At 35.1% G+C, this 138,477-nt stretch overlaps 10 protein-coding genes across 12 annotated transcripts; 5 read left to right on the top strand and 5 right to left on the bottom strand.

Moving 5' to 3' along the window:
• Positions 1–1,577: 1,577 nt before the first annotated feature.
• Positions 1,578–8,496, top strand: LOC136822551 (HMG box-containing protein 4-like; the record flags this gene model as incomplete). The annotated part of the gene is given in 10 exon segments (XM_067078814.1): positions 1,578–1,710; positions 2,241–2,365; positions 3,158–3,257; positions 3,726–3,869; positions 4,140–4,229; positions 5,017–5,153; positions 5,760–5,826; positions 6,228–6,292; positions 7,148–7,296; positions 8,322–8,496. Coding segments are annotated over 10 exon segments (1,185 nt in total), but the record flags the coding sequence as incomplete, so codon positions are not given.
• A 13,395-nt stretch (positions 8,497–21,891) lies between these two features.
• On the top strand, positions 21,892–51,221 carry LOC136822557 (armadillo repeat-containing protein 8-like). 3 transcript variants are annotated; one of them, XM_067078822.1, is made up of 18 exons: positions 21,892–21,983; positions 22,556–22,635; positions 23,217–23,288; positions 25,518–25,600; positions 25,818–25,877; positions 29,256–29,446; positions 29,631–29,787; positions 31,209–31,299; positions 31,889–32,025; positions 32,989–33,119; positions 34,313–34,369; positions 34,902–35,162; positions 35,785–35,877; positions 42,454–42,527; positions 47,016–47,091; positions 48,124–48,222; positions 49,900–50,168; positions 51,009–51,221. In XM_067078822.1, the coding sequence occupies exons 1-18, from the start codon at positions 21,966–21,968 to the stop codon at positions 51,037–51,039; spliced, it is 1,980 nt and encodes a 659-aa protein (XP_066934923.1). In that variant the 5' UTR covers positions 21,892–21,965; the 3' UTR covers positions 51,040–51,221. The 3 variants fall into 3 exon arrangements, with proteins under 3 accessions (XP_066934923.1, XP_066934922.1, XP_066934924.1); XM_067078821.1 differs by having other exon boundaries at positions 48,121–48,222; XM_067078823.1 differs by lacking the exon at positions 48,124–48,222.
• Positions 51,222–52,244: 1,023 nt separating this feature from the next.
• Positions 52,245–54,782, top strand: LOC136822563 (myosin regulatory light chain 2, smooth muscle minor isoform-like). Its single transcript, XM_067078828.1, has 2 exons — positions 52,245–52,759; positions 53,743–54,782. Exons 1-2 carry the CDS (start codon positions 52,359–52,361, stop codon positions 53,855–53,857), a joined length of 516 nt encoding a protein of 171 aa, XP_066934929.1. The 5' UTR covers positions 52,245–52,358; the 3' UTR covers positions 53,858–54,782.
• A 3,336-nt stretch (positions 54,783–58,118) lies between these two features.
• Positions 58,119–93,857, bottom strand: LOC136822559 (ubiquitin conjugation factor E4 A-like). Its single transcript, XM_067078825.1, has 27 exons — positions 93,468–93,857; positions 92,941–93,068; positions 92,024–92,206; positions 88,696–88,766; positions 88,349–88,428; positions 85,254–85,318; positions 84,002–84,130; positions 83,039–83,167; positions 82,284–82,478; positions 81,188–81,425; positions 80,783–80,863; positions 80,012–80,064; positions 76,030–76,137; positions 74,928–75,077; positions 74,449–74,519; positions 73,349–73,423; positions 72,838–72,940; positions 71,599–71,722; positions 70,906–70,991; positions 70,128–70,229; positions 69,740–69,820; positions 69,444–69,547; positions 68,844–68,937; positions 68,141–68,304; positions 64,935–65,034; positions 58,829–58,941; positions 58,119–58,343 (listed from the first exon to the last, which is right to left on the bottom strand). Exons 1-27 carry the CDS (start codon positions 93,790–93,792, stop codon positions 58,199–58,201), a joined length of 3,297 nt encoding a protein of 1,098 aa, XP_066934926.1. The 5' UTR covers positions 93,793–93,857; the 3' UTR covers positions 58,119–58,198.
• On the bottom strand, positions 76,931–79,522 carry LOC136822552 (restin homolog). Its single transcript, XM_067078815.1, has 3 exons — positions 79,029–79,522; positions 77,824–78,531; positions 76,931–77,509 (listed from the first exon to the last, which is right to left on the bottom strand). Exons 1-3 carry the CDS (start codon positions 79,416–79,418, stop codon positions 77,321–77,323), a joined length of 1,287 nt encoding a protein of 428 aa, XP_066934916.1. The 5' UTR covers positions 79,419–79,522; the 3' UTR covers positions 76,931–77,320.
• Positions 93,858–94,312: 455 nt separating the features above from the next.
• LOC136822561 (eukaryotic translation initiation factor 3 subunit K-like) lies at positions 94,313–106,571 on the bottom strand. Its single transcript, XM_067078826.1, has 9 exons — positions 106,428–106,571; positions 97,540–97,588; positions 96,710–96,759; positions 96,421–96,541; positions 96,102–96,176; positions 95,669–95,735; positions 95,472–95,549; positions 95,033–95,155; positions 94,313–94,421 (listed from the first exon to the last, which is right to left on the bottom strand). Exons 1-9 carry the CDS (start codon positions 106,481–106,483, stop codon positions 94,387–94,389), a joined length of 654 nt encoding a protein of 217 aa, XP_066934927.1. The 5' UTR covers positions 106,484–106,571; the 3' UTR covers positions 94,313–94,386.
• A 158-nt stretch (positions 106,572–106,729) lies between these two features.
• LOC136822562 (acylphosphatase-1-like) lies at positions 106,730–109,586 on the top strand. Its single transcript, XM_067078827.1, has 4 exons — positions 106,730–106,812; positions 108,288–108,304; positions 108,919–109,028; positions 109,306–109,586. Exons 1-4 carry the CDS (start codon positions 106,764–106,766, stop codon positions 109,418–109,420), a joined length of 291 nt encoding a protein of 96 aa, XP_066934928.1. The 5' UTR covers positions 106,730–106,763; the 3' UTR covers positions 109,421–109,586.
• A 347-nt stretch (positions 109,587–109,933) lies between these two features.
• LOC136822549 (uncharacterized) lies at positions 109,934–120,540 on the bottom strand. Its single transcript, XM_067078813.1, has 5 exons — positions 120,457–120,540; positions 119,315–119,534; positions 118,506–118,649; positions 118,053–118,188; positions 109,934–110,093 (listed from the first exon to the last, which is right to left on the bottom strand). The coding sequence occupies exons 1-5, from the start codon at positions 120,517–120,519 to the stop codon at positions 109,934–109,936; spliced, it is 723 nt and encodes a 240-aa protein (XP_066934914.1). The 5' UTR covers positions 120,520–120,540.
• A 5,288-nt stretch (positions 120,541–125,828) lies between these two features.
• Positions 125,829–135,143, bottom strand: LOC136822548 (uncharacterized). Its single transcript, XM_067078812.1, has 7 exons — positions 135,042–135,143; positions 129,124–129,198; positions 127,794–128,798; positions 127,283–127,360; positions 126,969–127,023; positions 126,401–126,437; positions 125,829–125,886 (listed from the first exon to the last, which is right to left on the bottom strand). Exons 1-7 carry the CDS (start codon positions 135,075–135,077, stop codon positions 125,829–125,831), a joined length of 1,344 nt encoding a protein of 447 aa, XP_066934913.1. The 5' UTR covers positions 135,078–135,143.
• Positions 131,280–133,480, top strand: LOC136822553 (uncharacterized). The gene is made up of 2 exons (XM_067078816.1): positions 131,280–131,690; positions 131,958–133,480. The coding sequence occupies exons 1-2, from the start codon at positions 131,618–131,620 to the stop codon at positions 133,445–133,447; spliced, it is 1,563 nt and encodes a 520-aa protein (XP_066934917.1). The 5' UTR covers positions 131,280–131,617; the 3' UTR covers positions 133,448–133,480.
• Positions 135,144–138,477: the final 3,334 nt, after the last annotated feature.

Below are 138,477 nucleotides of genomic sequence, written 5' to 3'. Positions count from 1 at the left end.
TTTGAAACTGAAGGGTCAAAGGGTTAAAAAGCTTCATCAAAATCAATTTAATTTACTTTACCGAATTTTCCTCAGATTTTTGTTCTAGACTGGATAAAGCCTATGTAAGGCTGGATCTACCTCGAAAATATATTGTGTTATGAATTTTCCCAGATTTTTTTGCCTTTTTCGAAGAATTTTCTTCCTTTTATGAAATTCAAACCTGCCTTTAACAAGAAAGGTCATTTAGACAGCTAATTATCATTTTTAAGACTGAAACGAAAATACTGATGTATCATGTAATTATGCTTCTGTTTAATTTGATAGGTCGATTTTTAACGTTTTTGAGCACTTTAGAAAGTAAATTTTTATTCAATGAGCATAACTTTGATCTAATGAATCGAATTTAATAAGACCCATCAAATTTTAAGTTATCTTTCTTCTTCCAATGAAAAGGATGGTTCTTTTAAAATTTAGATTTCAGAAAATTAGTTTTAAAAAGAGAAACTTTTTGGGGGCGAACCGGGAGATCAAAAAACTCTGCACGGTCGCGGCAGCAGGGTAAAAAGGAGAAGACGAGGTGCGGCTCCCTAGAAGAAAAGAAGAAAATTTTGGCATTTGGGATTAAACGAGACGGCGAGAAAGCAGGAAGGCCCGGCTTCTTGGAGTTTCAATTTGGGAGGGGTTCAGGGGTCCAGGCTATAGACAAGCCTTAGGAAAGGGGGAGCTTTTAGACCGGAGATCAAGGCCTAAGTCTATGTTAAACTCGACTTCCGAACCGTACGCGGCAAAAGCACTTAAAGCACTGCGTTTGAGGTAAGTCCCCTTTGCCTAGGTCGGGCCGATCAATACAGTGATAAGCTTAAATCGAAGACTCCTTACGGAACAGTTTAGCTCCTGCGTAACAATTCCTCATAACCGGTATTTCTAACGGGAAATTCCCTTAACTCGAACAATTGATGTCCTGTACGAGGAGAGTTCGATTAGAAGCTCCATTTATATACAAAAGGCTAAGTTTAAGAAGAAAGGGAAATTCCCACAAATCTTACAACCACAAACGATTGAAGCGCTCGAATGGGAAAAACTCGTCTCATAACCAATTTGTAAAGCGAATTCCCTAACCAAAAAATTTGTTTCCTGACGAGTGAGAGTTCGGAATTATGGAAACTCTATTGTATAAAATCAAAGTCATAATTTTAGAAGAAAGGGAATTCCCACAAACTTAAACCACAAACGATTGAATCTCTAAATTAGGTTAAAATCGAGTTTTAACGCTAATCTGAGGATCCAAAAGTCCAAAAACGGTCCAATAGGGCTCAGAATATAGCCTGGAAGTTTATAAACCCCTACCAAATTGAAATATTCGATTAAATGTAACAAATAGCCCAAAAGCCACTTTCTCGCCCGAACTTTAAATTGCTAAAGACGAGGAATTAACCAAAATTCTCAATATATTTTGACCGAGATTGTAGCTCGTCCTCATTTATGATGTCAGTGGCTTTCAATGATTGAAGACTTTCTTAAATTCTTGATATTCTGCATTTTATTTTACAGAACCATCTTCATCGAAAAAGAAAAAATCACCCAGCAATAAAAAGAAGAAGAAGAAAGAAAAGAAAAAGAAGCTGGATAATGATAGTCAGAAGTTGATTGAAGTTAAAATGTTCGAAGAAGTGGAAGATCAAAGTATTGTCAAAGTCAAGAAAAAGAAAGTCTACAAGAAAAGGAAAGGTCAAAATGGATTTTAAGTTTTTTCTTTCTTGGCATATCACACACTTTTTGGACCTACTCCGGTAGGGTAGAGGTCCCATAAATTAATAGTTGTTTCTGATTTTTTGCACAAATATGCGTATTAGCAATGTCCAAAACATGGTCGATTCCGATTTTATACCGGAAATCGCCGTTTTTGCAGTTTTTTATTGGACTTTTTCCTTATATTTCTTATTTATAACAATGCCCACCATCAAGCATGATTCAATCGTCAATAAAGCTGATTTTTGCAACCGGAACTTTCTATTTCTCACTCACTCACTCACTCACTCACTCACTCACTCACTCACTCACTCACTCACTCACTCACTCACTCATTCATTCATTCATTCATTCATTCATTCATTCATTCATTCATTCATTCATTCATTCATTCATTCATTCATTCATTCATTCATTCATTCATTCATTCATTCATTCATTCTTTCATTCATTCATTCATTCTTTCATTCCTTAATTCATATTTTTGTCCTTTTCTTTTCGAATTCTAGGCAGCAAAGTTCTTGTACGTATCATAAAAAACCATTGCAACAGGGGAGGGGAGATTGTGAAAACTGAAGTAGTGGCTGTGGATAGTGTCCCTGTTTCGGATGGTGAAAAGGCTAATGATTCTTTGGTAAGGCTTTTTTATGTGTTTCTTTGCAGGGCTTGAAATAACGGTCGGACTTTGCTGAAAAGTGACGATATTTTTATCTTTTTATTCTAGGGGGGGGGGGCATCATGCCATCCATTCATGCCATCCAGAATGAAAATATTAAATGGGATCTTAAGCCTTGATGAACAGTGAATAAATCAAACGCCTTACTGATGTAGTAAAATAATGGGACTCCTACGAGATCTAGGGCCTTCCGTAAGTTGGTGTAATGTCGACATCGCTCTTCTAATTTCGTCACCCTTCTTTAGAGATAAGAATAATAGGAAGGTTGGAATTGCATAGCGTCAGCCTGTGTGTAGGTCCCAAGCAAAAAAAGGGCTTTCGTATGTAAATTGCGTCCAGGGCTGAGTTTAAGATAAAGTATTTTGGACACTTGCTATAAAAATATTGCGCGGCAGGCGAAAATTTTTCAGATTCATGAGCTTCAATTTGAGTAATTGAAGCCAACTATTAAGCTGAATTATTTTAGCCCCCACGCTAAGTGATGAAATTTTAGCTCCCCCCCAAGTACATAGGTCCCCCCAAAAAAGTGGTGTACTTTCAGCCCCCTCCTTTTTTGGGAAAAATTTAGGGTGTAACCTTCCCCCAATCAGCAGGGGGGGGGGGCTGACGCTATGAATTGCTGATTGAAACTAATTCTTCTTTGCTTAGCAATCAGTTGTTGAGGAGTCCGTTAGTGATTCCTATTATCCCTATCTCTAAAAAGGATGTCGAAATTAGACCAACTTAAGGTACGTGTGCATACTTTTCCAGACACTAGGCGTTGGTGAAGATTCCATGATGGTTGATGATGATGACGAAATAGCTGATGATGAAGATGAAGACGATGAAGAAATGACATTGATCAATCAAGGTTCGTTCGCTCCGTTCGTTCGTTCGTTCGTTCGTTCGTTCGTTCGTTCGTTCGTTCGTTCGTTCGTTCGTTCGTTCGTTCGTTCGTTCGTTCGTTCGTTCGTTCGTTCGTTCGTTCGTCGTCGTCGTCGTTCGTTCGTTCGTTCGTTCGTTCGTTCGTTCGTTCGTTCGTTCGTTCCTTCGTTCCTTCGTTCCTTCGTTCCTTCGTTCCTTCGTTCCTTCGTTCCTTCGTTCCTTCGTTCCTTCGTTCATTCATCATTTTTCACCCTTTTTACCATATTATGTGAAAAAATTTTGTTTTGTTTTAACGGCTTATGAACCGTAAAGTATAGCGCAATTTTAAATCCCCTACCGTCTTGGTTCAAAATCTATGATAAGAACTTCAGCCATTTAGACTGCAACATTCACGACGAGAACGTACGCGTTGATAAGTTCATTATAAATCTCTTCATATCAATAACTTAACTAGGCATAAACCCAAAAGATGAAGAATGGATACCTGAAGACGAAAAACCTTCGACATCTTCACGTACCAAACGCATCAAGAAGCCTCCACCTTCTAAAGATATTCCCGCAGAAAAGAAAAAGACCAAAACTTCAGCTGCCATGACAGGTTTAACTCATTTTTAGCTTTTGGGAAAATCTTTTACTATAACTGCATATATCATATTCTTTGACACACTATATAGGCTCACAGATTTCCTGTGATTTACTGATTTCCAGTGTGCGTCGTGTTATTTTTCAATTTACCTTAGATTTTCGAACGTTCGAATTTCAAAACATTCGAATACATACAGTACTGACTACGACGTTTACCTTAAAGGAAGAATTTTTACACGGAGTTTCAATTCTTTCATCTTTAAAGATACTTGCTTTTCCACAGATAAAAAGAAGACTTCCACGAAAGGCTCGTCAAGAAAAGGTGGAAAGAATGTTACCATTGGTGGAAAAGTTGTTGGCAAAACTACAAAAGGTTTGCGTATTTTTCAAAATGTGTGAGCGGATTTGTAATTTTATGCCCTTCTGAAATCACTAAAATTTTGGTAAAAACAGCCATTTTATGGTGAAACATTACAATAGTGCCCTTGTTGGCCACCAACGGACGCTGTCCTGCCCTTCTAAAATATGGCCTGATTTTCATGGAAATTTTCAGCTTCACAAAAGATAATCAAATAGTTCGGGAGTTTTGGACCAGATATCAATTTTAGTTTACTATAATAGCTAAATAGCTAAATTTTGAGTTTTCAGTTTCTTTATAAATCTATACTTTTTTGGTATTTCCTTGGATTCAACTTCATAGCTGACAGGTTAATTGGTTAAACGGAGTCGGATTGGGCTTTTCCAGAAAAAAGTTTTTACCCCCACTGTTAAGGACATTGATTTTTTGAAGTATCGAACCCCCTGGATATCCTACTTTATTAATATAATAAAGACCCTCTGGATATCCACTCTTAAAAATATGCTCAACCCCCTGCATCTTATAAAGATGCTTACCCTGGATATCGTATTTTTTACTTGAAAAGACACTTTACCCCCTGGATATCCGCTCCCTTGTAGATATCCACGATATCCACTTTTGGACAAAAATCGTTAACTCCCTAGATATCCGAGGGTATAAGGATATTGAAGATCAACAGGGGGGGCACGGGCTATTTCTGAAAAAGATCATTTTTATGATTGTAAAAATCAAATATGAATGCCAATCACAAACCTACACTACGAAGATTAGCTTAAAGAAAACTCGATTCTCTTCACCGTAGGAATGAAGACAACTGGCGAATCAAAGGATTTGACTATTAAAAAATCAAAGAAGCCCTGCCCTTGTTGTACTGGCAAGCTCCTTAAGATATCGGAAAGTTCGAACAACGTTGTTTACAATACTGCTAGCTCGGAACCCGTAAGTTTTTCTCTTCTTCGATGCTCTGATAAAGATACTGATAAAAGACCGCTTTACTCTTTGTAAACTCTTCATTATTCATTGAAATTTTGAGAACCGGAAAATATTTCTAAAGAAATTCACCCTTTTCGAGATGTTAGAATCGTTAAGGACCCAAACTATTGTTCTCAAGATTTCTTCAAATCATTAAGCATATAATTGTTGTTCGTTTGCATTTTTGTATCAAAATACACTTCAAAAATTTAAATATCAGTTGAAATAATTATTCTAATACGAGGCCTACGATGATTTGTAACTCAACAAAATCCTCTGGTAGGGATTTACGGGATTTAGGGGTTTAAATATTAGGTTGCAACTAAAGATAGGGTTGATATTTTACACTGATAGCCCAGCAATCTAGGACTTTTAGATAGTCCTTCGATTGTTTTCACGGTGTCCACTGCCAGCCGGCTTGGTTATCTACGAGCTGAATGGGACATTGGAAGGAGCAGGGGTTCGAACTGCGAACGTTTGAGACGCTGACGCCTTGACCACTCAGCCATTGATCTTACCCACCCAACACAATTGCAAGCTATCAAAAAAGATTTGTTCTTTTATTTTTTTTAGAAAAACGCCTACAATTTGTTTTGTCGGAAATATCGACCAATTATTGTTCAGAACCATCCGCGGGCAGGTACGTACATTTCATTGGTTGAAACATTGATGTACTACAGTAGTATGGATTTTTTACTTCTTTAACCTCAGAAATTTGCTCTGAGGAAGAGGAAGGAAAGTGAGATTTAGGCTTGATAGAGGCCTTTTAAGAACATGGTGATAAATCACAGCAGAGCATGGTACTGCTCGGTGAAAACTGATTTAAACAGATTGTCTGCCAAAAAGGTTGCTCACACATTGATATATTATCCAAGCTGAGAGCTACCTTATTTGATATTTTTGTGCGCACCGTGGGTGTCCATAGGGTGTTAAATCGAAATGTCAATGCTGTAATAATTGAGGAACTTTCAATATGACCTACAACCCCCCGTGTACAGCCTTCTATCTATTTTGGAACCATTCTTGCTTCTTTTCATTCAGATTTTGCGGAAATCAGTCGACGTCTTGCGCACATTTGGAACAAAGCATCTGCTGAGGACCGAGCTGTAAATACCCGTTTATTTACCTTTAAAGGAACTTATTTAGGCGGGAACTAATTTTGATTTGAATTTTGACTAATTTTTTACCAAAAAAATTAATTTTGGCGAGAACTTGTTTTGGCGAATGAGCAAAATCTTTAATTTTGGTGGGAACTAATTTTGGCGAATTTTGTCTAAATTCGCCAAAAAAACTTTCCGCTAAAATAAGTTTCCTTAAGGTATTTATTTTTTTTACGTTCGATTGCTTTTCGGTCGTTCGGTATACCACTTCCTGAAATATACTACGTACAATATCTGATCTCTATTTAAACCCTGGATTGAGCTATAACTGCAATCTTTGATCAGAGTTATTAAGAAAACGACCGAAAACCCCTGCAGTGATGCAGCGCTGTTAGAGGTCGGGCAAAGTAAGAACCGCAACAGCTTCTTTATGGTTACTATGGTTATTATGTTACTATGGTTACTTACTTAATGGTTACCTGTTTTCTAAAAACTCCGATCAAACAGATTTATTGGACGTGTGAGCAATGGGCTCTTCCAGAAAACCGGACAGGGTGACTTTTGGCCCCCCGGATAATAGGTTTTACCCCCGGACAAGCATCTGCTGACCCCCCCGGACACACCAAATTACCCCCGGACACAGTAACCCCCCCCCCCATGTAAAATTTTTTTCTGGAAGAGCCCCATGATTATTCGTTCCGCTCATTGCCAAGCGAACTATTTTGCAAGAAAAAAGAAAAGTCCTCTACTTAACTCAATGTCTTAGTTGTGCCTCCTTATTCACTCTTTTAAATTGGCCCTTCACTTTACCTCTCTATGCGTGGTCCCTTTCTTATGATGCATGTTTTTCTTCTTCCGTAGGGATATTTCGAAGTCTTCAGTAAAATGGAATGTGCTTTCCGCAAGAAATTGGAATATCTTGGACGTCGTTCGCCTTCTTCATGGACGGTTCAAGAATTTGAATACGTCAAGAAAGCTATCAGCTACGACTTACCTTTCCAACAGCAAACGTATGAATTTAACTTTTTCAGTAACTTTCAATTTCCGTTCTAAAGATGTAAAAATTTTGAACATCTAAGCCGATTAATTTGGAATTTGAATATGTCAACCAACAACCAACATAATATGAAATTTAGGCAATGTATATTAATCCGACCTCGACCTCGACCCTGACCCTTGAAAAAGGCCGACCCTCGACCCTTGGAAAAAAGCCGACCCTGGGTAAAAAAAAAACAGTTTTTTGGCAAGGTTTTAAAATTATGATATTAAAAATTCCTAATATTCCTAAAATTCCTGATACTAAGAATTGAGCAGACTCAAACAGGGGATACACACGCTTTTTTTGTAAGAATAATATGCCAACCTATAGAACCTACGTCGTGAGTGGAAGATTAAGTCTGGGATATACGGATACGAGGCTGATTATACATGTTGGTCAATAATATGATGCCCCGCCCGAGGGGAGGGGCTTGTGAAGAATAATTTCATCCTTCTCCTTTTCATCCCCCCCCATCGATGACTATTCTTAAAGTATTCTTTAAGTGATCTAATGATCAGTTTATGGAATATTTATCCAAAAAATTCTTATAGTTATAAAAGTCGCTAAAGCATTTTTTTACCCAGGGTCGTCTTTTTATTGTATTTTGGTCGAGGCTCGGCTTTTTTCCAAGGGTCGAGGGTCGGCCTTTTTCCAAGGTCAGGGTCAAGGTCGAGGTCGGGTTAATATAGATTGCCTGAAATTTATTCAATTGCCCTATCTTATCTAAAGACGTAAACTCTGTGTCTTATTATTGTTATATTATGCTGATATAAAGCAAAAAATGTTTTTCTTTTCCTCTTTCTGGCCAATCTTGCTCCACATCCGGGTCAATCCAATGTCAAAAATCTTGTGAATTTAAATTGATGAGTAAGCAAACTATGTCACTCTTATTTAGAAAAAAAACCTTTAACGAGGGGAAAATTTTGGCTATAAACATAAGGATGTTGCAACTTACAACAAACATTGCCATTCATTACCCTTCCATTCAATTATTAGATATTCGGAGACGAAGCTACAACCAGTGGACATGGCTGCTCATTTGCAAGTATTGGGTGAATCATTGAATACCATGGGTCAAACGCTACAACAACAGGTACGTGAAATATATCGGAGTCTCTTTAACTCGAATTTCTCCTTAACTCGAACCTCGATAACTCGAAATTTTTCTTAACTTGAATAAGTTTTGTAGTCCCTTTTTTAATAAATTTCCTTTTAAACCTTACTCCATAACTCGAAAATTCTTTAATAACTCGAACAAATTTGTTTCCCGTGCGTGTTCGAGTTCGACATAAATTCGTATAAATAGAATAGTTATGAAGATGGATGATCAGGGGGGGGGGGGGTCGGTACTAAAATGTAAGACATACATGAGTACTAAAAGGATTTTCGCTAATTTTTGACATACCCCCACCTATTTTTCGAAAATGTTATTTTAGTACACATGTACTAAAATTATATTGAGCAATTTAACATAGATACCACCCATTTTTTGCCCTTTTACGGCTTTAAATTTACCAAAATGGGGTCATTGTTACAAAATTATTCGAATTTAGTGCATCAATCTGCAAAATAATATAATTTTATTGCCGACCCAAAAAAATATCAGCGTTTTGATTGGTCGAGAGCATCGAGATATTTGCGATATTTCATATTTCTTTAGTCTGGAAATATGACCGCGTTGACTTTTGGGGGACTGGGTAAGCGGCGGGAGAAAAATCAAAACAAAACAGCCGAAAAGAACTGACTTTCGGAGAAACTGGCTTGGGAATCAAAGGGAAAAAAAACGCAACAAAAAATAGTTTCAGATTAACTTTTACTTTGGGTTCTCCATAAAACACTAAATCAAATCTGTAAACTAAGAAAATTGTAAAACTACTTGACACGACCCAAATATTTTCAGCTTTTGGTATAAAATTCGTCCGTGTGTAACAAAACAGTTTTTTATCAATGCATACAAAAAACTTGAGATTCTTGAATGTTTGCCAATAAGATTTCTCATAACATAGCATAGGAAGTGGTGATTTTTAAAAAAGGTGACTCCTAATTCTCCTTCTTGACGAGGTACGTCCTTGAATTGTAAACTCAACAATCATTTATACATCTTCCTTCTAAAATTTGAAACAATTAAAGCTTGACGATAATCAAGAAAGTATCCAAATTGTTTTGCTCTTGAAAAAAATGTTGTTCTTTAACCATTATTACAAGCATACATTTCCATCTGGAACCTTTCCTCTGCTATTCTTTTCCAGCATCGAAAAAAAAGAAAAAGATGAATGTTATCAATCTGATTAATCCAACGATGAAGGGTTCCTTCTCTATCGAAACAATACTGTACACCATCTTCATTTTGAATTATCAATCTAGAAACTTTCAAATATATCTCTGAAAAATCTGCAACTCTTCAAAACAAAACTTCTCGATCGTAAAATGATCGAAAATGCTCCTCTGTTTTGTTTTTGTGTGAATATTGTCGGCGGGAACATATCGAATGTTTTATTGTTCGAATCTAACGTTCGAATTAGATTTTCGAATAAAAACATTCGAAACTACACAGAAGAAAGAATCAAGGCGGAAGTAAGTTTTTAAAAAAAAACAAAAAGAAATTTATATCAGGACAATTTTTTTGAGTCGACAATAAATTAGTTATCACATGACTTCTCGTGCAATACTCGATATTTTACTCGTTCCGAGATTTTACCGATATTTTTCCTCGCCTAAAGGCTCGGAAAAATATTACGGAAAAATCTCGGAACTCGTAAAATATTTCTCGTATTGCACTCGAAGTCATGCGATAACTAGTACTTATTACTAAACTGTGCTGAACTGTACATAAAAATATTTTTAAAAAATATTTAAAAAATTCTGAAAGATTTCTGAAGATTTTTTCAAAAATTTCTGAAGAAGAAAAATCAAATTTTTTCCAAAATTGTTAAAAAAATGTTCCATTTTGGCTGATTTTAGAACAAAATACTAAGATTTTTCAAAAATTTCTTTAAGGGTGGTCCCTTTTTGGTATTTTAGTACACATGGTACTAAAATTATTTTTGAGCTTTTTTGCAGTACCACCACGTCACTAAATGTCATGATGTCTGAGATTTTAGTACCGACCCCCCCCCCTGGGATGACGTGTTTTTAGTGCATAAAAATTTCCTGCTCGAGTAAAGTTGGCAATTGAGAGCAAGCTGGCCAATCAAGCTAAATTCATTTTAACCTCAACATTTCGCAATGCAAAATATTATCGTATTATTCTCAACTGCGAGTTTAGCAAGGCTCGGAAAAAATGGAGGTCGAAAATGCGAGTGGTCACGGCTGCTCTCTGGTTGAAAAAAGTCAGAATAAAGTCTCAAAGTTAACTGCCCAGGAACTACTTTTTCCAGAGAATTTGTCTGTAGAAACTTTAATGATACATTTAATTAATAGGTCAATTATTAAGAAGGATGAAAATAAAAGTAAAATTGAATTGATTGCCCTTTTTCGACAACATATATCACCGCGACCAAAGTGAAATCGTAAAAGTTAAACAACAGTTACTAGCGAGTTTATGTATTTGAACTTTTGAGGACGGTAGAGTGACGGAAGCAATTTGGAATAACCCGCAGTTCTGACCCACAAAATCGAGGACGATAAAAGTGCTTGTTTACCGTCGTCCTCAGTTGATCAGGATCTACTCAAATTAGAACAGAAAAACTCAGATACATAAACTCGGTAGTATTTAACCTTCCGAGGCGAAAAATAGCTTTAAAGAAGCTTTTAGTAGGGAGCCAATCCTTTATGATCCATCTAGCATCTTTCGTGGGACTCAACTGCGTAAAATTTGCTCGAAAGTAGATAGGATCTTAAAACTTTTTTGAGAGGGGGCCCGCGGATTAGGCCTGGCAAAAGTTTTTATGAAAAAAGAAACTGACGTTGTAGGCAAAACTCCTCACCTCCAAAATGGGTAAAAAAATGACGATTTTTCAAAGTTGAATTCAACAAAAATGATTGTAATCATTGGATGGAGCATGAAATTCTGAGCAGAAAAGTATACTTCCATACTTATATTCATGTAATGAAAGTTACCTTAAAGGAAGAAATTTTGGCGGGAATTTAATTTGGCGGATGGCCAGGGATGGCCGAAAAGTTTTTTCAGAGGAAATTTAATTTGGCGGATCGCTGGATAAACTAAATTTGACGGGAATTTAATTTGGCGGTTGCAGGATATTTTTGGCCAAAAGCGTTATCAAATAAGCAAAAAAACCTGTTTTAAGGCTTGAAATATCTCAAATTTGGGGAATATACAGGTACGAGCCGGGAAGTATCTTATCCATTTGGTGGACTAAATTTCTTGGGGTTTTTCTTGTTCCTTATGGTAATAAGAATATTTTAAGCTTCTGGGCCACCTGGATTTCTCACCTGGGTATCCATAATGGCGGATTTTTGGTCATGTGACCCCCGTAGGCAAAACTGAAAATTCTTCCAACCCAAATATAGGCATATTATATATCAATCGATCGGAAATTTGATACTGATTAATTTTGAGATAGAAAGTTGGGTCTGAAAACTTTCCTATCTCGAGATATGAACCACTTTCGTTTTCTCAATTTTGGCTGCAGTTGTAGGCGGGCTTTCATGGAGTGAGGCAATTCCTTTAGTCATATCTCAAGAAATATGCTTTTAAACATATCAAAACTTTATGTGGCCCTAGGAAAGGCATTAAAAATTGTTTGTGCAAATTTTCAAAAATTTTGCAGTAAAAATGTGTATTTTACAGACCAGAGTACAATTTCCTTACTTTACCTTTTTCTCTCAAAATTGACCTTTTTGTCTGAAATGAATTAGTGAAATGATGCTTATAAGGTTTAGAACCACTCGATTCTTCATATTATACTCAGAGAGGTACCTGGGAATATATAAGGGCTAAATGTGTCTGGTCAGCACTTTATAAGCATGTTTTGTTGGTAAGATTTGATCTAAAAAACGGTGAAACTTCCAAGCTATTACTCAAAGAGTTGACAAAGTCTCTCATTTTATCTCGACATTAAACAAAGTTAAACCTTATTCTTTAGTTTGACACATGCAAAGAATCAAGAATACATTTAAATCGCTGTGTGTATTTTACAGACCAGAATTAAGTGCTTCTAAAATGTTTAGACTTACCACGGAAAAACCTGAGCTGGAGAATTTTACTGAGTAAAATCCGTCAAGATCCTCTAATTCCTATATCTTTATTATTCATGCATGTAACGAGAAATCTGTGTAGCCTGTCTTTGAGACTTCGAGAAGTGCTTAGAACTTCCAGAATTGCGTAGCTACATGAGCATAAAATTTTGATGAAATTAGTCTTGCTTTGAGATCACTAAGCTTGGATAGCTTTGTATGCGCCAGACGTCAGACTTTGAATTATTTTCCTAAAAAAGAACAAAGCCCAAAAGTTTTTATTTCTTGCAAGCTTGCTAGACACTAGCACAGATTTGTCGCACAGTCGCTGAACGGCCTGTAGAGTTTCTGTCCACCCTACGACCATCACATGGTATGGGTTACTTACTTACTTACTTACTTACTGCACGATTTAACGTCCGTGGTTCCCAGCATCTGGGGTTGGACGCCTTCCTCTAATGATTGAACGCCAGGCTGCACGATCATTAGTCATGTCGACAGTTGCATTAGCAGATTTGAGGTCGTCTTTTATATTGTCCATCCATCGTTTTTTGGTCTGCCCAAATATTTACCTTACACGACATGGAAAAGGATTTTCTTTTGCCAACAATCTTCATCCATACGTTGGACATGGCCAAACCAGCGTAGCATACCTTGGCGTAGCAAAATGTCAATTGAATCAACGCCAAGCCTACCCCTAAGAGCAGTCATAGAGATTCTTTCTGACAAACGTGTTGAACAGATCCACCTGACCATAGCATTATCATTGCGAATAAGCCTGTTACAATCATCCACAGTTACAGCCCAAGTTGAGCTCGCATGCAACATGACACCTCTCACAGCCGATGAGAATACACGACCACGACACTTGATGGGAATACTTTTATTTGTTAAAATGGGAAGTAACTCCCTGAATTTCTTCCATGCTGATTTGATACGCGAAGTAATGGCATCAAAACAGCCACCATTGTTACCAAACATAAAAAGTCTGAACAACTTCAAGATTAGAACCATCTATAGCAAAAATACTAGGTGGAGGTACAACAACAGGATTTAAACAGGCTGGACAAACATAATTCAAGTCTTCCTTCAGGCGACCTTTTATCCCGGAGCAGCGGTTTGTTTATTGTAGCATGATACCTGCGACATAGAATAGAGTTTTCCACACCCTTATAACAAACACCACCAAGGTTGGTCCTAGCAAAGTAGCATTTACTTTTCATTAAGTGAAACACAGCACCGAGTTGGAGTTAGTCCTGATCTCCTAGACGACCGTCAATACTTGGTACACTACTGTAAAAAATCCGTTGATATTCCGTCACGATGCTATTTCTTTGAATTACTTAGGTAAAATGATTAATAGATAGCTTGAAAGTTTGAAATCTACTATTAATATGCTAAAACGGGTGTTTACAACGTTTAAAAAGTTTTCGAATCTAACAAAGCTCTACAAGCCTCCTCTTCATGGCGTTAAATTTTTTTCCTTTCTTTTAAAATCAAATCTTACAATCATAGCTATCTTTTTTCGTTGGTTTTTTTTAGATGTATGTGATTTGCTGGATGGACCCGCAGCGTGCGACGTGCGCATACGGCTAGTTATTTAAGTCACAAATAATTATTTTCAAATTTTTTTACGCGAAATGGAGAATTTCAACTGTGTGTATACTTTTGAATCATTTTGTCATTCCAATAGTTTTTTTATTGACTGAAAAAAAAGTATGTAAAGTTGTGAGCCTGTCATAAATCATAATTTGAATCCTATACTTTAATCTATATACTCGATATTATTTCATCGGAGTTTTGAAAAATGACGAGATTCGCATCTGTTATCTTTGATATGATATAGATAAAAGACTGGAGAAGAGTAGAACAACAGAGACTTTGTGTAAGTTTTGACGTTGTTAGCAAGGTATTCCCAAGGTAGATAATCAAAACCTATTGTTTCATTTTATGTTTTAACGAGGCGGCAACGAAGCTAGCAGTGCTTACGAAGGAGAAGGATGTCCAGTNACAATATGCATTGGACCCTATAATACGCCCTTAAATTGTACAGTAACCAAATACCCCAAGCAGTTCAAATATGGCTCCCATCACTAGGCTTCCTACAATGGCCTAGGATTATCGCCTCTCGAAGCCATATTATGCAGACGTTTTTGGCCCTACAGATAACACAGACTCAAAGCCCTCTAAATCTCGTTTCATACATGAACAATAAAGATAAAGGAATTGGCGAATTTTGACGGATTAACTCAGTAAATTCTCAAGTTCGGGTATTTCTGTAGTAATCCAAAGCGTTTTGGAACAAGACAAGCTCCTGTAGCACTTAAACTGTCCTGTAAATACACCTGTAACGATTTCATTATTCATAATTCTTTGCATTAGTCAATCTAAAGAACAGAAGGTCTCGTCTAATGTTGAGATGCAATGAGAGAATTTTTCATTAATTATTTGGAAATTTCACCGTTTCGGGATCATGGCTTACCGAAAATCATACTTATAAAGTGCTGACCGGATACATTTAGCCCTTATTGTTGCTAATACCCCCTCTGAGTGAGATACGAAGAAGCGATTGGTTCTAAACCCTATTGGGAAACATTTCGCTCATTCATTTCAGACAAAAAGGCCAATTTGAGGAGAAAAAGATCTTTTTTCGACGGTAAGGAAATTGTACTCTGGTCTGTAAAATACACATTTTTACTGCAAACTTATTGAAAATTTGCACAAACAATTTTTAATGCCTTTTCTAGAGCCACATAAAGTTTTGATATGTTTAAAGGCATATTTCTTGAGATATGACTAAAAGAATTGCCTCACTCCATGAAAGCCCGCCTACAACTGCAGCCAAAATTGAGAAAACGAAAGTGGTTCATATCTCGAGATAGGAAAGTTTTCAGACCCAACTTTCTATCTCAAAATTAATCAGTATCAAATTTCCGATCGATTGATATATAATATGCCTATATTTGGGTTGGAAGAATTTTCAGTTTTGCCTACGGGGGTTCACATGACCAAAAATCCGCCATTATGGATACCCAGGTGAGAAATCCAGGTGGCCCAGAAGCTTAAAATATTCTTATTACCATAAGGAACAAGAAAAACCCCAAGAAAGTTAGTCCACCAAATGGATAAGATACTTCCCGGCTCGTACCTGTATAAACATGAAAGTCGGTGTTACTTAAATTTAGGTTTTGCCAATTTTGCGAAAAACCGCAAAAACCAAAAAATGCTGACGTCAGCAAGACTTGTTTTTTAAATAACTCCAGTTTGGCTAATGGTATAAACATGAAATTTGGACCAAAGTTGCATATCATTAATAAAAACATTTTTGCATAATCCTTTTTTTCAAATTTTGCTGACGTCAGCAGAAATCAGCAAAATATGAAAATTTGCAATAAAGTGCAGACATCAGTAAATTTACCCGAGAAAGTGATCGATATTCTTCGAAGGAAGAACTTTCCAAAAAAATCCCTCGACAAAAAGATGTCTTTCAATCTTTCAAGATTGGGAAAGGATCTTGCGGAGATGAAAAAATTTTCATACCTCATACCTGGCAATCAGATTAAAATCGGGTTGAAAATCGGTGGTGGTTAGAAAAGCGGGAAAAAATCGGGAAATTGAACCAGTCGGGACTTTTTTTAATAGTCGGCTTCGACCACTTCCATACCAGGACATTATGGTGTTCTTACTTATAAAAAACTTTGAAGTTTTAGCAATGTGTTTTTAAAGACGTGAAGTGAATGGTTCATTTTGTTTGTGTTAATTTTTTCTTCCCCTTTTATATTGCATTATTGCTATTGGCTGGGCCATTCCAGAATTTGTTTGTAACAGGGGGGCGGACGACACAGGATTTCCCATGGCAAAAGAGGACCCTGCCGACGCACCGGACTTAACGAACACCGGACACGCAAAAGTCCGGTGTAAAATGAGAATTTCTTTTACCACCGAACAATCTCTACACCGGACTTGAGGAAGTCGGATGTCCGGTGTCGAAGAAGGATATTTTTTTCCACCGGACAATCAAAACACTGGACATGACCAGTCCGGTGCGTCTTGTGTTTCTTAATTTTTTGTTTAATAAATGTCCGGCGTCCAAAATTCCCTGTATGCAACACCGGACTGACACCGGACTTATTGCGTCCGGTGTAGCGAAAGAATACTTTTTGCCACCGGACAGTCCGGTGCATCGGCAGGGTCAAAAGTTTTCCTAAGTTTTCAGCCTATGTTGATTTTTCGGGAACATAATGCATGTTATATATCAAATTGTCAGAAATTTTATGTAGATTTCAAAAATGGTTAAAAGTAGGGGTTAAAAATGAAGTCAATGAGAAGAAAATGCAAAACTTGATGATTTTTTCTCCTATTTTGCAGTTAGTCACACTAGCGTCCCGCCAAAATGCGTAATCAAAGATTAATGCTGCAAAAGCGCTATATCGTATACTTGACTTTCAAGTAAAAAAATGCGCCGCAAAACTTCTCAAGGGATTCACAACAAATAACCCGGCGCTTTTTAAATGAAATCAACATTTTCAAAAGCTTTGAGAAATTGCCTAAAATTTGAGCCATAGATGAAAAAATTTGAGCCAAGCCAACCTTGAAAACTAATTTGAAGATCAACTTCCCAAGAAAAAGATCTACGGGGGAGGCGGAACCCACCTAGATCCGCGCACCACCGGATAGGCTGTTTCCCGGAAATTTTGCCGGACCTTAAACAATGACCCATTTACATATGCGGAAATATTTTTACTTTAGCGTATGAACAAGGCCTTAAAAATCGAAGCGCTGTCTCGGGAATTGAATGACAAATTTTGGTTATTTGATTTTGGCTGCTGCACGTTTTATTTTGTTTCAAACTTTCAAGTTTTAATTAATTGTCTTGCGAACTTGATTCAGGTAACTCTCATCCTTGTTGTTGAAATACATCCTGTAGATGACTGATGTTGTTTTTTCTGAAAGCTAGATTTCCTAGTGTGACTAACTGTTTTGGCCTGCGATTTTACAAAAACCTAAAAAATGCGATAAAAAATTTCTAAAGCGAGGTTAAGCTCTATTTTTTTTTGCTTTTTGCTACAAAATACCATAGCTTCCCATAAAAATAGGGCGACCCGCCTGGTTTTTACACAAATGACAGATTGAAACTAAAATTTACCGCTTAATTTTGAAAAATATATCGCTCGAAAACAAAGGAGTTGCTAGATTCAATCCGTCATAAAAAATAAGGCACATATTTTCAGTGTAGCTGGAACCTCGATATTCCAGGATTAGAAAAAGCTATACCTGTTATCTTTTTTCTTTAAAGAATCAACAAGCCATCAACATCGATAAATTACACACATTCCCTCAGAAACTTTTAAAATTATCTGCCATTATGACTTTCTTGAAGCCGTTCCGAAATTAACCAATCGGGTTAGGTATCGGAATTCCTATGGGAGTTCTTTTCCGAGATTTGTAAAATAGCTAAGTCAGCAAAAAAACTTTTCCCGGGGGTCTGAGGAATAAACAGAACTGTTATCATTCGTTTTTCATTTAACTGTATATTTAAATTTGCGCTCAAAAATACTTTAATAAATAAGTTAATAATATTCAAATATACTATTTGTATCTCTCAGAAAATAAACACTAACAGAACGACATAGTTTATCATTTAGACTACCCCCCGTGTTTGAACCATTCTATCGTGGGCGCAAAATAGGGCGGAAACTAAGTAGCACCCTCAGTGCAAGATTGCCGCCTCATCTTTATTCGCCCGCACGAAAACGAGCTAGTCATTTTTTTCTCGCGCACTCAAGGGGAAAAGGAAAGTGATCGATATTCTTTGAAGAAAAAACGTCAGAAACAAACCCAAAGACCAAAAGATGTATTTTGTTGTTGAGAATCGATCCTGTGAAGATGAAAAAATTTCTGCTATGCGTTTTTTTCGGAACGCTGAAAAACTCTAATTTCGATCTTCCTTAAGGTAAAGAAGTTGCGAGATTTGGGCCAGCGAGGCAAAAATCGCTAAAAAACTGGTAAAATCGTAATCCTCAAAAATCGAAGTTCCAGCCTCACTGATTTTAAGGCTTCAATTTTTCTTGCCTGAGAAAGGTTAGAGATTGACCTCTAGCCCTTCGGGCTTGAAACTCAATGGTATTGGCCCTACCGCATTGCCGAATTTCGACTTGAAAATTTCAATAAGGGTCATGAAAAAACTCAAACGGGACTCAATGTGATGTGGGTTAAGTAAACAAAAACTTGTAGCGAATGATGATTCAAAGAAGTGCTTATCTATCAAAAACTTTTTCCGACATTTTTCTGACTTGTCCGACTCGGGATTTATGTTTTGAAGGTGAGTCGGTCGGGCGAGGCGAAAGGAACATATTTTAGGTTGCCGCCTGATTATAACATTTCTTTATAAGATTGTCTTTTTAATCTTGTAAACTTGCATATGTTTTGCATAATTTCCTTAACTAAATTCAACCACGGCTTTATCATTCCTGTATTTTTGCAAACAATTCAAAATGGTGAATTGAAAGGCTAAACCAGGCGGTGTCAACTGAACCTGATTTTCGTTATCGAACCATCAAACTTTATCGAACTAAATCAAACGATAGCTGTTCGATTACCGAACCCGATCAAACAGCTGTCGAACTTTACAAAAATTTCTTGATAAGTTCGATTTAGTTCGATGAGTGTTCTTTGTTCGATGAAGTTCGATTGATGTTCAATGAGTTCAATTTAAGTTCGATGTGGTTTGATGATTGTATCAGATTGATTCTACTTTTCTTTACCTTTCAAAAAATTACGAGGTTGTTTAATCAAAACACAGGCACTGTATGCTTCACTCATTATTGCTCATTTAAAATAATAGAGATGACACTTTCTTTAAAGAAAGTAATAAAAATTAAAATCTTTTTCTTTTACAAATTAAGGACCAAAGAGCTTGTAAAAGCTCCAGCTTGTCCCATCTAATGGGATAGATATAGGAACTTCGAATTGTGACATGGATTCATGTATAAAACACCAAATTAGGTCAACTAGATTTTTAGGTTTTGCCTAGAAAGGCTTATGATGACGTCATCACAAAACTTTCAATCTTCATAACTTTTGATAGGATGATTTTCAAGGGCATGTTTTATACCTCGATTTTCATCAGAATTTCATGCTCTTTCCGCTGGAACCATCAGGTTTTGAATATTTTCAAAAAATGAATTTTTGCCCAGCCACCTGATGCGTTATCTGGCAGGTGGCCAGGTGGCAAAATTTGGTGTTACAGTTTAGAATTAAGTTTTAGACCCTCCAAGGATCATCTGTGACTGTGCCAAATTTCGGGTTGGTGTAATTTAAGATGCACGATCTAACGATTTACGATGCACGATTCGCGATCCGTGCATAAAATATGTTAATTCATGCGTAATTATGCTAATCATGATGAAATATTTAGGCAATTTACAAACTTTCATTCGCTGAAACTCAATTATTTTTAAAAACATCATTTATGTAAAATTATACAAATTATATTTAAAGAAGCTTTCAGTGCGTTTTCCTGATTATACCATGATCCCTTTCTCTTTTCAATTTCAATTCAGTCATAGAGTAAAAGGAAGTGAAAGCCACGTGTATTCACCTTCTCAGGGCCGGCGAAACTGGGGGGGCCGGGGGGGGGGGCATGGCCCCCCACTTTTTTGCTAAGAAAAAAAAATCAACCAACCATGGTGGTGCCTCCTTAGACACTTACTATTTGGCCCCTCCACTTTCAAAATTGATTCGCCGGCCCTGCTTCTGTACTTTCCTCTCACTCTTTTTCAAAGCTTGAATCAATATAGAGGAATTGTTTACCGGAAGAAAATTTTTTCTCATAATAGAGCACCCGTTTTTTGATTTGTACATTACGGTCCGCAAAACATATTGTGCGCCACATATTCTTTTATTTGAAGGCCGTGATACACTGGTCAATATTAAATCAATAAAGAAAGAAGTTCCTATATTCGATTATGATTATTAAAACTGAGAGCAAAAATATTTCTTGTGCATTGTTTACTTTCCACTCTCTTTCTATTGTAAGATTATGTTCAGAAGGTAGTTTTCATTATCAACATTATGCAAGCTTTTTCATAATTTTACGGTCGCGTAATTATTCGTACATTCATTGCTTACTTAATTCGTTTTTGTTGCATAAATTTACTTGAATTTACCGGGGTAAACAAACGCGAGAAAAGATTATGCCATTGTTTTAGAATTATGCAATACAATTTAAGTTTTATGATAATTATTAGGAATAATCAGCATACTTTATGCATGGATCGCGCATCGTGAATCGTAAATCGTTAGATCGTGCATCTTAAATTACACCAACCCCCAAATTTCATGCTTTTTTCACCATCTGAAGTATTTTTTTGCTAACAGACCTCACTATATCTCTTTCTTTTCATTTTTGGAACTTTTGCAAAAAAAGTTGTATATTTTATACTCTACACACATACTAAATCTGAAAGATCTTTTATATGGCTTTTTTGCAAATTTCAAAAATACTGATATTTGTCCCGATTTTGTGGGACTTTAACTTAATGGGTCGCATGCAGCATTTGGTACAAAGTCCAAATTATGTGTTTCCTGTAAATTTTATATGAAGATTTAGGGCTATTATACTCTTAAATGTGCGTTCCAGATTTTGATAATTTGAAAGACTTTAATGTCAAAATAGAGAAGTGAAATTAAAACACTAAACTATTCATCAGGAATGACATTCAGACTACGGCTATTAATATATAGATTTATAATGAAATGTTTCAGTCTTTTCTTACTTCTTTTTTTCTCACTTTTTCCACATATCCTCTAGCATCGTGTTCCAAACAGAACTCTTAATAGATGTTTATTCTTTTATGCAATTTTAAACATCCTAAGCATAACATAAGCATATACACCAGCCAGAAATATTTTTTATGAAGTCAATATTTTTCTAAACACTTTTTGAATCGAATGTTATCAAAATTCTTGAGATTTCATAGAAAAATTGGGTTGGATGAATCAAAAGCATAGTAATTCATAAGCATTATAATAAGCATATGCTATGCCTGGATGCTTTTGAAGGCTTAAGCATACTCAAGCCTGGCCAAGCGGCAGACACTTGCTTATTAAAAAACATGTAGATATATTGTATTTTATTTAGAAAAATAGTAAAAATATACTGTAAGTTGGTCTACTGCCAACATCCCTCATCTACTTTCGACACAATTCCAGATAGGAATAATAAGAAGGTTGACGAAAGGTTTTTTCCTAAAGCAAAAAATATAGTTTCAATCAGCGATTCCAACCTTCCTATTATTCCTATCTCTTAAGAAGGGTGTCAGAATTAGGTGAGTTATATCAACATTAGACCAACTTATGGTAGACTTTTGAAAAATTTGAGTAAGCCAACAATCAGCTTTTTTACATTGAATGCAGTGTTTTCTTTTCTAATTACTGTAATTCTTTAATTTAAGGAAAAAGAATTATCAAAATATCAGATTTTGGAAACTTAGTGAGGTCAAAATGAAGAGCCATTTTGAGGTAATTTTTTAAATCAATTTTAGTTTTAAACTAGAATGTTCCAGCCCTTGCAAACACTGGTTTGGCTCACACATTGAAAGCCATTCAGGTTGATAAAGATGATATAGTTGCTGCTCTCTAATTCTATCTTCAAAGGGAATTTAGGAAATGAGTTTTCATGGACGACAGGGGAGTACATCGATTAGTGGAAAGATTTCTCGTAAATACCTTTTTATGCTTCAAATAGAATGAGAGAAAATGAGGCTTGTGATTCAAGATTGCATAAAATCCTTCTTTCATAGTCAAATCAACTTCCTGACAAACCATTCGATATCGCAGTTGGCCTACCATTTTAGCGTGACAGACACAAAATATGAAATTCTTTTATTATATTTTTTAATTATGTCTAAAGGCTCTGCAGACCAAATACCAAAAACAATATTACTCTGATTATTTGGGAATTTTTATTATTTGCACTAATGATTTCCCACTGTTGATCCCTGAAGCACAGGAAGGAACTGTTGTAGTGAAATTTTAAATGCCTCGAAATGTCTCCGAGATCAATCTACATTTTAAAATTTCAACAATTTCAGGTTGAAGCAAATTCTGTTGAAAAGATGTACATTCAAGCTCTTGCGTCAGACAATCCTGATGAAAGATATCAAACCGTCAGGTAAATCAATGTTTTTTTCTTACTTTTTTCCATCAAATTCTAAGTTTCTCTGTTCTTACAATGTTCTAAAAACCATTTTCCTATTTTCAATGATAGTTCATTTTGGACTTCTCGTGGAACATTACAATTGACATTACACAGTGTCAAACAAAAGTTGATAATAGACAAATGAAAAAAATATTTTTTTATAAAAATATCTTGTTTAAGAATATCAGGGTGAAAATTTGCTAAATCGTAAGAATACCCTAAGAATACCCTCTAGGGTGAATTTTACAGAATTTGATAAGAATACAGTGATTTGATAAGAATACAGTGATTTTTTATTTAGTTAACAAAAAAACTGCTTCCTTTATTAGAGATAAATGGAAGCTTTGAGGAAGAAATGTAATTTTAACCCAAATGTTCACTCAGAAGTCCAAAACTCTCAAATTGATCATTTCTCATGTTTGTAAAAAAGTCAAGTCTAAAAAAGTAAGAATACGTTAGGAATATTTCACCCTCAATTTTGACACTTCCTTAAAAATACTTGACCCTCATCCAAAGTACACTATTCTTCTATTCTATGATTTTTTCTTTTTTAGAAAGATCAAGAATATGGCTATAGGCATGAAATGCAAGAAAACCACTTTTGTTGAAGAAGGTCTGATTGAGAGGTAAACCAAAAGAATAATAATTTGTTTTACAAACCTTTAATATATCATGAAGATTTTCTTTAAAAAACGTTTGATGCTTTTGTTTTGATATAGAATGATTTCTGCAAATAAAACAGCTTTGCTTGATAAAGAGCAGCCCAAAATTAGGTAGTTTAGATGGAAAATGTATCATTGTTAATTTTTTTTTTTTAACTTCAGACAAAAGGTAGTCTGGGAATCGGTGCAATAATTTTTTCTTTTTAAACCAAGCCAAAAAGGTTTTTTGCGCCAATACCAGGTGACCAACAAAAAAGTTCTGACATTTCTTGATGAGGCAGGGCTTGAAATAACGGTCGGACATCGGACATTGTCCGACCCAAAATTGATAATTTTCAAGCGAAAGCAACCCTGATCGACATTTTGTCCAACCCACTTGAAATCGTTATTTCGAGCCTTGTGAAGCGGAACAAATGTCTCAAAGTGCTTGAGGTTTTATAATAATTAAAAAATAGATGTATGTAAAATCAAAGCTATTAATTTGACTCGTCAGTTCCAGCTTCTAAAGTCAAAATTCATTTTTTGGAAAGTGTAAAAAAATTCAAAAAGGGGTATTTAAAATATCAAATTAATTAAAAAATAACTTTAAATTGAATTGATTAACAATTAACATTGTTTTCTTGACATTAATAATAAAATAAATATCTCAAAAACTTCATAGTGAAAACTTCTAAACATGACTAATTCAATACCCTTGTATTTTACACTTTTGTGAGAATGAATTTTAACTTTAAAAGCTCAAGTATGGGTTTTATCGGACCTACCTTGAGGTCCTATAAATTAACCTTTGTCCGTCCGTCCGTCTGTTACCAGCTTTTCTCGAGATTGGCTCATTAGTTTTTTCTGATTTTTGGCACAAAGATGCAAAATGGCAATGCCCATAATGTGACGGAGCCTGATTTTTGAAATAAAAATTTTTCCGGCCGAAAATGGCGGAAATAAATGCCGGAAAAACTGTTTTTTGTCATTTTCTCGAGATTTCATCATTAGTTTTTTCTGATTTTTTGCACAAAGATGCGTAATAGCAATGCCCAAAACATGGCCGAGTTCGATTTTTGAGAAAAATTCTTTTCTGGCCGAAAATGCCAGAAATATACCGGAAATCGCTGTTTTTGCAGATTTTCATTGGACTTTTTCCTATTATTTCTTTGTTTTTTCACGCAAAATCATTATTGATAATGTAACAGGTAGGTTAATACTTGTTACTGATAAATTAATTTCCAAGCTTTCCAAACAATAAATTGACAACGAATATTTAAGGGGTTCGCTTTTAACTTTAATCTTTTCCCTTAGATTCTTTTCTTTATCTTTTAAATTCACACTCTTAGTTACAATATAATTTTTATTCTCCAATTTCATTAACTTCCAATTTCTTCTTGTGACTTTCCTTGTGTCCTTCCTTTCTCTTCTTCAATTTTTGATCTGCTTTTCTTTTTGATTTAATTTCCATCCAATTCCCATGTTGCTCCTCTATTTCAGATCTGCCTTCTTTTTGATTTCTTCGGCTATTTATACCTTTTTGATGTTGTCCTTTTTGCTTAGGTTTCAAAACGTTTTTCCCACGTTGGTTCAAAGTCCAATTTAGAAAAGCTTCTAGAAAGAGCTTTCTGCTGCTTCTTCAAAACGTTCCTCCCGCGTTGGTTCAAAGTTCAATTTAGAAAGCTTCTAGAAAGAGTTTTCTGCTGATTCTTCAAAACGTGTAGAAGTCGTATTTTTAGTTATAGAAATGTTTTTTCTTGATGGAGGTTTACTTTTTTGTCTTTGTTTGAAGTCTAAAACTTTCTTTTTACAACATACGGGTTAATGTTTTTTTACATGTTTATTTCTACTGATTTTTGTATCTATTACAATAACAATGCCAACCATCAAGTATGGTTCAATTGTCAATAAAACTGATTTTTGATGCCAGAAATTTCTATTTCTTTTTTCCCTAAACCCCTCTCCCCCCATCAAAAATCGATGATGAAATTTAATGCATTTTCGCTAATTGCTATATTTTCTTAATGATTGTTTTTCTCCTTATTGCTATTATTTCATCATCAGGTAGGTCCATTCAGCATATTGCTTGTTTTTATTCAAAGAGTAAAATAGCTTTTCATTTTGTAAAAAAATATGGAACTGATTTGAAGACTTAAAATAGGTTCAAAAATATCTGATAAACTTTGATTAACTTTGATAAACTTTTATGCTCAGACTTTTAGAACTAATGGTCCAAGCAGATACAACGATTGAGTTTGCAGTTGAAGCTACTGTTATACTTGGAAGTCTAACAAGAGGTAACTATATTATTTTCATGATAATTTCATAAGCACATTACTTTGCAAATCTTTCTTTGAATAAGAATAGAAAAATGCTCATCACAATAAGACCATACAAGGTTGAAAGTTAGCTGTGTAACACAAAGTTTAATAAAATCAACATTTTATTCTGCTTGTAGTGATATAGTGAACTCTTCTTTATGTAAACCATTGTTTTTCTCCAAATGGTTTTCAGGAGAACCAGAAGTTGTAGACAAATTGATGAACTCTCAAGCTGTTCCAATTCTTTGTAAAGGTAACATTCTAAGGAAGAAAATTGCTTTTTAATTGAACTTCTTAATCTCAGCCGGATTCAAAATTTGAAGAATCTAAGAAAACTAAAGCTAAAGACAACGATAATCTTTAAATTTTCGTTTTTTTCAAACCTAGTTGAAAGCTGGTTCAAATACAACACAATCAAACAGCTACTTCCATAGTTCGGACCCCCCTTTTCTTAAGGGGGGAATGACACCTTCCAAAAAAGTGAAGAAGGGGGGGGGTCAGAAATTTTCATTACAAAGGGGGATAGCAAGGAAGGGGGATCGTTTAAGAATGGGGGCTTACATATTATACACTACACTATATTATAGTGTCGATTTTTTTCCAGCACTGTTATGAAATTTAGTCTGCATAAAAGGAAGTTTTTCTGTTTGATTGGTCTGAGTCAACCAGAAGCAAGAAAGAAAAAGAAGAAGAAGAAGAAGAAGAAGAAGGGGGTTATCGGATCGCACTATACACTATATTTTTTCTAAAATTTAGCCCAAAACCCTTGGGGGATAGGCATTTTTAAAGGTTGGGGGGGGGGATCATTTAACAAGGGGGATATCAGACCCCTTTCCTCACTATGACTCCAGTATTTATGCTAATACCTCTTAACCCCATTAATTTTTGGACCTACCTGGAGGTCCTATAAATTAGTTCGTCCGTCCGTCCATCCGTCCGTCTGTTACCAACTTTTCTCAGGATTGAATCATAAAAATTTTTTGATTTTTGGTACAAAGGTGAAAAATGGTGGTGCGCAACATGTGGAATAGCCCAATTTTCGAAAAAAAAAATTTTGGGTAAATTTGGGCCAAAAAACAGGTTTTTTGGACTTTGTGAAAAATTGGATCATTAATTTTTTCCAATTTTTTTGCATGAAACTAGGGTACCATCGTAGGTAAAAGATGGCTCAAGCAGATTTTTTTGCTCATGCGGGCTTACTTTGAAGAATATGTGTGTTTAGACATGAAATTTTGGTTGCTTGGCGTGTTTTCATAAAAAAACTGGCCAAATTCTATGTTTTTTATAAGCACATTATCAATTACTTAGGTATTAGCTTTTCTCGAGATTAGCTCTTTCATTCTTTATGATTTTTTGCACAAAGATGCATAACTATAAACCCTCGAATGTGACAGAGCTCAATTTTTGGAAAAAAAATGTTGGGGTAAATTTCAGCTAAAAAACGACCAAAAAACGCTTTTTGGACTGTGTGAAGTATTGGATCAATGTTTTTTTCTGATTTTTTGCATGGAAGTAGGTAAAAGATGGCTCAAGCAGATTTTTGTAAAAAAAGAATTTTTCAGCTCAAAAAACACATCTTTATCTATAAGAATCACTATTAATAAAAGCATACATCAATGTTCTTAGCCAAATTACTCAATTTTTTGATGAGATAGATGTTTTTTTTGCTCACGAAGTCTTGAATATGAAGAATATTTCAAGAGCATGAAATTTTGGTTTCGAAACGTTTTTTTATAAGAAACAAAGGACTAATTTTGATAGATCGTCACTATTTGTGTTCTGAATGATTGTTTAATGGTCATGCTAACGTAGATATCAATTATATATGTGTTAAATGCATAACCAGGTAGGTCCATAAAAGTATCACTTGTTGGACCTACCGGGAGGTCCTTTAATTTGACCGTTGTCCGTTCGTCTGTTACAAGCTTTTCTCGGGATTGGCTCATTAGTTTTTTTTGATTTTTTGCACAATGATACAAAATGGCAATGCCTGAAAAGTGACGGAGCCCGATTTTTGAAAAAAAATTTTGGGGGGCAAATTTGGGCCAAAAACTACCTAAAAATAAGGTTTTTTGGACTTTGTGCAAAATTGCTTCATTAGTTTTTCCTGATTTTTGGCAGAAAGATAGAGTGCAAGGTACCCTAAAATGTGGCTGAAGTAATTTTTCTCGGAAAATTTTTTTTCGTCGTCAAATACGGATTTTCGCTTTTTTGGGGAAATTCCCTTTTACCATTTTCCTGTTAGCAGCTTTTCTCGGGATTGGCTCATTAGTTTTTTTTGATTTTTTGCACAATGATACAAAATAGCAATGCCTAAAAAGTGATGGAGCCCGACTTTTAAAAAAAAATTCGGGGGGCAAATTTGGGCCAAAAACTACCTAAAAAAAAGTTTTTTTGGACTTTGTGCAAAATTGCTTCATTATTTTTTCCTGATTTTTGGCAGAAAGATAGAGTGCAAGGCACCCTAAAATGTGGCTGAAGTAATTTTTCTCGGAAAATTTTTTTTCGTCGTAAAATACGAATTTTCTTTTTTGGGGGAAATTCTGTTTACCATTTTCCTGTTAGCAGCTTTTCTCGGGATCGGCTCATTATTTTTTTTTTCATTTTTTGCACAATGATACAAAATAGCAATGCCTAAAAAGTGACGGAGCCCGAATTTGAAAAAAAAATTTGGGGTAAATTTGGGTCAAAAACTACCTAAAAATAAGGTTTTTTGGACTTGGTGCAAAATTGCTTCATTAGTTTTTCCTGATTTTTGTCAGAAAGATAGAGTGCAAGGTACCTTAAAATGTGGCTGCAGTAATTTTTCTGTTGAAAATTTTCCCGACCTTCAGAGCTTTAGCGTGTCGGAAGAAAATTTCTACATCGGGTGCCAGATAATCACGCATCACGCTCGCGAAAGAGCGCGCGCACATTATTAACGCCTACATGTCATCTCCAGTACATTTTAGATTATTCATTGAAAACAGATTACAATATAGTCATTTTTCATGTCTCGATTATTCAATTCCGAATCAAAGACATTCAGGGAAAAAAAGAGAAACACCTGGGTAATCTAGTTAAAAAACCGAAAGTAAATGGCAGACAAAGTAACGAGCCAAGGCAAAACGAGATTAGCGTACCACTATGAAAGAAACCGCCTCCGGCGGTCGATAAATCAGACGTTTTTGCATTGTTCTAAAACTTATTGTGTTTGCTCAATACCAATAGTAAAATGTAGAACACCTACTTTTATCTGATTTTGATCAACAGGTAGGTCCATTCAGCATGTTGCTTGTTGCTTTTTAATTTGCGTCTTTTATTACTCTGACTTCCTAAATTAGGGTATTTGCCCCACCCCCTTTTTTAATTTTCGTGCATCTTGTAATTTTTGAAATGTTTTTTTAAGGGCTTTTGATGAAAAATATAGGTAAAGGGTAATAAAGTCATGGAAACAGAAGCTTTATTCACTTTTAGATTGATACTAGCTAGATCTTACATCCCAGAGGTATGATATTTTAACGTAATCAGAGAACAAGCAAAAAAGGCCTTTTTCAGGATTCTTTTATTTTCGGCCAGGTCTTCTACGCGAAAAAAAAGCTGCGCAAAAAGTAATGGGATTTTAATATATTAACCCATTTATGTTTTTCAGGGCTTTGCCACGAAGATGAACGTCTTGTTATCGCATGTCTGCGCTCACTCAGCAGATGTTTTATGAGCAAAAATATTTCAGGAGATCTGATCTATGAAAATGCTAACATAATTACCAAACTGGTATATTTGTTAACAATTTCATCACAAACTGCTGAGTATGTCACAAATATATTGAAAATTACATGTAAGGTATGTAAAATTTTTATTTGAGATGATACATGTTGATGCATGCTATTATCAACAAAAGAAACAAAAGCTTTCCAGGTGGGCCTAACTAATTGACCATGCAAATGAATGATCTTATTATTTTGATCTAAACCAAACTTTAACCTTCAACCCATAGTACATTATTGCTCCCCTTTGGTTATTTCAGACAACATCCGATCAGACAACACTCTTTGATGCTAATATCATCTCAGCTCTGGTTCCATGGTTAAACAAAAAACAAGTTGGAATCTTGGTTCCTGTTTTGGAATGTTTGTCAGCTATTCTCCATGGCAATGAGATGATTGCCAACGAAGTTTTAGATGGTATGTATTATGAATACAACACAACAAAAAATAAATGAAAAAATCTGAAAGAGTATCATATTGTAAATTGTAAAAACCATTACTTGACAGGTCATGTTGCATTCAGGGTTCCAATAGGAGCAGTACTCTGCCCCTTTCTGACAAATGGAAGTGACCCACATTCTCTTGATTATGATTAAAAAGGGTAAACTCGTTTGCAGTGAGTATTCAAAATACAATATTACTTTCAAAAAACAAGTGACTGATTATTGTTCTACTAATTGAAGATTTTATCATGTTCTCACAGATGTTTACTGATACTGAGAAATCTGTAACGTTGGTTTGTCTGTAAACCTCAACCAAAAAGGGTTTGAAAAAATAAATACCCAAACTGTTTTTTATCAAAAAACATTTTCCAGAAGAAACCTGTCAGTTAATTTTTTATTCAACTTTTTTTTACAAATCGGCAATAAAAAAAAACTTTGTTAAGCTTTAATTTTTGACCTATACCTAAACAGTCCATTTCTGTTAAAAAGTCAAAATTCATAAAAATGTGGGTTAATTCTCTTTGTCAGAAAGAGGCAATACTGTAAATGGATATTGATTTTGACTGACTTCCAGTAGTTCACTTGGCGTTAAGTAAATGTACCTTTGCCCAGGCTAATGTATACCATGTGAAGGAGGGGAAAAGGGTAGGTAGAAACTCAAGAAGACTGTTGAAGACAGTCACAATAGCAAGTTTATGTATTCGAGATAAATCGAAAGAAACGGTATAAAGCAAAGTTAAAATGTCGTAAAAATCGCCATCTGCTAAAAACAGTACAACAGTAAAAACAACAAAATACGACCGTCTGTTTTAAGTGAGCAAATGCAATATAGAACCGTATCAACTATCAACTTTGTTTACGTTGACATCACTTACCTTCACCCTCAATATCTTCTGATACATAAACTCGCTAATGGACACTCTCCCCTCATCAACAGTATTAAATACTGTTGATGAGGGGAGAGTGTGCTGGCCTCGTTTCCTAGCGGTTCATCCCAGAATTATGCACTTAATTCAAACACTTGCAAGCTCGCAGGCAGTATAAACCATAGCAAAGACAGGCGTCATTCATATAGTACATATGCAATAATTTTCCAAATAATTAGATACCCCCTTTTACGCAGGGAACAATAGAAAATTCGTCTTTTAAACAATAGACGTACGCTTTTGCTAAGTCCCCCTCTCCCCCTTCACTGCGTACGTACTATGTGGATGGCCCCACAGTTCTTTAACAAGAAGACTCCTAGACTACTTTTTACAGGACCGGGTATCCCCTGTAAAAGAGAAGCCAGTCATCAATGTCAATCTAGTGTATTGATTCAGATTTCTTCATTGGTTAGACCCTTTCTAATTGACTTCAAGCTGTTTGATTTTCTAAAATGATTTTATTTTGTAGGTGATTATCATGGTGTATCTATTGAAAAACAACTTATCAATTTGATTTCTTCTGATCGACCTGATGAAGTACAATTAGCAGCCGCTGACTGGTAATCAGCTTTTATAAATATTCCAATATTTACTCATAAAGGGGTTTATACTTGACTCTTGATTTTTCACAAATTGAAGTGGAAATATTTTTCAAGTGAAAAAAATGCTTTGATGTTAATTGAAAAATTAGACATGGTGAATTAGAAGAATATTTTCTTTTGTTCTTTGCCATACTTTCATTTGTAATTGCTTGGTCTTTATGAAAATAGGACACCAAATAACAAACAAACGAACAAACGTTTGTGTTCGCTTTTTGGTTGAGCCTCCCTCTTCCAAAGAAATAAACATACTTTTCGAATATCAATTTGATCATCTCTAGCGTCCATAGCATCAATATATCGTTAGAACTCCGTTACAGACCCGGTGCGACCCCTGCCACACTGGAAAATTTGTTTAAAACTTTGCCCCGTTGCCGTTGGAAAGATACCCTAAAATTTCAGCCCTAGTAGGACAGAACTTAATAGAATTTTTTATCTCGACTGTGGAAAAAATTCCACCGGGGCTGCGCGACAGGGTTCTGTTGGATTATTGTTTAGAAAAACGCTGTATCAGCTGGAATGATATGATTCCATTTTTTTATTGTTTTAGTCTCACAAAGGCTTTATGTATATCAACCACGGAGAAATGCACTGTCAAACTTGAACGAAAGATTTTGAATGTGTTTGTACGCTTGTGTCAAAAGGACAAACCTTTGAGGATAAGGATAAGTGCTGCCAATGGATTGGGTGAGTCTGACCATCTTCAAATTTTTATAATTTATCTATTAACAGAATTCCCATGAAAACATGCTTTTCTTATTAGGGGACCAGCGCTTTGGATTTGTAGCATCTTTTGTGGGAAGCAACTGCACGTGGTTCGAAAGAAGAAGTAATTCTGAGACTTATTTGAGAAGGAGCCCACAAATTAGGCCTGGCAAAAGTTTTTATTGCCAAAAAACTGACGTTTTAAGGCAAAGCCCCAAACCCCTAAAACCCCTGAATGTTCTCATTGCATGGAGCGTAAAAATCCGAGCAAAGCAAACAGTATATACAGCAAGTCCTATACCCAAATTAAACAAAAGATATGCCCATTAAAAGTTCGAAATTCCGTTTCGACAAATGTGACATGAATTTTACTCTACCTGACAGAGTTTTAAACTTCCAAAGCGTTAACTAAAAAATTCTTATTTTAGTACAGTGGAATCTCCATATTAGTTTTATATGACATTGTTAACTGAAGAGACCAGAAAACTTGTTCGAGTTTAGAAGGCATTTGAGGTATAGAGGTTCGAGTTATGAAGACCTGAGATCAGATTGTGATTGTTTTCAGCCCACCACGCTGAAGCTCTAAAGGGATGGGTGAAAACATACAATCTGACGAATATGCAATCTCGAAATCGTAAGGACCGCGTTCGTCTAAAAGGACTGGGGATGACAACAAAGTTGCGTGATTGTGTTTATGAATTTGGGCGCCGTATCAGTTTTTGACTTTCTTGAGCACAACAAGATTCTTGTTGTAAAATTTTCCGCGGGAGGACTATTTTCCTCAGATGTATAATTTTCAAGCGCCTTTAGAGGTTTACCGTGCGTGTAAGAAAATTATGAACAGCTGTTATCAGGTTAAGTTATGAAGGCTCAACTGTACTAAATTGTTGGCAATTGGGGATTTATCAAAAATGAAATTGGCTATTTCATTTTAATTTTTTGTAGCCTACCTGATTGAAGAAGACAACGAACTTCAAGCCATTGCAGCCATCTCCAACCATTTGATAAAGAACATCTCTTCATTGCTTTCTCTTTCGTCCAATAAGAAGGAAGAAGTCCGACTAAGAGCCAAGGAGGTAATTATTACTTTTTCATTGACAATCCAAAAGTTCGCTCAACAATCCAATACTCCAAAATAACAAGTGCTGCGGTATAGTACAGCCACTTTGATAAAAGACAACACAAAGCTGACGCTTTATCCGCAAGAGACTTTCCACAGAGAGTCTTTTTCAAGCCGACCTTCTTGTTTTGTCCCTTGAATTATTATATTTCTTCACCCGGGTGTCTGCATATAATGGTCGAGACGGTATTCTTTTTAATTACCTTTACTTTCTCAGTCTTGGAACCCATATCTGAACGATCTTGTGCACAATGAAAGTTGAACACTATCCATGATTTTAAGTGAAGTAAATTGTGAAATCCCAAAGTAGCATGGCTCCATTTTTGCATTTTAAGGATCAGATCACACTTTGCATGAAAACATAAAGGTTTAGAGAAATTAAAAACCAACAGTAAAGAAAATTTAGGAAGTGTTATTTAGAGTTACATAAACTAATGCAGGTCCCCCAAGATAGAGCTCCCCCCCCGCCTGTCGGGAAAAACAAGCAGCTCCCACCTCTTATATGGCAAATTTTATGTGTAGCTCCCCCTAGCCCAGGCGGGGGGGGGGGGGGGGGGTGCGAGCCATGAGTAGAGATGACTGAATTTAGGGGTGTAACTGTTAACCATTAAATATTAAAGCAAAGTTCTCTTGGCGTGACTGCTAATTTTTTAAATTTTAGGTCCTCTCAAACTTTTCCAGGGTGTTCAGGAAATATGGTGAACCTACACTCATACCTTAAGTTTTGGTGGATTTGGTCAAAATCCACCAAATTAAGTTCCCGCCAAATTTAAATTTTTCCGTCATCCTCCAAATTAAATTCCCGCCAAATTTAAATTGCTCTACAAATGTGTGCTATTTTAGGCTTTAAAACAGGTAAATCCTTTTTTAATGGCGTTTTTTGGACAAAAATGTCCTTCATCTGCCAAATTAAATTCCTGCCAAATTTAATTTTTCAAGTTGACCGGCAAATTTAATTCCCTCTTTTTCGGCCATCCGCCAAATTAAATTCCAGCCAAAATTTCTTCCTTTAAGGCATATCACTCACTCTCAATTCTACTGATAATAGAAGTATCGATTGACGTCAAATGGGCTCAGTAAAGTTCAAATTGCAGACGTAGAGCAATAAACTCGGTATAGGATGTATACAGGCTCAAACTCTTTTTTCAGGCAGCATTAAAAGTATTTGCTTCGTTGTCAGCTAACGATGAAAAAGTTCGAAAAAAGGTATCTGCCTCTTCTTTCCAAATTATGTTGCAAAGGGAAAAAAAATTTTTGCCTTTGGTATTAACATAGTTCTTTAATGAAAGACCTTTCGTTTCTTTTCATTATTGTCCATGTTAGACAGTATTGTTATTGGTCAGCGTTTTGGGATACTTTAATTTTGAGATTTCGTGGGGACTTAATTTCGCGGATGGTGGCACTAATGCGAGACAATATTTTCATGATTTTGTGCCTTTTACTGCCAAATTTTGCATGTTGGTTGTTGAAAAACACATTATTAGCGCTTCTTTGATGCCAGTAAACAATTTGAAAAGTAATTTATTCGACATTCTTCGACTTTTATTTAATATTTCGAGGATTAAGCCCTTCAAAATTTCCATTGCGACTTATTTTCGCGAAATTTAATCCCCGCGAAATTTTATCCCATTTAAAGTATATGAAAGTTCTTTTTTTCGTAGTCTGAAAGGTAAACGGTTCATAAATCTCTTAGGTGTGGCAATCAGAAATGTATTTGGTCTTTTTTCTCTCGTGTCAGATAGTAGACAATTGCTCGAAACTAATGGATAACATCCATCAAGCCATCAACCAGAACGAAAACGTTCCATTACAAGCTGCTGCATTACAATGTCTTCTCAGTTTGTCACGATCGGTACAACAATTAAGAACGACATTTCAAGATGTGAAAATCTGGCAACCGGTCATCACCGCATTGAAAACAAGTACTTCGGACGATATTATCAGCGTCTCATCGTCTGTACTTTGTAACTTGCTACTAGAATTCTCACCGTGTAAAGACGTACGTATCACAACTACTGGGCTTTATATAGACCCTGGATATAGACCCTGGTTTCTTAATCTCGACCAAACAAAATTTTTTGATAGTAGTTGAAGTCTTACCCTAATGCTAGGACTAGTCAATATCGGTGTAACACATCGAGAGAGTTGGATTTAGTAGTCTGTGACACCAGTCGGAGGCTCCTCTTTCGGTAGCTGTCTACCCGAAGGTAGGGAAGGGCGCTACTCTGGATTGCTCCACTTACCCTTGATCTTTCCCTTAATTGCTGAACATCAAGCAGAGAGGCATCAAGTACCATTTTTAAGGAGTCTGGTATGACTTAGTAGCTAGATTAAATTTCCTTGAAAACTTGTGATGTAGCGTTGTTTGAAGTTAGGCAAAGTTTCTTTCAGGGTACAAAACCTTCGATCGAAAATAACTTGGTCCAGGGTACAAAACCTTCGATCGAAAATAACTTGGTCCAGGGTTTATAAAGGTCACTGATCACAACAGTAATATATAAGTTATTTTTTTTATTTTGAGTTATTCCAGAAAAAGGATAACCATATGTTCAGGATATCTTGCATTTTACGTCCATCATTTGCGTATTACCTTCTGTTCTTTTTCGTATGTTCAATTTCAGGGTTTAATTGATTTTGGCGCATTAGACGTTTTGGTGGCACTGATTAAACGAAACGAAATTCCACTTCAAATAAATGGCATCTGGGGAATTATGGTTCGTTAACATTTTTCTGTTTTATTCCACAATTCATGATATGCACTAATGCAACAACTTCACAAAATTATGCCACTTTTCTGTTGTTTTTTTTCCCACCCAATACGTCACTTTTTTCTATTGTTTAAGTGGCGTATTGGATGGAAAATTTTAAAAGTTCTCAGAAGACTTTCCAGTGGTGCATATCATGAATGGGGGTTTTCCATGTTGAGTAAGAAACGTAATTTTCGCCATCTTGGAAGCAAATGTTCGATTTGCGTAAGGGATCGCCTCGACAAATTCGAACGTTTACTTCCAGATTGGCGGTTTTTCAAGTTATGTAACTTAAGCAAAACCTGAAAAACCTCTATTTATGATATGAATCACTGCAATGTCTTCAACATCAAACCATAGACCCAATCAGATGTTTGTAAGTGACGTGAATTCAGTGAATACGTCACTTGCAACCAATCAGCTGTTGGGTTCGTGATCATGGCTTATAAGCAGGTCCTAGGTCCCCCCTAAGAATTTAGGTGGCCCCTAGGATTTAGGTGGCCCCTATTGGAAAAATATTCTAGGTGGCCCCTAAAAGTTCAAAAATCGAAAAAAGCTAAAAATTGAAATCGTAGATATACTTTTAGAAAAACTTTCTTTTTTGTCAAGTGTAATTAAATACAACAGTTTTAAAAATAGCTACTTGAAGGCAAACAAAAGAAAATAAAGTTTATCACTAAAGTTTTTTATGGAAAAAGGTTTGCGAGAGGTTTCAAGATTTTAGGTCCCCCCTAGCTCAGTAGGTGGCCCCTGGCCAAAGACTATTTGTAGGTACCAGTTGCCCTGAGACCTTTTAACCCCCCCCCCTGCGAGCAGGGGGGGGTGAAGCCATGGTGATGTAAAGTTAGAAGGCATTGCAATGGTGCATATCATGAATAAGAACAACTTACTGAAGAGCATTTATTATCTAAATTTTCTTTTGCTATTCTAATAAGATTCCCTGCATGCCCGGCGGAACAACTGTAAAAGTGGGGAGGATGAAGACTCAAAATGAGATATAATTCCCTAGGAATTTTAGAAAAAAAAATCTAATTTGTTCAAAAGTGGAGAGGCTGAAGTCTCTCCAGTCTCCCCCCCCCTTCTGCCGGGCCTGCCCTGTGTGGTGTTCGGCTTTTTCAACCTTAGTTAATTATTCATGGAGAATGTATTTACCTTCGGAACTTTTCCGTTAGAAGTTTGACCAAAAGGGGAGAAGAGTTGAATAGCATCTTCTATAAATCTCTCATTATATTGTAATACCCTCTTCATGGTTTCATACTAAATTATTTGTTTAATCGTGTCGTGTACTATGACGGCTTTTGACTTTAAATTTCTTTGCCGGAAGCCCTTGTCAGTTATTTTTATGCCTGTTATTTGGCTAAAAAACTTGCCATTTAGACAGGCCAATAGGTAAAGAATTGAATTGAACAGTCTTTCTCTTTGGTCATAATCTCTAAGTCATAACTATATATCCTCTTATGGTTTAAAGCTTTAAACTATTTGTTGACTTGTGTATGTTTTCGAGGAAGTACTTTAGGGATGAGTTTTGGTGTCAAAAACCTGTGTTATGTTTACCTTGTAATTTTGTAATTTGTCACGACTTTTTTTGAGATGAGAAAGCTTCGGAGAAAGACCATGCACAAAAGTGATGGGCTAAAACTGATTATATTTTTATCTAAGAATTAATGAGACTTACATAGCCGATCTATTGGGAAATCATGATTATTTTCAATCATAAGATATCTTGTTCGTTATGCAAATGAATGTTTTTATGATATAAAAGAATTGCGTGTCAACAGAATCCATCTTTAAGAATATTAAGCTTCTCATTACATTTTTTGCGAGCCCAGCTCGATTGTCCTATTTGGCAAAAACTCTCCTCCAGATCCAGATCCACTTAAACTATCGGGTGTGCCACAAAAAAGTTTCTCTCTTTAAAACTAATTTTCTAGAAATCTAAAACCTTTAAAAGAACCGTTTCTATTTCATTGGAAAGAAGAAAGATAAACTTAAATTTTGATGGGTCATTTAATTAGATTCGATTCATTAGATCAAAAGTTATGCTCAATAGACGATATCGGTTTTCCGAATTCTCCCCGAATGATTACCCATGATGCATTTTGCAAAAAAATTCACGGAAAGTCGATATCATCCGTGGGTAATCATGGGTAATCATTCGGGAAGAATTCGGAAAGCCGATATCGTCTATTAAATAAAAAAGTTAGTTTCTGAAAGTGCTCAAAAACGTTAAAAATCGAATAGGAATTGTTCTTTTAAAATTTTTAGATTTCTCGAAAGTTATTTTTAAAGAGACAAACTTTTTTGTGGCACACCCGGTATTTTTCTTTGGAAATGACATTTTTATCTTTATAATGAACACACCATACGTCTAAAGGTCACGTTATCCTCAAGCAAAATATTTTCTTCTCAAACAACAATATGAACCGAACCCTCCAGTACATAATATTATACACCGAAAACAAACATTTTTAGACAATCCTGCCTGAAATAATGACTAAAGCAAAATAACTTTGATTGTGAACTGTTTTGAATTTTAAACTGTTTTTTTTGGATACATGTTTTTATAAAAACAAACTACATAAGGCTTCGATCGCCAAAATATTAAGAACAAGTTAAGAATACTTTAAGGCTTCACGGACTCTAAAACATCAAATTTTATAGAAAATTGCAGAAAAATACTCACAAAATGGTGACAATAAGAACATTTGGGGAACATTTTTAAGCTTAAAACCTAAAAATGTTAAGAACATCCAACACCTTTTATTATAGCACGGCGGGTCTTAATTTTGGTAAAGGATGATTTTCCATGAAACTTAATTAATATAGACAGTAAAGTATGTAGGGCACAGTAAAGCTGGTCAATGAACTTTGCTTGATTAAAGAGATCGCTCTAAAATGTCAAGAATTCCCTTTATAAAAAATTCCTTTTCGTGCAATTGCTCTAATTCTGTTAATTATGTTCAAAAAACTGATTTTGTATATCTCATTATCGAGTGGAATGGAAATTGAGTTTATGCTTATTTAATTAGGACCAAATTAGTATACAGAGGTGACTTTTCTTTCCCTCCATATTATGAATCACATCACATAAGTGACAAAGCAAAATTTTATTCAGTTTACTCAGGAAATATTTCTTGTAGGTCTGGAGGGTTTTCTTTCAGTATTTTAAAAACCAACAATCTAGGCCCCCTTTATCGTTTGTTTACATTTTTAATGGGCCTACAACTGTTTTTCTTTAATCCAGTCTTGTGCAACATCGGTCGACAAATAATTTCACAATTAAAGCCTGTGTAGCTATTTTAGCTATTTTAGAGTAACACTCTACCTTAGCAACCTCAGTGACACATACAATGTTTTTTTTAGGTGCTATTTAAACATAATTACATCATTTTTTCGGAGACACACTATTAAAACTCTTCGAAATTTTGAAGGGTTCAATCTTCTAAACAGTACCTTTTCAGACCTTCCAAGTTTCATTGTTCAATAGCATCGACTATGGCTTTCATTAAATATTCTATGAATTTATCTGTCTGTGTATCCTCGTATTGGAATATCAAATTTGTCCCTATATCTTGTTCGATTCTCTTTAACCATTCCAGATCGGATTGAGAATGGAGTATTCTTATCAGTGGCCTGTAGTATGACGAATCTATTTCATTGTATCGGGGTCTAGCAATATAAACAACATTTGGAGTTGTATATTCTCTCCAATCTCCAATTTTCAGTCCAAGCTGATTGAACAGTGATTGTATTCCTGGTATTGTACGGCCAGCAAATATAACACTTACTTCATTAATCTGTGGATGGTACTTTAAGAGTGTCACGAGTTGAATCAGGGCGTCTGTGTCTCCCAGAATTTCCGAGTAAAATCGAAAATGATGGCTCATTCGTGTATCATGTATATATGTATTGGTTATGAATATCAAACTCACTTTTTTTATTGTTTTCGTGAGTTTTTGATCAGTGGCTCGAATGACATTGTTGTAGTTGAAACGGTTGAAATCGGGGTTTTTTAACAGGTCATAGATACTTTTGAAGCAGATGGGTAGTTCGGTTTGTCTGACTCGGTTTGGGTCGTCCTTCACTATTGCTGATGAGATGAATACAAATCTGTGAGGTGGCAGCCATTCCAATTCTGGTAACATGTTTTCCCACATGAATTCATATTCTGTATGTATCCAACAAGCTATTATAACATAAGTATTTTTCAATTTCGAAAGTTTCTCAAGTTTGGTCCAAGCTTGCTGACCTGGTTGCCCGTTTAGTTCTCTGCTCGCTAGTTGGTCTCTGAAATAGAATATGATTTCTTTCTTATCGATGGTAGATTTCTCCGGAGGGCGAAAATTGTCGACGAATTTCTCCATGTGGCCATATTTTATTCCATTCGTGTTCTGAAAAACTATATCAAAAGACGAATCGAGATTACTGTTATACTTGCCGTGTTGTATGAATTTATTCTCCAATGGATTGTACACTGTCGCTTCATAACACGGGTTACGTACAATATTCTTCACGACCATTTTCAGAAAACCAAACACCTGTTTTTGTAGAGGTTTATATAGGTCGGCGTTGGCCCATTCGACATCTTTGAAATCGACCAAATCGAGAAAAATACTGATTCGCGTCTCTTGCAAACAATAATTTTGGTTGGCTAATGCAGCTCCCACGATCAACAGAGTGGAAATAATTACCATAACATTAAGTTTGACCGACATGTTTTGACCTTCTTGAAAATTTTATGTTTTTTCACGAACGATCCAGAATGATTATTTAAATTGTTACCAATGTTTTGACCTTCTTGAAAGTTGAATATTCTCTCAATCGAGTCACTCTTCACACTTTTCACACGATGTTTTTAATTTCAATCAATCGATATAGAAAATATTATGAATGGATGCTATAAATAAAGGAGCTCAGCCAGTCAAAAACCAGATGCACTAATTAAAATTTAAAGTTTTTTAAATCTATCTTTTTATTTGATTAACAGTTTCCTTCATAGTTTCGTCTATTTTTGGACCTACCTATATAGTTTTGGTCAGAGTATGTTAAGGGTCTGCCTCTCTGTATAGTTAACCTCCCCAGCTAGAATAACTCTTATTGGGTCAAGTAATGAAGGAATTCCAGTCAGAACTAGTTTAAAATCACACTCCCTTTTCGGATAATATTAAATCCTACTAAATATGTAATATTTGTAATATAGATTTGTTTGTGATTGATGCTGCAGAGTGCTCAATGTAAGCATGAAACTCGGAGTAGTGTACTATTTACTTTGTTTATGATGAAAGATAACTTTTAAAATTTATTTGTAATATATGTAATATTACATCTGTAATATGTACTGCATCTTTTTGCAAACTTACACCAGGATATATGCCGGATTAATTTGATTTGTACTTTCCTCTCTTTCAATTCACTCTAGCATGCTAGACAACTAATTCAGACATAGTAAAATCTAAGAAATAAACAAAGAATAATGGAAGGGTTTGTAACCTGATATTATCCCGTAATGATTAACGCATTGTCATATAACACCCACATTACTGTATTATAAACTCTCTTCCATTTTTGACTCTCTACATCAGGTAGGTCTAATCAGAATCTAGTCTGATCTAAAAATTGTTCGTATTTGTTTTTCCGCTACTATCCTACTCCTAGCGCCAAGGATTGTCAAGTTTGTCTAGGTTTTCAGTTGGTTCATTCTTTACGTCCGCAACTCAGCAACTCCTGAAAGAAATGCGTTAACAAACACTTTGATGAGTAAACTAAAACAACACTTCAAATACACGTTTGTTTTTTATAAGAACAAATAAACCTAAGAACAAATTAAGGACAATGCTAAGCCTCAGATTTCAGAAATTACTCAGAAAGTACCGATTTTAACAGATTTTAAACTCATTTAAGTTTTTAAGTAAAGAAGCTAAACGTATTAAAAGAACATTGTAAGAACATCTAAACCTGCAAAAAAATTAAGATCAGACTGATCCAAAATTTACTGGTTCTTATTGAAAAAACTGGATGGATTGAGTAAGAAAATGTGTCCACCCGGAAACCTGTGTGGTTGAGACGTTTGATGTCACAAATGAAACATGAGAACAAGAAAGAATGTCTAAACCTTCTATACAGATTTTTGAATTTTAAAGGACGATGTGTAGAAATCCTAGCTGAGAAATCTGAATCTGTAATCTGATATTTAGACTGAGGCAAACTTCAAAATCCATAAATATTAAAATATCTTTAAAACGCTGAAAACGCTAAATTGCCGTAAGCCATGTGTTCTTATAAAAAACAAACGTGTATTTTAAGTGTTGTTTTAGATTGCTCAAGCAAAGTGTTTGTTAACGCATTTCTTTCAGGGAGTTGCTGAGATGCGAATGCCTTAGCCTTGTAAAAACGGGCTGAGTGAACTAGGCTATAGAAATCCTGAACGTGATCCAAAGCTTTACCGTTAACTGTGGCAAACACCCGGGTAACAAGGGCTCATACAAAAAGAACATATTATTTTGAGTCCCGAGCTTACTGTTTTTACTTTCACTTTCGATTTAGAATTTAGCTTACGATGCGAACGAGGATTTGAAGAATAAAATTGTTGAAGTTGCTGGAATTAACAATATCTTAAGGTATGATTATCTTCTTCAAACCCTTAGGTGTCTAGTAATTTGTTGTCTTTAAACAGACCCGATATTTATGGAAATTTTGCCTCAGCACTATGCTACGTTAAACGTGAAAGTAGATAGGCTAACTAGGGTCCCGGGTCGGGAAATGATTTTCATATTGAAATTCAAATTGTATTGACTATGCTATATTCTTTTGGTTTGATGTCTAAAAGTCTTTTTTTTCCAACCTATAGATTGTCTAGTTTGCACCTAATTTTCGCGGATCCTTATTTTCCAAAAATGATTTTCTGCTTCCTTTTGAAATAAACTAGGGGACACTTTGACCAGGGTTTGTCTTTTTGAAGCGTGCTGAAATATTAATAGGTGAACTTGCAGTTAGAGGAACACATTATGTAGCTGACAATTATAAGTTTCAAAGAATATCTAAGTAAACGCTATATACTGCAAGAAAAGAGTCTCTTTTTTTGAATGTGACCACTTTTTCAACCGCTAATCCGCTTTTTGAGGCGCAGACAGTTCTTTATTGTGGTCAGAAGTTTACAAATAAGACATTTTAAAGTTCTTAAATCCTGCAATGATAGAAAATGTAACGGTATTCTGAATCAAATAGATCAGAGTTTTTGCGATCCGAACTTCATAATACCTTATCGGGGAAAACTTCGTCGGGGAAAATTTTCGTCGGGGAAAAATATTCGTCACTTGGCCAAAATTTCGTCACTTTTCCCCGACGAAGTTTTCCCCGATAAGGTATGTTAGTTGTTGTGTTATGCTAACTCCACAGTAAAAATGTATTCTTTTTATTAAAAGGGTATGGTAGCTGGGCTGTTAAGTCATTTTACTTTGGGCCCATACTTCTAAATTAAAGAAGTTTTATTGTGACAATCGAATGGTTTCAAAGGTCCGGGACGGTGCTATAAAAATTAGCAATATGAGAGGGTCGTTTTTACAGGCTTTTAAAGATATCAAGTATTTAAAGTAAATGATTCTGTGTTTCTTGAAAATGTACACGAATTTTTCCTCATTTCTCCGTCTATAGAAAAAAATAACAGGTTAAAGGAGGGGTTGTTAACACGTTTATGATGAGCTTTTCTACAAATAATGAGTTTCGGATGTATTTGGTTATCATTTCCTAGTTCCTTCGATTAAGTTTCCTCCCTCGTTTCAAAGTATATGATGAGTTGCTCACATTCATTACATCATTCACCATAATTTACATTGGTTTTCAATTTATTCTGTATGTTTGTATTTTGTAAGAACCAGTAAATTTTGACTGGGGCTTGGCTGTTGTTGTTTTTACGTGATTTCAGGCTGAAATATTTTTAAGAGTTCGTAGTATCTGTACTCCATTATCTTATTAAGGGACTTGAATCAGCGTTTACTTTGAGATGAGATTTGTTTTTAATCCGTCTTAATTTGTTCTTAGGTTTTGATCAAAATTCAGCACTTATAAAATTGCTTGTATCTAATGTGTGTGTTTGCACTTTGTATGAACTTTTCGATTCAGCAATTCACTTTGCCTGGTAATTAACAGCTCGTAGAAATTTGATCAAATGTTTTCAGGATAAAATTGATAAACCTGTGAATGTTCAATTTACCTTTTTAAGTCTGTTTCGTTACCAATCTGAAACATAACACAAACGTATGGTGGTATCAATATTCTCTCTACATTATACATTCATGAAAATATGATCTTATGAAAAAATGAATCGATTCGAGAAAACAAGCAATTTGGAAAGTCATTATTTTTAAATAACGTCAGAGCAGTAAGCAATTACTAAATTAAGATTTTTGTTAGTGATATCATCGTATCATATCAGGGTTTGTCGTCTGTTCGTATTTATCAATTTGTTTTGTCCTTATTTGGTATATTTGTTTATCGATGCCAAATGATTTGTTTGCGTCTTATGAATGCAATAAGACGCCCCCTACGTCTCTATAACAGGCAATAAAGTTCTTATGTGTTTTATAAGGATATTATGGCCAAATTGGCATCATGTATAAGAGCTGCATATCTTTTCAAAATTCGGCTTAATTTATGAGAGTGCTGATTACACCAAAAATTTATCCTTGAGAGTATTTCAAAATATACATGTCTTTAAAGTAATGATATTGAAAATTAAACGGCTCACGACTAGTAAGTCAAGAATATAACAGATGCATAAAGATAAAAGATAATGTCTTACCCTCTCGCTTAACTCTTTTTTTATAAGAACAATTTTATAAGAACAGTACGGCTCAAAATTGTCCAAAAAATAAGAGCAATTTAATAATAATGCTGAGGATTGAATTTTTGAATTTCAGACAATTTAAGAGTTAATAGTAAAAATGTGGTAAAGAGCTTAAAAAGTAAAGAAAATCTGTCCACGATAAGAATGATTTAAACCTCCAAATGCCAGAAATACCCGGGTTTCAACAAAAATTTGCTTGTTCTTATCAAAAAAGAGTGTGTTAAGCCAAATTTCCGTACACTGATAGTAAACCCAAAACAAAATTCAACTTAATGCAATTCCAAGAAAACAGTGTATCCCAAGCTTAGATAATATCTTCTTTTGTTTAAAGGGAAAGTTGGGAAATTATTTTTCGCCCTACATTGTACACGATGACAATTTCAATTTCTGTCATCCATTATTATGTGTCAGCCTTCCTGATAGACTTTATTATTATAGACTGAAATTGACACCCATTTTTATTCCACACATTCCAAACAAATTCTTTCTGTTTTACAAAATGATACTTGAGAAATGTCAACTCATTGTCAAACGATTGTAAACACTTTATAAAGTAGCATTTTCTCTTTCTTTTCAAAGTAAGCATCGACCTAAAAGTTTCATGTCTGTCCTTGATAAATAATTCTCTAGCAAACCCCATTTTTGTCATCACTGACAGACTAAACCATGCTCGACGTATTAGATTTGCTCAAGGACGAGTATTTGACTTCTGGTATTAAATACACTGAAGTGAAATAAGAATAAAACGTGTGTGTCAAAGTATCCTCCTTTTGTCTAGAAACCCTAACATAAAAACTGTGGTCTTTTCAATTCCTTTGTTTTTCTTTGTATTCACTTCATCAAAGAATTCAGCTACATGCACGAGTGTTTTGGCTAGGTCGCGATATATGTGTGTCTGAAAATGTCGTTGCTTTTCACGTCTAACGGAATAAACTGACGTACGGCAAGTGGGAATTGTCATGTATGAAATTGGCAATCTCTCTCTCAAAACGAAAATTTCATACTATCATACTACAGTCAGTAAAACATAACGGGATAATGCTCTTCCACAAGCTAGTAATACGCCAGTTGATAAAAGGCCATATACCTCCCTCTCTCCCAAACTTATTTCCCATCAATAACAAGGTATATCATATTCTCTAGTCACTGTTTCAAGTTGATGTTTTGAGTCCTCAAAAATTGTGTGGAAATTACTCCTAAACATAACGAATGATCGTAGCCGCATATTAAAATTATTTATTTGCTCATAAAAAAGCGAGTTTCGTCTTAGTAGGTCAGCACTTTTTGTCAGTAATACAAAAAATCTGACACTCATTCGCGAGCGATTGAACAAGTCAACTGGTTTTTAAAAAGCAGATTAGTATGTTTGTTAATGATATGTAGGTCCCCTTCTTAAAACATATCATTGGTGTTTATCCCGATCCTATTTCAATCATTTTGTTATGTTATGATATCTCATCATCATTTGGTTGATATAAGTCAAAGAAATATCATTGTTTTTGAAAAATGTTTGAGGGAGAAAAGGGGATTAAAGTATCAATTGCTCTATAAAACACACTAAAAGTAATCAAACCCTTATTAAAAATTGTATAAATTTACATAAGAAATGACCATGTACATTTTTAAGCCTTTAAAATCTAAGCACGTATGACTGGGTGTACAAAGTTTTAGCGAATGCCTTCTAAGTGGATATTGCTTTTGAGCAAAGAATCAATTTATAAAAAAAATACAAGTATTTGTGTGATTTTAGATAGTTCCACTCACGAACACTTACGTTACCTTTCCAACGAGAAAAAGTTGAGAATAAAATTGATGATTTGGTGTTAAAGTTACGGTCAAATTGAAAAACCTTTTTTCATATTTTCGGTATTTCATGATTCATAAAAAGACTTTAAATGTTAAAAATCGGGTTAGCTTTCTCAAGAGACATTTCTCGTCAAAAACATTTAAATAATTTGCAAATATGCGAATCTTGACATCCTTCTAAAATTTCTTGACCAGCCCACTTTCATTTTTCAGGAAAGGGGTTCCTTGTAAATTTTCTAAAACATTCTTTTTAAGGCATTCAACACTGTGTATCATATAAGCTTTTACAGAGAAAACATCTATCCAATATACCCAGCAAAATGTAAATAGAGGCTTATAATTGCTTTGATTTCGTTATAGCTGGAGAAACCGTTTTCCGGGAAATATATTTCTCTCCATACCCTTTCACCATCATTAAAAGCCTTATAATAATGATATTTCAATCTCCTTTATACAGTTTGTTGGACTCAAGTGATGTGGATGTCGCAGTCAAAGCACTTGGTGTTCTACGAAACCTACTCACCGAAAAAGAAGTATGTACTTTGAAATATCCACCTACAGTTGACTCTCGCTATTTCGAATTCGAACGGGAACAATCTTATATGTTCGAATTACAGAGAGGTTTCGAATTATAGAAAGTATATTCTCCTTGAAGTTCGAATACGCGAGAGTTCGCTGTATTATAAAACTTTTCCCTTCGCCTCAGAAACAGGGAGAGAGACTTCCCTGCTTGAAAAGGTATCAACCTGTTAAAAATCACCGAATTTCTACCTTGGGTATTGCAATGTGTTCTACTAAATTTTTTTGTAGTAAAGATTTGGAGTTATTACGTATCAGACTTTCTTAAAAGCTCATCTCTTTCGAATTTTTTTTATAAAGAGCTTTTTGAGAAATTTTTGGCCTTGCTAAGAGGTACTATCCATAATTCCTGTTATTTATAAATTAGCAGAATTCACTTAATTCCATCTTGTTGGATTAGTTAAGCCTATTTTCCCTGGTTCGGAAGGAACTGTTTGAAGGAGAGACAACAAAAACATCCTGGAAAAACTTTAAAATTATATGACTGTTATTAGGTTTTTTTCATTTCTGCAGTGGTGATCGGGATTTTGAAGAAGTCCATGAATTTAAATATTGATAGCTTGCCACAACGTTTTGTGTGAATCTTTGAGTACATTTTTTCATCTATTTTGATGTATCTCTATCAGCAAACTTGCAGGCTTTACATAACAAACTGCAGGGGTATTTTTCAATGAATAGAATCACTGCTAAAGACTGATAGGCTTTTGAATTATTGATACTATATGCAAAGAAAAGGCTGTCACATGATTCGTTAAGGAAAATCCTTTAAATGTATACTTTTTGGAAAACAAAATTAAAAAATATACCCGCCTTCTCTTTTTAAAGGGCCAAGGGTCCTAAAAGCTAGCCGTCCACTCCTAAAGATCTTTCCAACGATCATTTCAAAGGCTTAACTTTGATATTTTTTAAAGAAGAACTGTCTTCTTCTCATAAAATCATTACAGATTCTTGGGTCTAAATTTCAAATATTTCTCCTTTTACAGCAGGACATTGACAATTTGATGAACTCACATGGGAAAGAAATTCTGCAAGCAGTCAAACCACTAGCCTTGAATGACCATCTAAATGAGCGCATTAAAGAACAGGTACTTCAAACAATTTAAAGCAATAACTCAATTATCTTTTGGGAGCTGCGAGTCTTATATAGAGCCTACTTTTTGTGGAAGGCTTCAGAATTTCAATTAGTCTTTTTGAAACTTTCCATCGCTCTAATTTTCAACGTTGCTCGCACTTTTTTTATAAGAACAATTTTATAAGAACGCGAGGCTAAAAATTGACCAAAACCGAGGAACAACTTAAGAACAATTCGAGTCTAAGATTTCAGAAAATACTACGAATGTACTGATTTTAACAGATTTTAAATTTTTTTTAAGTTTTAGTAAGTTAATAGCTTACTTTTTTCGAATAACGGGGGGGGGTTGGAAAAATTTTACTAAAAGGGATTTAAATAGAGTTTGGTACTGGGAATAGGGGGTAATACGTGTGGAAAAAAATCGAAAAATTAACAAGCGGGGGGGGCCGTTTATTTGGCACCTAAGAGTAAGTATCATGCTTTTTGTCCCCCTGACCATACTCTTTCAATGACAGTAGTCTTATTACAGGGCAGTCGACGATAATCTAACCTGATCTAACAGTATTTAGCTGATCATTATTATGCTTGAAAACCATCATTTTGTTGTCATTAAAAAATGAGAATATCAATATCTTTTGGCAGGCGAAACGAGAAGCCTACCGTGCATTTCGCAATGGTCCTGTAGCTAAAATCTCACTTCTCTCATCTCTCAATAGTTTTTATTCTCCTTGAGAAATAAGAAAGAGAACTTTACTTGCATGCTATAGTGGACCCTGACTGTAAGGAGCTTAACATTTTCTCTTAACGTAAAGATTTATTTTCTTTTTTTCTTGCTTTAAGCTAAGAATCTTTGTGCAGAGATACTCTTGTCTCTAATTTTATGTTTGATTTATTAAGCAGTTACCGATGATGTTTTTCTTTCTATCTCTTTTGCAAAAGCTTTTCATGTTGAATGCTATAGCATGGATTATCACGTATGAACCCTACACTAAATGACAATTAGCCTTTTTTTCTGACAAAAAAGAATTTTCTCTATTCTTTTTAAGAAATAGAAAAAAATTTGAGAGTTAATCAGTCTCCTACTCAACGCTAATGTTCTCTATCTCAGTAATTTTCTGTTTTTTTTTGAGAATATGCCATTTACAGACACGTCTCCTTTTAAATTCCTTTTGTGCCTGGCACCCCAACTGTCGATCAATTCAAGAAAGTTGACGTTTAGACGTTCATTGATATGGCTTAAGCATTCTCCCATAAAAATATCGACAGCAAAATATCAACATGAACCGTTAGACCAGTCGCCAGATGTTTTGTAAGGACAAAAGCAATCTTTGTCAGAGAAAATTAGATATATAATCATTTTAATTTACCTTGCATTTTAAGATATTTAGTGGAATGAATTTTATGAAATGGATATTCAGATATTTTTAATACTGTTCCCAAAGAACTGATACCTTCTATGGTGCTGAGTAAAACATCCTATTTATTACACGATATCCAAAACCATTTATACACTGATTTTAATGCGAAAATTAAAACTTGCAAATTCAAATATACAAACTTTTCGAAGATGATGTTGATGAAAATTTCAGGGGAAGCGAAGGTATTTCTGAGCCAAATATCAAGAGAAAATTACATTATCCTTTAAAAGTTTTTTTTTATCACCCTTATTACGAATTTTTCGTTTTTACAGGTGCTATGTCTATTATCAAATATCGCAAATGGATGTTTCGCCAAAAATCTCTTGATGGAAGACTTGGAGACTATAAGCAAAGTGATCAGTTACATATCTAGCAACGTCGAACACCTACAAGTAGCCAGTGTCTTCTGTGTCACCAATCTCATGCGTTCAACGGGGAATCCAGCGGAAATATCGGATCGGAAAGTCAAGTTACGCGAGCTAGGAGCTGAGAAACAACTTCAAACTCTGTTAACGACACCAAACTCTAATCTTTTCGACCGGTAAGCCGAAATTTCCCTAACTTGTTATATTTGTTTGATATTTTAGTTCTCTTTTACCAAAGTTCCTTGATCAGACTCGTCAAAACACTTCACTCGTTTCTACCTTAAATATATCCGTGAACTAAATTGATACATTTTGGTTGACTTATTTTCAAAAGCAGACATATTTTTGATGTGTGGATGTATTGAAATAACATTAGGAGAAAGGTTTAGAACAGCTGTTATGACATACCCCCTAACGTTGTAATTATCTAGACTTAATTAGATTCTCATTATTGATTGTGCTGATTAAAGGATATAATAAGTCTTACATTTGTTGTTTAAAGGGGCCTTGTTGTGGTCATAGCATTAAGCTTTCTTTTTTGTGCAGCACTGTGTTTGCACTCTATTCTTTTGTTATCATCAGATAATTATAATCGCTCAAAATCTCCTTTCCAAATGGCTTTTATTATGTCTTTTCTTTTGATAATGGTCATTTTATATCGTATCAATAGAAATCAGAGTTTAAGAACAAAAAAATGTTCTCTATCTATTGTCAATCAAAATCTCTGCCCAGTGTTTTGTTTTATGATGACTGTTACGTACGCTCAGTTCGAAATCAGATGACATGAGTCGCTTTCACAAGCCATTAAATATACTGTAAACCTGGGACCATGATCTGCCTAAATTTTTATCACAAAAGCCTCAATTTCACTTTTAAAAGAATCCCCCACATTTTATTGAATCAAACTAAGTGAATTTTTTGGTGAAAAACGAAATCTTTTTGCCAAAGTGTTTACCAAATGTTCTACATCAGTTTTAATTACATTCCTCTTTTATGTGATTTCTCATTTTTTTAAGCGTCAAGCAAGCCCTGCAGCAGTTTACGTGATACGAATGAACAATAGCTGAATCATTAGGAGATCAATGGCTTGTATTTTTTTCCAATGATGCAGACTTTTAAGAGTAAATTATCTTCTCTAATTCACCCTTATGTTGGATAGAGGAATTGTGTACATAATATTTAATAAATAATCATTTTTTAGTTCAAATATAAGACTTTTCTACTCAAAATTTTTAATACTCGTCTATTCGTCGTTTGCATCCCATCCACGTCCGTTTCATTTTATTTGTTGTCTTTCTAATTCGAATAGTCACAATCAACGCACAAAACGTGTAGGGCCTGATTTACAAACTGGTTGGCAAAGCCGTAGGAAAGGCCTACAGAATATTATGGGCTGTTCAAATTACAGAATTTAGAGAGTTTTGACTGAGCAGAGAGTCCTTTCTAATTTCAACTAATTTTCTAGCATCTCCAAGGTAGCCTTCCAATCCGTAAATGAGTTAAAATGCAGTTAATGGATTTTTTCTTATTTCAAATAGAAGCTGTTTCCATCAACTTCAGAGACTTTTAAAAGTCTGGAATAATATTTCCCGACGGAATGAACCCTTGAGGCTACAAAGGGCGGAAAAGGGATTTCTCCTCATATACCAAGGTCGCCGAATAATATGACGTTAAATCTCTATATTTGTCAACTCCTCAATGCAATGACTTCATCAGACAAGGTAAATTCGAACTCGCAGTTTCCTATCGTGTAGCTCTTGGTGCAGAAGAATGGACCTTGCAGTTACAGTTTCTTTGGATTCTCCTTAGTAGCAAGCATCACTTTCAATAAAGGATAACATATTTCTATTACCTAGAAGGATAAAATGATAAAAAATCTATCACCGAAGTTCTAGTGTTTCAAAAAATAAATCTGACGATTGCTCCAGCCGCTATCCTTATTTTCGTTTTACTCAAAGTTCGGGGCTAAAAAATTCAAAGATTCCGAGTAGCTTTTCGCGCTAGAATGGGAAAGAATGTCTTTTTACCTATGTAGCAGCTGCTGTAGATATGTGACGTTTTGAAGCTGTTTGTTTACAAATCATAGCTACCATCTTGAAATTTTGCATGAATTAGAAAATGTTTCTTAATTTATGCTGATTATGCGTCCAAATGATTGTTTCCGATTGTTCATCAGGCGGCTTATCAATTAGAATGCCATATTTGGTCAATGGCTATTATGCTCTTTTCTTCGAGATAGAAAACAAGTAGGTTGGGTTCGTACTTTGTTTTCCTTGACGAACACAACTAGGGAAGAGTCACAGAAGTTAGCAGACAGCACTTGCTTCGGTTCACATCTCAGGACTTGTTCACCACATACAACCAAAATGTCGTCCGCAAAGAAAAGCAAGAAGGGAGCCTCTAAAAAGAGAGCCCAAAGAGCAACTTCCAATGTCTTCGCTATGTTCGATCAATCACAAATCCAGGAATTCAAAGAAGCTTTCAACATGATCGATCAAAATCGTGATGGTTTCATCGACAAAGAAGATCTTCACGATATGTTGGCTTCTTTAGGTAAAGATCCACCAGACAGCTATTTAGATGGTATGATGAAAGAAGCTCCTGGACCAATTAACTTCACTATGTTCTTAACGCTTTTCGGAGAGAAATTAAACGGTACAGATCCAGAAGATGTTATAAAGAACGCTTTCGCCTGTTTCGATGCTGATCAGACTGGGTTTATCAAAGAAGACTACCTTAGGGAACTTTTAATGACTATGGGAGACAGGTATAACTCTTTTTCTTATTTCTAAGACATTCTCTAGACACCATATGGTGAACATATTGAAGGTTTTTTGCCTGAAAATTTGTTGTTTTTAAATTATCGTAAACAGCTGTCGCCAAAATTAGCTGCTCCAAGAAAGATTTTTTCTTTATTTCTAACTATTTTAGGTGTATTGCTTCAAAGCAATGTTGAGAGTTTTTTGATTTTTTCACCTGAGACTTCAAGATTATTTTCTTTTCTTTTTCCCACTTACTTTTTTTTGAGACCATCTATCTGGTGTTGAACATTTAATTCTAAATGCCGAGAAAATTGATTTGAAGATATTTATTGAGGTTTATGGTGTTTATAAATGGTGTTTGCTATTTTCAGTATCATTATAGTATATGGTGTTCTTTGGATCTTCTTCTACTATTTTGATATACTTTATAAAGATTCATTCAATTTATAAACTGTCTGAACAGTCTAAACTATTACTTAACTGATTTGGTAAAATTCCCTCTTTGGAGAAAAAGGAAATGATTGTTTGTAAATGATCTAATAAAAGTGGGATTGGCTTCTCTTGATCAGGAAATTTTGGGTTCCTTCTTGTTGTATTTTTATTGCTTGTTTGTGGGTTTCCTGTATTACCTTTTACAGTTTTCCTGTTGTTTATCAGAATATCTTCCAAACTTTTTTATTCTTTCCTCAGAACAATTCTTTTCACTCTCCAAATTAAGTTTACTTGATTTTTTTTATTGTGTTTAAAAGTTTAGCTTGATCTACTTTAGAAACCTCCTGTAGTTTTTTTCAATTATTCTTTCAATTAGATCAACTTTCATGCTTTGTTCTATTAGTTCTTATCACAATGGTATTTCTACATGCAAAAATGCATGAGATTGATGACTGCTGCTATTTCATTATGTACAGCCCTTATAATAGCTTTTTAATCACCTTATCAGAATTATGATAATGCTAAAAAAATTATTTTCTTGATCTTTATTTTACAGATTCACTGAACAAGAATGTGACGAAATGTTCCATGGTGCACCAGTCGACCCAAAAGGTAGATTCAACTACGTTGAGTTCACAAGGATCATCAAGCATGGTTCCAAAGAGGAATAAACGTCTCGTTGGATTTAATGCGCAACCCCTCTCTCTCTTCAATGTACATTACTATCAAATTTTTCTAACATGTACCATGCTACCTAACAACCTGGCTAATAAGCACAACTCAGGAATCTCGCAAACATATGCAAACAGTAAAATTATTTATGAGGACAACCTGTTGGAAATGTGTAGGAGAGATTGAAAATGTCGCAGGAATCGTTAAAATGAGCTACAGTTAGAAATTGAAGAAGAGTTTTAAACAAATGCATGACGTTCAGTGAAAATGAAATCATTAATGATAGAAGTTCCAAAATTATTTTTTCATATTTTTTTTGTTTTTCAATATTTCAGTTTTTTCCCAAGAGTCACAAATTCTATTTTCTAAAACAGTTCCCATTCCCATTTCAGGTAGTTTGAAATAGTTCTCGTAGAATCTTTAAAAAAAAGGTTTGCTCCCTATAATAAGCTTTGGTGGGTTCTTTTCACTCTATGGCTTATTTATCACCATGTAGTATTTATTATACTTCAAATCCTTAGAACTGTGACAAAATGACTTTTTCAAAACCCCATCAAGCCTTTAAAATGTAAATAGTCTTTTTATATTTTTATGAAGCAAACAAACAAAGAATTTCACCCAGCCAGAAGAATTATTCAGTTCCAGTTTACTTTTTTTCACATTTATAAAAAGACTAAACTGTTGAATAACTAAAGGAATCACCAACCTTAAAAAAAATTGAACATGAAACCTACGAGACTTGAAGTCTTGTAAAGGTGGATTGAAAAATAACACCCACAAAAGAATTTTGTAAAGAGTGATAGAATTTTACCCATCACACTTTGATTTTAGATATTTTTGGAATTTTTTTGTAGAAGTGTATATTTGCTGTAAATCAGGCGATTTTCATATCGTATAAGAAACATAACTTGAATTTTCATACGACTTTCTTTCGTGTTGACCACCTTATTTCGTTCAAGAATTTCTCTGTTTGTTAATTTATGAGATTTTTTGTCTTTCCTTCTTTTTTTTGCTTAGGACATCAGCATATTATAGATTTGTTTCTTTATTTCTATTCCACAAAATTTTTGTACATATGTGAATCGAATACGTTGTTCGTACTAAAGTAACTATTTTGATAAATTTTTTAATTCCTTTTGAATTTCTTTTACTGTGCATAAACAGAAAATTTTTAAAAACCCAATTCTACAGGTGTTTTTGAAAAGGGTTTAAATTCAGAGTTTTTCCAAAATCAGTCGTGTAACTCTTATTTTACTAAGATGCCTTTTCAACCTTGTTTTGGGTGTTGGCTATATATACCCTTTGTGTACAAATTAACCACTTTTTCATGTGTCATAAATCCCCTCTCTGCGTGTTGCACTTATACCATTTTTGTCCTTTTTCAGGTCTCAAAGACATGACATTTTGATGAAGTTTTAATTTCAAATTAAGAGGCTTAATCATGGATCAGCAGAATTTCAAAAAAGAAATTCTTTTAAAAACCTTTCATGGTTTCAGCTCAGCTTTTGTCATTATGTTAAGATCTCAATAATAAGCTATACCTTTCCAGGGGGTGATGGATTCTCAGATAAGCTAAGCTCACAGCTGTAGACTGTGCTTTATTTCCTAATGCAAACAATTCTTGATTAAACATTTTTATCTACAGCTCCACATATGTGAAATGATTTCCAATATTTTTTTTTAGCTTTTTTTTCCTCACAAATAGACAACTGCTTTACAATGATGACGTATTAATCGAACTTCTCATGAGTGACCATTTTCAGCTTCTTTTTAATCGGTTTTAGTCAGTTAAAATCTGAATGTTAGATTTATTTTCGTTTATTTTCTTAGCGAATTTTACAAATCAGTTTTCACCGAGCTCTCAGATTAAGAGATGACTTCTTTTTCATCCTGTCAAATATTTCGTAGATATTTAAAACCATAACAATACCATACATTTTCAGTCCTGTTTTTTCATCAACTTCTGGATCTAATTAAATAAATTATTTTAGTAATTTTGGTTATTTTCCACGTTCTTGGACATGCTAAAAGTTAGAATTTAACTCGGGTTTGTTTAACTCTATTGAAATATTTGTACAGTACAATGACATAATGTTGCCAAAGTTAAGCAAATATTTTGTCTGACTGCGTACACCATCTTCTCAACAACTTTTACTCTGTATTTGAAGTCTATGCTAATACAGAAGCTTTGTTTTGTAAACCAGTAAGGTTTTCCTTTGAAAATACATAAATATCTTCCTTTTGGTGAAAAAATCTTTCATATACAGATAATTTCATTCTTTTACCAATGATTTTTCAAAGCCTGTCTCAATATAATCTACAGCGGAGACAAAAAAACTAAAACTTTTAATTTGAATCAGATGTCAGTTTTGAGCTCGCTATACCATGGAGGTAAAGAAACAGGAGATGTATGCCATTGCAACCAACCTCGTCCTACGATTTAAAAAAGTTACGATGTATGCATGCTCATAATCTCATATATCATGGATTTTTAATGAGCTCTTTTATCCATTAGGCGAAATCTTATTGGCCTTGATTGGCTTTAGAAATTATATGAAACGAGATTCATTGTTTCTGACTATCAGTGTAAGAAAATATTTGGACTAAAAAAAGCCTGTAAACTTCGCAATCCTTCATCAAATGACAAGATTTTTCGATCATTGTTTTCTTTAAGGTGAACTCTATTGCTTGATACTTTCAACTAAAATTCTCCAGAGACTTTGTCAACAAATTGAGTCTGAAATCGTGTGTGCTTATAAAGAACTTTTCTTTTTCTGGCTAGACCGTTTCCTGGCTTGAGAAAATATCTTTTTGAAACAAAATTTATCGGATAACGAAATTGAACATAAACTTATTTCGTGGGTGAAGTTTTATTTAATTTACGTATATTAGAAAGCTAGACATCTTCAGCCCCTCTTCAATCTTTAATCTTCGGATAGTAAGAATGTTCAGAGCAATCTCCAATTTTTCATGCAAAAAATGAAAAACTTGCTAAATTTAACCATGTGAAGTTTTCAAAATCAGATTTTTAGCATAAAATGCGAAATTAAAACCACGAGGTTAAAGTGTGAATTAGGTGTAGGGTAATGATTACATTTTCTTTTCAGTCGACGTGTACTATCCAGTGGGCGGAAAGGTTATTTGTACTGTACTTTTTCTGTTGCTACTTTATGTAGGGGTTTTGCAATATTTGGACGGTGAAAATTTCACTATCGGGTTAAATGGGTACCGAAAATAAAAGCATAACTGCATAGTCCCATATAAGATAAATTTTATAGGCATTCCCTTGCAAGAGGAAGAAAAGTATTTGTATTCTGAACCGCAGACCTCTACAAAACCACATGTAGTATAAGAAGTACGAATCCGTTAGTGGATGCCAGCTGTATATGGTAACTGGTACAAGATCTTGTACCAAAATTTGGTTTGACACTGACAGGGTTTATATTTATTCAGACAATCTTTTCATCCATCTGTCAGATCAAAAAAGGGCTGAGAGATAATGAAAGTTCAACGGTTACTTAGAAAAAGTTTCAATGTCAAATTAGTCTAACGTTCTGCCAAAAACTCAAACGAAAGGGAGTAGAAATTTAAAATGACAACAAATTATTTGATGGAAAATTAAATAATATTCTACAAAGCATTTATCGGAAATTTTATCAAATAAAACCTAGGCACTCATTATACTCAGTTTGTAAAAAGGTTTTGAGGTAATTCAAATATGGTCCTCGCAAGGTCGCAATCTTAAGAAGAAAAAGTTTCAGAGACAGTTAACCATACACAATTTGTAATTTCTTTCAGAACTTTTCGATTGATTGATGGTTTTTGTGCGTGGTCTGTCAAAAACGTCGCTTACTTTTTTTTGTAAAAAATTGTTCGCAAAATATTTGAATATCAAAATACTTGAGGTGAATTACTCAAGTTCAAGTAAAAGTAACAATTTACAATATTAATTTTAATTTGTTATAATAAATGCAATGTAATAAAACAAACAATACCTATATAAAACCCAATAAGGAATAAAATTTTTTTCTTAAATCAGCCCCTTGATTCCCAGACAAGATGTATTTAAAAAAATTGAAATAAGGGATTAATATAAATTCAGACAAACAAGTCACACTTTTCCATTTTCATTTTCAAGTCTCAGTCAGCAAAATAACATCTAGCAGTAAAAGATGTCTAGTTGTATTATAGGTGTGAAAAGCTACCGGGGTTTAGCGCTTGGGTTGAGATCCAGTCTTTTTACAAATTTAAATTCAAACAACCCGTCTCGGAGGAATCTAGTTCATATAGAAATCATTTTCAATATTTTTCAAACAACCACTGCCATCTTATTTCGTTCCTTAACCACCACAATCATCAGCAGTGAGGTCCGGTTGTTCTATTCCGTTTTCCGTCATCCATTCGTAGATACGCTCTTGAAGTTCTGGACACGGAATCACTTGGTCCAATTTCAACGGACTTCGATTAAACGGGTCGTTCTCATCACTGAAAGCAGAAAAATAACAAACGAATAATTTCACGAAAATCACGGGAGGGGGAGGGGTCAAGCAGCTAATACACCTGAGTACTAAGTGATTTCATCCAATTCACATGACAGACCACCACGCTACTAACCGGCATAGTGTCTTGTACTAGCTGCTTGACCCCCCTGCAAGGATCGAATCCTGTTTCGCAAAGTCATTTAATTTGCTAAAACAGACCGATGGGATATGCAAAAACTAAGGTGGAAAATATTTGAAGAAAACCTCTCAAAACAATCATTTTCATTTCAAAAATTGTGTTTAAACCAATAGTCGGAATTTGATACTAGCCAGATAAGAGGACCCCATGAAACGCGACATTATCTTTAAATAGCAAAATGAAATAACTAATACTCAAAATTTACCTTTTAAGCAAATTTCAGATAAAAAAATTGATCTAGAATAAAAATCAACATGCTTGGCCTATAAGTTGCAATTATAATTCATTACCTTAGCAAATGTCGTGCGATGGTGGACCGACACAAGATTTGTCCAGAAGAAGGGAGCTTGACCGGTTCGTGCATCAATACGCATGAAATAGGATCCAGGAATTCATCTGGTGGCTGAAAAGAAACGGGATAAAACAAACTATGATGACATGATTAGACGAGACCTTAAAGAGAATCCCCAAGCGGTTTTCGTAATGGCGTGATAGGGACTTTTTTCTAACGTGATTGCATGATCAGAGGTCAGAACGTGATCGTGATTTGAAAGATTTTTGAGCCGCGATGCGCGATTTAGACTTTTTTCAAAGGGATGCGTGATTATCCAAATTTTTTGCTGATTTTCGTGATCGTGATTGAAGACAAAAAGTTTCGTGATATCGTGATCAGAATTACCGCTTGGGGAGGGACGAGCCCTGAAATACCTTAGCTTAGCTTTATTTACTAAGCTCCATTATTTTAATCTTTCTGTAATTCAAACTCAATTGATAGTATCCTACCCTATTAGGTTAAAAGTTTAGTTATAGTTTTCTAAGCTTCGAAATTTTCGAAATTCAAACCCTTCTATCTCTATTTCAAAGACATGGGTCATACACGTTTTTATAAGAAAAAACTATATAAGATCATAAGGCTTCGTTGGCCAAAATGTTAAGAACAAGTTACGGATATTTTAAAGGCTTTGTGGACTCTAAAACACCCTTTTTCTTAGGAAAATGGTCAAAAATACTCACAAAATGGTCAAAATGACATGTTAAGAACATTCCAAAGCTTCAAAATTTTTTGGATGTGCTTATAAATTTAGCGACCCAAAAACATATTTTGAGGATGGAGTCAGTTGTATTATCAATATTACCATTCCCATCAACCCTGGATGATCACGGAAACAACTAATACTCGATAAAGGCTGGGGCCCTCGGAGAGGGGGACTTAAAAATCAGATGGCAGCTGGCACTACACCATCAAGAAGATAGTAGAGGGCATTTTGTAAAATCGCTCGACTGTTTTGTTAGAAGCACTTGTTATACATTTTTGGAAAGCTAAGGGGTAGGGGAATCGAAATTACTATGTTTCCAATTTTTTTTCGGACACTTTGGTGTGATTTTCGGACAAATATGACGGTCTCAGGCAAAAATCATAGGGTTAAAAATTAATGAAAATTTTAGCTCGAGAAAACGGAGACCTGTTGTATATTTTTGGAAAGCTCTCAAAAAATTAGGATTAGAGATATATTGCAAGTATAGGTGATTTCAGTACCTAACTCGAGATATGAGCTTCAAAAAAGCGCAACAACTGGACAAAATAGCTGTTTCTGACTGAAAAACACGGTTTTCAAGGGTTAATATCTCGAGTTAGGTACAGAAATCACCTATACTTCCAATATATCTCTAATCTTAATTTTTTGAGAGCTTTCCAAAAATATACAACAGGTCTCTGTTTTCTCGAGCTAAAATTTTCATTAATTTTTAACCCTATGATTTTTGCCTGAGACCGTCATATTTGTCCGAAAATCACACCAAAGTGTCCGAAAAAAATTGGAAACATAGTAATTTCGATTCCCCTACCCCTTAGCTTTCCAAAAATGTATAACAAGTGCTTCTAACAAAACAGTTAAGCGATTCCAAAAAATCGAACAAAATTCCCCCTACTAAGACACCTAGTATAATAAAACTTTAGCTCACGTTCCACTAACTACTACTTTTCTTCTTGGCTAAATTCAAACTGAGAAAAACCGACCAAAGGAAGACCGCTTTTGTGGTTTGTATACAGTTGACTCTCTATAAATCGATCTTCAAGGAACAAGAGATTTTCCTCGAATTGGAGAAAGATTCGAACTAAAGAGAGTATTTCACAACACTTTCTAGCTGGAGGGGACCAATATTCTACTTCGAATTATAGAAGGATTCGAATAGTAGAGGTTCGAATTAGAGAAAGTTTGCTGTATTTACAAATCGTTTGGCTGGACTGAAATAATCTTGATAGCTGGATACATCAGTAAAAATCTGATGAAACTGTCGCGTGATATTTTAAACCAACAACATTTCCAATAAACATTTTTTAGACTTTCGTGATTGTTTTTCTTTTTTTTAATTGATATCATATTATTTCTAATTAATTTCACTTTTCGAAATCTTCAATATTTCTATTTTCATTTCGTTTATATTTTTGGAAGAACTTTTGAAAATTCTTTAGTACTGTAGAAACAAAAAATATCGGGAAGGTTTCATGGTGTCTGAATGAGATTGCACTATTGTGCTAGTTGAAATTGGACAGCCTTTTTATTACAACTTTGGGACAAAACAAATCATGCCATCTCAACAGAAAGAGGCGGTAGGGGCGGCAGTTTTCACCGTTACCACCTTCATTCACGCCTTTGGTCTTTTTCTGTTGATCACAACAAAATTCAGCCATGGGAATTCAATACAGAGGTTATACTTCATAACTTTGAGTTTCAGCGAGTTTGTAATCGGTTCCCTTGGTATAGTGGTTTGGAATCAAGGTAGACAAGGGGTTATACCATTTGTTCGAGTGTTCTTTGGTTACACTCTTATGTACGAAGTGATGATCGCATTAACTTTGGATCGATTTCTCAAGATTTTTTTAAACATCAAGTATCCATTATATTGGACATACAGTCGCACAGTGAAACTCGTGATCATTTTCCTGGCATTAAACAGTAGTATTGCTTTTGTTGCATTCATTGCATTTGACTCGAGCTTTCAAATGGTGGAAACTTTTAACATGTATTACTACTTGCCTTTTGATGCTATCTTTCTCGTAGTAGCTGTAGGCACTTACGGTTATATTTTCTTTCTGGTTAGAAAGAATGGGAAAATACACCAGTTTCACACGTCCCAGATCACCCGAAACTCGCCCCAGACTGCACAAAAGGAAGAAAGCAGTATCACCACGAATACAACAGAACAAAAGAAACACCAAAAGACATTATTGAAGCAAAATAGACAATTTCTTTCGACATTCCTCTTGGTAATTACATTTTCAACTTTTACAGTTATTCCTGACTTTATATACTTTTACTACGGTATGAAAAATATTCCAATTTATAAAGGATGGATGGCAATGGCCTTAAGTCTGATGTACAGCACCAGTTATGTGTGTGATTTTTTCATCTATACTTTTTCCTCGGAGCCTATTAGACGAAAATTGTTGAAATGGATCAGATTTGGAAGAAATCTTTGAAAACAATAAGCAAATTGAACAATTCCATCAGGACACAAGTCGTAGGATTGCCAATATCTTGAGAACGAATTTAAAATAAGGAACTCCAGGCTCGGAGCCAAGTTAAGGTTCCTTATAAAAAAAACGTGTATCAGGTATCAAATTTCAGAATTACCTTAGCTCTTTAATAACTTAATAATTATATTGTAAGCACGATCAAGAAACATAAATCGCAAAAAATAAAGTCTTATAATGAGTCGAAATATGAAAATTTAAAGAAAAAATGAAAATTTATAAATGCTAGGCAGCAAAAATAAAAACATGAAGGCTGTTCCGGAGATTTTTAAGGAGTTCTGGGTTGAAAAAATGATTTCTTTAGAAATCAAACGTTTCTAATACCACCACAGAGAAACTCATTATTTCGAAAATTAACAAAGTTTTCTCTTGCTAAAACGAGTTCCTTAAAGTTATATAATTATTTTTAACATAAAAGTATACATATCATTAGTTAAGCCTAGAAGCTAGAAAGTGACTCGCTGAAGTTAAAAAAAAAACACAGCCAATACAGGGGTTTTTCGACTCAGCTACTTTCTAGAGGATGCAACTTTTGATGCAAAATTTTCTGTGAAAAGTTATATACTGTAGCTAAAATCGGGAGTCTTCACAGTACTTCTTTATCGTAAATGAAGTTTTTAGAATCAAAATGCAAAAAGTTATCTTTTCAACGGAAAAAAATTTGTTAAAATTGAAAATTGGTAGAAGAAGCAAACAAAAAGAGAATTAGTGCACACTTAAAGCGAAAGGATTATGCCCTTTTTACACCAGCGCTTATTATTGTAGAATTACAATCACAAAAGAATACGATGGAAATTGTTTTCACATACGATTATCATAAGCTCATTCTAATATTCCGTGACAAGATAATCGAATTGTTCACTTTTAACAGCTGCATATATCAGTGCCGTTTTTTAAAAATAATTTGCAATAGATACGATTGAAATAGCATCTTTAAAAAATGTCCTCAAACTAAACAAACGGTTTGAGTTCGATGAATAATTCATTTGAGAATCACACTACGAGCCATTTTAAAGATCTAAGATGAACAACCCTAAATCTGAATTTCTTTTTACTTCTTCCATCCATAAATTTTCAATAATGGAATAAGTTTTTCTATGGTGTCAAAAACTCTGGATGCAGTAGATTTTGGTACTAAAGAGATTTTTTATTCTAGGCCTTTCTCAAAGAACTAACCTTTTAAAAATCAAGAGCCGAATCGAGTCTTGTAATGTGTTGACATTGCGACTAGGTCTCTTTTCCAGTATGGTGCTGGACAGGGATATTCTCGGCGTAACAGCATACACCATCCCTTCGCTTCTTCATGCATTCGGCTTATATTTGCTGATCACAACAAAATTCAACGAAGAAAGATCGATTCAAAAACTATATTTCATTTGTCTGAGCCTTAGCGAATTCTTGATTTCAGCATTGGGCGTGGCAGTTTGGACTACACCCATAAAAACAATGTACACAATTGGCAAATTGAGATTATTTTTTGGATACACCTTTATGTATGAGATAATGACTGCATTGACTCTCGACAGATTCCTAAAGGTTTATCTGAACATCACTTACCCTTTATACTGGAAATATAAACACACCATCAAACTGGTTACTTCATTTTTCATTATCAATGGTATATTATGTTTGACATTTTGGCTTATTGACTTTGATGAGGATGCCCTGTACAGTTTTTACTTCTTATCATTCGATGCAATTTTCTTGACGGTAGCAATCGGTACATATAGCTACATTCTAGTCATGATACGAAAGACAAGAAAGATCCACCATTTCGATCAAACGACGAGTTATCAAACAACACAACAAAGCACCCAACAAACAGATTCAACGGCACTCTCCACGAGTCGAAAAAGAAGGAGAACCTTATTCAGACATAATAAACAATTCTTATCGACTTTCTTGTTAGTGATTACGTTCACAACATTCTCCGTTGCGCCAAATTTCGTGTACCTTTACTACGGTTTTGTAAATTACGACGGTTTCGACCCTTGGCTTAGTGCCGCTTTTACGTTCTCGTTTGCATTAAGTTACGTGTGCGATTTTTTTATTTATTCTTTTTCTTCGAAACCAATTCGAAGGAAGTTGAAGAGATGGGTGCGTTGTATGAAGAATGGTTAGTGAAGTGAAACGACTGAAATAAATATATGTATTTTTTTAAAGAACATCAAAGCCTAAAATGTTCTTAACATGTTCTTATTTTGACCATTTTGTGAGTATCTTTGTCCATTTTCCTAAGAAATCAGTTGTTTTAAAATTCACAAAGCCTTACATGATCTTAAATGATCTTAACTTGTTCTTAACACTTTAGCCTTTCATATAATTTGTTCATAAAAAATGTGTAATTATTTGACAGAGAATTTTGTTCAATGGTTCTACATTCACACATGATTTGTATACCTTGAGAGCTGGCAAATAGTTCAAGTGTGCTTATATCCTTACAAAATTTATCTGAGTACAGCTGAGTATGCAAACTTATCTACTCTTCTTTTCCACCTTTTCATAATTGAGAAGAATTTAAACATCTACAGTTGGCGCTCTCTAATTCGATCTTCGAGAGGAATTGGATTTTTATCGAATAAGGGAGCTTATCGAATATGGGAGCGTCGTTTATGAGAGTTTCTTGTTGACGGGGACTTTAAATTTCATTGAATAATGAAGTGTATCGAAAAGTAGAACGTCGAATTAGAGAGTGCCAACTTTATATGCACGCATACTAAGTAAGGCCGCTAGAAACAGTTCCTCGATATACAACTTTTCCTCAACAATTGAAATTAAACTTTTTAACTTTCTTTTGGTCCCGACTGCAGAGAGGAGATAAAAGAGGCTTCATCTCATAGACAATGAAATAACCCACTTACCACCGGCGTTTCCCTAGCAACTAGTTTATCATGCCATTTTTTCAAACGTGCGTTAACTTTGGCCATGTCTGGAATGAACATCTGGCCACCTTCCAATTTCCTGTAAAAAGATAAAAAAATTAGCTGTGTCGTTTTAATAAAGGAACGCCGCCTCATTTTGATGAAATTTAGCGTTTTTTAAGCATTGGAAATAATTAAATACGCTTTCAGAAACACTTTAATCTCTCTACACTGTCTGCACCCCAAAATGTGTGTGAACCCCAAAATGTAGGTTTTTGGTTTGACGTCTACTGAAATTTTTTCAACGTGTTTGCAGCCAGAAAACTTTGGAAATGGATAGCCTATGAATATATCAAGTTATCTAAATCGAATTCATCGCTTATTTTGATAATTTTCTTGCGAAACCAGAGATTTTTTTCCAAAGTGACGTCTGAATTTTCGGTCAAATTTTCAATCAAATAAAAATTGGTACACCAAGACTAAAAGATAAGTCCTAAAAACTAGGGTCGACTTTAAAGCCCTGTTTATCCTGAACATTGTGTCAAAATTTTATGCTGGTAGCTCAAACCCAATAAAAGATATGTCATTTTGAAGCACCCTCATTTTTCGAAATTTTGACAAAACTGACGTCAAAAACGTCAAAAAGTAGCAATTTTTCCGTGAAAAACGGAACTAAAACTGATTAAAATGCTACTTTAAAACACCAAGCGAAGCAAAATTTTTAGGTTTCTTTTGATAATTTGACAGAAGGTCTCCGGTTAAAAACTTTTTTACAAAAAAACATAAATTTTGATGTAATCTTTCTGCTTTTTTCTGCAAACACGCAAAAATACACCTACATTTTGGGGTGCAGTAGAAAAGCAATTTAGATTTTTGACAATTTTTTGGATCAATTCCCTTATTTTTAAAATTTATGTCGATTCTGTGTTGTATTAGGTCTTACCATACAAAAAATCAACAAGATTTATTGATTTCACTAGAAGTTATACGGAAAAAGGCTAGCCTACATTTTGGGGTGCAGTAACTTTAAAAAATGAAAGTTTGGGCGTGAATAATTTTTATCAACAATGGTTTAAAATGGAATTATGCATTGGGAAAGAATCTTTAGGTGACAAATAAGTGTTATTAGGCTCATTTTTGTATTTCCAATGATTATTTGAGGCGTCAGAAAGAAAACAAAATTCATCGACATTTTGGGGTGCAGACAGTGTATGGAGGTCGGCCAAAAGTCCTTTCGCTGCTCAAAATATCCTAATTAAATATTTCATGGTTGCATTGAAAATATTACAGTTGATGCTCTTTTATTCGTTTTCCAAGGGGTTGGATTTTGATCGAATAAGAGAGAGCGTATCGAATGGTAGAACATCGAATTAGCGAGCGTTAACTGTATTTAAAATTTTCAATTTTACATAAGTGTCCCCGTTTCATATCAGACACAGTTCATATCAAGACAGTGTCTGCCTATTGTTATATTATGCTGATATAAGCAAAAAATGTTTTTCTTTTCCTTCTTCTGACCAATCTTGCTCCACATTCATGTCAATCCAATGTGAACAAGCTAGATGCTGAATGGACCTACCTGATGATGAAAGTTAGATAGCAATGCAAGGAGAAAAATGAAAAAAATCAGTCAGAAAACATAGCGTTTAGCGAAAATGCATAACGCAAGAAATTCATCATTGATTGATGATGGGGGGAGAGAGAAGGGTTGTAGGGAAAAAATAAATAGAAAGTTCTGGTCGAAATCAGTTTTATTGACAATTGAATCATGCTTGATGGTGAGCATTGTTATCGATAATGTTTTTGTGTGAAAAACATAGAAATATGAGGAAAAAAACCAATGAAAATCTGCAAAAACGGCGATTTCTGGAATTTTCAACCGCAAAAAATTTTTTCTCAAAAATCGAACACGGCATGTTTGAGCATTGCGATACGCATCTTTCTGCAAAAAATCAGAAAAAACTAAAAATAAAAATTCGAGGAAATGTCAAAAACCGGTTGTCCGGCATATTTCCGGCATTTTAGGCCGAAAAAATGTTTTTCGAAAATCGGGCTCCGTCACATTTTTAGATATTGTCATATTGCGTCAGTGTGCAAAATTTCATAAAAAATATAAAGGACAGCTCGAGAAATTAAGAAATACTGTCCTTTCCGGCGAAATAGGTTGTTCCGGCGACTTTTAAAAAAGTTCCGGCTTCAAAACAATTATTGAATTGAAACATGCTTGATAGTGGGCATTGCTATTAAAAATGTTTTTGAATGAAAAAAAAAAAAAACAAGTAAATAAAAAAAGTCCCAATGAAATCTAGAAAACGGCGATTTCCGGCATATTTCAGCATTTTCCGCCGGAAAAATTTTTTTCTCAAAAATCGGAATCGGCCATGTTTGGGCATTGTAATAAGATCTTTGAGCAAAAATCAAAAAACTATGGATAAAATCTCGAGAAAATGCCAAAAATCCAGTTTTTCCGGTATATTTCCGGTATTTTCGGCCGGAAATGAATTTTTTTCGAAAATCAGGCTTCGTCACAATTTAGGTATTGACATTTTGCATCAGTGTGCAAATTCATGAAAAATATAAAGTCAAGAAATTCAAGAATATTTCCGGCGAAAATCGGCTGTTTGCCGGGCGGTTTAGAAAGTTCCGGCTTCAAAAATCAGTTTTATTGACATGAATCATGCTTGATGGTGGCATTGGATTAATAATGTTTTGTATGAAAAAAAAAATATAAGGAAAAATCCAATGAAATCTGCAAAACGGCGTTTCCGCATATTTTCCGGCATTTCGACCGGAAAAGTTTTTCTCAAAATTGGACTCGGCCAAGTTTGGGCATGCTTATACGCATCTTTGTGCAAAAATAGAAAAAACTAATGATGAAATCTTGAGAAAATGCCAAAAAACCGGTTTTTCCGGCATATTTCCGGCATTTTTGGCCGGAAATGATTTTTTTTCGAAAATCGGGCTCCGTCACATTTTGGGCATTGCCATTTTGCATCATTGTGCCAAAAATCAGAAAAAACTAATGAGCCAATCCTGAGAAAAGCTGGTAACAGACGGACGGACGAACGGACGGACGGACGAACGGACAGAGGTTAATTTATAGGACCTCCAGGTAGGTCCAAAAAGCTTGTGAATTAGAATTGATGAGTAAGCAAACGATATCACTCTTATTTAAAAAACAAAACCTTTAATACTTTGCCACTTACTCAAGAAGATCCAGACATCTGGTGAATAATTCATTTGAATAGCATCGTTCGTCAGTAACGATGGCTTGACAAAAGGAGTCTTCTTTGGCCAACGAAATGTAAATACATGCAATATTAATGACCAATGTAGATGGCTCGAAATTGTACTTCTCGAAATCCTTGACCTAAAAAGAAAGAAATCATTCGATCATTAAATACAGAAGTCAAAGTTTTTTGTCTCAGACAGAGATGAACTGAAGGCAAGATTCTTCAATTTTTGTTGAATTTGGTGACGGAAAAGCCCTTTTTTTACCTCGCTGAGACGGAAAATCTTTGTTTACATTGTCAATAATTAAAAGTTCACTCGCATTCAAATTGGATTATCTTCCATAGCAAAACCAACACAACATAGTTAATGCTTAAAATTCTTCAAAAACCATTCGAATATTTTGAGATTGCATAAAAAGTGACACTCTCTAATTCGATACACTCCATTATTCTTTATACTTCATTATTCGATAACATTGAAAGCCGCCTTTAACAAGAAACACTCGTAAACGACACTTTACCATTCAATACATTCCCTCATTCGATGATAATTCAACCCCCCTTGAACATCGAATTAGAAAGCGCCAACTGTACTAAAAATTCTTCAAAAAAGTCGCTCGAATACTTTTTAAATTGCTTATTTTCAGGATACAAAAAAAAACCTTTCTTGGTATACCTTCAACTCTTTGCGTTTAGGACCAACCAAATGTACCAAAAAGTAATTCAAAAACGCTGCCATACTTGTCGCCATACATGGACTTGCGAAAGGCCTAAAATATAATCATACAATTGCTGGGAGAAATAAAGTATATATTTATATTATTTGTATAGGTTATAGATATAGGTTTATATTATGACCAAAAAAATCCTTTGGAAGAAAGTAGACTGCAGAATTCTGCCCATGTCGTAGATACATTTTGAATTCGAATCTATAAATTACCATTTTTTTACTTTTATAAAGGAGAATGTATAAACCAAAGAAATCGTTCTCAAACACCAAGCACTGGGATCGATAGAAAGACACCCATTTTTCCAAGTGAAAATGATCAAAGCCAAAATACCTAATACCTAATAGAAGCAACCAGAGCACACTTATGAAGATCGATTCCTAAGTGAACAATAAAGAAAAATCATTGATTCTATTCATGACGTAATTTTTTATACGGAAGTACCCAAAAAGACCAGGTAGTTGCCACTTATTAACTTTTGGGTTATTTTAAGTGCTACTGTATAAAACATTACGTCATGGATATCATGAATTGACGCACGCGTATACCTTGTAATATCTTTCGTAATATAACACAAAACGTGAACAGTTTCTTTGGCCATTGTGTTGTACGCACGCGCGAAATGTCCAAATTGTGTCAAATTTTCTTCTTTCTATAATCAGAGAAATGAAAGGATTTAGAGCGCTCGTATCGTTCCGTTATAAGTCTATTATCCATTTAAATTCATGTTTGCTGGAAATTGGCATAGCTAGGCGGTTGCAATTTGAATGAATCCCTATAGGGTTAGAATCAACTATTCAGTCTTTCAACTTGGGTAGCATCTACGGAAGTTATTAAACCTTACCCTTCTCATTTCGGCTGATTCAAGAAGATTCCACTCGCCGTTATCTTTCTCTTGTTCCAAGGTCTTTATCATCGTTAGGTTCTAACCATATAATAGACAATCAATTAAGAAAAGTTGAGGTGAATAAATTAGGCTTTTCAGATTTAAGAACAAAGAAACATTCTGAATATTTTTCAAATCGAAATTTGAGCTCCCCCCAACCCGCAAGATGCATGGGTTAATGGTAACATTTGTACCACAACAGATTCCACCTTACCCCACCAATAATAGTCCCAAAAACATTAAGTTTAACAGTAACAAATCCAAGGGTTGACGTCCATGAGACTTTTGGAAAACAGAAAATTGAGCTCTGTGTAAAATCTCGCGTAAATTGATCCGATTAAATTACCTGTAAAGCTTCATCCAATAGAAAGGTGCTGTCGTTGACCAATAGATTGATGAAACGTGGAAAACACGTGAACACCATCTCCTTCTTGTACATCACTTTACCCTAAAATGAAGCGGGACATCATGAAAAAGATCACAGAAATATATACACCCCCTTCTAACAGATCCACTGGGACCCCCTTCCCATTTGAAAAATTTGCCAAAATATCGTCCCCGGTGGAAATGATCCTCCAATTTTTACCCCAACTGAAAATAATCAAATAAACCAACCCTCACTGCAAAATAGTATGCTATTTGTCCCTTCTCCACTGAATTTTCTGACTTGAAAACAAAAGAATTGAAATCCCCAGCCATAGAAATATCAATCCCTTTGAGTTTCAGTCCGTTATTTTTATCCCCACTGGCTGGATGAACAAATCCTACCGGGTCGGTGAGAAGGGAGTGTATATATAGTATCGTACTGCACGATCATCAGTAATTTCCCTTTATTTCAACATGAGGAAATTATTTGAGCGAGTCACAATTATTTATAGTAAAATTCGATAAAGATACTCCTTCTCTGGCAGAAGCAAAATAATGCACCATCTTGGCTGAGTAGACCACAGTTCGGTGGCAGCAATTTGCCTGAAATAATGAGTGCGGATGGCAAACGTAGGAAGTTAGAAAGCTCAGAAAGAAAACGTAGCCCGCTCTATATGATGTCCAAGGAGGCCAAAAGAAACGACAGTAAACGTGTCAACGAAAGAGAAAAAGCAACTTAATAGAAGTTAAATACATACATCTTCATAAAGTTTTCGAAAACTTTCATGATATCCAGGTAGTTTCCAAATGTATTCTAAGATTTCGTACATGTAATGACGATATGCTAAAACAAAAAGAGACAACCAAATGTTTTACCAGTTATTAAACCTGAACCCGATCCTCGTTCCCAGGGTAAACATCATTGACGTTTTATTTGAATGATATTTGATGATTTTTTTGCCCTGGTTTTGCCCATTTTCGATTACAAAATCATTAGCATTTAAGATGTTTATTCCACAATTCTAATTCTTCCCGATGCCAAAAGTGCTTAATGAAAGCTCGGAGATTTGATACTCTGGTATAATGAAATCTAATCCCGTTAAAATGTTATTTAATCGTTTCAAAAAAACGCCTGATACAAGCAACACAAGCAATTAACAATTCAAAGGCGCCCAGGGCTAATCTCATCATCAATAAAAGAGAGAGAGAGAGAGAGTTGGGTATGGGGTATGGGTACAAAGTTGACGTTAGCCTTGTCGATTATGTTAGGACAATACAGATATTCCATGTTCATGCTTTACTGATGTAGATTTTTTCATTCAGATTGAAAACAAACACAACATTTTATTGGCTTGGGCGTTTGAGATATTATCCGCAGTGCTCAAAACATTAAATTCGATGCAACTATTTAAATAAATGAATCAATTCCAAACTTAACTAGAAACACATACTAAATTTTTGTTCAAATTCCATGGCATGTCCAGTAAATTCGATGTCCACAAAAAGTCGTAATAATGACTTAGGAAGGACTTTAGGAACAAATGTACTCGCTTCAAACGCATTACGTCGGTAACTCTACAAAATATAGAAAAATAAACAAAATATTTACGATACCCTAACATGTAAAGTTTAAAAAGACTTGATATCAACTCCATACTTACAAGATTAAACTTTTCTTTCTGAATGTGCTATTTTACTAATAATTCAACTAAGAGTAAGCAATCTGAACCGAATTCGATTAATATTAATGCTAATTCTACTGACCTTTATAAACCCTGGAATATCGCAATTTTTGATCGGAGTGAAACGGGACAAGCTGGAGTTTTTACAAGCTCTTATTTGATTTGGTTGGTCGTTAAGATGTAATAAAAGAATCTTATTACTTTTTCTAAAGAACGCGTCATCTCTATCACTTTAAATGACCAATTAGTGAAATCTTGTAAAAACTCCAAGGCATCTCGAGTGAAACCCGCAAAAAAAGCCATTGCAGTGTTAAAGCTTTGTCTAACGACGAACGGCGCTACATCACTAGTGTGCAAGCAAAAGTAGATCTAGTGTTTTCGTTGCATTTACACCGCTATTGAGTAGTGCTACCATTAGGGTACCAAGTTCTTAACAACTCAAAATCAAATCGAAAAACTACATACAGGGTTTATATAAAGCTGATTGGCTAATTTGCTTAAGTTGAGTCTTACGCCTTCTACTGTCAGCTATTTCTAACTACTAGTTTCAAAAGTTCTTTGACCAAATTAGATCCGATCACGTTAGATTGTCTAACCTCAACTACATAATTGTTGTGTTGTTTTGACCGAGAATCGGGCAATTAATATCTGGTATCATTTCCAGACAACTTCTCTTTTATCGCAAAACTAAGAAGCAATTCTGCCACAAAGTTGAAAAGAAGAGGGGGTTGATTATTGCGTCTAGCTAACAGAAAGCCGTAATGATCCATTTCGACTGTGAAATAGCCTATAAGAAGTGAAGCCCCATACTAGATTATGATACAAGAGTCAAGCATTACCAAGGTTAAAGCATTAAAAAAGAAAATTGTATTAGAAAAAACGGGCGAGAGACTTCAATCTTGTATCGAGAGCCACTTGCATCACTTTTTGAATTTCGATTTTACTTTTGGCCGGAATATCGTAAAAAAAGCGAGCTTAGGGACTGGGAACGAGTTTTGAGAGACTTACGAAAGTGAACATGTTAGAGGTGACTTTCGTCCTGGGTACGAAGGCTGTAAAACATTCCGCTAATTTGGCTCGAAGATGTGGATTCTTCACGCGGTATGGTTCCCTGGAAAAAAAGAATATGTTTGCAATGTTAAGACTATGTTAACATGTTACGGTTCCGTTCCATTCTAAAACAAATTGAAGCTGTTCTCTATTGGCTATACGTCAATTCTGATCAATGAAACAGTTTTTATTTGATTCGGAACAGACCTATGTCGTAACATATGAACATGGTCTAAATAAAAAGAGCTTAATTAGAACTTTGAGTCGCAAATTCGGAATGAGTCATTCAACTTTGTGGCAAAGATTAACGTTAAGAGGTAATATTAACAAATGAAATTGTTTAAGTCAGTACATAGTTCAAATTCTCAGAACTAACAAAATGTGGGATTCAGCTGGGGGACTTGCCAATCCGGAATTCGCTCAAACAGGAATTTATCTGGCTCCTCAAAAAGATAAAATAGATTCTTACCCTAAGAAAATTGCAAAGAATTCCATGATATGACTCAAGTTGCCATAGCGATCAAGACTTTCCTCGTTGAACAAGCTGAATAAAATATAAATCATTTACAACCACGAGTTTTTGATTTCCAAATTTCAAAATCAGTTGAAAAATAACCCCTAAACGCATTTGAGTGGTTTAAGATTTGTTCCACCGCTCTCTATTGCCGAAAAATTCACCAAAGATGCAAAATCACATTTGGTGCACAATTGCTAACTTTCAATTCAATTGACAATATTTCAAAATATAAATTTTTGTTTAGGGGGGTCTTGATCCCTCTCCCAAGATGCTTCCTGTCCCTAGTAAAATATTCGAATGGTTAAGGGGAGATTTAAGGGCTCTGACCATAGTCGAAAAATTGATTTTGGTATTTGAACATAAAAGTTTTATTTCATGTTCCTTAACACTTTTAACAAAGAATTGCCTTTATAAATTGCTTTTTAATCGAATGCCTTAAGAGTAATTAAGAATTTAATTGCAAAAATGACGTTATGAACTTTAAAAAGATGTTAATAATATGTTGCATCACCCTCTTTTACAAAAAGTGCTTAGTTTTAATGGGTAATTAACTTTTTTGTTTCAAAATTTCTTTACACTGTCCGCAAAGAATTGAACTATTTTAAATTTTGCGGAAAATTTTTCTAAAAAGATGTGTCAAAAGTTATGACTGTTTTTTTAAGCAAAATCCAGATGAAAAATTGATGAAAAACCACTATTTTGAAGATTTCGAGACAAAGAAGCATTTACAAAAATTTTCCGCAAAAATTTTTATTGTTCGGTAAAAGATACACCATCTACTGCGAAAATCATTTCAAAATGTTTTTTCTTCGCCGAAACTAAGCTCTTCAAAGTTGAAATACTCTTCCTCGCAAAAGTCTTCATTTTCTTCTTCATCAAATTTTTTCAATGCAATTTTTGAATTTTCAGGTTCAGGAATAGTTTGTCTAACAGAAAATGTATAACATGCCATAGTTTTGTTGGTTACATCAGTCAGAAAACACATTTTAAACACGGCAATTATGAAAAATTCACTATGGTCAGAGCCCTTAAAGATCGACGAAAAAACTTACCCCATTAACCGTATGGTATCACCGATATTTTCAAAAATAAACTCAGGAACGACCGTAAGCGCCGGAGAAACCTGGAAAATAAATCAAGTATTGAATTAGCGAGGCCACCTTTTCAACTGCATGTACAAATTGCATATTCGAAAAAAAAAGTTTATCCTTCGATTCTTTTTCGAGTGCTTCTGTGTAGAGCACTACGCCATGAATACACGAATAAACCGATTCAGCAAAATCCAGTTAGGGACTATCTTCGAGCAAACCTCAAGCAAGCTGCCTGTTCCTAACTGAAATAAATTTCACTCACGAAACAAAAAAACTATGTGCAGGTCCAAACGGGAAATATTTGAAAACTTTGAGTTATCGAGTTGTTACTAAACCATCCTGTACATATTCTTTCTATCATTTCTAATAAAAAATGGCTGATAGTGGGTAAAAATGAATCGGTCTATATAAGCACTAGTCCACCTTCTTCTTCTTCTTACCTCTTCTGGCAAATTTTTGGCTTTCATTTCCCTTGGTTTTACCATGTTCAGATAATCACCACCTGCTATTGTGTTTTGGTTCAACCAATATGATGTTGCCGAACAAAAATTCAACACCAAGTCTGATAATTCCGGTGGAAATAAAACGGCCTGAAAAATAAAGGAGATGTTTGAGTGCTGCAGTTAAAGTACTTATCTTCTTACATTGATTGGATTTTTTATATGACCTGTTTTGCATTTCTTAATAAACTTTATGGTGCAATAATAAAAGACTTCATAGTTGAACCCCGCCGTCCATCCATAGATATCTTATACAAAACACTAGATGGAGCTACTCCATCCCAAGCTGAAGCAAAATAATCTGCTATCTTGAATGAAGTTACGTCACAATCTATCCTGCATGATATCGAAATTTTGAAGTCATTGCAGTGTCAACAAAACTTCAACAGTAAAAACCAAGGTTTCTACTGTGGTCACTGACCTTTATTATACCCTGGACGAAGTTTCTCAATCCTGGCCAAGCAAAATCTTTGATCGGAGTTTTATTGGAAGTAGTAACCTAATGGTAGCACTACTCGATAGCGGTGAAAATACATCGAAAAAGCTAGATATACTTTTCCTCAAATACTTTTAATGATGTACTGCCGTTAGACGTTACTTTTTAACATTGCAATGACTTCTTCTCGGGTACCAGTTCCAAAAAAACTCCGATCAAAGATGGCCAATATAGCTTGGTCGAGGGTATATAAAGGTCAGTGACCGTGGTTCACTTTGAGCAAAGATGGCAGATTATTTTGCTTCAGCTGCCGTTGCATGGATAATACAGAGTAAGCTTTATCTAGTGTTTTATATAAGATATCTGTGCGTCTAACAGTAGCGGGCCAAAGTTTGAAAGGAAATTTGAAGATAATTATTTAGAATCACCTTTACTAGTGAAAAAAAATTGTTAAACAAATACACAGGAACGAAGCTGGGGCAAAATTTCTTCAATGGTAGTTCTCTTTTTTGGCTAAAATACTGCTAACTTTAGGGTGAACGCACCTAAATTACAGTTCTATCTGAGGAGAAGTTTATTGAAGAATGAAAATATGAAAAAACTGACCTTCATGGCGAGTTGTACTCTCATTCCATTTTCGAAGTCTCGTTTGAGATCGTTGACCATCGGGTTCTCCATTCCTTGCATTTGTGCGTCGCGATACAAAGTGCTCAGCTGGAAATAATGTTAAGCAGGTTAATTACGATCCATTTATCGGCCAGTGAGATCCAAATGGTGTAAAAAGGCGAAAGGCTGCATTAAAATAATTTTTCATCGGGATTATCGCAAACTTACAAAAACATAATAAATTTATCTGGCACCCAGATGCAGAAATTTTCACCCGACACGCTAAAGCTCTGAAGGTCGGAAAAATTTTCAACATCTGGAAGGTTTAGATTACGGAATTTTGCAAGACCGCGTTAAGGATTTTGCAGCAAGAGGTCAGGTAATGCAGCCCTCATTTTCGGGGATTGGCGGGTCCAACCAAAACATCTTTAGCTTTACGCGCAAGGGTAGCCGAACTTGCAACTATTGTTGAAATACTTCCTAATAATTGCCAAATAGAATAGATGACCTCTCTAGTTTTTTATGGATACGGAAATGGTGTATATATATCATTAAAATGTGTTTAACCGTGTCTGTGGAAAATTAGAACGCACGGCAGTTATCTTTTAATAATACACCCCTGTCTAACAGCCTGAGTGGAACTTTTTCGCACAGTGGGTAAAAAATATCTTTTGAAATCCGGATTGGGATAGATATGCTATTGTTCCAAGGTTAAAAATCCAGTGGGATGGTTTTGGAGTGCAGTTTCGAATGGGTATAAAATCAAAGTCAATTTCCCAGTGGGGCTGAAAGTCTAAGGTATTTTTACCAGCGGGGAACGAAATTTCTTGCCAAATCAGTTTTTATAAAAAAAATATATTTCCATTAAAAATAGACAAATAATAAGTAATACAAAGTGCTAGATTTGAAGCTTGATTGACCAACAAAACTGTGGAAACTGTGGTATACCAATGATGTTGCCGAGTTGACAAAAAACATTACCGCCAACCACAGAGCCGGAACTGAAACCGTGTTGATTGCCAGAACCGCCAAGGAGACTCGCAAAGAGAGGAAGACGCTTAAGATCTCCATTCCAGTAAAAGTTGAAACTATTAAACCATGTCCGCACGTTACGGTTCAATTTTGCTCTAAAAGGAAATGAAGCCATTATATTGGTTAAAAGTGACGTAAACATTAAATTTAACCAATAGAATAGCTTTATTTCGGTTTTGGAGCGAAATTGAACCGTAACGTGTGAACATGGTCTAAAACTCTAGTTTCTACCCTTAAGATTGATAAATAATTGTTACATTCACTGTCGCCCAAAGCAGGTGTTAATGTTACGAAACGTTCGGGAGAATCCATTTGTAATACGGTGGCCTAGCGTAGATCTGCCCTTTTGATGCAGAATTTTTTCTAAATCTTTGTTGGCACTGTCAAGCATCGTTGCCTTATCCTCCAGAACAAGGTTAGTTTTAGCAGCCTTTTTCAATTCACGGTTCTAAAAGGATAATAGAAAAAATAATAAATCAAGCGTATCGAATAATAGAGCGTTCTTTATGAGAGTTTCTTATTAACGGTGACTTTTAATATTATCGAATAATGGAACGTATTGAATAGTAGAGTTTAGTTTACGAGATTCTTGTTGTAGTGACTTCAATATTATCGAATAATGGAACGTATGGGATAGTAGAACAATTTAGAGAGCGTAAACTAGAAAGAAAGAGAGAAATATGAACAAGAAGTAGTAAAAGGGATTGTGCAATTTCTGTGGTGAATCTTTAAAGGGTTCGAGGAGCTTTAAAAGAAATTTACCTTTTTCATGATCCGTGATTGGTAGGAAGAGATCATCAATTGAAGGCACTCAATCTCCTTCACTTTTCCCTTGATATCGTTACGTAGGGCTTTGGAGATACCCATTTCTCTGCGTCGGGCGCCATCTAGGCGTCGCATCATGTTTCCCTGGGAACGGTTTTCCTCGTTGACGGTGTGTAACTCGTTAGTGAGTTGTTCAATTTGACTTTTGAGAGCTTTTTGCTCCTCCTCCAACTCATAAATTTGGTCATTATTCTGTTGAAGGATGTGACCTTGATCATCCAACATGATTTGTAATGAAAGAACTTTCGCCTCTTCATCTCTTAGACAAAGCGTAGCCTGCTTGATTTCTTCGCACAGTTTGTATTGAACCTCCTCCACACCATCAGCAATGAACTCAAGTGTTCGCATCTTAGATGTAAGATTTCGGTTCTTATCTTTGAGATTCTCATGATCGAGTTCCAACTCACTTAACTTTGTCTTGAGTATCTGGTTGGAATCTTCTTTTTCATCCAACTCGGCTTTTAACTCGGAAATGATTCCCAGTGAATTATTGTTGGTTGCACGGAGTTCGGCTACTTCGGAGATGATTGCCTTCTTCGAATCCAGAAGTTCGTTTTTCTCACAGGCGAGTGTTTCATTATCTTTTGTGAGAGTTTCGTTCTCTTGAAGAACTCTTTCATGGCTCACCAGTAGTTTGTTGTAAGCCTAAAATAAAATCAAAAACGCTCTTCATTCAATCAGTACATTAGTCTAAACCACAGTGTAAGCTACATCAATGGCTATCAGTTCTAAGTAAGGTTGGGTCGTGGCATATCTATCTATGTATTTGTTAAGTAGCATAAGGCGTGAACCCATACTCGCCACATAAAGTTTAAAGTTTTAAATAAACATTATTGGTATGATGTACAAGTTTTATTAAAATTTGAAAGGAGACGCATACGAATAAGCCTGAGTCTGATGCTTGAAGGTATGTAGTGTATATACTAATTTGTCGTACTATGGACACGTTGAATCACTTTTAGTTGGGTTGACTTGTTAAATTTCATTCAGAGAATGGAGATATTTATTTCTATTTCAATATTAAGTTTGGTAAAAAAGGGAAAAAATGAGTGGTATTCTGTACTTGATACGATGGGGGCCGTCTACACGAGAATCAGGCTGATGATGATCAAGAGATAAAACATAGAATTAAAAGTAAATACCTCTTGCAAGGATTTGAAATCCATTGATAAAATGTTGTGAGACGGTTGCATTGTTTGCATACAGGCCTCTGATAATGGGACTTGTACAGGCTCGTTGAATATAATTCCACTTGCAGTTGGTGGTAAGAGAATCGATGTTGAATCCAGTGGAACATCTAGCTCTGGTTGCTCTCCAGAGCAATGAGTCGTATTTTCGACTATCTGTTTTAATTGAAGTGATGCCTCTGACATTGGAGTTTCTCCGATCGCTTGTAATCCACTTTGAAGTGAACTTCCAACGAGTGCGGGCATGGTTTGCTTATCATCTGAATCCATATTCTTGGCGAGCTGCTGCGAGAGCGTTGCGTTTTCCGACATATTGAAATCCAAATAGGACTTTTTACTGTACATGTGTTTGCTTTGTAGGCTTTTTTCAAAGAAATGACGTCAATATTATTTTTTTTGACGTCAAATATGCTAAGTTTCGCTATTTGACGTCATTTTTCTTAAAATGGCATTAGCAATGATAAAAACACGATTGTTTACTGTTCGGCTCCGTGACTTTTTAAACCAATTTTACAATTTTATACATTAACCCCCAAAATTGAAAAATTAAAAAATGAACTCATTTAAAAGATCATCGAAGGTACGATCACTCCTTGTGGTCCTTGTGATAAGATATAGTCAAGCGAGTCCTCCGCAGGGCAATTCGCAATTTGTGGACTTTCAATTCACGCAATCACACAATTTTTTTTCCCAAATTCACGCATTCACGCAATGTTTTTTTCGCAATTCACGTAATTTTTGTTCACGCAAAGCTTTCCAATTCACGCATTCACACAATTCTTTTTTAATTTTCACGCATTCACGTAAGTGAAAAAGTCCATTCACGCATTTAAACGGCTGGGGGGGGGTTTAAGGTAAATATTTGCTCGAAGATCATGAACATTTTCCAATTAAGCAGTAAAAACGTTACATTCTCTGGAGAAGAAAGAAAAAGAAACCTTTTGTAGTTGTTTCATGAGTTCTTGATACGATAAGAAAATCTTCTTGTAACCTGCCAGAAAAAGCAGAAGAAAAGCTATACAAATAATGGACTGAGGGTCTTAATCATTGAGTTTATATCTGAAGGCTAGAGAGGAATTCTAAACCTTTCATTAAGATTTGTGCTCAGTTGAAGATGACCAAGAAATGACGGATTAAATATAGCACTTTCTTTGTTTTCACGCAGTACATTTTTCCGAAACCCGGCTTTAGATTTTATTTTTAATTCGGCGCTTGTGCAAAAAAATAACCTCGCGGGTTTCGCGTTTTGGATAGCAAACAATTGGCTTCATTTCCCTTCCCGAAGTTTCCTCTCTAGCCGAGGGCTTTAAATTCGATGGTCTTAACAGTGAAATGTCAACAATGACTGGAAAAGATCTATATATCTTGTTAAAACGGATGGTTAAAAAAAGAGTCGTTTCCCAACGTACCCCTTGAATTTCATGGAAAACATGAACCAATCAAGTGCAATGGCATCAGATGGGCTCGCTCCATTTTGAAGAGCGCCGCTACCTATGCCGCCCTGTTTTTATACTCTGCCAAGGTAAAATAATCGAGATTGGCATTTCTCTTAGTTGGGTTGGAGTGTGTAAATATTTGAAAGCTAAAAGTTATGAAGTGAAGACATCTAATGGGTTATGCAATTGGAAAAGCAAGTGAAAATATATTCTTGAAAACCTCCGAAAAAGCAAATTCTCAAGAAAATCGAAAAAAAATAATTAATAGCTTACCGAGATGATAGCACTGTTGTGCTAAGAAGAAAATTTCGGATACAAATTTGAATTTGATTTTATCTCCCAATACAGGTGGAACTGAAAGGCAAAATTTAGGAACGTGCAAAGATGGTACCATGAAGATAGAGAGTCTGTCACCATGCTTCCCTACCACACTGTCTGGAAGTACTTGAGATTCGACTGGTCTATCATAGGTTGCAACAGAACTCTAGATCTTTAAGTATATTACGGCTTTTCGATTAAAGAAAAATCGAGTTCACTTAAAGCAGGTCTGGCGACAATAGTTAATTTTATAGGACCTCCAGAACCAGGTAGGTCGAATATTATCATCAATTTCAAACATAGGTTGTAACATAACTCTAGATCTTGAAATTCAATGAGATTAAAAAAATATTAGTTTACTTGAAGCAGGTTTGGCGACAACTTTCTCGTCCTCTGAGTAACCAATAGCATGCAATGGAGCGTCCAGTTTGGCAATGGATTGTGGTGTAGTGTGAACAGAACAATAACGACAATCCACTTTCAAGATGGTCTTGTTTTTTAGGTCAGGATTGAACGGTTCACAAAACTTGAGGAGAACGTAGGTTAAGTTGAGATAAAAACCACACCCAGATACTGCCATCGGGTTCGGAACAAACATCTGGAGGAAAATAGAGATGTTTTTTTTAGTTTTCAATGGAACTTACACGGTTCAACCATTTCCACAATGATGTTAGAATTTGGATTTCTTATTTGGAAAACCTGAAATGAGAATTTTTAACTACTTGCAAACCAATCACTATAAATAACAGGATGTCAACCAAATCAAATTTCAATCAACCTATCAAACCTTAACGCTTTTAAAGTGACTAGTAACGAAATAGAAGGAAAATTCTTCTTGACGACGCTATCTAAAACACAAGTGTAGGAGTGCTCTTGTGAAGATTGTACGATACCCTTGCATTGAAGCGATAAAGTAACGTCAATTATAGGTAATTTATTCAAATGCACTCTACCGCAGAGACTCGGAAAAATACCCTTAGAGCTTTAGCGGAAATTTGCTTGGTTTGATTTAGTTACGTAGCCTAAAAGTGCCGTGCGCCGAGAACAAATGTTCCTTGTTAATTCATTACCAGACCCCTAAAAGTTGACCGCGCCGCTAAGGGTTGATAGGTGTATTGACATTCATCCACGAATGATCGACCTTACACATCAGATTCCTTGAAATTCTTCAATCTTTGAGAAATGACCATTGAGTTTTTCAAGAAATAGTCCGGTCCCACTTGTTGAGGATATCAAACCTGGATATCCAGGGGGCACATGAAAAAATGTATGGATATCCTCAACCCTTATATCCACCTGGACATCCAGGGGGTCTTCATTTTTAAGCCAGACACCCAGGGGCTGTGTAACTCGAAAAATGGATATCCTCAACAGGGAGAGGGGATACGAAAAATATCTGGAAAAGCCCATTCAAAAATATTATTGGTGAGGCATATTATATCTGGGGTTTCTTTACCTTTCCACGACCTCTATTGAGGTACATGCACAAACCAAGCCAATGTAGCATATCGTGTTGTGTTTCAGGACGTTGCAGGATGGTCTTCATAAACTCGTAGACTACTGCACAAATTTGTATCATGTCGTTTCGAACCAAGTTGGTTGTACTCTGCATCTCTGCTTCGCTTTGTCGCGATGGTTCTGGGAAAATCGGCTAAATAAATTAAGAACATTAATTGTTGGGTCTCCTTACAGATGTCTCCAAACAAATTTTCTCGTCCCTGCAGTTCACAATATCTCCATAACTCGAACAAATTTTTCTTCCCCAAACAGGTTCGAGTTATGAATACTTCACTGTTGTTTGAACGATTATGAAATACACATTTTTATAAAGCCAACTAATTCTTTCTCAGACTCTCATGTCTGAGCTTATTCTTTATTTGCGAACTTGAGCAGGGCTTAAAAGCAATGTTTCCTTTGAAGTCTCTCCATGACTCGAGCGGGAATTTAACAGACATTTGAGTATAGTAGTGGAACGAACGAACGAACGAACGAACGAACGAACGAACGAACGAACGAACGAACGAACGAACGAACGAACGAACGAACGAACGAACGAACGAACGAACGAACGAACGAACGAACGAACGAACGAACGAACGAATAGGATGTAAAAATTAAAACCACACAACGGTAGTCTTTATCAAGTTCAAACAAATCTTATGTTTTATATATAAGAACTGTGGGTGTAATAAAAAGTATATTGAAACTTACCGTCGGGGTCATTGCATTTGCTGGTAAAGCAGAGACGGAAAGAAATCTTCCCAGTAGAGTTTCTGTTTCAAAGCATTTAGCATTGTTGATGTTGTTGGTAGGCAGCCAATAGTTGCTACTGATCATCAACTGCCATAAAAGAAAAGAGAAATTGTGAACAATTTCAGTGGTCAAAGCAAGGTTTTTCGTCTGAGATGGAAAATGGACTTTGCAAAGCAAATTAGCACATTATTCTTGAAGTTCAGGTGAATCATGCAGAAAATAGAGACGGAAATGCCTCTTTATAAGCTTCGCTGAGACGGAGCACTGTAATTTGTCCGGATTTTAGTGGATACAATTAACCGTTTTACAAAATAATTCGAGATACGCCTTTCTTTCTACATAATCAAGGTATGGTATGGGTAGATAGTAAGATTGTTATAAAATAGCTGACAATACTGGCCAGAAAAGAAAGCCTTTTTTGTCGTAGAGGAGCTAAGACACACACTGCTATAATGAAAACGTTCTTATCTCAAGAAAACTACTTAAAAGGTAACTTTGTGTAGAAACTTTCCCATGACTACGAGGTTATCAAATTGCCAAGTTGCTCAAATTAAAAGTCTCAAGGACTTTACTTTTAGGAAAGAATTATTATCTTCTTTTTAAAAGATATTCTGCAAAATAATAGCAATCCCGTAGAAACGCACAAACCAGAGCACGAGAAATAACTAAGGGGTCAAAATCAAGGCAATCGCATTTTTTCTGTCTGTAATAGTATGCCATTTGCTTATGGCAATTTTGAGCAAACGAAATTTCAGAATTCTACCCGAAATATTGTTTTTGTATGGTATTTTGTATCGTCAGAGTTTTTGTATAGTCGCGTTAATACTGCACTATTCACACAGCCATGTCAAGATTGACAAACTCTATTTATTCCCTGGGGTAAGAATGGGGTAATTTCAAACAAAATTTACTTTACTTTACCTTTGACAGATTCAAGGAGGAAGCGAAATAAGAAAATGTCTTCAATTGGGCGTGCGTTGTAGGATCCATTGGTTTTAGTGTTTGCGTTCTTTGCCATAAGTTGTCCAATATTGGTCTGAATATAACCTCCTGAAATCAAAGGGACGGACAAAAAATATTAAGCAAGAAGCAATGTAAAAAAGAAACACGGCAAAAGACATTTTCATAAATTACGTCACGAACATCACTTGCCTCGCATTCCAACAATCATCATGGTGATTATATGTCCCTTGAGACATTAAATGATTTTTGATGAATAGAAAGTAGTTTTAATATAACCCGCTGGGAGTTAATCACCTTGGCAATAATTTCAAAACGAGGCCGATTAAATAGGCCAAATTTTACTCCTGCTCTGAAGGCAGGTCTCTTTCGCGAGAAATGAGCGAAAACTTTTTGATCGGCCTTTAGTGCATAATAATGCTACGAATAAAAATCAAATGACAGTTATAGATTAAACGCATATGTGTAGATTATATCTTCAATAAGAAGCTATCGATAATGACTCAATTTAGATAGTTGATTAGTTAATGGCACGATTAGTTATAATCTTACGTTCGAATAACGGAAGTTAACCGCCGGGATTAACTAATCGAAATTAATCGCGATTAGAGCTAATCGGGATTTAATCTAATCGATTTTTGAACAGCCGGGCCATGGTTTCAATATTTTGCCTTCTTCAAGTCCATTCTTTTATCGCGAATTGAATTGGTCAGAAAATTATCAGTAAAGAAATTGTTATTAGTGACATACCTTATTACTTCGAATAAATTTCGAACATTTTTTTTGGATTTTAGGAGGGGCGTTTATTCGGGGGGAGGGGTTATTGCGTTAAAAGAAGGGGCGTTTATTAAAAAATCTTAACCAAATTCTTTTGAATAAATTGAATGGGAGCCTTCTTCCGCCTTTTCGTTTTGTTTCACTTCAAATATGACATTTTAGAGATAAGTTTGTCAAAACTACGTTTGAGCACTGAAAGAGTTTATTAACATACATTTAAGTTTTCCTCTATACGACTCTCCCTTAAAAAGTACTTGTTTCAAATAAACGCCCTTCCTAGGGAAAGCGTTTATTTTAGGGGGCGTTTATTGAAAAATTTTCCTTTAGTGAGGGGCGTTTACTCAAATTAATAAGTTTATTCGTTTAAAAGAAGGGGGCGTTTAAAAGAAGTAATACTGTAAAATGAAAGAGATAGATAAGAATGAAAACAACATACCACGTCGTCAGACTCTTGATAATCGTTGATGATCTTCTGTACAAATTCTATTAAACGTTGTTCAGCTAAACATAAAATAAGAAGCCGATATTGGGTCGGTTTTATTCATATTGAGGTCTAGAGCCTGGATATGCAAGCAGTAAAATATATTTTGATGTTCCTGCTGATATTTACCACCTGTTCTAATTTTATGTCTGTAAACCCAGGGTTGGCATACTCTTATGTAGGAAGATTATTCGTCTCAACTGCGGTGATGATGTGAGAAGAGAAGAGAAGCCGACCCTCCGATATCATCCGACCGGGCCCTATCCCGGGATGGTTTCCTACCCCTAGATAGGGAAATCACAGCGCCTACCAGACATTGTACTCTGTGCTCGCGACACATGAGAGCCGTGCTGTATCGATGATGATACTCGCACAGTACGGGAAACCTTGCGCTCTCACAGGTACTGAACATATGAGTACCAACACCACACCACATTCAATGTCCGGCATATCTCCCTTTACTCTTGTATCAGAGTGATGGCACCCTATTCCCCTCACATGGTATAGGTTGACCCGGGCCAAGGTACATTCACTTGCCAAGTGAATCGTAGCATCAAGTGGGAATCGAACCCTAACCTCCAGCACGGAAGTCAAGAACGATGACCACTACACTACTGCACCTCTTTTCTAATTCTTATATTCGCGTAATAATTGACAGGCGGTAAACAGAAACATTGAAATAAAACAAGTGATACTTTTATGGACCTACCTGGTTATGCATTTAACACATATATAATTGATATCTACATAAGCGTGACCATTAAACAATCATTCAGAACACAAATAGTGACGATCTATTAAAATTAGTCGTTTGTTTCTTATAAAAAACACGTTTAGAAACCAAAATTTCATGCCCTTGAAATATTCTTTCATATTCAAGACCTCGAGAGCAAAAAAACATCTCTCTTTTAGCTGAAATTTACCCCAAAATTATTTTTCCAAGAATCGAGCTCCGTCACATTCGAGGGTTTATAGTTATGCACCTTTATGCAAAAAATCATAAAGAATAAAAGAGCCAATCTCGAGAAAAGCTAATACCTAAGTAATTGATAGTGTGCTTATAAAAAAATATCGAATTTGGCCAGCTTTTCTATAAAAACAAGCCAAGCAACCAAAATTTCATGTCTAAACAGATATATTCTTTAAAAGTAAGCCCTCGTGAGCAAAAAAAAACATCTATCTCATAAAAAAATGAGTAATTTGACTAAGAACATTGATGTATGCTTATTAATAGTGATTCTTATAGATAAACATGCGTTTTTTGAGCCAAGAAAATTTTTTTACAAAATTCTGCCTGAGCCTTCTTTTACCTATGATGGTATCCTACTTTCATACAAAAAGTCAGAAAAAAATAATGATCCAATAATTCACAAAGTCCAAAAAACCCATTTTTTAGCCGTTTTTTGGCCCAAATTTGCCCAATTTTTTTTTTTGAAAATCGGGCTCCGTCACATTCGAGGGTTTATAGTTATGCATCTTTGTTCAAAAAAATCGTAAAGAATGAAAGAGCCAATCTCGAGAAAAGCTAATACCTAGTAATTGATAATGTGCTTATAAAAAAATATCGAATTTGGCCAATTATTTTATAAAAACACGCCAAGCAACCAAAATTTCATGTCGAAACACACATATTCTTTAAAAGTAAGCCCTCCTGAGCAAAAATCTCATAAAAAAATTGAGTAATTTGACTAAAACATTGATGTATGCTTATTAATAGTGATTCTTATAGATAAAACACGTTTTTTGAGCCATTAAAATTTTTTTGCAAAATTCGCTTAAGCCATCTTTTTACCTACGATGGTACCCTACTTTCATGCAAAAAATCAGAAAAAATTAACGACCTAATTTTTCACAAAGTCCAAAAAACCCGTTTTTTAGCCGTTTTTTGGCCCAAATTTGCCCAAAAAATTTGTTTTTTGAAAATCGGGCTCCGTCACATTCGAGGGTTTATAGTTATGCATCTTTGTGCAAAAAAATCAGAAAAACTAACGAGCCAATCTGAGGAAAGCTAATAAAAAACGAAACGAACGAACGACTGAACGAACGAACGAACGAACGAACGAACGAACGAACGAACGAACGAACGAACGAACGAACGAACGAACGAACGAACGAACGAACGAAACGAACGAACGAACGAACGAACGAACGAACGAACGAACGAACGAACGGACAAAGGTTAATTTATAGGACCTCCACCGGGGTAGGTCCAAAAAGGTTCCCAACCTTGACATACAGGCTAATTGAGGTTTTATCAATGAAGTATAAGCCCGAAGGGCTAGAAGTCAATCTCCTTGGTAGGATTTGAAGCCAACAAATCCTACCAAAGTTGCGCGGCCTTGAGCGGCTCACCTGGTTTTTACACAAATGACAGATTGAAACTAAAATTTACAGCTAAATTTCGAAAAAAATATCAATCGTAAACAAAGGAATTGCTAGATTCAATCTGTTGTCAAAAATGCGGCGCATTTTTTAAGGCTTCACTTTTTCTTGCCTGAGAAAAGTTAAAGATTGAACTCTAGCCCTTCGGGCTTTAAACTCAATGGGTTTTATATGTGTCTGTGCAAAAATGAATCCAAAATTTGTATCCAATATTTTTCAAATACATTGATTGACGAATGTAGAATTACAAAAAAAAAAAAAAAAAACACGAAAAGTCTTCCAGCAAAAATGTTTGATCAGATGTTGAATTCATTATAACACCAGCCATTATAGTCTCGTTGGCTTATCCTTTTCAATAGATCTTATCGGAGTTTTTGATTCATCCAAAACAGCGATGCATTGTGGGATTGTTTCGGGGTATTGCAATAGAATTCCCTCGAGGATTCCTAAGAGATTTCTATTGTAATACTCCCGAACCAATGCATCGCTTTTTTAGAAAAATCAAAAACTCCGATAAGATCTATTGTCGGAAGAAAATCGAAACGAAACATCTCTATGAAGGTGTGTCTATACTTGAAGCATAAACAAGGCTATTATAATTGTTGTGTGGTGGATATTGTAATCGAGCCTGGAACCTTGCTGAAGGTGGATAGGATTAAAAATCTTACTGAAGCTTCTACACATGATGTTAAACCATTGCCGATGCGGATTTTCGGTGGGAAAGACTTCTGGTTGAAGTAAAATGCTCCTGAAAGATTCAATGAGAAAACATTCACTGACTCAAAGCATGTATGATAAATAAGGCTTTCACGCGTTTTTTTCTGTCATCAGAGAGTCCGACAATTTGAAAATTTGAGATCGGCCGTTTTCTCTTGTATATTGAGTCCTTCTCACTATAAGAGAAGAGCCAATCTCAAAATTTAAGTTAGCAAAGCCAAAGCAATTTCATTTCTTAGACACTAATTTGAGACTTGGCCTTTTGCCTCGATGAGTAGCATTTGTGAAAATTATTTACCCTGTAAACGACGAGATGAGTGAGAAACATTTTTGTGAAATTTCCGTGATTTCGTCCATGAATACTTTATCCTAAATGTAAGAAGGTGAGCGTTTGTGAGTGGCGGAATTCCGATTTATTTATCAATAGTGCCAAATCGATTGAGATTTTTTGAAAACAAAATTTGAGAAAGTATCATTAAAACCAAGACTCAAACTAAGAATTATCAATCTAAGTACAATTGACTCTCTAATTGGTCAGCCTAAGCTGAGCATTCAAATAGGTAAAATTTTCTTCCAGTTCCTCCATCATCATAAGACGGCAAAAAAAAAATCCGATTTTCCGATCTCACTTTGATCTCTAAACTTTCTTCCGATCGGGTTAACTTTTTGGGTACTTTTAGCGTGCGTTTTTACAGATCATAATGTGGTGTTTCAAGATGGCGGCTTAAGCGATAAGTCAGATGTGATAAGTCAGTGTTATACCAAAGTATTTCCAGCGTAAATCTGTTGCAAGCTTCAATTTCTGTCATTTATTTTTTTAACTCGGCAAATCAAACACATGATTTTCATCAAGGGGATTCTTTTTCTACATCTTTTGAAGGTTTAAAGCCGTTTGCTCAAGTTTTTGTTTATGTTGAATTTTCTGATACTTTTTATTGCTGCTTTTTGCAATAAAAACATATTTTTCTTGTTTGCCTCTAGGGGGGATTGATGGTTTTATAATGTTATTGGAATTTGATAAAGTTTACAAAAGTACAGCTACTGTCTAAATTTGATAAAGACTGGATGCAATCGTGCTTTTTTGGACTTGAACGTGTTTGATAAGGCGAATCGCAAAAAATTGTTTGGTTCCCGTCATTTCTATTTTAAAAAGTGGGATTCGTTCGGTCGAAAATATTTTTCTGTTAAGAAGCAGCTACATCTTGTTGAAAGGGAATCCGTGTGTACTGATCCAAATTTTAAAATTGAGAAACCGTGGTGGATAAACTGGTTTTCAGTTTACTCTCCATTAGCATGCGGCTCTCTACTTCGATTTGAAAACTTGTAAACACAGAGCGTGCAGAGGCAGGCACGACGCAACGGGTACGGCAGGTACGGCGGCCGCCGTACCAGATTTTCACAAAAATACCCGAAGTTTTCCTCTTCGTCGGTCAAATCGCTATAAAATCGCTTAAATTTCCTCATTCGCCGTACCAGATACAAAAAGCTTCCGTCGTGCCTGAGAGGTCGACAGTGGAAATCCAGCAAAGCAGCTGAAAAGCTTTCCGGCTCTCCAACTCTATCTGCTGACCGTAAATCAGGGTCGGTCAGATGACGGGAACCAAATGATGACATCACATCTCCTATTATTGGACTTGCAAAATTATGACAAATGGTCTTTGGAATTTGATCAGTTATATTAATATTAATATATACAGTTCTTGTTGAAATTGATCAAACTATTTTTCACGCAGTTCTAGACGCAGATTGAGTTTTTCTAACCTTATTCTAACCTTGGCGCACGTTTTGACTGAATGATGGAATGGAATGAATGGCGATAACAGTTTATACATATCTCTTGTCAGACTTGCAGAGAGCAGACTGCAAAAAGTTATGAAAAATGATTTCTAGAATTTAATGAATTATACCGTCGAGTTACACAACATGCACACTCTCGTCACAACTTGCACAGCCATAACAAACAGATCCATCTGGTCTTCATTTAACACTGTTTTAAAGTTTAAAAAACACTGCCAGTGCTTGGCACAGAAGAGAGGACTCCCAGTTGAAATTAATTGCTACTCCGCTGCCCTGTTGAATTTATTTATTATGGTCGTGTGTTTATTCCACCAAGGAGGTAAAGCGATCGCCCAAATTCATAGACCAATCAAAAGCGAGTTTAAAGCAAAACGGGGGGAAAATGAGCTTCCCCCATAGTTATGAATTTTAAGTTTTGCTTTCGATTATCATTTGCGACCAGCAAAGTCTTCAAGATGGTTGTGTGCATGTTGTGTAACTTGACGGTACTAAACTACAAAAAATTTTTACGCAGACTGGATGCAAATTGTGTTTTTCAAGATTTTGTGATTTTGCTTCAAGTGCAAAGTAGGACAATGATCAGTCACATTTTTGGACCTACCTTGAGGTCCTATAAATTAAACTGTGTTAACAATTTGTTCAACAGTTCTGGACGCAAATTATGCTTTTCTGACCTTGCCAAATTTTGGCTTTGACTGAATAGAAGTCAGTTTTTACGTACCTCATTGGCCTTGCAGACAACTGACAATTTATGGTTTCTGTAATTTGACCAAGTCTACCAAAATACTGTTCCTGTTGAAATGTTATAAATATGAACTACGTTTTGCAAAGTTTTTGATGGAAATTGTGTTTTTCTGGAGTTTGCGCTTTGTGACTTAAAGTTTGTAGCTTGTTAGTTTAAAGTGTTATTGGAGTTATCAAGAAAAACAAAAAGTACAGTTTCTATGTATATTTGATGGATATCTTTATTTTGGTTCTGACGTTTTGGCAGTTTTCTTATTTATTTCTAGGATAACACTTTGGTCAGATATAGATATTGTCTACATCCAACAGAAAAATGTATCATAACTGACTGGAATGAAATTAACAAAAAGTTTAATTACACTATACGTTTCTCTTTTATTTTATAGTAATGAACTATAGCTTAATTGTTTGATGTCTTAGAAACAGTGCTACAATGCTAAAGAGAAGTATACTTTGAGCTTCTCGTAGGGGGGGGGGGGGTTGGAGGAGCTCTCAGGCTTGTTTTAAATAATTTTAAATCAAGTTATCAAATGTTTCACATTTTGTACATTATTCAACATTTTTAGTCTACTCTGTTTCAGTACATCTCTTACATCTGTTAACCCAGCCACTTAATAAAGCTATCTAGCTAAGCTCTATTGGCTGACCTTCCAGCCTCGGCTGGTTTATTCGATTTTCAAGGGGGCGGGTGGATTTTCATTGGATGAGGGAGCGTTTCGAATGGAAGTTTACAAGTGTTTCTTGTTAATGGTATCTTTCAATATTATCGATATATTCTTAGTTTTGCTGGCCACTGCTGGCGGAGCAAAAACGAAGTTTTCTTAGAGGCAATACTTTGGGAGCCCCTTCATGGAAAGAGACCAAGGGGTAGACCAAACAAAACCTACATCGACCAACTGAGAGATGAAACAGGCTGCTTAAAGGAAGACCTTTCAAATACCATGGACCTGGTAAGGCAGGGTAAGGTAAGGTAATATTATCGAATAATCAAATAGTATAGAACGTAGAATTAGAGAGCATCAAATGTATGAAATTTTAATTAAAAAAAGTCAAGTGTTATTAAAGAATGATGAACGAAATAATACCTTTGCACATTTCCTTTTCAGGGATTCTTCTTCTTGGTCCAGCCTCAAATAACATTCACCCAGGTAATTAATGAGCAGTTCTTCTCTGGCCATCATCACGGCATTGACAGCTTTCAACCGATGACCATTTTGTATACATAGATTCTCAACAGTCTCCTGCATTTGGAGTCGCTCAAACAAAGCCTACAGGGAAGAAAAATCACATCAAAGAAATTTTAAAATTTGCTTTATAAAGTAATACATTTTAGAGAGGTGAAACTGGGTTTGAAAAACATCTCAAAATCTAATGAAAATAAAGATAAACTTTGAACATTATATTATTTTCTAGCACTTTTATGATACTCTATTGAAAAGCCGGTATCACAAGCGATTATTCAAAGCTCGACATTCAATGTTTTGAACACTCTGATGACTTGTCTACCCAAGCCATACCGATGGGTCCTTAGTGTTTGCTTGATAAACATAGAAAAAGTAATAGAGTTGATGAGGTCCAAACTCCACTTTTCCTAAAGAAAATGTATAACAGCTGAACCCAAAATAAAACTAGCAAAAACAATCCAAGGAGAAAAAAAAAATAAGGCAAAACCAATTATGGTAAAAATCAAATGATGGAAATAGTTCAAAACAAATACTCAAATACTGCTACTATCAGAGCCTAGTGTAAAAACTGCCACTTAGTACACATCCATCCAGCCAATGCCACACACTTTAATAACTATTTCCATCTGACATACAAGCATAAAAGACAAATCCTGTACCAATATTGTAAGGGTACCAATATTGTAAGGGTACATAAGAAGCTCTTTCGACTCTTGTTGCTGGACTGACTTATGTAGCAAGAAGAAAACAGGGTCACCTGCGAAACAGGTCCACCAAAGTGGTCATCAGCAAACATCTTGATTGGGATGAAACATTACCTGGTTTAGATTATCCATATTGAGTAGAGGAACTTGATCGCCAGCAATCATATCTTCTAATAATTCTGGTACTTTAATACAACGTTGTGGAAGTCCACCGAACTGTATTTCTCCCACATTATCTTCATCTGAAAAAATATGAGAAAAAGCAGTTTAACCTTTTGTGGGCGCAGTTATTTTGAAAAAGTTGATTTTTTGCTCAAATAGTAAATCAGTACTATAAGTAACAAGAAACAAGTCTTGTTCCTTTGTGTATTGCATTTCGTTATGCGAGAGAAAGCTGCTTTAAGGTAAGGCTTTTTTAAAGATATAAAAAGAATTTACAATACAATGAAACTTGAGGATAGAGCAACTATATTCATGATATGCACCACTGCAATGACTTCACGAAATTGTGCAACTTTTCTGTTTTTGTTCCACCCAGTACGTCACTTTTTCTATTGTTTAAGTGACGTATTGGGTGGAAAATTTTAAAAGTTCTCAGAAGACTCCCCAGTGGTGCTTATCCTAATTGTGCTAAGACATACCACAGTTGACGGTCAATAAGAATGTTCGTTGTAAGAAGTCATTGATGATGACATCTTTTCTTTCAGCGACTGTTTTCTTGAATTGTTTATTAGTGATCGAAATCTTATCTAAAAGTTTGTTTTTCTTCTCTTTGAATGGTGATGGTGTATTCGAAGTTGAAGGGCTTCCAGTGGATTCTGTAGAGGTCTGGGTCTGAAGTTGTTGACTTTTCTCAAAGCCAGCTTTTGTAGCTTCCACATACTGTTGAGCATGGTTTTTGTTTGGGAAGAGAGCCAAGAATGGGTTGTTTTTAAGTTTGTCGTCTGATTCCTTGTTGTCTGTCATTTTGATTTTTGTTTGTACATGTTATTATAATTTGTTTTCTTTTTTTTTGTGTATATTCTACATCTGAAAAAGAAAATGAAGCAATGGCAATGAACAGAAAACAAACGGTTAAAATAAACAAGAAAGAACTTTCCTATTAATTCTGGCATTAAGATAAGCAAGCAAATAAATGAAGAGTGGTAAAACGAGAAGGATTTGATCCATGATCATTTTTTTGCTCCATAGATACATGTAGACTGCAGTCTTTTTTATAAGAACAAAAATAATGAGGCTCGGAAAGAAAAATAAGAACAAGCTGAGTCTGGCATGACTTAATTTCAGAAAAATTATTGATGTGAAAAATGTCTCAATATTACCACAAAAATAAGAACAGGATAGCAACAATTTGTTTGAGGCCTAAAGTGCCAGAAACTTAACAGTCGAACCTCAACAAAAATTTACTGGTTCTCGTAAAGAAAATTCGTGTACTTAAGATTGAAAGTATAATCAATGGAGAAACAATAATTGAACAACAAATAGGAAGGGAGTTTTTACTGTCTATTTTTCATGTGGAAGAAAGTGTTAAATAATTAGCTAATGATAAAATCAAAAGAATTATCTTGTACAAGTCTTGATGATCGGTGACACGTCTAAAATGAAATAGAAACAAAAGATTGACAGTCATTTTCTATCAACCCTTAAAAGCGTAAGGAGGCTGGGTTAGACAAGGGGTGCCAACTGCAAATTTGATTTTTAGATTTGTTTTCAAAAAAAATTAGACTACTTTTAGTACACTGTACTAACTTTTATCCACCGCCAGATGAGATTTGATACTATCCTTTTAGTACACCTGTACTTATTTAATTTGATGACTGGAGTTTTGGTACAACCTTTTTGCATCTCTTTGGTACACTGTACTTACTCAAATTTAACTTGAAAATACACCACCCACCCTTCCTATGGGTAAGTACATTGAGTGGATAACCTCCCCTCCCCCTTGGCTAGAGTAAACAAGGAAAAAAGTCAATTCGTATAATAAATTCAGTACTTTGAAATTAATTGAACTCTCTATAATATAGAGGTAACACATTTTCTTGTTGTATAAATTTTCTACACATTAAAAGAATTTGCCCAGTCTGTGATAATGTTTCACTTATGACAGACTAATTTTTACAACCATTTAATACATCCAGCTTTAAACGCAGTAAACAGAAAACAGAAGAAGCAAAGCAAACCAATTGTAAACTAAGGTATTTCTTACTTTCGAAAGTGATTTTCTCACTAATATTTTTCGATTTGACATGTGCGTCTTGATTTCTAATGGAAACAAACTCCCCATCTATCTTCCAATCGTTATCTTTACAGAACTCAGCCAAATCCTCGTCTAATAAAATAAAATTAGTATGTGTACTTTCATGTTCACAACGTGGTAATTAAGAGGTAATTAACCGAAATGACCATTATAATAAATAGCTTAACATGAAGTTTTTGATTACATTGACATAATTCTCTTTAGGATGATTTATTATAAGAGTGACTTGACAACTTTTTTGAAATTCACACAAATGAGGAAGTTAAAAGTAGTGGTAGCTTTCTAGAAATTTATGAAATGACAAAACCAATTTATTGAGTAATAACGGACAACTGTAGTAAAATGTTTGTTTTGAATAAGGAAATATAAATTTCAAAGACAAGTTTACCTTCAATACCCCCAAGTATTTCTTTGAGTAGATTTTTATCAATATTTTGGTATGTGATGTTTAGAACCGAAGCAATGACTAGAAAAAGAAGAAAGGCTTCCATTAAGAATTAGATTACACCAAAGCTAAGTTTATTAGCTTCATTTCGAACTTGTGAAAGAATCGAGTTTTAAGAAATACAAAATACAATAACTTACAGCTTTTTATGGACTCCTTAAATCCTTTTATTCCCTCAATCAGTTCTGTGCATGTTTTTAACTCTTGCTGAAAAAAAAACAGGATTGCAAAATTTAGCTAACTGTTTAAAAAAGATTTGCTAAGGATGTTAAGTGCACCAACAACATAGATATAAAACGTATATTATTTGACTAAAAGAAACTGTTTGAAAAACATCTTTAATGCATGTTTGAGCTACTGCAATAGCTAAATTCATTGTATCTATGAAAACAAGCTGGATACTGATTTGACCTACCTGGTGAAAACTGTCAAAAAGAAGAAGCGAAAAGGAAGAAAAAAAAAGGTCAAATAAATAGCTATTCAACAAAACTTTGAAACGGTCATTTTCCGCAAGAAAGAGTCTTCCCTAGAGATCAGATGTCCTCATACAAAGCTTATAATGAAATGTCTTACCCAAAATTGCTGGAACTCACAAGTTTCTAATAAATTTGATAATTCTATAACTTTATTGACATTTTCCATTGATTGCTAAATTTCAGAAGATGAAGGTTAAAGAAAATATGAACAAATAGAATTACAGAAGTGAAAGATTGTAGACAACTTTTCCTCCTTGGAAATCAAAGCTTTTTTAATCTCTCTTAGCTTCAGCATTGCATTACTCTTCCTAAATATCTTGCTATATAAGGGAACTCTTAGTCAAGCCTACATAGTAAAATGGGTAAGTGTTTACATGTTAAAATAAAGACTTTGTGAAAATTCTTTGAAAAGATACATGTTGTTCTATCATCAGACATTTGCATAGGGTGAAATTTGTGTTTGGTAGATTCATCAGAGCTTGCAACAGAATCTGACAAGTGATATCTTCTTTGAACATTTGTGGATTGAATTGATATCTTAGATTTTAAGTTAAAAAAAGTAAATGATTATCAACCTAACAAATTTTGTCCTACAAACTGTGAAAATTACATTTTTCTCCTTGTTACTTGTAAAATTATTCTAAAAATGGGTGATTATATTAAAATCATCAGAAGAGTAGAAAGCAAACAACAACAAATTCTTACAATTTAAGGACAGCTAAATTTGCATCCAAATTATATGTTTGTTTCATAGCCTAGTAACAAAAGATAACAAATGAAAATTTAGAATATAATGTCTGATTGAGATTGTTTTTGTCTGATCTGACTCTCTCTTTTGCTGACAATCGTTAATGTCTGCGTTTATTTTCACAAAATAAGTTGAAATTAAATGAAATATTACAAAAATTATTGTAGTCAGGGGGGGTCGGTAGTAAAATCTCAGACATATATGAGTAGTAAAAGGATTTTTACGAATTTTTACATACCACCACCCAGACTCTTGGAAGAGGTATTTTACTACCCTGGTAGTAAAAGCTTTTGGGACAATTTGTCATGGAGACCACCTATTTTTTGGTTGCTTTTCGGACTGATTTTGCAAAAAAAGCTAAAAAATGATTATTTCTGTGACACATTTTTCACGTAGTGCAAAAATTAATGTTTTTCCCTTAGAATTAAAGTCTTTTTATATTGACACAAAATTTCGAGAATTTTTTGTTTGCAGCAAACAACTTTCCATCAGAAAATTTTTTCAAATTATAAAAATTTTCAGATTTTTTCAGAAAAGTCATCCAGAAAATTAAAAGAATTACAAAAAATAGCTAAACTTTGCTAATTTTACCAGTTTTAACTACCCAGGTAGTAAAATTTTTTCAACATTTAACACATAGATACCACCCATTTTAGTATTTAACTACCCTGGGTAGTAAAATTTTTTTTCGATTTTTCGTCACACCACCACCGTAGTAAACGTCATTATGTCTGAGATTTTACTACCGACCCCCCCTGTTGTAGTAAACTAAAAATCATCAAATTACCTGCATTTTGACATAATCCTCCAGGGGAGCCAAATTTTCTGGATTGTACCTGAGGAAAAATATGACAGATTATTAAAAAAGATGTAAAATAACAAATGATAAGCTGAAATACATACATCCAAATAAGAGTTAGAAAATGCATCACACTTTTTGGCAAGCAAGATCCCTGGAATGCTGATTGGACCTTTCTGATGATTACTAAAGCTTGACAAAATAGAAAAAAATAAAATTAGTTTTAAAGCAATGCAAAATATCCTTAAAAAGCAATCTAAAAATAGAACAATAAAAAAAACTACAAAGAAAAAACAAAAGATGGAAAGCATGAAAAATTCAAAAGTCCAGTTATTTTGACAGTAAAAGAAATTTAAACCAAATCAGGGCCCAATTACATTTTGAGCATCAATTTTTTTAATTAAAAAAAATCGTAAAGAAGGAAAGAAGTACCAAGAAAGTCTGAAATCAAGAACCAAAATATTTTCCAGAAAAATCAGACTTCCTAACATATTTGACATTGTCAATGTGCACCTTTGTGCAAAAAAAGTTTTTTTAGTACTGTATATTCATGAAATCCTTTTGTAACTGCCAAAATGCAGCTAATTTGTCTTTTAGTTTTACGTTTGTTTTCATTGTTTCCTTTGTACTTAGATTTATTATTTGATAGGACTTTAGTAGTGAAACTGTAAATGATTTCTATATAATTTGTATTAGTCCCACGTGTATTGTCTATATTATGTGTCTAGGGAGTTGCGTATTGTATTGTATAGGGCCCTTATCGTGTGCATAGTTATGATATGTTAGTCCCTTGAGGATTGTCTAGTTGTTGTACGAGTTGTTGTGATGTGTTATAAATCTGTGTGTTGGAATTGTGAATGTTAGTTGAAAATATCTGACGAAGCGTACGTGTGTGTTCAGCCACAGTGTTTTTAGTAAGTGTCTATATTTTCTTCTTTATATGTTATATCTTTATGTTGTCTTTGTAATCTAACTTATGTATCTCTTTATATCTTGACTTGTACTTTATTTGTTTTTCGTATTTCGTTAGCTAAACGTGTTATTTTATTCATTTTTAGCCATTTTCCACCAGGAAGATGTGTCAAAGAAAACCTATGGCTCAGTTTTAACTAAAGTGTCGTTCGTGACTTATGTTGACTCCCATTCAACTCAATCGGCATTTACACCTTTCTATTGGTAAAATTGACACTTTTTCACCCAACCTTATGAAAATGTGTGAATAGCCAAAAAACTTTCATTTAACTGTTCTTCAACCATTTTGCATGAATAAGATTAATTATTTTCCAGCCAATTAGAGCTGTAGATTCCTGAGGAAAATTATAAAAAGTTTCCATTTTTCCCTGAGCCTGGGGAAAATTCAAAAAGTTCCTATTTTGGCCGATGTGAAATTTCTTTTGGTGTGGGGTTTCTCCTTTCAGAAAAACTTCTATAATTTCATGTAATGCCTATCTGAAGTTTTCAGTGGTAGAAATGAGGTTTTCCTTCTGGTTGGTTATTTTAGTGAATCAGTCATGGAAAATTACTACCAAGGAACTAGTAATAAAATAGATAGTCCATGAATAACAGAACGTCAAGATTAGTTTAAGTCACTCAAATATTGGTCGGTTAACTGATTTTTTTTCTTGTACTGATAACCAACTGCTATTTCGATCACTGCTTTTAAATGTCTATAATAGTTAAAACCTTTTAAGTGAGCTTTTAAGTAAAAAATCACTTAAACTACTTTGCAGAACAGATAGTTGCTATGACGGAATTAGACAAGGTATGTTGGTATTACACAAATTTATGGTTATTCTTTACCTTTAACATTTTTTCCTCCATTTCAAGAATCTTCTTGAAAATGGGTCTTAGAACCTTTTTTTGACTTATTTCAACCTTTCCCAAGTTGTTTTTCTTCAAAATCAAGTGATACTGATACTTTTATGGACCTACCTGGTTATGCATATTAACACATTTATAATTGATATCTACGTGGCGTGACCATTAAACAATCATTCAGAGCACAAATAGTGACGATCTATTAAAATTAATCGTTTGTTTCTTATAAAAAAAACGTTTAGAAACCAAAATTCCATGCTCTTGAAATATTTGTTCATATTTAAGACTTTGTGAGCAAAAAAAACATCTATCTCATCAATAAATTTTGTAATTCGGCTAAGAACATTGATGTATGCTTATTAATAGTGATTCTTATAGATAAAGATGCGCTTTTTTGAGCTGAAAAATTCTTTTTTTACAAAAATCAGCTTGAGCCATCTTTTACCTACTTAAATGCAGAAAATCAGAACAAAACAATGATCCAATATTTCACAAAGTCCAAAAAACACGTATTTTAGCCGTTTTTTGGCCCAAATTTGCCCAAAAACATCCTTTTTTAAAAATTGGTCTCCGTCACATTCGAAGGTTTATTGTTATGCATCTTTGTGCAAAATATCATAAAGAATGAAAGAGCCAATCTTGAGAAAAGCTATTATCTAAGTAATTGATAATGTGCTTATAAAAAAATATCGAATTTGGCCAGTTTTTCTATAAGAACACGCCAAGCAACCAAAATTTCCAGTCTAAACACACATATTCTTCAAAAGTAAGCACTCATGAGCAAAAAAGACATCTATCTCATAAAAAAATTGAGTAATTTGACTAAGAACATTGATGTATGCTTATTAATAGTGATTCTTATAGATAAACGTGCGTTATTTAGGCCAACAAAATTTTTTTTCCAAAAATCTGCTTGAGCCATCTTTTACCTATGATGGTACCCTACTTTCATACAAAAAATCAGAAAAAATTAATGATCCAATTTTTTCACAAAGTCCAAAAAACCTGTTTTTTAGCCGTTTTTTGGGCCAAATTTGCCCAAAAAATTCCTATGAATCAATCCTGAGAAAAGTTGGTAACACTATATATTTTACAAATATTTTTATGTTACACAATAATATTCAATTATTACCAAAGAAACCAACCCTCCAAAGGGAACTGAACCCACATTTAAGTCAGAATTCATTGCCAATGACCTATTAACTCAGTTCTGTATATTAAATCACTCCATCCATTTGGGCCGGAAATTATCTGCTTCGTATAATCGCCCCGCAAGGCAGAGCCCGAACTGATAAAAAAAAAAGGTCCAACAATGACAAGACAGTTAAGTCTGTGTGTGAAAAAACAAAAATCAAGAATTGAAAAATTTGACACCCAGAGGGATTGAACTCGGAAACCCATGCTTATGAGACAGATGCTCTAACCACTTGAGCTAACCGCGCTTGGGAGAGTCTGAGGGAAAGCTTGAAGTTATGAGAAAGAAAAAGGAAAGAGCTTTTATGTTATTATCGAAACAAAAGGATCATTCACGCCGACATTCCTTTTCACACGTCAGCAATCTAGTTTTTATAAATATAAAAACTAGATTGTAAGGTTGATTCTAAAAAAGAATAGTCGTTTCTTTAGACGACTACGTTAAGGCTACTCTGCTTTGTACATTTACGGAAACAAAACCCTAATACTGGAGCTAATACTTTATAAGACTTCGGAAAGAAAATTTGCAGCATTATCGCATGCTAAATCGGGAGAAAGTTAGCATGCCAATTTGAACAAAACTTATTTATACAGAGCCTTTCTAATTCAGATTTATTTGTGTTGGCAAATAATTCTGGGTTCTATAGTACAGTAAGCACTTTTACGTTGGCAATAGCTAAATTTACGTCGGCATTTGCGTCTGCAATAGCCGAATGCCGACGCAAATTAGAATGGCTGTATACATATTATCTAATTTCCTGTTTGTTTTGCTTGCATCCACTGAAGTGTAGAGTAATTAGTTATGCAATAGACTGTCGCATATGCCTAAAGGAGTATCACATGGTGAAAGTATGCAGAAAAATTTATGACGGTAGACAAAATGCATCACTTGTTATCATTATTTGTGTAAGCGTACCTAGAAAATTTTTCAGTTCTGTAGACAAAATATGATAGACCGCGCATTGGATTCTCCTTAATATTTTGGAAAATTCTTTTTAGAAGAAAGCTATGTAAATTCTCTTTATTTTCAAAAACAGGATTTTTGAAATAAAATCTTCAAACTTACATAACTCCAGAAAGGAAACGTTTTTTAGCATAAGTGCTATTTCCAATTTCAAGAGAATTTATCAGCTTTCTTTTGCAAAAAAAATTATCAAGGTATGTCTTTTCATTCTTTCAAAATTTGAAAATGAGTACTCGCAAGTGCGCCTTTTCAAACTTCATGTTTGTCAGGGATACTAAAATCAAAAGCGCTAGCCACTGAAGACAGGTATCTATCTACCTGAATGTTTTTGCATTTTCCCATGCAATAGTTTAGCTTTCAAAAGTACCTTGTTGGTTGATCAGAGCGTCCTACTTTTATGTCCTACATACGTCATACGCCAAAAATTAGGCTATGCAAGTTTCCCTCCACTGATGCAAGTTACCCGACTTCACGGTATAAAATTCAGCCTTTAGCTAAATATCACCGCTTACACCTGTCTAAAAATCAATTTAGAAGTACAAACAGAGGCATTGTGCAGTGTTGGAAAAACCCCTGGACTTACACTGAAGTTTAGAAGCTGAAAACCCACGTACGTTCCCTGTGTCTAGCGGTTGTAGCTGTAACTAAACAAGGGCGGTCGGAAGTCGCGTATTTTCCCGCAGAAAATACATTCAACTTGGGGTTTCCCTAGAAGGAAGATGTTCCAACCGGAGTAGGACATCATTCAATACCCGGCTTCGGATAGCCCGGAGTACGGCTCGGGATACTCTATTGTTCAACTCCGATCAGCTGAAGAACTCCACCGTAGATGCCAAATAAATCGAAAGTGAAAGTTGTTTTAGACCATTTGGAGCTCCAGTTATTTTATTAATATAATGGAAAAAAGAAGAGACAGATGACAGAGAGCACAGGCTGGAAAGTTTTGACCTTTTGAACCTTGATCCAAGATATTGACACTAACATCCTACATTCATTTCTATCTTCATTTGCCCACGATACATCATGTTTGATGAAGCAGGGGGGGTCAACATCCAGATACCAGACCCATAGCCGGGTGGTGGTGTCTTTTTTCCTTTAAAAGTCTGAAAAGTCAAGTTGGTATTGATGGGGGTGGGTCCCCCTTTTTTTAGAAAAAAAGAGTTATCCTCAGTTGGTATTGATACCAAAATAGGGGGTGGGTACCCCTTTTTTTAAATAATATGATTCAGAAAGTTGGTATCCATATCAAAATGACAGCAAAACTTTCCTAATTTTTGCCCTTATAGCTAGAAAATACCCCGGGGTACATATCAGTCTAAACAGGTTTCAATTGGATTTTGAGCTTTTGAGTATAATGACTGTAAATGAGTAATAAGTTTAAAGACTTTGAAGTTTGTTTATTTTGGACTTTATCGATATTTTCAAGTTTTATTTTTGATCAAGCCTGAAGGAAAAGCATTTTTTCTGTGATAGCATTTGGTAATGAGTGAATCTATTCTGTTCTAAAATTATGTAATAATAATAATAGCTTTTGCACATCAATTATATTCAGATAATATTGATTCAGATTGATTTTGCTAGCTTCATTGGGTTTGTTTTTATTATATATTGTCAGTTTTCAGTCATTTTCTATTTTAGCATATGACATTTTTTGTGTTGTGTTGAAGAAAGAGTATTTCAAAAATGAGGTTTTTGAAGTTTCTCTTAGTACCCTGTTTGTGTGGGAGGGGGTGGGTTCCCTTTAAACAGCTTTAAACTCAAATTTGTCAGATTGGTATTGGTACTAAATTAGGGGGTGGGTCCCATGATATTTTGTCAAATTCAAAAAGTCATGTTGGTATCGATACCAAATTATAGGGGGTGGGTCCCCCTTTTTTCTGAAAATTATGATTTTCAAGTTGGTATCGATACCAATTTAGGGGTGGTGGTGTTAACTTAGCTCAAAAGGTCAAAAGTCAGGTTTTTGGGCTATGGGTTGGTATTATAAATGTTGACCCCCCCCCCATGGATGAAGGAGATCTCTAATAACACTGATGTTCAATTTCTACAAAACGACCTTGATGTGGTGTATCAATGGACATCATTAAACAACATGCAGCTCAATGGCTTGAAGTTTGAACATCTTAAATACGGAAAAAATGAAGAACTAAAATAATTCTAAAGTTACCTCTCAGACACTGGCTCTCCTATCGAAACCAAGATGGACGTGAAGGATTTAGGAGTCACTCTGCATGTGAACATGACATACAGCAAACACATTACAAACCAGATCAAGAAAGTCAAAAGTATCATTGCTTGGATCCATTGAACGCTCAAAACAAGATTGTCAAGTAATGCTAACTCTTTGGAAGTCACTGGTACTACCACACATTGGCTATTGCTCCCATCTGTGGTCACCTTCAAAAAGATATCTGATCCAACAACTGGAATCACATCAAAAATCTTACCTGAATTGAATCCCTACACTTCAACATCTCAACTATTGGGAGAAGCTCAAAGAACTTAAACTATACAGCCTGGAGCAACGCAGAGAAAGATACAGGATTTTCTACACCTGGAGCATCCTAGAACAGCTTGTACCAAATTTTAACTATGCGATAACAGAGACTGGGTAGAAAATGTTATCTAAACATAAGGCAAAAAAACATATGGAGACTCCCTGTCAGAAGAAGGACCCATACTATTTAATGCCCTCCCACAATCCATCCGTAACCTTAAAAACTGCTCCAAAACTAAGTTTAAACATCAATTGGACCATTTTCTCAATTCACTACCGGACGAGCCACTGCTGCCAAATTACTTTCCTCTTAGGAGAGCTGATTCAAATAGCATCAAAGTCATGGTCCATCATCGGATTTCTCAAATTGGATGATTGTTGAGACGAACAAAGAAGCCTTCAAAAAGTATCAAAAAAGTAAGTAACACCAGTTTATCTTATGGTATGATTTGTGTATAATCAGTGGTGTTAATAACCATACTGCTACATAACAAACTATAGCTTGGAAAAATTCGAAAAATGTGTCAAAAAAGAAAAAAAAGATATTTCCCAGTCAGGCTTCTTTAATTTTGCATATCTCCTTTTCTAGTGTAGCTAGAGACCTGAAATTTGGAGGGAGAATTCTTTGATGGTGTTAGAATATTATTACATAAAAATATTTGTAAAATATTTGTATATTTATGAAAATAACGAAAGATATATCTTTTTTTGAAAAAAGAAGACATTGCATTGTTTTATTTTTGTTTTTGAAGAAAATTAGCTCGGAAAAGGTTGAAATGAGTCAAAAAAGGTGATAGGACCCATTTTCAAGGGGCCTCTGGAAATGGAGGAACAAAATATTATAAGTAAAGAATAAGTTTTTCTGAAAGGAGAAACCCCAAATGAAAAGAAAATCCATTTCGGCAGAAATATAAACTTTTTTTTGGGACATTCACATGCAAAAAAGTGAAAAAAACTACATGAAAATCAAAGAACTAAAATATTAGCGATTGTGATTTTTGAATTCCTCACCCTTTTTCTGATAAACATTACAAAGTTTCAGCCTTCAACTACATTTTCCTCCATTTCCAGAAACATTTGTTCAACGATAGTTGCAACTTATTTACGGGCCACAAAAAAGTATTATTGAATCGGCCGGAACATTTTGTTCGGACCATGTTCGGGTCATGTATTTACAATTGATATTTACCTTTCCTGGTTTATCATCATCCATTGTTAAATATTTTTATTAGACAAATTCAAAGTTCCAAATACCAGTTTGATTCACAAAGTTGTATAACAGTACAAAAAACGATCCAGAAAAATTCTGCTTTGAATAGGAGAAGACCACGAGAAAAGGGAACGGGATAAAGAATAAAAAGAAGACCATATTATGTAAGATTCAAATCATTCTTTTTAATAATTTTCCTAACTTAATTGGAAAATAGATGATTAACTTTTATATTTGAACAATACACAATGTATAGCAATGTGCCCTCCCGGTTATTACCATAATGGCTTTATGGTCACTCCTAAACTTGGGCACAGGATGTCTGGTATATATTTGAATAATATATATTTGAATAAAGATGAAGATTTTTAAATTTGTTTGCTAAAATAAGGAATTAAAAATATAAATATTGGGTCCTGAAATTACACGCGCGATCGTAGCAAGTTTTCAAAAATCTGGCCCGAACATGGTCCGAAACTACGCGGGCCCGCGCAGGCCATTTTTAAAAAGTATTAATCAAGAGGCCCGAACATGTTCGGGCCATGCCGTGGGTCGTACTTATTTTTCTCCCGTCGGAAAACAATTTTTAAAATGTTGCAAAAACGTTTGGTACTTTATTACCAATTTGCCGTCTAGCCCGAGTCCACAGTGTTATATACCGCTGGAAAGCTAAGATCACGGGCTTTTTTTTAGTAAAAACCGGAACGATTTAGCATACATAGAAAAAATGTTCGAAGGGTTCAAAGTTCACGGAAAAATGAACATTTGGTTTGACGTTTAACGAAAGTTGCCTGACTTCTGGAGTCGCTAGTAAGGGAAAGTTAATGGTATAGTGACCCCCGTCTCTTTTGCACTAAGGAAAAATACTCTCGCCGCAAACTTCCTGCGCAGATTTTTTTGTAAAACACTTTCGATTTCAGTGTGTGCTGTGGAGATGTTAACAAGATGGCAGGAGGTTTTTGAGCAGAAATCTTCAAAAAAATGGAACTTTAAAAGGAAATATCTGAAAACCTACTATTGGTTGAAAGATAAGTGACCCCTCTTTTTTTTTCTGAGGATAAGGGCTTTTCATTAAACTTGGTTTGACATTTTGAAAATGATTTTGAAATTTCGACACTAAACCCCTCCTTACCGACCAGACAGAATGCGTTTAATTACTGCCTTTCTATTTTGAATTTTAACATGTGTCTTACCTATCGATTCCTTTTAAGAGTGCAGCAACACCTTCTTCTTTCATTAGGTCAGTCATGGTTGAATTTGTGAAATGAAAAACACACAGAAAATTTCCCTAACGTGTTCTCCCGTTTTAGGCTATTCTCCCGTGTTCGCTGGCTTTCAAATGTCAATTTTTGTTTCAATCGTGGTACAAATAGAATGACTAAAAGGCATGAATTGAAACAACAAGTATTTTTATGGCCTGTCTACACGACAGCCTAGTTATAAACCTAAGATTTATGAACTGTAGTGTGGATAGGCTTGAAGGAGACATTGTCTTGACGAATGGTTTTCGGCAAACAAATCAAAGCAAAATGGCTGCAGCAAAGTCAATTTCATTCGAAGTTTTTGGTAAAGTTCAAGGTATTTATTCTTGTGTTCTTTGGTATCCCGTTTGGTATACCCTTAATTATTTATCTGAGGGAAGGAGCTTTGGATTATCAATGCTCTTGTGTCAATATCATCTTAATACTTGTTTTGGTTGGGCTATACAGCTTGTCTTAATCTCTGAAAATAGATGTTATGATTTTTATTACCCTTTGGCCTTTTTAGGACTTAGACAGGGACTTTGAAGGTCCAAAAAAGGCACCTTTAAGGTTGGTACATTTCTCTTCCCTCCATTTGCTTTATTACCCCCACTCCCCCTGGGACTTAGGCTGCACACATTTTTTTTTTTTTTCCATTTCTATTTGGTTGAGTTGCAGGAGGCTTTAGAGGCCTATTCTCGCAACGCTTACTAACGAGCGTCCCGTCAGCACCTTGAACTGACTACTCAATTCCCCTTGCATGGCATGGGTTGACCCGGGTGAAGGAACGTTGACTTGCCAAGTGAACTGCCGTGAGTAGGAATCAAACCCTGGCCTCTTGCACAGAAGCCAAGGTCGACTACCACTATACCATCACATCCTGAAATCCCTTTAATATGTTTTATTATAGGGGATGCGGCGTACCCGCGTACCGTAAGTTGGTCTAATCTCGACATCCGTCTTCTAATTTAGACACCCTTCTTTAGAAACAGGAATAATATGAAAGTTGGAATCGGTGATTGAAAAATAATTTTTCCTCTCTTACCACTAAGCAAAGAAAAATAGTTTCGACCTCTCTATTATTTTCAGCTCTAGAAAAGGGTGTCGAATTTAGACGAGGGATATCGACATTAGACCAAGTTACGGTATGGTCTACAATATTCCTGTCCCAACTTGCCCCTGGTGTCTTTTCTTTTTTCTTTTGTGAGTATGTGTCACAGCAATACCGTGAAGTCGGGTAACTTGCATCATTGGAGGGAAACTTGCATAGTCATCAAATGACTGACCAATCAAAGCAGCAAAATTTCAAAACAAATGAACTACGCAGCTCGGCTCGCGGCTCTACTCTACCATTTTGTTTTTGATTTAACTTTGTATTTTAATGACCAGCCAGGTCATTCATTTGAGGGCTATGCATGTTAGCCTCCATTGATGCAAGTTACCCGATCTCACGGTACAAGAAGTTCTTTTTCTTTTTCAATGAATGAAAATTTCAAATAATGAAAGTAACAACACAATGACTTCAATTTCAGCCTTAATTCATGCCTATTTATATGCTTAGACTTCGATTTGTTAATTTTCTTTGGGTTCATGAAAATTTCAAGTTTTTAAGTCAGAAAATCTTTGGTCAAAGAAAGCTCAAACAGCTTTAAAAGTAGCCCTAAAAAGGTCAGCGTTTTAGAAAAGCTGCACAATTTTTTTGGTATTTCAGGTATGCTTGGGGATGTGCGTAGCCTACCCAAAACTCAGGAAAAAAGTAAAAAGAGCATTAAGACTGACAGATTGATATTTCCTCTCTTTTTTTGCTTTTAGGTGTCTTTTTCAGAAAGGTAAGTCAATATGTATATTTTCAGTAAGAAATTAAAATTTGAATAAAAGTGCTAAAATAGACAGCAAAACGTTTCAGGAGTTGCAAGCCTATTTTTCCAAGAATATTTATGTGTGTATATACTAATTTTGCCCAAAATTGTAATTCATCGACTTAATTGGTTTTATTCGAGATTTTTGTTTAGAAACAGGGGGTTATAAAAGCATTATGAAAGTTTTCAGAAATGGCCTTTTGAGTAGTCTAATCAATCTTGATCAAAAGACGAAAAAAAGTACACGCTCTTAAAATACACCCTTGCCCTTGAACATCAAAATTTGACACTAAAAATATTGCGTTTTAATAGTGTCATGCGCGAAATTTCATCCCCACGAACATTTATCCCATTAAAGTATATAATATGAAATAAGTCTGGACCCTAATCCGTTTTACAAAATTTTTAAGTGGAAGTTTAAACAAATAACACTTCACGAATTGAAGAAGTTTTTCTTGCAAAATAATTTAACAGGTTCCTTTGTTGAAGTTAATTCTCCCGAAATACAGAAATTTCACGAATTCGCCCATAGTAAAAGTTTTTCTTTTAAAAAGTTATCATACAATTTGTAAATCATATTTCAGCATACCAAAAGGATTGCAATCGATTTGAAACTTGTTGGTTGGGTCATGAATACAAATGAAAACACAGTCGTTGGATGTGTTCAAGGTCCTTTAGAAGACATCGATAAAATGTAAGTAATTATTGATTGTCATTTTATGAACATGGGGGGAGGGGATTGAAAAATCTTCAAATTTTGATAAACGGTAGCGATTACCGATAACTGCTTATGCAAAAACTGATTTCAAAGTTCCCAGGGTTATTTTCAGTTGATTTTAGTCTCATTTTTCAAAATAAAATCCAGAAAATTTTTTGCGATTTTTTTTTACTTAATCTCCAAAAATACTTCTTACTGGTCAATAAGTCTTACATTGTTACGTAGAGACTGTTGTATACACTTTTTGATTCAGGAAACGCTGGCTGAAATATGAAGGAAGTCCAAAATCAAGGATCGATAAATGTATCTTTAAAGATGAAAAAGAGGTTCAAAAATTTGATTATAAGGACTTTGTTGTCAGAAAATAGATACATATTTATATTTTATTTATATTTTCATACACATAAATTTTTTGTTGTAAATAAGGTGTACAAATATAAAATATTTTGAGTTAAAATGATACAAAAATTGTTAATGTTATTTTACTCTTAAATCTTGATAAATCTTTGTGATGTGCTTATACTGACCTGTTGAAGAAAAAATCAAACAATTACAGACTTCTACAAGAACCCATAATTCTTTCTCGGTAGTTCTTATTTACTGAGATTATCAAGTTTTGAGATTTTTTCTTATAAATTTCTGAAAATTTAGGCAAACATTTTCTTAAACTGTTATTGGTCAAATTCTAGATATATGTTGATATGAAAACTTTCTCAAAAATAGTCTTTATCTATATAAATAGAAAGCTTTTAAAACAATTATTTTCAGAATTAAACCCAGCTGGCGCGCAAGAGATAAACCTCTTTCAACATTTATATTATTTAGATGTTAAAGGACGTCATCTGGATGTTGATAGAACGCGTTCCAGCTCAGATTTAGTTTCAATTTGTAGCTTCAGCAATTCGTTTCATGATGATATCTTTTTCTCGTTGCTTCTTGGTTTCTTTGAGATGTGCAATTTCTTGACATTTGGTGTAAAAACATAAATAGGCTGAAATGTACATCAATATTTCACCAACCCAAGCCATGATATAAGGAAATCTAAAGATAAAATCCGAAATTATTGATTGGCTTAGATTTAAAAGAATCCATACATGTCCAGTATAAGGGAATATGTCAAACTGAAATTAAATGAAAGTTCAAATTTTCCTTTTGACAATGAGGGTGTACAAGTGAGCTATCTACCCTTCCCCACTGTCTTGGTATTGTGGAGATAATTTGAAATCAATTTAACTAGCCCAAATTTATTTAAGAAAAAACAAAAAATGTGATTATCTCAAGACTTGGTTCTTATAAAAAAAGTGAAGGAAACCTTTGATCTTTGTTTGTCTCCACATGGACCCATGAGGCCATCGGGCCAAGGGATACGAGGGTCCCTGTGCCCATTTGTTAAATTTCAAAATTTGCTTCTATAAATTGGAAAGAAACCCCAGTTCTTTTTTTTTTCTTTTTGTCATTTTGGCTCAATAAGGCCGGGGGTCAGAGGGCATAAGGCGTCCCTATACCCCAGTGGACATACCCCAAACCCGTGTCATTTGTTTCATTTGTTTCATTTTGAACTTTTATTCTTTTTGTCATTTTGGCTCAATAAGGCCGGGGGTCATAGGGCATAAGGCGTCCCTATAACCCAGTGGACATACCCCAAACCCGTGTCATTTGTTTCATTTGTTTCATTTTGACTTTAAGTCTCAAAAAAAGAGAGACCCCTTGTTCTTTTTATTCTTTTTGTCATTTTGGCTCAATGAGGCCGGGGGTCATAGGCAATAAGGGGTCCCTATACCCCAGTGGACATAACCCAAACCCGTGTCATTTGTTTCATTTGTTTCATTTTGACTTTAAGTCTCGAAAAAAAAGGAGAGACCCCCGTTCTTTTTATTCTTTTTGTCATTTTGGCTCAATGAGGCCGGGGGTCATAGGGCATAAGGCGTCCCTATACCCCAGTGGACATACCCCAAACCCGTGTCATTTGTTTCATTTGTTTCATTTTGACTTTGAGTCTCAAAAAAAAAGAGACCCCTTGTTCTTTTTATTCTTTTTGTCATTTTGGCTCAATAAGGACTTTGAGTCTCAAAAAAAGAGAGACCCCTTGTTCTTTTTATTCTTTTTGTCATTTTGGCTCATTTAGGCCGGGGGTCATAGGCAGTAAGGTTTCCCTATACCCCAGTGGACATACCCCAAACCCGTGTCATTTGTTTCATTTGTTTCATTTTGACTTTAAGTCTCGAAAAAAAAGGAGAGACCCCCGTTCTTTTTATTCTTTTTGTCATTTTGGCTCAATAAGGCCGGGGGTCATAGGACAAAAGGGGTCCCTATACCCCAGTGGACATAACCCAAACCCGTGTCATTTGTTTCATTTGTTTTATTTGTTTCATTTTGACTTTGAGTCTCAAAAAAGGAGAGACCCCCCGTTCTTTTTATTCTTTTTGTCATTTTGGCTCAATGAGGCCGGGGGTCATAGGGCATAAGGGGTCCCTATACCCCAATTGACATATCCCCAAACCCATGTCATTTGTTTCATTTGTTTCATTTTGAACTTTTATTCTTTTTGTCATTTTGGATCAATAAGGCTCAATAAACTTTCATATCTCGAGAAATTGAGGGAGTATGGTTTATTCATATTTCATTTTAATTATTCAAAATTCTTTTTTTAAGTAAGGCATATAACTTTGTTTATTTTAGTTTTAATTAATTTTTGCAAAGTAAACAAATGGTAACATACTTTTGAGGACATTTTATTTCATTTATAAGGACCAACTTTATAAGAATCCAATCCATAAGTATTTAACCATTTAAATTTATAATGTTTTGTAGCTGACTTTAAACGTATACGTCACAGTTAATCACGTATTTCGACGGCTTGTCACTGTGTCGGATGTATACTCGGCGCCTTAGGCCCTACAGGGTTGTTAGTAACGGCTCAAATTTCTATCATGTTATACCCGTCGAAGATAAAGATATATGAACTAATCATGTTTTAATAAAGCTTTGTTTTTCGATGTTTAATAGCTAAATAATGAAAGGCATGGAAGGTTATACCACGATTAATTACGTATTTCAAGGGCTTGTCGCGGTTCCGGGTGTATACGTCAGTTGACGGCTTGTCACTGTGCCGGGTGTATACTCGGCGCCCTAGGCCCCGCAGGGTTGTTAGTAACGGCTCGAATTTCTATCAGGTTATACCTGTCGTATAGAAAAATATATGAACGAATCAGGTCTAAATAAAGTTTTTTTTTTTTAATGTTTCATAGCTTAATAATGAAAGGCATGGAACGTAATACGACAATTAATTACGTATTTTGAGGGCTTGTCACTGTGCCGGGTGTATACGTCAGTTGACGGCTTGTCACTGTACCGGGTGTATACTCGGCGCCTTAGGCCCCGCAGGGTTGTTAGTAACGGCTCGAATTTCTATCAGGTTATACCCGTCGTATAGAAAAATATATGAACGAGTCAGGTCTAAATAAAGTTTTTTTTTTTAATGTTTAATAGCTAAATAATGAAAGGCATGGAAGGTTATACCACGATTAATTACGTATTTTGAGGGCTTTTCACTGTGCCGGGTGTATACGTCAGTTGACGGCTTGTCACTGTGCCGGGTGTATACTCGGCGCCTAAGGCCCCGCAGGGTTGTTAGTAACGGCTCGAATTTCTATCAGGTTATACCCGTCGTATAGAAAAATACATGAACGAATCAGGTCTAAAAAAAGCTCTGTTTTTTCATGTTTCAAAGCTTAATAATGAAATGTTTGGAACGTAATAAGACGATTAACTACGTATTTTGAGGGATGTATATGTCGGTTGACGGCTTGTCACTGTGCCGGGTGTATACTCGGCTCCTTAGGCCTGCAGGGTTGTTAGTAGCGGCTCGAATTTCTATCAGGTTATACCCGCCGTATAGAAAAATATATGAACGAATCAGGTCTTAATAAAGTTTTTTTTTTTTAATGTTTCATAGCTTAATAATGAAAGGCATGGAACGTAATACGACAATTAATTACGCATTTTAAGGGCTTGTCACTGTGCCGGGTGTATACTCGGCGCCTTAGGCCCCGCAGGGTTGTTAGTAACGGCTCGAATTTCTATCAGGCTATACCCGTCGTATAGAAAGATATATGAACGAATCAGGTCTTAATAAAGCTTTGTTTTTCATGTTTCAAAGCTTAATAATGAAATGCGTGGAACGTAATAAGACGATTAACTACGTATTTTGAGGGGTGTCGACCCATCTAAATCAAGAATCGACCGTCATCTTTTTGTCAATAATTTCGCTTTTTGCTTCATGTATGGAGCACTCATTTGTGCACGTCAAGCGTGGCTTTGACGAAGAAGTCGTGCTTTGGATATTAATTAGCCAGGGAACAGGTATCTTATCTTATTATACTAAATGAATTCCATATTTTTTTCTGTCACAATAAAATGGTAGTCCTGCTCCGTTTTAGAATGGTTTGTCACGGGGTTGATTTGAGTTTGAAAGCATGCGACTATGCACACTCTTGGGGTTAAAATTTATATAGGAAATATTTGTTAAAAATAAAACGGTAAAATTTCTTCTCCTTCTTCTTCTCCTTCTCCAAGTCCAACGCTCGGTTTTGGTCAATTTCGTGAGTTTGTACATGAGTCTCTTTTTAAATCAAGCTCCGGCGGTAAAAACAGTATGATGTTCTTTTTTCGAGGCGGAAGACGTCATTCTTCGAGAATCGTCTGTGGTAAATATCGGTACGGCCCTCTATTCTCCTTGTCGATCGGGCAACGTCGGCTGTTTCAGAAGCGTATTGTCGATCGTACCATCACGGGTTTGGGGTATGTCCACTGGGGTATAGGGACCCTTTATGCCCTATGACCCCCGGCCTTATTGAGCCAAAATGACAAAAAGAATAAAAAGAACGGGGGTCTCTCCTTTTTTTCGAGACTTAAAGTCAAAATGAAACAAATGAAACAAATGACACGGGTTTGGGTTATGTCCACTGGGGTACAGGGACCCCTTATGGCCTATGACTCCAGGCCTTATCGAGCCAAAATGACAAAAAGAATAAAAAGAACGGGGGTCACTCCTTTTTTTCGAGACTTAAAGTCAAAATGACTTAAAGTCAAAATGAAACAAATGAAACAAATGACACGGGTTTGGGGTATGTCCACTGGGGTATAGGGACCCTTTATACCCTATGACCCCCGGCTTTATTGAGCCAAAATGACAAAAAGAATAAAAAGAACGGGGGTCTCTCCTTTTTTTCGAGACTTAAAGTCAAAATGACTTAAAGTCAAAATGAAACAAATGAAACAAATGACACTGGTTTGGGGTATGTCCCCTGGGGTATAGGGACCCTTTATGCCCTATGACCCCCGGCCTTATTGAGCCAAAATGACAAAAAGAATAAAAAGAACGGGGGTCTCTCCTTTTTTTATAGACTTAAAGTCAAAATGAAACAAATGACACGGGTTTGGGTTATGTCCACTAGGGTATAGGGACCCCTTATGGCCTATGACTCCAGGCCTTATTGAGCCAAAATGACAAAAAGATTAAAAAGAACGGGGGTCACTCCTTTTTTTCGAGACTTAAAGTCAAAATGAAACAAATGAAACAAATGACACGGGTTTGGGGTATGTCCACTGGGGTATAGGGACCCTTTATGCCCTATGACCCCCGGCCTTATTGAGCCAAAATGACAAAAAGAATAAAAAGAACGGGGGTCTCTCCTTTTTTTTCGAAACTTAAAGTCAAAATGAAACAAATGAAACAAATGACACGGGTTTGGGGTATGTCCACTGGGGTATAGGGACCCCTTATGGCCTATGACTCCAGGCCTTATTGAGCCAAAATGACAAAAAGAATAAAAAGAACGGGGGTCACTCCTTTTTTTCGAAACTTAAAGTCAAAATGAAACAAATGAAACAAATGACACGGGTTTGGGGTATGTCCACTGGGGTATAGGGACCCCTTATGGCCTATGACCCCCGGCCTTATTGAGCCTAAATGACAAAAAGAATAAAAAGAACGGGGGTCACTCCTTTTTTTCGAAACTTAAAGTCAAAATGAAACAAATGAAACAAATGACACGGGTTTGGGGTATGTCCACTGGGGTATAGGGACCCCTTATGGCCTATGACCCCCGGCCTTATTGAGCCAAAATGACAAAAAGAATAAAAAGAACGGGGGTCTCTCCTTTTTCTCGAGACTTAAAGTCAAAATGACTTAAAGTCAAAATGAAACAAATGAAACAAATGACACTGGTTTGGGGTATGTCCCCTGGGGTATAGGGACCCTTTATGCCCTATGACCCCCGGCCTTATTGAGCCAAAATGACAAAAAGAATAAAAAGAACGGGGGTCTCTCCTTTTTTTATAGACTTAAAGTCAAAATGAAACAAATGAAACAAATGACACGGGTTTGGGTTATGTCCACTGGGGTATAGGGACCCCTTATGGCCTATGACTCCAGGCCTTATTGAGCCAAAATGACAAAAAGAATAAAAAGAACGGGGGTCACTCCTTTTTTTCGAGACTTAAAGTCAAAATGAAACAAATGAAACAAATGACACGGGTTTGGGTTATGTCCACTGGGGTATAGGGACCCCTTATGGCCTATGACTCCAGGCCTTATTGAGCCAAAATGACAAAAAGAATAAAAAGAACGGGGGTCACTCCTTTTTTTCGAGACTTAAAGTCAAAATGAAACAAATGAAACAAATGACACGGGTTTGGGGTATGTCCACTGGGGTATAGGGACCCCTTATGGCCTATGACTCCAGGCCTTATTGAGCCAAAATGACAAAAAGATTAAAAAGAACGGGGGTCACTCCTTTTTTTCGAGACTTAAAGTCAAAATGAAACAAATGAAACAAATGACACGGGTTTGGGTTATGTCCACTGGGGTATAGGGACCCCTTATGGCCTATGACTCCAGGCCTTATTGAGCCAAAATGACAAAAAGAATAAAAAGAACGGGGGTCTCTCCTTTTTTTTCGAGACATAAAGTCAAAATGAAACAAATGAAACAAAAGACACGGGTTTGGGTTATGTCCACTGGGGTATAGGGACCCCTTATGCCCTATGACCCCCGGCCTTATTGAGCCAAAATGACAAAAAGAATAAAAAGAACGGGGGTCACTCCTTTTTTTCGAGACTTAAAGTCAAAATGAAACAAATGAAACAAATGACACGGGTTTGGGGTATGTCCACTGGGGTATAGGGACCCCTTATGGCCTATGACTCCAGGCCTTATTGAGCCAAAATGACAAAAAGAATAAAAAGAACGGGGGTCACTCCTTTTTTTCGAGACTTAAAGTCAAAATGAAACAAATGAAACAAATGACACGGGTTTGGGGTATGTCCACTGGGGTATAGGGAAACCTTATTGCCTATGACACCGGCCTAAATGAGCCAAAATGACAAAAAGAATAAAAAGAACAAGGGGTCTCTCCTTTTTTTCGAGACTTAAAATCAAAATGACTTAAAGTCAAAATGAAACAAATGAAACAAATGACACGGGTTTGGGGTATGTCCACGGGGGTATAGGGACCCCTTATGCCCTATGACCCCCGGCCTTATTGAGCCAAAATGACAAAAAGAATAAAAAGAACGGGGGTCTCAACTTCGTTCCCTGCGCATTATCAGCTTTTTTATGCTTACTGATAGCGCTAGATAATACCCTGGCATTGGCTGGTTTTCGAACGCGTAAGATTACGTAATTCAAAAACAAAACGTCAGATTTCATTCGTTCCTGGGTTTGAAACCATTGCATTGCAGTGTAACTTTGTAACGTCAGATTTTTTTATGACGTATTGTTTTGAGAAGTTCCCCCTCTGAGAGGGGGAACTCGCATCAGCCAACACCAGGGTATTCTCTGGCGTCAATCAGTAACGTAAATAAAGCCTGGGATACACGGGGACGAGGTTGCGGGGGTCTCTCCTCTTTTTCGAGACTTAAAGTCAAAATGACTTAAAGTCAAAATGAAACGAATGAAACAAATGACACGGGTTTGGGGTATGTCCACGGGGGTATAGGGACCCCATGTCCTATGTCGTTATTATCTCCCTTATATTAAATCATTTGATATATAGATACGTAGGCTATATGTGCGCAAGGATAGTATGTTTCATTTAGGGGTTCTATTTGATGTCAATTTGACATTTTCCTTCTAGCTGGACATACGTCAAAGAATTATCGGAGTTGATACCAGGCTGATATCATTATTAACCCTAACTAAAAAAGATGGCGAACATCCCTGCCTTGGTGAGCCGGTAAGACTATTCTAACCAGGGGGAGTAAAATGCCACCGCTAAATGCCTACTGGGATGAGAAATCATTTGTTTATACCTTTATACAGTAAATGGATTGGATTTGAATTCTATTGTTTACAAAAATTCAGAAGGGATTCCTAAAATCTAATGAAAAGCTAACAGCAGTGGAGTCTCCATACCTCTAATGTTTCTTTAAGTAAAGTCCCTTCGGTAAAAAATGCCTTATAAACAAGTCTCTAAACCTCAAAATTTTGAGCAAATTTGCATTCCTCGTGTTTGTTTGGGTTATGGAGATTCCACTTCATTTCTTCTTGAAATTGGTTTGCTGTTTCTTACCAAACTCGAACCCGGTTCCTTTAGTTAGCTTTTTTATGATTCTGATGAAACCACTGACCTTTATATAACCCTGGACCAAACAATATCTGCCATCTTTGATTGGAGTTTTTTTAGAATTGGTACCCAAGGAGAAGCCATTGCAATGTTAAAAATTAACGTCTAACGCCGCTACATCATCAAAATAATTTGAGGAAAAGTATACCTAGCGCTCTCGATGCATATACACCGCTATCGAGTAGTGCCGACATTAGGGTACCAATTTTCAAAAAACTCCGATCAAAGATTTTGCTTGGCTGGGATTGAGAAGCTTTGTCCAGGGTATATATAAAGGTCAGTGGATGAAACCCATGAAAGATTGTATCACGTCTATCAATAAAATCAAAAAGTAGTGATAGTGGCTCTGGGTACAAGATTTGCTGTTTCTTACCCTGTTGTTTCAATGTAACCATCTGTATCGGGTGTTTCTTCATTCCAACCCATGATTGGCCATCCAAAATCCGCTTCTGCAAACTCCCATTCAAATTTGTAGTAAAACAAAATAAACGAACAGAAATGAAGACCTCCTGAAGTAAATAAGATGATGTTTAGATTAGTATTTATTCGTAAGAAAATTCTTTATATGTCTGATGGCGTCTTTTCGCCGTATTTGGCGAAAATCACTACCTAATCAAAATCGTGCATACCATGGCATAAATCTCATCATTTTAAGTTCTGCTTATAATTAAGACCCAATTTTTGATATTTATTTCTTAGTGTATCTTAAAATATTCAAGGATTCTGGAAACTGTTGAATTAGCGTTTTAAATCAAAAGTATATTTTTATGAGTGATACGACTCGATCGTATCAGTTACTGCAAAAATTCAATTGAAAATCATTTACCAGCTACGGAGCAACCAAGTGAACCTCTCAACCACGGTACATCAAAATTACGTTTTCTTGCCATCTCCACGCAAATATAACAAAATGTCACCATCAAAATTATTGATGTTGTAACTTGTAACCAACGCCAAGCGAAAAACCAAGCTAAGAAATTAAATAGAAATGTCAGAAAGAAATTCATTGTGAGGTAATGTCAGTATTGCCACAATATTGATAGTTTCAGCTGACAAGGAATTGAGGCGAACGAAGTTTCCAAGTTAGGTTGAAATATACCAATAGACCTTATCGGAGTTTTTGATTTTTTTTTTAAAGTGATGCATTGTGGGATTGTTTCGAGTGTATTACAATAGAATTCCCTCGAGGAATTCCTAAGAGATTTCTATTGTAATACACTCGAAACAATCCCACAATGCATCGCTTTTTTAGAAAAATCAAAAACTCCGATAAGGTCTATTAAGGGGGGGGGGCGTATTAAAAACTGACACTTTTTATCGTAAATCACCAACAACAGGAATCGCTTAAATCTTTATATTGTGTCATCACATTGCTCATTTGATTGACACAGAAGGTCGTCATGCCAACAGATAAAAGAAAACTCGTACACCCCCAAACTCGAACCCAGTCCGTTACTTAGTTCGCTTTTTTATAAAATCATAAAGTAGTGTAACTGGCTTTGACCATGAAACTGGTAACCCCCCCTCGCAATTTTGAGCAGAGATTTCCCATCTTGTTTATTAAAAATTTCGGTTTATAAAACAGCTCGATGAGACAGGGGTGTACAAATAAGAACACAGAACACATTGTCTTACGTTCATAATGATTTTCATACCAATCATCATAACATTGATAAAATTTCTTGGTGATTCTACAAATGGTCCATACACCTATCTCCATCTGATCACCACGAAACACATTCAATCGCCAAGGTCGAAGAATCAATGCCAAAGTATTGATAACACATGATGAGAAAATGAGAAGTAACGTGATAACACGTAACACGATGATCAAGTACACGTTTGCAATACGTTTCTAGAAACGAGAAAAAATGGGGGGTACAATCAAGGTCAATATTTGAGAAAAAAGGGGAATTCCCACAAAACCTTATAGCCACAATCAATTTGGAAGTGCTCTAACTTAGGTTGGTAGTTTTAACTCTGAGTTTTAACATTAGACTTAAGATTGAACACCTTGAAATTAGTTTACAATACCAATCAAATGGATTCTGTTAAACTCGAGCCAAGTCCCTTTTAGTTCTCTTGTATCACGATCATCAGTGAAATTTAAATGTGGGTTCTAGTAGCTCTGGGTACGAGATTGGGAATCTGTATATAAAGAGGACATCTTGGTTTGAAAATATTTTTGTGTGATCAAAGAAAATCAATTATGCTTATCACAGCCGAATCTTAACCAGAATACCGAGAAAAACAGTAATCATTCGAGTCTATAGGAGACCCCCAGTACCCAATAATAGCAGCCATTTTTTCCAAAACACTAGAAAATTCGTATTTGGATTAAACAGATTAAAGTAATATTTGAGTTATGAAAAATTATCACATTTCATTCGGAAAATGTACCTATTCAATATGTCAATTTGCCCATTTAGATTTTGTAAGTTATCAGTATTTAGTATAGGAAGTTGGCTGCCAGGAAGTGAACCTGAGAATCTTTGTTAAGTTTGGTATAAGGGGGAGGGGTGATATTCTTCGATAATCCCATATTCTTTTATGGCTTGGAATTTAAATTCCATTGTTTGCAATTCAGAAAATGTCTTCAAGTTTCAAGTTAGGAGGGGTGGAAAAACTAGCAAAATATTAAGCAGTGAGGATTTGTTTGTTTGATTATTTTAGCAGGGACAAAAATAGAAGTATAATTGGCCACCGGGGGCGATATTTTGGCACATTTTTCAAGTGGGAGGATGTCCCATTGGGTCTGTTAAAAAATTTTATCATACCGGTACAGGGTTAACAATGAAACGGAGTGTGTTGACAGCTGCATCACTTGACCCTCTTAACATCTTTCAAACCTTTATACTGCTGAAAAAGAGAATTGGTATTAAATGACTGGTGATTGTAAAACACCGACACCGACAAGAAGACAGTGGTCAAACCAAACTTTCTTGTCTCATGATGAAAAAAATGGACTTTCCACCTGTCATATTCCTAATATCTTATTGAATTAGGTTAGACTTTGAGACGGAGGTACCTCTACTTTTCATTGAGATGGAAGAATTTCTAACATAGATACAGAACAGAAAAATAAATCATAAGTTCAAGATTTCATTAAAAGCATTTAACCCATAATCGACAGCGCCAACTAGCCTAGTTAACTAAGCCCGTATTCACAAGGCTACGGCTGATGGCAATATAGCGTTTTCGACGCTTTAAAGATTTTTCATATTTACGAATTTTAAGTTCGCCCTATTCAGTCACAACTTACCATCAGATTTACCCTAGTGACTAAATCAAACTAGCTTAGATTTCTAGGATAAGCGCCAACCAATTCTTAGTCAACAAGTAAAAGATTTTCTAACTTGTGTTAACGTAAATAACATCTAAACTGTATACAATTGGTAGTAGAAAAAGTAAGCAATAAATTTGACAAACTCACTCGACAAAATCGGCAGGCACGAAAAGTAGTCACTCACCAAAAACTCCATCGTAGAGTTTTGGACATGACAGCCTTATACCAGTCAATAGAACGAGTTCCGTAAAATGGGGGAGGGTTCTGTCAAATACAATGAAGATCTTGATAACATAGTCAATGTTCTTTTTCCTTGGTAAAAGTTTGTGGTTGGCTGAGCTAAAATGGAAAGAAAGATAAGAAAAATGAACTAATATATTTCTTTTGTAAGAACACTGAATATTTATAGTCTTACATTTTAATCTTAAAATCAATTAGTTGTATAGGTACTAATAAAATACTGACTTATGCATCCTGAGAAACACGAATGAAGTAATAAGAGGCTCGCGAATGTCTGTATGTATGTGCAAATTTTCAGGTGAATTAGGCCATTTTTTAAGTTCAACCCTCTAAGTTTTTACCTCAACTTTGGTCAAATAAATTCGCTCCAAACAGCCCAGGTGCTTCACACAAATCAGCCTTAGGCTATTCCGCCTAAACTAGTAGGAAACAATTATTTAGAAGTTAGAAGAACATTATTGAACAAGTGAGGATTTATCGATCTATTGGTATCAGCCATACTTTTCAGTTGATACTAAAGGCAATTTTGTGTTGGCAAAAAGTATATACAACAAATTCTTTTTAGGCTTGAAGGAAACAGGGGTCTTCTAACAATTATACGAGCGGGTACAGGCTATGAAGTCGTATAAGTGCAACCTCGTTCCAATGACGATTTGCTTTTTATATAAGATGGTCGATTCGAAACGACTATCAAAATTATACAAACAGTGAGAATCAGGCCCTGAGAACGAGGTTGGTAATGGTGTTTACATTTTTCATTGACATGTCAACATATCGGGACAAGAAATCCAAAAGGAGAAATCTAAAGACATCTACAAGTTCATTAATATTCTTTCCAAGTTTGCTATTGGACGTGAAAAATCGTATTCTAATTGGAACAGTAAACTTGAGGTAAAGTGTTTCATTTATTCTGGCTCTCCCTTCCCTGTAACATCAGCTCAGATACACAGAATAGAAACATTTTTTGGGAGAGAACACTTAGTCTAAGAGAGGGAAAAATAGTATTGTATAGACAGACACCATATTGCACCAACCATATTAGAGATAAGATATAACAAGGATAATGAAAAGAAAAAGAGAAAATAATTTTTATTTTCAATTTATTGAAAATTTGGGTAGTTTTGTATACTATGCATGGGGTTTAAAACCCTTTAAAAATATGGATAAGCTTATTAGAAAGGAGGCAAAAAAGGTTGGACGTTTCGATGGTAAAATGTAAGATATTTTTTTAGTGAGGGCGAATAATTAAAATGAAGACCATCTTGAGTGTTGTTAAAACGAATGTGATGGGTTTCCATGATCTTCCTGACATTATCTCTTCCAAGAGACGTCACGCAAAAGGTCGTTTGATTGACTTTTATGTGTCAAATTTGAAAACATTGTGCACAACGTTCAGTCTGTCAGGTAAAATAAAGGAGCTTAATAGCAGTGATGGAAAATCTCTTACTTTTAATTGGTTTTTAAATTTGGATGTTCCAAAACTCAAAATCGCTGGATCTGTAATGCAAGTGATAAAGTTTCGGTTAAATATCACGCCACAGTTTAAAGGTTCTTGCCAGATTTCTGTCGAATACTTTAGAGGAGTTTCATTTCATTTTCGATTGTTAAAAGGCGGAAAAACAAACAAAATAGAATATTTAAAACAACGTTCAAAATTTAGTTTTTGAGAGAGAAAAAAATCTTATTAAGATTTAAAGTTTGACAAATATATATTTCAAAATCATGGTTTGAGTGACACAGGATCGTGGGGTGCTTACCTAGCATATGCCATGGTTTCAAACAGCAACAAACAAATATTAATTTTTATTTTTTCATAGTGTTCACTAAAAAGATAAATAGCAGAAAATTGACAGAATAATTATCAAACATCAGATCAAAAGTTTACTGGTTCCAAATAGATAATCGAATATTTTGTCGAGTAGACTACCAGAAATTTCCCAGTGTAAACGACTTTGGACCATTTATTTGATTTATTCGTATTTGATCGTTCATGGCCAAAGATTCACCAGGATATAAAGGAGTAGCTGATGAACTTTCGCCAGCGATATGTTTAGTGACATTACTGGTTTCAATAGGCCCATACGTTTCCACATACTACTTCTACATAAGTATACTGGCTTTTGTGTTAATCATTGTTGGTATAGAAACATACATGCATTTTGACAGAAAATTTGAACAGCAGAATAAAGAAGAAAAGTTACCTTCTCATAACGAATTTAAAAGACGATCGAGATCTCCGTTAAAACAAACGACTTCAGTTGGTTTTAAAGAACGCGATAAAAAACAAACAAGTCGATTCTGTAGGAAACGATTTCAATCGATGAAAACGAATCGTGATGCTCCGAGTATTATCGAATGTTGATATGGACAATTTTAATTAGGGAATTGAAATTTGGGGCCTACTGTACATGACTTCATTTTTGTTTTGAAAATTAGTTTGAATTGAATTGAGTTCTTTTTTGAAAAGAATTACGGTACAAATTTTGTTGAATAAAACAATTTGAAAAAACTACAAATATTATAACTACTCTAAAAATATATAGTGTCACAACTTTTTGTTTAAATCAAGAAACACAAAATCAGTCGAGGATTATACCCTAAATAAGAGAATACCCAAGTTAGAGGATTACCTTATTTAGGAGATTTTCAGTCTCTTATTTAAGAGAACGTTACCTAAACTAGGAGAATTCTGTACGTTTCACCAATTTACTTCAGAGCAGACTATTTGCGCAATATGAAAATAAGATCACGTGAAAGATCACGTTTCCGGGATTCCAATGACCCAAAAACCAAAATAAAATACGTTTTCATTCTTTTTCAAACTTGGAAAAACCATAAATAGCCTCATTTGCATGTGTTGACGTAATTTTAAAAATAAGTTTTGACCGCGCTTAAACGCGTTTCTTAAATATGGCCCGATCTATATTATTACTTTTCACGAAATTCTCATGATGTAGATCAGCCTTTAGATTGATAGACCCTAACCATCCTAGGTCCACGAAACATAAGCAGAACTCAACCAAATTTTGCTAGAAGGGAGAAAAAAACGTGCTAAGTCGATCTACCGGGTGCGCCACAAAAAAGTTTCTCTCTTTGAAACTGATTTTCTCGAAATCTAAGAATTAAGAAACATCCATTCCTATTCCATCGGAAAGAAGAAAGATAAACTTAAATTTTGATGGGTCATTTATGAAATTCGATTCATTAGATCAAAAGTTATGCTCAATCGAATAAAAAAATTACTTTCAGAAAGTGCCCGAAAACGTTAAAAATCGACCTATCAAATCTTTATTATAAAATTGGCAATCGCAAAGAGGCTTTACATGATTAAGACCATTTTTCAGTAACTAAACACATAAATTTTGAAACTGATGGAACGAAAGGGTTTAAAATGTTCATCAAAATCATTTCAATATACTTTTAACGAAATCTTCGTCCAGATATTTTGTTCTAGACTGGATAAAGTCTATGTAAGGCTGGATGTACCTCGAACCCATATTTGATGTACTTTTATGAATTTTACCAGATTTTTTGGCTTTTTTCGACGAATTTTCTGCCTTTTATTGAAATTCAATCTTCCTTTATACAACAAAAGGTCATTTAGACAGCTAATTATCATTTTTAATGACTGAAACGAAAATACTGATGTGATCATGTAATTATGCTTCTGTTTAATTTGATAGGTCGATTTTTAACGTTTTTGAGCACTTTCAGAAAGTAACTTTTTTATTCAATAGAGCATAACTTTTGATCTAATGAACTGAATTTAATAAATGACCCATCAAGATTTAAGTTTATCTTTCTTCTTTCAAATGGAATAGGAATGGTTCTTTTAAAATTTTTAGATTTCGGGAAAATTAGTTTTAAAGAGAGAAACTTTTTTGTGGCGCACCCGGTATGAAGTTCAAAACTTGCGCAAAATAATGGGAAGGCCAAAAATTAATGAAGAAAGAAAAGTCTCCTAGTTAAGAGAAAGAAATCTCCTACTTAAGAGACCTTCTCTTAAATAGAGTATATCTCTTATTTAGGGTATAATCCTCGACTGAAAATGACTTAAAGTGATTTTAAATATAATTTAGAACATCTCAGCTAAACCCTTCCAAAGAAAAAATTAAAACAAACAATAGGCCGAGCAAATTTTGAGATTCACTTGATCATACACAGGTTGTCAATAAATGATCGATCAATGAAGAAATTTTGAAAAATTAATCTCAATTTTTAAGATCCTGAATATCACGTAATGTTTTTGTTTTTGAAAAGTCAATCAATACTAGTAAATATAATAAATAATGATTCTCTACATTAAAATACTATACTTAAAATAAAATCTGAATATTTTGTTGAAATTTGACAAAGGACAAAGGACAATAAAAATTTTCCGACATTACCTGGGATAGTTAAGAATTTAAAACGTTGGTCTAAACCAAAAATGAACTAAAATAAACTAAATCACTACATAACCTCTAAGACCCATTTAACCCAAAGTTGGATTCCGTTTCTTGGCTCCCCAATTTTTTTTCCTGCACATCTTTTTACTGCATTTCTGCCCGTTATGACAGTATCTTGAGAAAATAGCAATAGTTAGCTACTAGTATGAAATTATTACATATTTACAGATATTCTTTAATGAACTCTTTCGTTTTTTCCATGTCTTCCTCTTTTGGTCTTGGATGGAAACATACTGAAAAAGAAAAACAACAAAACAAGGTTTAATTCATTTGCCTCTTGTTGGTCTCATCTCAAATGGATTGAAAATCGGGGGAGGGGGGAGGGGAAGAAATTGTTTTTCTAACAAACCCAGGGGGAATCGAGGCAAAAACGTCAAAACGTGGTCCATATAACTTTTAAGCAAAATCATGACAATGAAATTTCTGTAAAATTTCACAGCAAAATTATTTAAAACTTTTAAAATCATTCATGGGAATGTGATTTTTAAATTCTAAATTATTGTTGTATGACTTTAAGCAATGAAATCTTGTTCTGTACAATCATACTTCCATCAAAATCTGAAAGCTCGATTCTACAAGTTTTTAACATTTAATGAACGTTGTAACGGCGTTGTGCTCTAGGTCCTGGGTACGATAGATTAAAATAATATTAACGTTAAAAGGTAATATTAAAATAATGTTAACCGTGTACATGAAAGAGGATTGATTCAAATGACGAGAACTACTCGAAGGTAAAAAAATACTCACTTGTAAATTGAACCAGTGAATGAATCTAAGAAACCACCTGTAAAAAGAAAAAAACAACTTTTTAATGTTTTTTTTTATAAAAGTGATTTCCTGTTTTATTCAAATTTTCAAAGGATAAAAAAGAGCAAAGCTTTTTGTTCTTGATATGGAAAATTCAAAAGAAAGAAAACAAAGTTGGTCACCAAATGTTTTGTCCGAGACAAGACCAGACATACTCCTTACTAAGTGGGAAAAGGCCCAAACCTAAGTCAGAGATCACTGCATAGGAGATAATAACAAATAACAGATAACAAATAGCTATTTGAGATAGGGAGCCCCCGTTGCAAAGCTTTCTGGGTATTTCTCTTTAATATGTACACGTTTTATTTTTATAGGAACAGACTATATAAGAACATAAGGCTTCGATGGCCAAAATGTTAAGAATACGTTAAGAGCATTTTAGGATGTTCTTATTAAAAAAAACGTGTAATGTGTACTCAGCCCGTTGCAAAGCATTTTGGGTATATCACTTTAAAATGTATTATGTACTCAGCAAAATGCATCACAACAAGGTAAACAAGTCACTTACCTGGGTTACAGACTGTTTTGCAGACGGTGTCACATAATGAACAATAACGACAATTCTAGAAAAACAAACAGCGATAATAATATAACATATTGTTAATATTGTAGGTAATGTTTTGACCAAAATAAAACAGAAGTGTCGCGAGTGGTGTCAATCTGTTGGTTGAGTATAGAGGTGGGATGAGTTTCGTAGAGTGTAGAAAAAAGCTGTCCCAGGAGTTAGAAAAACTGAAAATGAATACTCGATTTCGAGTATCTCTCATCTCCTATTGAAACGTTTGACGAAATTAGTTTAGGGTGACAATAAGATACACTTACTCCACATTTTTGGCATTGTTCGACATTGTCTTTATCTTGACATGGGCATTGTGTTGAACAGAAATCTTTGTCACAATCCTGAAAAAAAAAACGTAAGAAAACCAAATTACGTACATTTTAGTGAAACAACGATTTTAAGAACAGATTGTTAGGTCTGTTTGAATACAGGTTGGGTGTCCAACCAACATAATAATTATGTCTACCAAGATAGATAAGCCTTGGTAATGTTTATCGGTAACTATAAGGAAAATGCGAAGACCATTATAGGGTTATGTATGATTGGTCAATAGACCTTTTTTCATAAATTACGTCACGAGCAATGCTTACCTCGTTTGGAAAATATTGCTATGATGATTGATTCCCAGAGGAGTTCATAAGAAATACACTATTTCAAAAGTGACACTTGAAGACTCAAGGGATTTGATCACCTTGGTAATGGTTTCAAGAAGAAGCAGCTGTTGCATTCAAAATAATTTATAAAAAGGCCTATTGAGAAGAATACAATCATTACCTTGCATGATTTGCAATACGAGCAAACAGATCCTTCTTTGTAATCAGATTCTACTTCTTCAGTACTGCTGTCAGCAACTTTCTCCTCTTCCTGTTTAGCACTTTCTTCTTCTTGGGGTTCTACAACTGGTTCTGGTGTATCTTCAATAGCCATTTGTTCTGGATGTTCCATTATTTCTTCTCTAGCTTCTACCACAATCTCTGGTTCTTGAGCTGTTTCTTCTGGTTGAAATTCAATTTTTTGTTCAGTTGTTTCCACGGTTTCCGGCTCGACTTGCTCAACTACTTCTGGTTCAGGTTCAACAACTTCTTGTGGAGTTTGGATGGCTTCTTGTGGAGTTTCGACGGCTTCTTGTTGAGTTTCGACGGCTTCTTGTGGAGTTTCGACAGCTTCTTGTGGAGTTTCGACAGCTTCTTGTGGAGTTTCGACGGCTTCTTGTGGAGCTTCGACGGTTTCTTGTGGAGCTTCGTCAGTTTCTTGTGGAGCTTCGACAGCTTCTTGTGGAGCTTCGACAGCTTCTTGTGGAGCTTCGACAGCTTCTTGTGGAGCTTCGACAGCTTCTTGTGGAGCTTCGACAGCTTCTTGTGGAGCTTCGACAGCTTCTTGTGGAGCTTCGACAGCTTCTAATGGAGCTTCGACAGCTTCTGGAGTAGATTCAACATCATTTTGTTGTGGTTCTTCATGTGTTTCAACAGTTTCTCGCCTTTGCTTACCAGCTTCTGGTTCTTGCTCAACAGCTTCGGGCTGTTGTTCAACAGATTCTGGTTGCTGTTCGACATCTTGTTCTGACTGTTGTTCAACAGAATTTGGCTGTTGCTCGGCAGCTACTGTTTGTTGTTGAGATTGTTGTTCAACGGGTTCTGTTTGTTGATCATGAAGACCCATGTCTTCCACTGGATCTCGTTGGATTTCTCCTTCACTTTCAATCACGAAATCATCATATTCATGGTCATCTTGTCTCAAACCCATTGCTTCACCAACCGATCGTTTTTGCTTTGATCCAACCTATTGAAATGCATCAGTAACACACAATCAAACTCAGGTAGCGTAACAAACAGATGTGTCGATTCTATAAGGACATTTAAAATATCTGGAACCGAAGTCTTTGTCTGTCTGTTTAAGAAATATTGGATAAGACAAGAAAATAGAAAATAGAATCACGATATAATTTGACTTTGTATGGAATTGAAACTCAGTGCAGGATGAAGCTTGAGACAAAATAACTTACAAAATCAGACCTTTACATCAATTTGTCTAAAAGGAAATCACAGCGTATCGACCAAATAACAACAACATTTCTGTGTAGTCCATTTAAAAAACAGAACGTTACCTCTGCCTTGGGCTCTTCAATTGCCATTGCCATTTTCTCTGGTTCAGGCATTTTTTCCATTCCCTCTTGTGTTACCTTAAAAAGAATAGTAGACGTTGATTATGAAAATCTATAGCAATCCATACAAATCATCATGGTATTTTAACGTTTTTCAGAATTCAAAGATCGGACGAGAATTGCAGTTTCAATACTTCCACTTTGTTTCATTGGATTTTTCGATTTGGGAGGGTTTAAGTGGCTTTCAGGCTATATTCTCAGCCTTGTTGGAGCAAATTTGAGCTTTTAAATCCTGAGATCCTAAGGTCTTAAGTCTAATGATAAAACTCTATATCCGAACCGTACTTCAAAGCACTTAAAATCACTTGCGGTTTTATAGTTTTGAGGGAATTCCCCTTTTGTGCCAAATATTTCAGCACCGATTGTAGCTGAAACATTTTGTGATAAGCCGTGGTCGAGTGCTTAACCCTATTATTATCAGGCTTTTTCGGATTTTGTATTCTCAAGGGGGGGGGGTGTTATCCACCAGCCTTGCATAACTTTTGATCTAGAAAAGGTATGGACTTGAAATTTGGCACAAATGTTCTCTATCATAAAATGAGCTCAAAGAAAAAAAATTAGGTTGATGACGTCATCATAAAGGTGATGACGTCATCACAAAGTTTCACAATTATCGCTGTCCAATGAAAAAGTTATGTTCAATAAAATAGCAATTAAAGTTGAACGAATGGAGATTTTTCAATTCTGTTTTAAATTTCTAAAAGCCAAAAATAATATCTTTAACATATTTGCCGGTTTTTACCATACTAATAAAATCAAGGTTTAAAATCCATGCAGAAAATGAGTAAATTTTTTCAAAAAACAATGACGTCATTTTTGATGACGTCAGCAGTTTTTGAAATTTTTTTAAATATTTTTTAAAATTTATCATTAATACCTATAACCTGTCAAAATTTGAAGTCAGTTGGATGGCTAGATCAAAAGTTATGCTAAATTTAAGATTTTGGGATTTTACAGGGTTTTAGCTGGATTTTATGATATGCCTGCACAAAAAAGTCATAAAACCTGATCTGGTAGGTGTATAATTGTAAAATTTGGTATACATGCTGCTAATAGGATTATATTAAAAGTCAAAAACTTTCAGAGTGTTAATAAAAATTTTCAGTGAGCTATTGTCTAAAGAGTGCCAGCCTGGTGGAAAACACCCCCCTCCTGATAAAAATAGGGTTAACCCATAACATGAAATCCTCACTTCGTGTCTTTCATTTTTCAAATTACCTTTTTTAATTCTAAATGCGTGCACAAAGCCAAACCAAGGGATATTTGTCGCTTGTATTCGTATTCGTAGAGCAATAAAAAGGAATTGGTCTTGACATTCCAAGCCCTAACTTACAGAACCAAAAATGAAGCTGATCTTGGGTGATCATCGTGACATTTATTGGTTTAGGAGCTCTGTAAATATATAGTGTACTTTAATATTCCCAAAAAATGGCTTCTTATTAACTTGCTGTTATTTTTGACAAATTATTTCTTAATCTGAAAATTTGATTATCTGAAATGAATAAGCATGATGCTGGATAGCATCGTTGCTTCGATCAGAATTATTTTTCGCAAAATTTAATTTCGCGTTTTCGCGAATTTTGATCATTTTCGTGTAATACAGTGATATGGGTGTTATAAGATAATACGATAATTGTTGCTGGATAATATCAGTTTGTATAAACTCCATTTTCACTTTTCATTACTTTTTGCTTATTTTTACTGTGTTTGAATTACTTACATGCTAGACTACCATTTTTACGAAAAATAAATCTCGCGAAATCGCTTGAGATTGCTGACAAACAGAAGTCTAAACACAGCACAGCACAGGAAAGACAAGATCATAAAGAATGTATGTGTGAATACATGTCTGTTCAGAAGAGTAAAATCTAATTCCGTTTTGCGGTGTTCACTATTACGTCATTCTAAAATCGTCATTAGTTAAATTTCTAAGAAAGTCAAACAATTGACGACAAACGATAATGATATGTTTCGCTAATCATGATTCCCACCCAAGTAATTTGATCCGTTCAAAATAACAATGCAATATTTTTAGTTATGATGTAATGTTTCAATATCCTTAACAAAATGACGTAATGTTTTCTATTTTGGTGACAGTTGTGCTGAATCAGATTATTTCGATACGCAACAATTTCAGGTCGAAAATGCGTACAAGCAGTATTTATTTCGTTTTCGTCGAGAGAAGAACTAGCTGGCTGATCCTGGTCTTTGGCTGACTGAATATCAAAAGGCGAAGATTCAAAAGACTATTAGATTAGTACTGTGAGACATAATGTATTAAACAAAGAACTAAGCTTTGGCTCTATTTGGACTGAACAAGACGCAGGTCACATAGTCAAAAATTATAATACTTCAGAGTAAGGTTTATTGAAAAACTTTTGCTGAAACGGAACAAGGATTCAAGAAGATTATCTTATTTGTATTTAACAACAGAAGTATGACAGGAAAACTTATTTTCATTTTGATGATTTGGATCTACCATCCTTGTATAACTGGAAATACCTCAAAATGTGAGTACGTTTTTGAAAAGTATGATGCATTTAAAACAAACTCGTACCCATATTTTTCTCTTTTTTTCCTTTTTAAAGAGAATTCGCATCATAAGACTTCGACTTCACATACCTCTTATTCAAGTGTCGCGGGAATTGACCAAAGTATTCGGGATGTCTATCCAGAGACTTATAAAGACTTGACCGACTGACCGACGAATTTGACTGAAACTCAGTCTACTTTGAATAACTACCATCTATACGTGTATTTCAATTCTATTCTTTTAGATTGTATTGTAACAGCCTTTGACGATTTATACCGTATGGAAACAGAAATAAGAGAATCAACTCAAGAACTATTCCAAGTGATCAAAGACAATCTCATTCACGTTGGTTTGAACTTGATATTCAAAGATATAAAGCTGGCAGGAAGTATCAGTGAAGGTTCTTTCGCAGCAAGATTGTTTCAAACTGATCCAGATTTCCCTGATTTTCTTCATCGTGAAATAGAGCTCGATTTGGAAATGACCATGTTTGAATTTGAGAACGAATTCAAATCTACGGTAAGAGAGGTTGAAGGACAACCAGGTTTTCTGAGAATGAATTTATTAGAGAATGGTCACATTAATGTGCCCAATGAAGTCATCAAATTCTTCGAGGCATCTACCACACCAACTGAGCTACAATATTTCATGGACTCTGATGGTTATCTTCTGTCAAATAGAATCAAAGCTGTCTACAGTTGGGAAATGTTTGATGGAAAACTAGACCATAATCTTATCAAAATCACAAAAATGGTAGCTTCGTACATTACTAAAACGCCCATTGATCAGATTTCAAATCCTTCCGTCAATTCAAAGTTCACCAAAGCAACTACGACCTTCGGGTTTGATTTATACATAAAAAATCAACTTCGATTAAAGACTTCTTCTGATTTTGCTTTCGTATTTAAATTAAACTTTCCATTAAATATCTATGAAGAATTACTCAAACGGTGGCAAAACACTTCAATCCCGGTACAATCACTAACACAAGAACTCAATGTTGGTTACATCATAGCCAAGCCTTCGAACGAAGATAGAAACGATCTTAGTTCCACCGGGTTCCGCTACTCTTTCGCTCACATCGAACGAAAACTAATCCAACTACAGTCACCAGAAAAACGTAAGGTATATCTCATATTTAAATCGCTTCTCTATGGCGAACTAAAACCTATAGATCCTGACCACCTGTCGTCGTATATCTGTAAATGTACGATGTTTTGGTTTATAGAGAGCCACGGATCATGGTCCAATGAACCTACTGTAATCCTGAAAGTGTTGGACAATCTGTTGAGGAACTTACTTGAATATTTCGAACGAAAATTCATGCCGTATTATTTCGTACCGCAGATTAACGTCCTTGCTCATTTGTCAAACCAAACCATCGACCAAGTTATAAAGAAATTGAAAATCATACTGGAACAGCCTCAGGCATATTTGAAAAGATCGCAAATTGAAAAAGCAGGAAAATTCTTACAAGATTTTATATCATCAACGAACATAGTTAAAAACCTCATCAAAGAAATAAAGGAAAATGGACCTTACATGTTTTTCCTTGAAAGGCCGGATCTGTACAACTTGTTAAAAGATCATCATAAGAACTCACAACTGGGTTATCACCAACGGAAAAAGATCAATCGATGTCAACTTCAATCTCCTTTTGAGGCAGACGTGATTGCAGTAGATAAACAATGCTCAATGCGAAGACCATTGAGGAGCATGATATTTGACGTGTAATTTTTGAACTTTTATACAACATAATAATGTTACCGTATTGACCGTATTACCGTATCGTATCTAATTTTCGTTACTACAGTCCCTGGCCTGAAAATTCTACTGAAAGTTTCTTAAATCCTCAAAATTCTCGACTAATCTTCGTTATATTTTGTTGAATTTGGATTTTTATTCAAGAATACGGTGTCCGACTAATCGAAAGTCTTCTAAAGCGTGTTTGTGACTTGTAATCGGACCAGGGACTGTATTCTGTAATTTTATTTTGGGCAAACGGCCTCTTTATTCTTGCAGATTTATTTTCTTAGAATTCTTTAAAGATTGATAACTTTACACGTTAATTCCATTCCCGATCAAAATATGAACAAGCTACATGCTGAATGGACCTACCTGAAGATTGATGTAATAAGACAATTGAAAAATGAGAACAATAGTATGAAAATGCAGAATAATACGAAAGCAACTCGAGAAATTCATGGAATCCGGCGATTCTCGGCTGTTCTGGCGATTTTTAGAAAGTTCCTGTACCAAAATCAGTTTCATTGAAAATTGAACCATGCTTAATCGTGGACATTCTTATAAATGATGTTTTTGTTTGAAAAGACATGAAACGAAAAAATCCAATGAAAATCTGCGAAAACGGAAATTTCCAGCTTTTTTGGCCGGAAAAAAACATTTTCTCAAAAATCGAACTCGGTCATGTTTTGAGCATTGCGAATACGCATCATTCTCCAAAAAATCAGAGAAAATAAGGATAAAAATTCGAGAAAATGTCAAAAAAACCAGTTTTTCCAGCATATTTCCGGCATTTTCGGCCGGAATAAAATGTTTTTCGAAAATCGGGCTCCGTCACATTTTAGGTATTGTCATTTTGCATCAGTGTGCGAAATTTCATAAAAAAATATAAAGTACAGCTCAAGAAATTCAAGAAATACTGTCTTTCCGGCGAAAATAGGTTATTCCGGCGATTTTTGAATAGTTCCGGCTTCAAAAATCAATTTTATTGAAAATTGAAACATGCTTGATGGTGGGCATTGCTATTGATAATAATTTTGAATGAAAAAACAACCAATTATAAGGAAAAAGTCCAATCCAAATAAAAGGCGATTTCCGGCATATTTCCGGCATTTTCGGCCGGAAAAATTTTTTCTCAAAAATCGGACTCGGCCATGTTTCGGGCATTGTTAATACGCATCTTTGAGCAAAAAATCAGAAAAAACTAATGATAAAATCTCGAGAAAGTGCCAAAAATCAGTTTTTCCGGCATATTTCCGGCATTTTCGGCCGGAAAATTTTTTTTTCCGAAAATCGGGCTCCGTCACATTTTGGGCATTGCCATTTTGCACCATTGTGCAAAAAATCAGAATAAACTAATGAGCTAATCCCGAGAAAAGCTGGCAACAGACGAACGAACGAACGAACGAACGAACGGACGGACGGACGGACATGGGTTAATTTAAAGGACCTCCACCGGGGTACCCGGAGGTAGGTCCAAAAAGTAACGCCTCGATGTTACTCGATGGACCAGCGAAAGCTCCAATAAGACCAACAGGTCTAAGAAAATAACCATGAGAATTTCGGGGGCAATCATTAAATTAACCTCGACTTTCGGTTCTTCGTGCTGTTTTTGGTCCATGATTTCTGGTTCTTCCACTTTCTCTTCTGATGATGCAACCTATAGTGATCAGAAATAAAAAGAAAACTTGATGGCATAAAAACTACTTGTTAGCCTTTAACCTCAGATAATTGGAGGGCCAATAGTTTACGTAGATAGCACTTTATCATTTTTAGACAGCGCTTGGGGAGAAAAGCCCTGAGCGCGCTGCCAGAACTAAAATTTACTGCCACCAGAGATAAATCGTGGAGCCAGATGGTTCGGTTTGTTTTATCTCCACTAACTTTAAAGATTTTCACCGGGTCAACAAGGCAGGGAGGTTTTAACATTCTAAGAACTTTTCAGTGAATATTATTGCAACCGGCTTTGTTAAATCTGGATATTGGTACAGAAAAAGGAAAAGACACCCCTGTGTCACTGACCCCATGGGACTCACGCCCCACTGGAAGATTTGGCCAAAATTCCGTCCTCGGTTGGAAAAATGCCCTAAAATTTCAGCCCCACTTTTCACCGAGGTAACATTGTAACATCATTACAACGCGGCTTTATTTTTCTGGATATCAGTTCAGAAAAAGGAAACACTTTTCTGCTAGTGTCAGATCTTTGTTACACAATCTTAATGTACCTGGACATTGGGTTCTTCTACATGTTGTTGTTGTTGTTCGGGTATAGTTTTCGATATTGTTTCTGGTTCTTCTGCTTTTTGTTCTTCGTGATGTTCTACCTGAAAGACAACACAAGAAGTGGTACTTGTAGGTTGACCGATATAATGAAAGTAAAAAAGTCTCTAGACTTAAGAAGCTTTAGCTCTAGTTTAGGGCCATTCTTAATCTACCTTTTTTGAGTAATCTTAATACATGGGTACGTTTTCCACTTAAATAGTTTAAAATAATTTCAGCGTGATGTGTAAAATATCCAAATATATAAAAATATAACTACTCAAGATTTTTTCAAGCTCCCTAAAAAATTCAATTTGCCTTTTCACCACTGAAAGCATAAACTTACCGTAAAGCTATCCTCTACCATTACTTACACAGCATTTTAAACCAAAGTGCGTCCTTTCGACGCAGCGCGAGTACAAATTTTGAGAAATTCTATGGTTAAACTATATAACAACATAAGGCTTCGCTGGACAAAATATTAAGAACAAGTTAAGAACATTTTAAGGCTTCGGGGACTCTAAAACACCCGAATACTCAAAAAACGGTGAAAATAAGAACATGTTAAGAACATTTATCAAAGATTTGGGATGATCTTATAAAAAAACGTGTACCGAATGACATTCGCCGATTAAAGAGGGTAAAAGAAAGGTTACCTGGACCGTTGGTTCTTCCTCAGGTGTTTTGAGAAGTTGTTCATCCGAATTCTCTTCGATAATCTCTGGTTCAACGTCCACTTTGATGGATTTATCAGATACTACCAGTGCCAACAAGGCGAACAAAAGAAAAATTTTCATTTTTGTTGTTATATATTATCTAGTCTAGAATATATTAATAAAAAGTAAGATATTCAAACAGTAAGATATTTTGAATGAATGCTATATTTAATCAGATCTCCATTTAACTGATATAAAGTTTGATATCGAGAAAAGAAAAATCATCCAACACTGTATTTCTGATTTGTGTTTCTTTACTGCAAGTAAAGCGAGATATGAAACCATTTTTTTAATAATCTACCACAGAAACTATTAATGTTGATGAAGAGGAATTTCTTCAGTTTTCAGAATTTTCCCGTTGAAAAGGTTTCTCAATATATTTACAGGAAGATACTCAAGAACGTAAGATCCGTCAACGTAAGTCCGTTAACAAAATAATTATATTAGCCCTTAAAAATAATAAACAGTGAATCATATGGTACAATCTTTATAATTGCAAGTTGATATATTATGCTTGGTAACAGACAGTTAAGAATTTAGGGAGTAATTAAAAGACCATTAAGGATATCTCGTTAACCATTAATAATTAATGAAAAGATATGTTTGAAACAATCCATTGCCACGTGTTGATAAAAAATATTGTTTTATCGAAGATCAATTTAGACGGGAAACAGTGATGTGGTTGCAGGGTGCAGCCAACCATCAGCCTAGTGAAGCCCTTTTAAGTGGGTACAGTACAGCGTAACTTTTTTAAGGTACCACCGATAAAAGATTTAACATCTGTCAAGCCAAAATCAGTCAAAACCCAATCTCGTTCGCACATATTTTTTCTTTGTAAAACGTAGTCAAAGATATGGCTTTAAAAACAAAAACCCTCTTAAAAAAGAGCGCCATATTCTGCTAGCAGCCCTAGAAAATGTTTCCAACCAAGGCTACCGAAGAATATTGCATGTATTTGTGCTTTTTAATGAATACTCTAGTCAGGAAAAATCCGAAATGTTAGCAAGTAAAAAGAGTATAACTCCAATATCAACTTTGTCCTAACAAAATTCAAGTCATCGGCCAAATGATATCTACAAATCTATTACTTCTTCATTGATAACAAACAGAGTTACTTTGAGTTACTTCAAATTCAAAATAAATATACTGAATCACAACCGAGAATTACTAACTAAAGTCTGTCCAGATATAATTGGCAGTGGAAACAAGAATGCCTGTAACTTTTGATAGTCAAATATAATTATGGAAATTTTTTTTGCTTGTTTTAGAGAAATAAAAGCGCTATATTTGAATGTATTTTTTGTTAAAAAACTCGCGATTTTTATAGGTTAAATTTGCGATTGCAAAAATTGAGCTTCTTTTCTACTTATGCTATAACGTTCATTTTTACACTAGTGGTAGTTCAACCTTAGGTTAAGAAGTTTGTTAAGTTTCAAGGCAAACAGAAAAGTCCTTCGGAAGATATGGGACCCGAAATACCCCTTGGTAGCACTTTTCTGTGAAATATCAAATCTCCAACTTATTACTAAAAACGGGGGTTATGTTATCTTTTTTGAACAGTGTAATTAAAAGTTGGAAAATGTTAAGTGTTGGTGCATTGGTATTATTGGTATCATTGATTATTACATAACGAAGTGAAATCACAGTATAATTGTTTTTATTGAAAAGATAAGCATGAACTTATATTGCCTTTTTTATTTTTAAGTCATTAAAGAACTTTGCTAATTCCCAAAACACACTAAACACAGCTTTGGCTATGAGGTCATTAAAGAGATCGTAAAATGTGTTATGATCGAAAAACTGTTTTATCAATCACTACCCCCGTTTTTAGTAATAAGTTGGAGATTTGATATTTCACAGAAAAGTGCTACCAAGGGGTATTTCGGGTCCCATATCTTCCGAATGACTTTTTTGTTTGCCTTGAAACTTAACAAACTTCTTAACCTAAGGTTGAACTACCACTAGTGTAAAAATGAACGTTATAGCATAAGTAGAAAAAAAAGCTCAATTTTTGCAATCGCAAATTTAACCTATAAAAATCGCGAA

The sequence above is a fragment of the Clytia hemisphaerica genome, unplaced genomic scaffold (assembly GCF_902728285.1).
Source record: "Clytia hemisphaerica strain Z4C2 unplaced genomic scaffold, Clytia hemisphaerica genome assembly, whole genome shotgun sequence".
NCBI classification, from domain to species: Eukaryota; Metazoa; Cnidaria; class Hydrozoa; order Leptothecata; family Clytiidae; genus Clytia; species Clytia hemisphaerica.
Note: the sequence above shows the minus strand (reverse complement) of the source record. Positions and strands in the feature narration are given on the sequence as shown.

Bases quoted from the DNA above. Each gene is read 5' to 3' on its own strand.
- LOC136822559 (XM_067078825.1), bottom strand. From the start codon at position 93,792: ATGACAGACAACAAGGAATCAGACGACAAACTTAAAAACAACCCATTC. The intron at 72,941-73,348 runs GTAAGAATCTAT...CTTTTTTTCCAG, and splicing joins TTCTTTGCAATTTTCTTAGG to GGAACCATACCGCGTGAAGA. The intron at 69,548-69,739 runs GTAAGGTTTAAT...CTCTGATTATAG, and splicing joins AATCAGCCGAAATGAGAAGG to AAAGAAGAAAATTTGACACA.
- LOC136822549 (XM_067078813.1), bottom strand. From the start codon at position 120,519: ATGTTAAGAGGGTCAAGTGATGCAGCTGTCAACACACTCCGTTTCATT. The intron at 118,189-118,505 runs GTAAATGATTTT...TATTTACTTCAG, and splicing joins ACTTGGTTGCTCCGTAGCTG to GAGGTCTTCATTTCTGTTCG. The intron at 110,094-118,052 runs GTAAGAAACAGC...TTTTATCTTTAG, and splicing joins GGTTACATTGAAACAACAGG to ATTTCCTTATATCATGGCTT.
- LOC136822562 (XM_067078827.1), top strand. From the start codon at position 106,764: ATGGCTGCAGCAAAGTCAATTTCATTCGAAGTTTTTGGTAAAGTTCAA. The intron at 109,029-109,305 runs GTAAGTAATTAT...TTTTTGATTCAG, and splicing joins TTAGAAGACATCGATAAAAT to GAAACGCTGGCTGAAATATG.
- LOC136822552 (XM_067078815.1), bottom strand. From the start codon at position 79,418: ATGTACAGTAAAAAGTCCTATTTGGATTTCAATATGTCGGAAAACGCA. The intron at 78,532-79,028 runs GTATTTACTTTT...ATTTTATTTTAG, and splicing joins ATTTCAAATCCTTGCAAGAG to GCTTACAACAAACTACTGGT. The intron at 77,510-77,823 runs GTAAATTTCTTT...TTATCCTTTTAG, and splicing joins AATCACGGATCATGAAAAAG to AACCGTGAATTGAAAAAGGC.
- LOC136822561 (XM_067078826.1), bottom strand. From the start codon at position 106,483: ATGACTGACCTAATGAAAGAAGAAGGTGTTGCTGCACTCTTAAAAGGA. The intron at 96,760-97,539 runs GTAATTTGATGA...TTTTGTTACTAG, and splicing joins AGGATTATGTCAAAATGCAG to GCTATGAAACAAACATATAA. The intron at 96,177-96,420 runs GTATCTTTTCAA...TCTGAAATTTAG, and splicing joins GTCTGATGATAGAACAACAT to CAATCAATGGAAAATGTCAA.
- LOC136822553 (XM_067078816.1), top strand. From the start codon at position 131,618: ATGACAGGAAAACTTATTTTCATTTTGATGATTTGGATCTACCATCCT. The intron at 131,691-131,957 runs GTGAGTACGTTT...CTATTCTTTTAG, and splicing joins AACTGGAAATACCTCAAAAT to ATTGTATTGTAACAGCCTTT.
- LOC136822548 (XM_067078812.1), bottom strand. From the start codon at position 135,077: ATGGACCAAAAACAGCACGAAGAACCGAAAGTCGAG. The intron at 127,361-127,793 runs GTAATGATTGTA...TTTTTTTTTCAG, and splicing joins CGTATTGCAAATCATGCAAG to GATTGTGACAAAGATTTCTG. The intron at 126,438-126,968 runs GTAAGTGACTTG...TTCTTTTTACAG, and splicing joins CAAAACAGTCTGTAACCCAG to GTGGTTTCTTAGATTCATTC.
- LOC136822557 (XM_067078821.1), top strand. The intron at 25,601-25,817 runs GTAACTATATTA...AATGGTTTTCAG, and splicing joins ACTTGGAAGTCTAACAAGAG to GAGAACCAGAAGTTGTAGAC. The intron at 29,447-29,630 runs GTATGTAAAATT...TGGTTATTTCAG, and splicing joins TATTGAAAATTACATGTAAG to ACAACATCCGATCAGACAAC.
- LOC136822563 (XM_067078828.1), top strand. From the start codon at position 52,359: ATGTCGTCCGCAAAGAAAAGCAAGAAGGGAGCCTCTAAAAAGAGAGCC. The intron at 52,760-53,742 runs GTATAACTCTTT...TTTATTTTACAG, and splicing joins TTAATGACTATGGGAGACAG to ATTCACTGAACAAGAATGTG.